We start from the raw sequence: 144179 nt of genomic DNA, 5'->3' as shown, positions 1-144179 counted from the left end.
TGTAACTAATTCAAGATTCAACCTAACCTGTCTAAGGGCAATATCAAAAGTACAAGCATGCATAATCCTAAATACTCGAGCACTAGTCAGGGATGCACTATTAGTATGTAAAAGTTAAATTATTAGTACTCACGTATCAATATTGAGATTCAATATTACAGGAAAGGTACGTAGACACAACGAAAATGATAAACACTATATTGACCTCACGAGCATACCCATGAACCATACTCAATCACCTCCATAGCTATAACCCATAATTTCCTTAATCCAATCCTACTCGAAAAACAATTTCGAAATCACTCGGACAGCACTCCGTCGTAATATTTTATGTATACTAATAATATCTTGAAATAATACGGAGTAAATATATATATGTAAATCGATTGAGAGAGTTTAGAGAAAAAAATATTTTCAAGTTTCTATGAAATAATGAAACCTATTGAATTCTATTATAATAGATTTTTAAATTATTAAAGTGAATTATTAAAGTATGAATTATTAAAGTGAATTATTAAAGTAAGAATTATTAAAGTGAATTATTAAAGTGAATTATTAAAGTATGAATTATTAAAGTGAATTATTAAAGTTAAAGTAAAGTAAAAATAAAGTAAAGGTAAAGTTTAAGTATGGTAAAAGTATAAAACTATGTACGTATAATACGCGTATAAATATATATAATATTAATTTAAATCGTTATATATATATTTAATAAAATAAAATATAAATATCGTTATCTTTATCATTCTAGTTAAGTAATGAGTTGTCAAAAGTGGTTCTAGATATTTATAAAAGTTATATACGTTTTAATAATAAAGTTCTTTTTAAACTGAAAACTTTTTTTGTACGTTTGAAACTAAATAGATCAATCGAGTCTTTATGAGATTCAATCTTCCACTATCCTTTGTCTTGTTCTCAATGATTGACAATTTGTTCTTATTTATAAATCACTTTACCATTTCCCAAATATTGTTAAAATGGAAAGATTTCTCAAATCAACGTGGGCCTTTCAACAGACACTTGTAATCATAATTCAATATATCTGATAATTCAATCATTTGATCTTATCTTCTAATTCCATTGATAAACATTTTGAAACAGATACAATCATGTAAAGTATTTAATCTAATATTTTGTTTATGTTTCAAGTTATAATATATATATACATATACATATATAATCATATTCGTTTAATAGTTCGTGAGTCATTGGAACTTGGTCGAGGTTGAATGAATGTATGAACATAGTTTAAAATTCTTGAAATATAACTTAACAAATATTGCTTATCGTGTCGAAAACATATAAAGATTAAAGTTTAAATTTGGGTAGAAATTTCCGAGTTGTCACAAAGGTCTCGTACCAAGCACGTAGTGCTTGCTATAGATCGTACAAAGCTTTCTCCAAATAGTAGACGTGGTTTGGATGAATAAGATCGAAAAAGCCTTCTGGTTGATCAATGTAAACTTCTTTTTGAAGATTACCATTCAGAAAAGCAGTTTTGACATCAATTTGAAATACCGTGAACTTCATATGAGAAGCATACACAATAAAAAGACAAATAGCCTCAATCATTGTAATTTGAGCAAATGTCTCGTCGTAGTCAATACCCTCTTGTTTTCGGTATCCTTTAGCCATAAGACGTGCCTTATTTCTAACCACAACCCCATCAGAATCTTTCTTGTTTTTGAAAATCCACTTAACCCCAATTGGTCTTTGACCCTCTGGTTTTGGAACTAATCACCACACCTTCAAACGTTCAAAATGACCTATCTCGTCTTGCATTGCTATCACCCAATTTGGATCAAGTAAAGCTTGAGCAACCGAAGTTGGTTCAATCTTACTAAGAAAGGCAGCAAATAAACACATATTTCGACTGGCCCTTCGAGTTGAAACTAGAGCAGTAGCTTCAACAATAATAAGATAAATTGGATGACTTTTAGTCCATCGATTGGTATGTGGAAGAGGTCCTACATCAGTGGTATCCATTGAAACATCAACCGTTGTTGACATTGAGCCATGATCCTCTTGTTCTGATGTGACATTGTCAAATGGGTCTGTTTAAATTTCTGGAGAAACAACTGGAATTGAATCATTGGATGTATCTTGAACCGGATCAAGATTAGCATCGGGAGTTGGGAGGGAGGATGAAGAAGCAACAGGTGAAGCAGTTGGTGTTGTATCTTCATCATAGAGACTTGGTTGCGTCTTCATAGTAATTGATTGTGTTGGTGTTTCTGGTACGGCATGAACATCTGAGTTCCATTGAGGATAATAAAGACTATCAAACAAGATATCCAGTTCCTTTGTGGTGACCGTTGGAACACCCTTCTTCTAGAAAATTGAGTTATGTGTAGAAGAAGTAGCAACCAGGTTAGGATTGGGTTTTGAATTGAGTTGTACAAAAGCCATCCACAATAACTCATCAAAACGAATATTAATGCTTTCCTTGATTGTCTTTGTCCGTTTGTGATAGATACGATAAACAACTTTGTTTGACGAGTAACCGAGAAATATGGCCTGATCGCCATGAGCATCAAACTTTTCGAGGCTGTCAAAGTCATTAAGAACATAGCAGATACAACCAAATACATGGAAATATTTAACGTTTGGGCGTCTACCATATAGTAACTCATAAGGAGTTTTATCAAAATGTTTGTTTATGATACAACATTTTTGGGTATAACATGCAGCTGAAATGGCCTCCCCTCACATTTTTGGAGTGGGCAAGCATCGTTCGAGATGCCTCACAGAACATACGGTTACGTCGTTCGACTACTCCATTCTGTTGCGGTATGTGCAGCAGAGAACTAATGTTCAATGCCTTGGACTTTCAAATAACTATCAAGCAGGTCATTTTTGAATTCCGTCCCATTATCAGTTCTGATGCTCTTAACATGTTTGTTAAAGGAGCGTTGAGTTTTCTTGATGAACTTAATGATAATGGCGGGGGTTTCAGATTTAGTCCGCAAAAGCAAAATCCATGTAAATCGGGTAAAGTCATCAACAATGACAAGCACATGTTTCCGGCCACCAATTCTAGAAACCTTCATGGGTCTACATAAGTCCATATGCAATAATTGCAAAGAAGTTGAAGTACTTGGGACTTGCTTAAGCGTATGATTAGTCCGTTTCAGCTTACCCATTGCACGTGATGGACACACATGATGCTTATCATATTGAAAGCTAGGAATACCATCAACTAAGTCTTTAGAGACCATTCAATTGATTCCCTTGTATTTCAGGTCTGACATCCGGTGATGCCATAACCACGAATTTTCTTTTGTGGAACGTGTAACCAAACACAAGTTACCACGTGTTGGTGCATCATTGAGGTCAATAGTTTAAAGTGAAGCACAACGTTTACCAACAAGGAGATCATTTCCATCGATGGATTGCACTTCGCATTGATGACGTTCGAATAGAACTTTGAGATCTCCATCACAAAATTAGCTCACACTAAACAAACCACAACCTAGACCTTCAACGTAAGAGACCCTTTTGATTGTTATGCCATTTTTCACATAATCTCCATAACCCGTTATCGCCACAATCTCATCATTTAAAATTTACCATTCCTATGAATTTGTCAACGAAATTGACAAGCAATGATTTATCACTCGTCATGTGTCGAGAACAACCGGAGTCGATATACCACACTCAAACGTCAAAACACTGTAAACATTAATTTCCTAGAGTTTAGGTACCCAAAGTTTCTTGGGTCCTCTACAGTTTGTACCAGCAATAAACTTTGTATCACAAATAAATATATCACGTAATGCATCATGTAATTTAGACATTAAATCATCATTTAAAAGCATATTACATGAAGCATCATAAGCAATATCAAGTATTACATGATCATCGGAAGTCTTAACACACAACTTATTCCAAGTAGATGTTTGCTCACAGAAGAAATTTGAAATACATGAGTAGGCTTCCTAGGTCGACTAGCAGATTTCTTAGTTTGGTTTGCTACTTTCTTAGTCTTTGACTTAGGAACCCATACAGACTTATAATTCAAGTTTGGATTATAACCTGTGACACGAAAAACACCTTTGTTAGTTAGACGTCCAAATCTTTTAGTTGACATGTGAGATGATTGATTTTGCAAAATTGCCATTTTGATTTTACGTTCCTTTGCATCATACTCACTCAAATCGGGTTTTGGACTTGTGTGTTGTTTTGAAGACTTCACGGGTTCCTTTACAAGACTTTCCTTTGTATGTTTTTACATTAACATCATAGGAAGTTTTTCAGTTGAATGAGAACCATATAGATTATGAACCTTCTTAATAATAAATTGCTTTGAAGGTGCAACTTTTGAAACACTTTTCCCAATTTGAGAATGTAAAGGTTTTTTAAGAATGGTAATAGGTTTAGAAGCAATAATTTGTGTTTTCCCCTTAACCTTCTTATCAACCCTTCCAGCACACTCATAAACTTAGTCACACATGAAGAAGTCAGTTGTGGTGTGTGTGCTTTTAAAAAATCATTCCTTTGTTGGTTACCCTGCTTTAGAAGAACTATCTTACGATTTAAACTTTAAATCTCAAGACATAAGTCCTCAGCAGAAACTACAATTTTACCTTCCCTAAAAGCATAAGTACATTCTTTCCTAGGAAGTGGTGGAAGTTTATCACACGTCTTAGGCATTTGTTTCAAAGATTTACATCTAAGTTGCAATTCAATATTTTCTTTCTCAAGTTTATCAACTAGATGATTCAGATCTATCTTCTCAGGCTTTGTTTCTTCTGGTTCTACCTTAGGTTCAACTTTTGGTTCTTCCTTAGGTTCTACCTTTACATCTAAAGACTTGTGACCTAGAGATTTTAACTTAGCAATTTTAACTTCTTCTCAATGTCTTCTAGTTTATTTACAAACTTGCTTGTTAAGTCATTTAGTTCATGTGCTAGGTCTTCATCGATTTTCACTTTTGAAACAGAACATGTAGTTAAGGCCGATAAGATTAGTTTTGCTTCAATAGCAGGTTGATCAAACACCTCATTTATTGTAACACTGGAACTAGATGTTCCAAACACTTCTTTTTCTTGCATCAAAATGCATTTCTCTAGCATGAGGGTCAGAATGTAAACTAATCTAAGCTTAGGCACATAATCAGCATTTTGCATATTATGTTCATGTTCAACATATTCTTTCAAGAAATCAGGATTCTATTTACCCATTTGAGCATTAATCTTTTCATACATTAAGCTAATTTGACAATATTTTCTAAATGAGCTATTAGCAATAATATTATCAAAATCAGCATCAGAAGCATGAACAAAGTGATATGGTAAACTAGCTTGAAAATAATCAAAGTGATTAGCAATTATTTCATCAAAATCTAGCATAAATCATTTTTGGTCTATTGATAAAGATCGTTTGTTTTGAAAGTTCCATGCTAATGATAGATCTTTATTGCTCTTATCGATAGAGTTTTTCTTTATATTGTGCAAGTTGAGCTTTCATTATTGAAGAATCTTTTATGAATAGTGAAATTTTAGATTTCTTCTTAATTATGGTTTCTTCTTATTGAACAATTTTCTTGTTTAATTTGAAAAGTATGGGTTCATGTTGTTCTTTTAAATCAAAAAGATCTTTTTCTAAGAATTGAACTTTCTCCTCAAGACGTTCGGATTTCAGACGATAATCTGTTCTTTCAATTTTGATCGGAAGAATTGACTTCTTAAGTTCTTCCAACTCAATATCCATGGAGCTGAGTTGGTTTCTCAAACGATTCACTTCTGATTGTAAATTGGATGATGAAGAGGATTTAGTCTCATTAAGTTTTATTTTATCTTTCAAAACTTTGTTTTCATATTTTAAACCTTTTACCTCTTTTGACATTGAGACTAAATTCTTCATCATGTCATTTTGCATTTTTACAAAATCAGTTGGGATTTTAGTAAATGGTACCTCATCATCATCAGATGTTCAGTCAGAGTTCTCCATTGCTTCCTTTGCTTTGATAAGCTTGGTCACTTTGCAGACATTAGCATGTTCCACCTTGTAATCGGAATCATCTGTCCAATTGAACCAAGTATCATCAACCGGTTTTAGCTCTCCCCAGTCTCCATAACCTTTACCATTAACATTTTCTTCTTGTACTAAGTTGCATCCTTCTTCTTAGGCATCTTGCACTCTCGGGAGAAATGGACAGCTTTATCACAATTATAGCAATTTGAATCATCCTTCTTGGAATCATCAGTATGTTGATGTTTTGATGAATCAAGTTTCTTGTAGTAGGAGGAAGAAGATGAATTCTTTCGTTGGTTGCTTGATTTGCCTTTAAACTTGTACTTGTTCAAGGCTTTGGTGAACACTGCAGCCATCTTGACTAGTTCAAGGTGTGAATCATCAACATCCGAAAGGTTGAGACCTTCAGAGTCAGTTGATTCTTCAACAAACACTTTCTTGGATAATCTTTTAGAAGTAGTGTAAGATTTACTCTTCTTCTTAGCAATGAGAGAAAATAGATCAACCAGAGAAGACTATTTCCTTTCCTCTTGAAGTTTAGACACGGCTGGATGATAATGCATAAGAACTCTAACAAGCTCATGAATGTTCAGCATATCAATCTTTTTGGTAGATCGAATGATAGTTCCATAAGGAAGCTAATCAGTATCGAGCTTTTTGAGAAATTCATGTTGATCTTAACATTCAGTTTAGTAATCTTGCAAATCATCAACTCATTAAGGACACCATTGAAACAACAGTAGGTTTTCTTGAGAAGTTCTTCAGGTTCCTGCTTGAAATCTTCATAAAGTCCAAGAGCCTTATTTAGTTTGGTAACATCAGACATCTCATAACCTTCTTGTTGTCTTTTGATCTCATCCCATATTTCCTTAGCAGTGGTGTTGCTGTCAACATTTTCAAACAACTCATATGCGATGGCTTGCATGATGACATTTTTAGCTTCAATATCACCTTGAGCTCTCTCACATTTTACTTCAGAAAGATCAGGATGGTATTCTACAACTAGACCTTCTCTCAAAGAAGCCTATATGTACTTTGCGTTCTCACCCTTGTAGTCTATGTACAGAGTGATACGATGAAGCCACTGGTTGTACTTGCCATCAAACAACACTGGAGGTCTGGAATTTGATCCAATAATTAATGTATCTTGAGTAGACATATTGATAAAATCTAAGGTAGATTTAGTAAAGATTCAGTATATCACAAAATCCAAGATTCAGGATCATAAAAATCTAACAAAATGTTAGATTCGGCATCTGGTTCGGTACTGTAGCAGATTCGGTATCTGGATCGGTACTGTAGCAGATTCGGTATATCAGATTTGTATCAAAAACTGATAAGAATGACAAGTATCTCACAAAGATTCAGTAAAGATTCAGTAAACACAAAACTTGAATCCTCAGAACACTTAAACCCCAAAATATATCAAGAATATCTGAGATTTGGTTTCGGTTTCGGTATCTGGTTCGATAACCAGAATCTATATCAATTCACTAACAGATAAACCCAAACCAATGTATAACACCTTGAATCAGATTTGGTATGCTTAATGCACATGGAAACAAGTTAGTATCAAGTAAAATATCAAACAAACCTAATGTGTTTATACCGAATGTCAACTGTAGTAGTTGACAAACCGAGTCTAAGTATGAAACTTAGAAATACGATCGAATCCTTGCGTAAACCACACGAACTAGCTGCTTTTAATCAAACTGAATGTGATAGAACCTCAAACACACCACAATCTGCAACACTTGAAGAGAATTTCTGACTTTGAAGAAGACTCGGTATGGCAGTTAATATATCGAATGTAGATCAAATCACCAAAAATTGATGAATTGATGAAATTGAACCATCAAATTTATGATTAAACACCTCACGAACACTACTGAATCCTCTGATCTTCACTTAAACATAGAAACAAGTTTGAATTGATCATTACCGAGAGTTTTAGCCATGAACTCTAAAAATAAGCTTGAATCTTCATAATAGTTGTTGTAAAGCTGTAATGATGATCAAAACACTTTCTAATACACCTAATTAACCTTTGCTGAGCTTTTCACACTAATCTGAACGTCAGCTTATCACAATCGATGATACCGAATGTGATTCAAACTAACCGAATGTGTTCAGATTCGTAATCTTCAATCTCTGGATCGATATAGTGATGTAATATCACTCCCTGGATGCTCTGATACCAAATGATAGTTCAGATCATAGTGAGAATTGAAGATGTGAGTGATTATGTGAGACTCGGTAAGGTAAAGAACAGATTGAGTATTAGAGAGAATCGGTAAAATTACATTCCACAGCTTCTTAAACTAGTTTACAATGCAATGGCTATCTAATTAGGACTACTAAGGTTCCTTATATAGCCCCCTTCTAAGAAACCATCTATTAAGCTTGTTTCAAATTAACACTATACACTTTTTGGGGTCCTAACAATTAGTTATAAGAGCTTAGTGAACTAGCTTTCATCATGCTGAGTGCTCAGTATGTAGACTAAGTAAAACGCATGCTGGTTGAACTATCACTTTTACATGCTGACTCTAAAGATCCTTCGTGCTGGCTGAACAACTTATGATGGTTCTTCTTGCTAGTTGAACTAACAACTTCTGCTAGTTAAACTAGCATTTTTTGCTAGTTCATTTGCTGGTCGAACTACCTTCATTTGAAATTACCTCTTAAGTAACCTTTAAAGCTGAAAGTTAATCATATGTTCAGCAGGTTCAACTTGTTTCTAGCCCTTTGTTGATCATTCACGTTGTGCTGGTTCAACTTGTCGCTGGTCCTTCGTTGAGCTAATTCAACGTTATGCTGGTTCAACTTATTGCAGGCCCTTTGTTGAGATGATTCAACGTTGTGCTGGTTCTTATTTGTGCTGGCTCTTCTTTCATATAAGCTCATTCTTAAGATGCACCATCTTCTTTCCCTTCAATGCTGAGTAATCTTAACTAGATCAAACACATATGAATGAACTTAGTCTTCAACCGATTTTAACCAGATCCACATTTAAAGCTACCTTGACATTAATTTGTAACAACCCATTCTAGTTTGTCTCCCGAGCTGGTTAGCCATCGAAAACTTCAACTTTATTCTTGCAAACTAAACACTAAAATATCCATCCAATCGGAGTAGATTGTATTCTAATCAAAACTCAAACTGAAAGGACTCCATAACACTTAGTTCATCATTCTGGTGGATGCCAAAGCCGCCTACATGGAATATTAACCTCTTGATGCGGCCTTGATTGTTGTAAGATAACCTTACGACATTTGTTGAGTAAGGAGCTGACTTCAAAGCTGGTTCTTCTACACATCGCAGGGAAATTAAAAGCATTACTAGCTGATGCACTCTTGACACATCCTTCTAATGTAGAAGATGTTTGGTGAATAAACAAGGATCCAGTTATATTCCAAATAAATCCAGGTTTATCAATTTGAAATTTTAAGCTCGTGGTCACATCCGCATCATTCTCCCCTTCTAATTTAGGACTTGTCCTCAAGTCCTTAAAGTAATCATTATCCTTATAAAGCTTCACATGGTCAGCATCAGATTTAACAATGGATATGATTATCCCATCAATTAGAACTTGATGCCCTTTATCTTGCATCGGATCTGCCAATCACCCCCTTTTTAATATTTGTTCATCGGTGGCTGCTATTTGTATGAACTTTGAAAAATAACCAGCAACCACATAACACATATATCATGATACCACTTTGATGAACAAGCCAAAAACTAGAATCTTCAATTAATTCAGCAAGTGAAGAATATATTAGGCTTGGGATCTGATTACACAACTTGATATCAAAATCTTTAATATGAACTACTAAATTAGATCCAATAGATGTTGCAACCAGATTAGATTTAAGAGAAGTAGCAGTCAAATCAGATTCAAATGAACTATCACCCAAATCAGGTTCAACATCATCAGCAACTAAATAAGACTTTAAAGAATCATCACCCAAATCAGATTCACCCGATTTAGATTGAACAAATTTGGTGACAGAATTAGCAAAAAAAATAATTAGCTTCCAAATAAGATTCATAAAATATATCACCCGGATCAGGTTCAAAATAGACATTACTTGAATCATGTTCATTAGAAATGATAGCCAAACAATAACTAAAGGATTGGGCTCCAACCCTTTCTCATCAAATGGGTAAGTATTCAAGTGATAATCAAGACAATAGGTTTATCAATGAACCATTGTCTTCCTATCACCGAATGATTATTAATCATATGACTGATATTGTGATGACCCAAAAATTTCCGACCAAATTTAAACTTAATTTTTATATGATTTAATGTTTCCGACATGATAAGCAAAGTCTGTAATGTTGATGTTTCAAAAACTTTGAACTGTGTTCATGTAATCAATTACCCTTTGACTATTCCGGACGATTCACGAACCATTATGTATAAATAAATATATAAATATATATATATATATATATATATATATATATATATATATTACTTATTATAAATTAAAATATTATATGAGTTAATTAATTATGTAAATAAAATAATATAAGATATTAAAATAAATCTATATATATATATATATATATATATATAAGGTATATTGTATGTATATTTATATGGTTTTAAATTTATTTTGTAAACGATAATAGCACTCGTTTGTCAGTCGATCGATATTAAGCAAGTTAAATTCAAACTTATATAATTTTAAAATAAACGGTGATACGAAAATGAGCTCTATAAATTTTAGGCTTATTAAAAATGTATTTAGGAACTATTTGATAAGTTTTAACATTTTTTATATTTCACCCATAAATGAGAGGGATAGTTGGTGTAATTTTTATTTAACAAAGTATGGATCGAATTTTATACCATAATGACCAAAATAAATAAATATAATTATTGTAAAAATTTAAGAATTTTTCAAAGACTTTTAATCATCACTAACTTATCAACGGAGTACGAAATAATAGCCTAATAAGACTGTCGGTAAGATATTTTCAACAAATGGTCACAAGTGATTATGTGATTTAAATTTACTGTATCCCCTTTTGATTTCATGCACCCACTGATTATTAAATATATATCTATATTCATAGCATATACATACATCCACATTCAATAATTCACGGCTGCCATATTATGCATAAATATCTTTAAATATCTATTACTGTATTGGATTGTATCACATTATATATCTATGTATCATGCATATATATATATATATATATATATATATATATATATATATATATATATATATATATATATATATATATATATATATATATATATATACATATATATATATATATATATATATATATATATATATATATTGCATTCTATTATCACTTAGTTACCAACAACACTCATTTGATTAACCAACCTTTTGATCAAACCACCCTCAACCACCATGAGACACCACATCTAAACTACTAATACACTGCTACTGTATTTTTGTGTTTTGTTTGTGGATTCACCATCACCATCTGAAACTTCGTCAATCACGAACCCCCATCCCCAAGACAAACCAAGTGACACATCACGTTTTTCTGTTTACCAACGCAAAACCATCACGTGAACACCATTACCTATAAACACCTACAACACCCATTACTATTTCTATTTCTTTACTCCAATCAAACACAGTCGTCCCACCTTCAAGTTGCTCTAGTTTCCTGTTCGATATTCGAAAATCAAACACCATGTTTCTATTGTTTAGTTGTTGACTTCTTTAATCTGAACCCCAAACCAATACCCCTTTACACGCTATTACTATTGTTCCTGTTTCCCTTGCAAGATTTCGACAAAACATCACCTCAACCATCAACCATAACCCATCGTTACCAAGAACCACCACCAACATCCTCTTTATTATCCTTCCTTTCGTTTTTCTGTTTTGAGTATAACCGAACACCACCACAAGTAACCAAAACCAACATCCACAAAACAAATTGAGACCATTGTTATCGAACTGCTTGACTCCATTTGTTTTCTTTTTGTTTTCGAAACCATCACAACACAACATCATCAAGGACCTACTATTACTACTCGCTTGTTCTGCTGCTTTTCTGACCAGGAACACCCACAAAATTGCCACCCAACAACACCATTAAACCATATTTTTTTTCTTTTAAGGCTACTGCACTATTTTGTTCGATGCTATTATTCACGTTCTAATCACTGCTGCTCATTATCCTTTTTGATTTTGACCCTTCATCAAGGAACATGTTATTAATTAGGGAGTTTTAGTTGCAACCTGCAACACCACCAACAACGAGCTACTACTACTACTACTGCACATGTTTTCTGTTTTGATTCGTTCCAAACACCATAACAGTCACCATGTTGACCAATACCTGCTTTTTCTGTTTATGTTTTTAAAACGTGAAGAATGATGAAGATAAAGTAAAGCTGCAGTTGTTGTTCTCTGAGCTGGATCGATTAGACCCCATCATCACTAAATAAATTTTTATATTGTGTTCCCCACTTGCAGGCTAGAGAATATTGTGGACCAAGGTTGGTCCCTTTCAAATTCACGTGTCAAACCAAGTATCTATTGTGCAAACAATCAGGAAGTTAATTACTAGACTTATCTCCTCGAATCCGGGCCACAGGCCTTTAAAATTATGTGATGGGACGGTATTATTTTTTTGTGCATGTGGACTAGTGGACTGATTCGTGATAAGTACGATTACTATCATCGTTTACATATTTTGTTTCGATTATGGCGATGACGATTAGAAAAAAGATGATTATGGTAAATTGAATGATAAAGAATGATGATCGTAATCATAATGAAAGATGATGATGGTATGATTATTATTTGATTATGTTATTGATTAGGTTGATGGTTATGATAATGAAATTTGAAATGCCCCGTTCATATACATTATAAACGAATCACAATAGTTGGTTACATCGCGAGGTAATTGACCTCTATATGATACATTTTACAAACATTGCATTCGTTTTTAAAAGACAAACGTTCTTTACATCGAAAGTTGACGGCAAGCATACTATTTCATAATATATCCACCTATATTTGACTTAATAATAATCTTGATGAACTCGACGACTCGAATACAACGTCTTTTAAAATATGTCATGAATGACTCCAAGTAATGTCTCTAATATGAACTAATGCACAGTGGAAGATTTCTTTCATACCTGAGAATAAACATGCTTTCAAGTGTCAACCAAAAGGTTGGTGAGTTCATTACTTTAACATAAATAATCATTTCCATCATTTTAATAGACCACAAAATTTTCATTTCTCATAAATATACGTCCCATGCATAGAGACAAAAATATCATTCATATGGATTGAACACCTGGTAACCGACATTAACAAGATGCATATAAGAATATCCCCTATCATTCCGGGAAATCCTTCGGACATGATAAAAACAACATCGAAGTACTAAAGCATCCGGTACTTTGGATGGGGTTTGTTAGGCCCAATAGATCTATCTTTAGGATTCGCATCAATTAGTAGATCGGTTTACTAATTCTTAGGTTACCAAGCAAAATAGGCATATTCGGCTTCGATCATTCAACCATATAATGTAGTTTCGATTACTTGTGTCTATTTCGTAAAACATTTATAAAAGCGCATGTATTCTCAGTCCCAAAAATATATATTGCAAAAGCATTTAAAAAGGGAGTAATGAAACTCACCTAATGTATTTTGTAGTAAAAATACATATGACTATATTGAATAATGCAGGGTTGGCCTCGGATTCACGAACCTATAACATTTGTATATTTATTAATATACATAATTGTAATCGAACAAATATATATGTATTTACTATTAGTGATTTAACTTTTATATTATTAACTTATATATATTCCAATATTTAATCAAATGTATTCATTTTGTATAAAAAAATATTAATATAGTTGAGTTATGTATATTAAATATACTTTTATGTAATTACTCTTTTGTTTACAAAAATACTAATTATAATAACACTAGAATAATTATACTGGTAATAATAATAATTTTCATAGTACTAATAATATTATTGATAGTTTTTATAATAGTTTTTTATAAAAATATAGATTTAAAGAAATGATACTTTTAGTAATAATTATATTAATTTTTAATAATAATAGTACTTGTTACTGATATTCATATTAACGGAAATGCCAATATTAATAATAATACTTACGTCAATATTAATAATACTAAAAATTTTAAAATGATACTAATACCAATATTAACGAAAATACTAATAAGTTTTATTATTTTCATAATAGTACTAATATTAATAATAATAATAATAATAATAATATTAATAATAATAATAATAATAATAATAATAATAATAATAATAATAATAATAATAATAATAATAATAATAATAATAATAATAATAATAATATTTAAAGGGTACAGTTTATAACAATCTCAATAATACTTACAAAATTCTAATATTAATGACATTTCTAATACTTGTAAATATAAATATGATGTTATTAACAATAATAATTATAATACTAGTAATAACAACAATCTTAATAATCATATTAATAACGATACTTTAAATGATAAAATTAATAATAATTTTACATATATAATTAATACTTATACTAAATACTAATATTAATATTAATGATAGAAATAATTATAATGCTTAATAATATGGTAATAATGATAATAATTGTAAGTATGATACTAATAACAATAATAATCATAATAATAATAATAATATAAATAACAAAATAAAAGCTTTATACCCTTTTAAGAACTTCTGTAAAAAGAATAGCCCCATACCGGGCTCGAACCCGTGACCTCTCGTTCACACAATCAACCCTTAACCATTAGACCAACTCTGTTTTTATGACTTATATTGGTACCCAAATATATATAACTCGTATCTGTCAGTCTCCCTTTCCATCATCATCCTCTCAAAATTTAATTGGCCAAAAATCATAAACTAGCCATAAAACAAATTAAATGTTTCCTTCAGAATCCTAGACTGAAACCAAAATCAATTGTATGTATTTGAAATCAATTAAAACAAAAAAGAATTAAAACAGATGCTGCAACAGTTTGTTCTTGAACCCGTATGAACCTTATATCAAATTACAAATTCTTGGGTGTTTTAGACAAAGAGTTCTGAATGAAATAAGTTTCAATTTGTTCCAGTAAACTTTCTGGACATTCAATTTGAATTGAAACATCACAAAAATTACGAATTTTTTGTTATGAACACTACGTTTGACTTTTTAGAAATTATGTTTGACTCGTAAATTTGAACTCTGTGGATGAAATTGAAACGCGAAACTTTACAGAGAGTTCAAATAAAATATTTATAACATAATTGCATTGTTAATTTTTCAATTAAATTAAAAAAACGAACCTTTTAAATTCTGAGTTCAAAACAGAGGTCGTCTCTCTTATTTTTTAAAAAATTTTATGTTTTCAGTTTGATTGGCATCGTGAAGATTGAATCATATACAGATAATAATCGAATATTAGATACAGTAGAGTTTATTGTTTGTATTCTAATTGATTTGGACGTTTAACCAAAATTGAAACCAAGTTAAATCAATTAGTGATAAAAAATAAAAAATAAAAAGAATAAATCTTGATCACAATTGATACAGATTTTGGTTTGTTCTATTGATTTAATTGGGATTGGTACGAATTTTTGGAAATACGTTACAGTACAAAAGCAAGTTGCAACTGACACTGAATCTCCATCCTTCTTTACGACTTATATAACAAATTTTAATAATTAATAATTATAAATAAATAAAAAATAAAATATTAATAATAATAATAATATTATTATTATTGATAATTAATGATAATATTAATAATAAGAGTAATAATAATAATAAGTCACAATAATAATAATTTTTGGTGAATTTGATAATAATAATGTTATTAATGATATTAATAATAATAATAATAATACTAAATATAATAATAATAATATAATAATAACAATGATAAATATGTTTATGATAAAGTTACTAATAAAATAAATAATAATAATATGATAATATTAATAAGTAATAAAAATAATAATAAGTATATACATATAACATCTATATACAGTAAAAAAAATAGATATTATAAATTTTACATACAATATCTATAAATTGCAATATACTCATAGTAGTTATGTATAAAACTTATAGTGTAGTATAATATGCTATCTACAATTGTTTAAATATAATTATTCGCTTATTAATTTCGTATTTAACTTGTTTAATATCAAACGAGATGACAAACGGGTATTAAAGTTAATTAATAATTATGTTCCATATATACTTTATATATGCAAATACATAGATTCATAACAGATTTCATTATATCTTATTTTATTTTACATATTTAGTTTTAATAATTAAATCTTATATTATTTTAAATTATATTACAAATTATGATACATATATATATATATATATATATATATATACATATATATATATATATATATATATATATATATATATATATAATTGCAAATAGTTGTTCGTGAATCGTCGAGAATGGTCAAAAGGGTAAATGCATTCATGTAACTGTTCCAAAGTTTTCGAGACTCAACATTACAAACTTTGCTTATCGTATCGAAATCAAATAAGATTCAGGTTTAAATTTTGTTGGAAATTCCCGGGTCATCACAAAATTGATACATGAAATAATGAAAATGATGATGAAGAAATTTAGAAGAAGAAGATGAAAACCGTTAAAGGGTTATTAGATTTAAGTTGTAAATTAAAATAGAAGTAAACGAGTAAAGCAATTGGTTAGGGAAGTGTTTGTTAAGCGAAAGGTCACGGGTTGGCATTTTTTTAGAAAAAGAAGAAGAAATGGAAACAGGAAGAAAAGGGGTTATATAAACATAAGTATCATATTAATTAGAAATGAAACAGACAGAGCTTTGGTTAAGGATGTTATCGGGTTAGCGGGATGTCGCGGGTTCAAAACCAAACTTGGGCATTTTTTTTATGACTACTTCTTTGAGGTAGTTTACTTATTACTCAATATTATCATTATTATTAATTATTATTGTTATTAGATTATTACAAATATTAAAAATATAATTAATAGTATCATTCATACAATTAATATTATTACCATTATTGTTAGTATTAGTAATATCATTATTATTATTATTATTATTATTATTATTATTATTATTATTATTATTATTATTATTATTATTATTATTATTATTATTATTATTATTATTACTACTACTTTTATTATTATTATTATTATTATTATTATTATTATTATTATTATTATTATTATTATTATCATTAGTAGTAAAGTCATTATTATCATAGTTATTATTATTATTAATAGTAGTATTATTATCATTATTATTTTTATTATCATTATTATTATTATTTTTAACATTAATATTATTTTATCAAGTAACTATTAGTTATATAAAACTATACTTAATAAATATAATATAACTATATTTTATTTATTTAAAGTACATAAAATGAATACATTTATGAAACATACAAGTTATTAATATCAAATGATATCACTAATATATATATATATATATATATATATATATATATATATATATATATATATATATATATATATATATATATATATATAAATTTGTTTGATTACAATTATATGTGTTAATATATATATAAATGATATAGGTTCGTGAATCCGAGGCCAACCCTGCATTGTCCAATTCCGTCGTATGAAAATTTTTACTACAAAATATCGTATAGTGAGTTTCATTTGCTCCCTTTTTAAATGCTTTTGCAATATATATTTTTAGGACTGAGAATGAATGCGCTGCTTTTATAAATATTTTATGAAATAGACACAAGTAATCGAAACTACATTCTATGGTTGGATTATCGAATCGAATATGCCCCTTTTAGCTTGGTAGCCTAAGAATTAGGGAAATGGCCCCTCATTGACTCGAATCCTAAAGATAGATCTATGGACCTTGACAAGTCTCATTCGGGTTACGAATGCTTTAGTACTTCGATTATGATATCCGATGAGAATCCCGGAATGATGGGGATATTCTATATGCATCCTGTTAGTTCGGTATCAAGCGTTCATCATATGAATGATTTTTATCTCTATGCCGTGTGAAATGCCTGATATGAGATTATGTTTATAAGAAATGGAAATGAAAATCTTGTGGTCTATTAAAATGATGAAAATGATTGATTATGATAAACTAATGAACTCACCAACCTTTTGGTTGACACTTTAAAGCATGTTTATTCTCAGGTATGAAAGAAATCTTCCGCTGTGCATTTGTTCATTTTAGAGATACTACTTGGAGTCATTCATGACATATTTCAAAAGACGTTGCATTCGAGTCATTGAGTTCATCAAGATTATTATTAAGTCAATTATAATTGGATATATTATGAAATGGTATGCATGCTGTCAACTTTTGATGTAATGAAAGTTTGTCTTTCAAAAACGAATGCAATGTTTGTAAAATGTATCACACAGAGGTCAAGTACCTCGCGATGTAACCAAATGTAATGTATTCGTCTAGATGGATTAGGACGGGTCATTAGAGTTGGTATCAGAGCGGTGGTCTTAGCGAACCAGGTCTTGCATTAGTGTGTCTAACTGATAGTTCTTAGGATGCATTAGTGGGTCTGGACTTCGACCGTGTCTGCATGTCAAAAGTTTTGCTTATCAGTTAGTGTCGAAAATTATTTGCTTATCATCCTTAAAGTCTAGACACGTCTTACTGCCTCTATTGCATAGACAGTGTATAGATAAATTCATATCTTAGCATATCTGTTATTGTTACCTTTGTCTGACAGCTTCCGTAGATTCCTCCGTAACTTATGGGATTTTAGTATTATATATGCATATGTAAATTATGTATTGCAGGGTACTAATCTACATCCTATAATCTATTTCTTATCAAAAATCCTTCATCTGATCGTACGAGTTGAATCCCTCAACCAGTTCGAATTCCTCGGATTTCGACAGCTATTCCGATATGGAGTTTCACCTAAGCTCCAAAAGCAGTGTCACCAGAATGAATCAACCAATTAATCTGATGGGTTCGTAGTCGACTTAATCAATGGAGACGCGAAGAAGGCGATCCCTTCCACCAACCGAATTCACCTCTTAGTGAAGAACCTGAAGCACTCACCGGCGAACCAATTCGAAACACCATTTTCACCCTCATTCCCCAGATATCTCGCCATGATTATATACTATCTCAAATTCTGAATCTTATTCATCCGCTCGTTCCAACCGCCAATCATTCCGGAGTAATAGAAGAAGTCAACGAGCTTCGCGCTCGAGAAATAAATTTAGAAAACATAGTGTAAAACTTACTAGCTTCAGCAACATCACCGGCACCAACAGTACCACCAACAACCCAAGTTTCAACATCACATGCCTCAACATCTCATTCTGTACCTCAAGTATAATCATCGTTCTACATGACGTTCTACATCATTTATCTTCGTTCGACATGATGGTTATGTAACCTCTAATGTTTTAGAGATTATGTACTCTAGTTCTAACCATAAACCAAATGAGTTTAATATCATATTAACTCATTAAATCTATGATTACATCTGAAGAAAATATATATGTATATATATTTTCATAAAGATTGTAATTAAAAATTCTTTTGTATAAACTGTTAATGGTGAAAATATTTTAACGGGTAGGTAATACCCGAGGAAATATTTAGCTTTCATATTAACATGTTATACTGTACATTCTTCTAATCTGATTAAATAGTCATTTACTATCCTACTTACATCCACAGATATACGAATCCGTTTACCATGAAATAACCAGTTTCATTCAATTTCATATTTGAATTTTGACATATTAGAATCCAACAAGTGGCATAATGAAGAAATCACTGGACAAAATAAAATTTGTTAGAAACAAACAAATTAACTATGAGAAATTTTGTTTAAGAATCCACGCTAACTATTCCTATCTAACTGTTCCTAGCTAACTGTTAATTCCGTATTACATTTTATTTATCGCAATTTATTTATCGCAATTTATTTATCGCAATTGTAATTCTCGCAATTTTATTTATCGTCATTTAATTTCTGTTATTTATTTTACGCACTTTAAATATCGGGACACGTATACAAGGTTTTGACATATCATATCGACGCATCAATATATATTATTTGGAATAACCATAGACACTCTATATGCAGTAATGATCGAGCTAGCTATACAGGGTTGAGGTTGATTCTAAAATAATATATATACCTTGAGTTGTGATCGAGTCTGAGACATGTATATAACGGGTCATGACATGTATTAGTTAATTCGAATATAATATATTAAACTATATATGAATTGTTGAATTAATACTGTGGACAACTAATTGTGGACTACCAACATTGGACAATTAAAATGAATTAAAATATCGATTATAACATATGAAACTAAACATTCCTTCAAGTTTGCCACTTGATTTCATCTTAAACCTCATTTGTATCTTGACCCTTTCATGATTCTTGAAAACACCTCAATCGAAAGGATGAATCAACTACACTTCATCTACGGAAGAAAAGATTGATGCATATAGTTATGCACCTAAAAACACTCGGAACCTAAGTAAACGGTTAACACGTATCTGCGCTAGCTCCTTTGGCGTTGTTATTATCGAAAATAACTTTGTAATCCGTTTCCAAAGTAGCCAATTTCGTCACAGCTCCATCAAGTCAACTTCGACATTTCATTCGGATTAGCCTTATTATAACCTTGATATATAAGTCAGTTTTTCATCATCGTTATCAGGGAACCGTTTATATTCCATCACATTAGCAATAAACTTACCAACAACTTCAGTGATCTTTGACTTTTCGCAAAATCATTATATTGTTCATTAAAACCCTATCATATACTCATCCGCATATTGTAACGAGAATTGCCATACCATTTACCAGAAATTAGCAATCAGTATTTTGAATCTAGCAGCGTTTCTACATCAACTGATATATATGTATACATATAACATTTATCTCTTAGAACCATGATCTTCCATTCTGAAATTCTGAACAGCAACCAGTCTACGAATCAATACTTCAAATTTTGAAAAAGCTGATGAAGCAGTAAAAACTGAAGACTGCCCAAACAGTCAAAAGTTTGATAATAAAGAATGGAGTGTTGAAAAAGCTCAAAAGTTTTGATGTTGAAAAACGAATCGAGCAAACCATGAAGGAGACCAAGGACAAATACAAGGACCAAATCCTATATTTAAAGAATCCTGATGATTCTATTTCTAATGAAATCTTTAGCGAATACCTTACTTCTTAATCGCTCTAAATCATTGTGAATGAATTTCTTCATCACATTTTGATTGTAGAATTACAAGATATTATCGTATCTTTCATTATAAATATCCTCGATATTTCTAAAAATATTTTCATAGCTATTCTTATCTGAAATCATTTATCTCTTCGCGATATCAATGTTACATCATAAAGGAAACTGTTTTATATTCTAAATTCTGAAAGATTCAAATTTAAAGTATGAATGTTTTAGAAGTAGTATTGGGAACTGAATCATGAGTTAGTATAATATAATGACACTTGATCAACGTGATTATATTACAGTAAGTCATGCTGAGTTTCTAATGAAACATGATGATTCACAGACTATAACATCATCATGTGCCATGTTACACGACTCTTACATTTTATCTAATCTATAAACATATCAAGAACATATTTCCTTGATAATCCTATCTTTTCTCTTGAATTCTGATAATTTAACCAATCAAGATCGTGCCATTACAATTTCCTTCTTAGAACATTAACTATGTTCATTCTGAAATTCATACTTACGAATTCTGGACCGTTACTCGCTTTACCAGAGGTAGAGAGGAGAATAAAAAGGTAAAGAGCTCTAAAATATAAGAGAAAATATAAAGCCCAATAACAACACGGAGGTTACAAACCCTGGATATTAATACGAATAGCAATATAAAGACAAGGTAGAATTAAGAATAGTATCACCCCAAGATAATAGTAGAAGTAAACAGATTCTTCTGGTGGAAGATTGAAAAGAAGGATGACATAAATGATAATTAGGAAAATATCAAGGATTAGAACGAGATTAAGCATTTTCACAATCTTTTGGATGTATGAACTATGAAAGAAAGTATAGGAATGGTGAGAATAATGGAATGGAAGAGTTTAATTTATAATGGAAATATCAGACAGAGTAATCGAGGCAGATCACCGTATTTAATTATAGAGATCTTAATTTCCTTACTCGCCGAAGAATCAAATCTTTTAGATTTCGAAGATTTTCTTTAAATCCCTTGAATTCCGAAATTCAATCAAGACAACGTCAAAAGTCAAGTGATAATGCTAAAAATGAACATATATTTCATAGCATTATCCCTCAAGAAAGATAAGCTTTTAGTTGCAATTGTTCATTTACAAGTGATATTCGTTTAAATAATAAAAGGTGAAGACAAAAGACAGATTCGACGAATTGAAGACGCAAATGACCAAAAAGCTCAAAAGTACAAAATACAATCAAAGTGGTTCCAATTATTGATGAGAAACGTCTCAAAATTACAAGAGTACAAGACGCGAAACGCAAAGTGCAAGATATTAAATTATACGCAAGGACGTTCGAAAATCCGGAACCGGGACCAAAGTCAACTCTCAACGCTCGACGTAACGGACTAAAAATTACAAGTCAACTATGCACATAAATATAATATAATATTTAAATAATTCTTATAATTATTTATATATTATATTTATTTATTAAAACGTCGACAAGCAAAGAAACAAAAATCATGTGAGCCGTTACCTACCACCATGCGATCGCATGGCCTGGAGGCACAAAAGCCATGCAATCGCATGGCCCTGAAATCCAGGCCTGGTCCTATAAAGTTCGCGAGTTTTGGACGAAATTTTACATCTTTTTCTTCTTTCTCTCATACGTAAGATATATATATATATATATATATATATATATATATATATATATATATATATATATATATATATATATATATATATATATATATATTTAATTTTAATTTTAATTTTAAATTCTAATAATAAGGGTATGTTAGCGAATGTTGTAAGGGTGTAAGTCGAAATTCTGTCCGTGTAACGCTACGCTATTTTTAATCACTGTAAGTTATGGTTAATGTTATTTTTAATTTAATGTCTCGTAGCTAAGTTATTATTATGCTTATTTAATGCCGAAGTAATCATGATGTTAGACTAAATATTAAAATTGGGTAATTGGGCTTTGTACCATAATTGGGGTTTGGACAAAAGAACGACACTTGTGGAAATTAGACTATGGGCTATTAATGGGCTTTATATTAACTAAATGATACCTCGTTAATTTAATATATAGACTTATAATTTGACGTATTTATATATAACCACATACGCTTGACTGGGCACGGTGGGCGGGATATCTATAAATACCAATAATTGTTCATTTTACCGGACACGGAACTGGATTAATAGTTAGTAGACTTGTTGAAATAGGGGTGGATTACATTCAAGGGTAATTGGTGTAATTGTTAACAAAGTAGTAAAACCTTGGTTTACACGCAGTCGATAACCTAGTGTATTCATTAAACAAAGTATTAAAACCTTGTTACAATTCGAATCCCCAATTAGTTGGAATATTTGACTTCTGGAATAAGAATAATTTGGCGAAGACTTCCGCATTTTATGATTATGACTGATGGACTATTATGGACAAATCCGTATGGACATATTGAATAATCCAGGACAAAGAACAATTAACCCATGAGAATAAACTAAAAACAACACGTCAAACATCATGATTACGGAAGTTTAAATAAGCATAATTCCTTTATTTTCATATTTAATTGCACTTCTAATTATCGCACTTTTATTTATTATCTCTGTATTTAATTGCACTTTTAATTATCGTACTCTCTAATTATCGCAATTTTATTTTATCGCACTTTTATTTATCGCAATTTCATTATCGTTATTTACTTTACGCTTTAAATTAAGTTATATTTATTTTTAATATTTTACATTAGGTTTTAACTGCGACTAAAGTTTTAAAAATCGACAAACCGGTCATTAAACGGTAAAAATCCCTTTTTTATAATAATAATATTACTTATATATATATATATATATATATATATATATATATATATGTATATATATATATATATATGTATATATATATATATATATATATTTATAAATTAAAACTAATATAGCGTTAAGCTTGTTTAAGTGTATTCTTGTGGAACGAACCGGACTTACTAAAAACTACACTACTGTACGATTAGGTACACTGCCTATAAGTGTTGTAGCAAGGTTTAGGTATATCCATTCTATAAATAAATAAATATCTTGTATAAAATTGTATCATATTTAATAGTATTTCGTTATAAAAATAATACTATTTCCTAGTACACCTCGCACACATCAAGTATTTTTGGCGCCGCTGCCGGGGATCAATTCTGCTTAAACGCCGGAAGCGCAACGCTATATATATAAAAAAAGAGAGATTTTTATTATTTTTTAGTTTACTTTTATAAAAATACGTTTTTGTAAAAATACGTTTTAAATATACAAAAATATAAAAGAAAAACAAAATATATATATATTTAATAGTTTGTTACATATATATATATATATATATATATATATATATATATATATATATATATATATATATATATATATATATATATAATTATAAAGTTTCTTTATTTTTATTTTAGTTTTTAAAATTAAATTTTTATTTAAGTTATATAAATATTATATATATATTTAAAACAGAAAACTGAAAAAGAAAAATATAAAAAAAACTCTCGGCCCGATCACTGTAGCAGCCCAGCATTTGGCCCGGATCCAAGGCCCATGCGATCGCATGGCTCCAGAACAGAAAACTCATGCGATCGCATGAGTTGACTGGACAGGCCTGATACCTTAGCTGTATCGAATTAAGGTTTTAATTAATATTAATTATTAATATAAACCCTAATTAGGTTTTTAGTTTTTAATTATTAGTTTAGTTTTTATTATTAATTTGTATTTTTAGTTTAATTAGTTTTATTAAATTATAAAATTAATACTTTTATAAAATAAATAATATAAAAATAATATTTTTATAAAAATTCGACTTTTTACAAATTTAAGATTATTTTTATATTTTGTAACTTTTAATTTATTTTAGCGTAATATTTGTATTTTTCGCTCGTTTTTAGTTTCAAGTCATAGTTTTTGCCATAGTTATTTTTACTTCTAGATTTTTAGGCTTTGCCGTAAAATCCCTTAAGTGCTTTTTCTTTAGACTTAGATTTAAGTGCTTTACAATTTTGCGACGCCGTTTTTATATTTTAGTACCTTTTTAAGTTATTGCCATTTGGGATATAGAATTTTTTTAAGCTTTAATATTTTTAGACGCAACTTTTAATTTTTAGTTTTTAGTTCCTTTTTAAGTTTCGACGCGCTACATTCTTATTTTTATTTTTCGACTTTTTATTTTTCGACGTTTTTCGACGCGCTCTTTTTCTTTCTTATTTCTCGACATTCTAGTTTTTAGGACATAGAATTTTTCTATTTCTTCTCTCTAAATTTCTTTAAACTTTAACGAAAAATTATTTTAAGTGGTTAAATTGATAGACATCAAAATTTTTTGGTTCGTAGTAATAGTTGGATTTGTACGTGGACCGGGTTATTGGAGCCAAACAGTACTCAATTATATTGAGACCAAACGAATCCTGCCCCTCTGCTGCATCTTTTGGCTATTCGAAACGTGGGCAAAATCAGAAAAGTCTATTAATTTGATAACTTATATAATTTTTCTTCCTTTTTAAAAAACCTAATAGGATATTCAGTGAATGCACCGAGCAAAACGATCACCACCTTTTGTACGTTCACCACCTGTAACTCGATCAAGACATCTAGCAAATATTGTCGCCGTTGATTTTTCTTTAGAATCATCATCCAGTCGACCAAGTACTCCAATTCAAATTTTCGATAATCCATTTTTTGAACCCGACCTCACAATTGATAATCCGGAGAATATTCAGAGACGATTCCGAGATCCTGAACCATTAATCTTTCCTCTGGAACCACCAATCATTCAAACAGAGATTGTTGAGGAACCTACCATTAAATCAGAATCCTATAGTGATTCAGATTCAATAAATTCAATTATGGAAAATCTAGAACCTCTAAGTATGGAAGACCGAATGCGAGCTAAACGCATTGGCCAAGGTCACGCAATTACTCAACCTGACATAAATGCGCCAGATTATGAAATCAAGGGACAAATTCTACACATGGTAACAAAGCAATGCCAATTTAGTGGTGCACCGAAGGAAGATCCAAACGAACATCTTCGTACCTTTAATAGGATCTGCACACTATTTAAAATAAGAGAAGTGGAGGATGAACATATATATCTCATGTTATTTCCCTGGACTCTAAAGGGAGAAGCCAAAGATTGGTTAGAATCGTTACCTGAAGGGGCGATTGATACATGGGATGTTTTAGTTGAAAATTTTCTTAAACAATTCTTTCCAGCATCTAAAGCCGTGAGACTTCAAGGAGAAATTGTTACGTTCACACAAAATCCAAATGAAACTTTATATGAGGCTTGGACCAGATTTGGAAAATTGTTGAGAGGATGTCCGCAACATGGTTTAGACACTTGTTAAATAGTACAAATATTCTACCAAGGATGCAACATCACTATACGAAAAGACATAGATATAGCAGCTGGTGGTTCTATTATGAAGAAAACAGCAACTGACGCTTATAAAATTATTGATAACACTGCTTCCCACTCACATGAGTGGAACCAAGAAAAAGATATCATTAGATCATCTAAAGCAGCTAGAGCCGATTCTAGCCATGACTTAGATTCCATTTCTGCAAAGATAGATTCTGTCGAGAGACGAATGGAAAAGATGACAAAGGATATTCACTCAATACGGATTAGTTGTGAGCAGTGTGGAGGACCACATTTGACAAAAGATTGTCTCAGTATTGAACTAACAATGGAACAAAGAGAGAATGTTTCATACATAAACCAAAGGCCTAGAAATAATTATCAGAATAATTATCAACCGCCAAGACCGATCTACAATCAAAATCAGAACTATAACCGAAATGTTCCATACAACAACCAACAAGGTCCTAGTTATCAACAAGTATCCAATAATACTTACAACCAGCAAAGACCTAATTTTCAAAACAAACCACCACAAATCGATGATAAAAAGCCAAATTTAGAAGATATGATGTCAAAGCTAGTTGATTCTCAAACACAATTTTTCACATCTCAGAAACAAACCAATGAACAAAATGCTCAAGCATTTAGAAATCAACAAGCTTCTATTCAAAATCTGGAACAAGAAGTGAGCAACCTAGCAAGGTTGATAGGTGAAAGAAAACCGGGAAGTCAACCAAGTGATACAAATGCTAACCCACGGAATGAAACAGCTAAAGCCATTACCACAAGAAGTGGTATTACACTTAAACCACCTGAAATACCTATAATTTCCGATGAAGCTATTCCTACTCCACAAGAACCACAATCTGATCAAGATAAGGAAAAAGAACCGGTAGTTGAAAAGGTTAATGAAGATAACACAGTTAAGGCTAAACCTTATGTTAAACCATACCAACCACCACTTCATTACCCAAGTAAAATGAGAAAAGAGAGACTTGAAGCCGAGCAATCCAAATTCTTGGATATGTTTAAACAGATTAATGTAAATCTTCCTTTCATTGATGTGATTTCAAGAATGCCTAGATATGCTAAATTTCTGAAAGTTCTAATCACAAATAGAAAGAAAATGGAAGAACTCTCGGCTGTTACTATGAATGTTAATTGTTCTGTAGTGCTGTTGAATAAGATACCAGAAAAATTATCTGATCCAGGAAGTTTCACAATTCCATGTTTTCTGGGTAGTCTTAGTTCAATAGAAGCATTGGCAGACTTAGGTGCTAGTATAAATTTAATGTCGTATTCACTATACGCTAAACTAGAATTTGGAGAATTGAAACCAACACGAATAAGCATACAACTAGCCGATCGATCAGTAAAATATCCTAGAGGGATAATGGAGAACATGCTAGTTAAAGTTGGTACTTTAGTATTTCCAGTAGATTTTGTTATTCTGGACATGGAAGAAGATTCTCGAGTACCTCTCATATTAGGAAGACCATTCTTAAACACGGCTAAAGCAATAATAGACGTGTTTGGTAAGAAACTGACCCTAAGTATAGAGGACGAGAGTGTTACCTTTTCAGTTGATAGAGCCATGCAACAAACGCAATCTGCAGATGATACATGTTATTATATTCAAACTATAGAATCACATGCAGAATTGTTAGAAGAATTTCCAGAATTACAAGGAACAGGAGAATGTTCTTTAGGAGAAAGTACTGAACCAATTGATGAAACTGAAATGATAGCTACACTTATGGCTAATGGATATAAACCAACAACAGAAGAAATTCAAATGCTAAAAGAGGAAGACAGATATCGATACAAATCATCGATAGAAGAACCACTGACATTAGAGTTAAAGTCACTTCCAAACCATTTGGAATACGCTTATTTACATGGTGAGTCTGAATTACCTGTAATAATATCGTCTTCTCTTACTGAAAATGAAAAATCTCAACTCATTTCTGTGTTGAAAGCTCATAAACCAGCTATTGCATGGAAGATTCATGATATTAAAGGAATAAGTCCTTCGTATTGCACACATAAAATCCTTATGGAAGAAGGTCATAAAACATATGTGCAACGCCAACGAAGACTAAATCCTAATATGAAAGATGTTGTTAAGAAAGAAATTATTAACCTGCTAGATGCAGGTTTAATTTATTCAATCTCTGATAGTCCATGGGTAAGCCCAGTTCAATGCGTGCCTAAGAAGGGTGGCATGACTGTCATCAAGAATGAGAAAAATAAGCTTATTCCTACTAGGACTGTAACAGGATGGTGTGTTTGTATTGATTATAGAAAATTAAATGACGCCACCAGAAAAGATCACTTTCCCTTACCTTTCATTGATAATATGTTGGAAAGATTAGCCGGAAATAGTTACTATTGTTTTCTTGATGGTTTTTCCGGATATTTTCAAATTCCAATAGCACCCGAGGACCAAGAAAAAACCACGTTCACGTGCCCTTATGGTACTTTTGCTTACAAACGCATGCCATTTGGACTTTGCAACGCCCCTGCAACCTTTCAAAGGTGCATGATGGCGATTTTTCACGACATGATAGAAGAATGCATGGAAGTTTTCATGGATGACTTTTCAGTCTTCGGTGATACTTGTAAAACATGTCTAGTTAATCTTGAACGAATGCTTATTAGATGCGAATAATCAAATCTAGTTCTTAATTGGGAGAAATGCCATTTCATGGTTAAAGAAGGCATCGTTCTTGGACATAAAATTTCAAAGGAAGGAATTGAAGTGGATAGAGCTAAAGTAGATGTAATTGCTAAACTTCCACATCCCACCAATGTTAGAGGAGTTAGGAGTTTTCTAGGGCATGCCGGTTTTTACCGACATTTCATAAAAGATTTTTCTAAAATTGCCACTCCTATGAATAAACTCCTAGAAAAGGATGCTCCATTCATCTTTTTGGATGAATGCATCAAATATTTTAATATTCTTAAAGAACAACTCACTAATGCGCCGATCATGATAACTCCAAATTGGAATCTACCATTCAAACTTATGTGCGATGCAAGTGATATTGCAATGGGAGCCGTTTTAGGACAAAGGATTGAAAAACGATTTCAACCTATTTATTATGCTAGTAAGACGTTACAAGGAGCACAAATGAATTACACAACTACTAAAAAAGAGCTCCTTGCCATTGTCTTTGCTTTTGACAAATTTCGATCATATCTCGTTCTAGCAAAAACGGTGGTCTATACTGACCATTCTGCTCTTAGATACCTATTTTCAAAACAAGATGCCAAACCAAGATTAATCCGTTGGATCTTACTCTTACAAGAGTTTGATATTGAAATCCGAGATAAAAAGGGAGCAGAAAATCTCGCCACTGATCATCTTTCTCGTCTAGAAAATCCCGAATTAGAAGTTCTAAATGAATCGAAGACAACTTTCCTGATGAATATCTATTGAAGATAGATTATAATGAAATTCCATGGTTTGCAGAGTATGCAAACTACTTAGTATGTGGATTCCTTGAAAAAGGGTTGTCGTACCAAAAACGAAAGAAATTCTTTAGTGATATAAAACACTATTTCTGGGAAGATCCACATTTGTTTAAAAGTTGTCCCGATGGAATAATACGCCGATGTGTATTCGGAGATGAAGCTAGTCAAATCTTAAACCATTGTCACACAGGACCAACAGGAGGGCATTATGGGCCTCAACTTACAGCAAGAAAAGTTTACGATGCTGGATTCTATTGGCCTACAATTTTCAAAGACGCACACCTTCTTTACAAATCCTGTGATGCTTGTCAAAGGGCCGGAAAAATAAGTCAACGTGATGAAATGCCACAAAATGTCATTCAAGTATGGGAAGTATTTGACATTTGGGGTATTGACTTTATGGGTCCATTTCCAAAATCTCATAATAATCTATACATTCTCGTTGCCATTGATTATGTATCTAAATGGGCGGAAGGAGAAGCTCTCCCAACTAACGATGCACGAGTTGTAGTCAACTTTTTAAAACGTCTTTTTGCAAGGTTTGGAACACCGAAAGCTTTAATAAGTGATCGGGGAACTCATTTCTGTAATAATCAACTTGAGAAGGTTCTCAAAAGATATGGAGTACCTCATAAAATCTCCACTGCTTATCATCCACAAACAATTGGACAAGTTGAAAATACCAACCGAGCTTTAAAACGTATTCTAGAGAAAATCGTAGGATCAAATCCGAAGGAATGGTCCATGAAATTGGAGGATGCACTCTGGGCTTTTAGAACAGCCTGCAAAACTCCAATTGGAACCACACCTTTTAAACTCGTTTACGGAAAAGCATGTCATCTTCCAGTAGAAATTGAACACAAAGCATTTTGGGCTTTGAAGACATGTAATCTTGATTTACATGAAGCCGGACGTCTACGATTAAGTTAACTATCGAATTAGAAGAATTAAGACATGAAGCATACGAAAATTCGTTAATCTATAAAGAAAGAACGAAGAAATGGCATTATAAAAGTATCAGAAGTTCAAAAGAATTTAAAGAAGGAGACAGAGTTCTTCTTTTTCAATTCACGATTCAAGCTATTTCCTGGAAAATTAAAATCAAGATGGTCTAGACCATTTATAGTGAAAAGAGTTTTCCCATACGGAACAATAGAGTTAACAAATTCAAATGGGATTGAATTTAAAGTTAATGGTCACAGAGTTAAACATTACATACATGGTCCGATGGAAGTTGACAATGAAGTCAATCATAATTTCACCACCCAAGAAAACCCTCAAAATGAAAACATAAATATGTTATCAACAACATATGAAAAATCAAAATTAGAAAATAGGGAGGATTCAAATTGGAGTGATGAAGAAGAATTTTTATACAAACCTCCCATTCCAAGAAATGAAGAAAAATGTGAACAAGAAGTTCAAATAGAAGTGAAAGAACCAAGAAAAGAACACCCGAAAAAGGTTTACAAACCAACTCGACTTACTAAAGCAGGAGACCCGGGTGAATTTATCATTTCTTGCTTGCTTAATGATGGTGCTGTATATAATGGACTCGCAGATTTAGGAGCAAGTGCAAATATTATGCCTCTTTCCTTATACAAAAGATTAGGTATGGGTAAATTAAAACCAACCAAAATAGGTGTTCAATCATTTGACCTAACCATTAAACACCCGGTTGGAATAGCAAATAATTTACTTGTTAACGTGGGAAGATTGACCTTTATTGCAAACTTCATAGTGATTAATATGGAGGAAAACCTTGATATTCCTCTAATTTTAGGTCGCCCATTTTTAGTAACCACCGAGGCATTCATTGATGTAAGAGAAGGTAGAATGACACTTAGGGATGGTGATAGATCGATCACCTTTGTAAACCAAAAGTTTAGATCTCCACCAACCAAAACTGTTAAACCAATAAAAACGCATAAGTGTGGGGAAGATGAAGAAACACTAAATGATGATCTGATCACAAAGAACCCCGTTGATGATAAGAAATTAGATGAACCAGTTTTTAACAGTTCAACGAAGAAATTTATAAACGGATTCACGATGCTAAGATTAAGGGAAACTTTATGTTATGTAACCGATTAATATCCAATTTATCGCCAAAAGAAGAGGCGATGTTAGTTGAATTTGTGAAATTTACGGAGGAAATCAACAAATGGATTGAAGTAAAAGTCAAAGATATACAAGTTGTTGATGATCCAATTGAAAATAACGTTATTCACAATTTCAACTAAGTGTGGGGAGGTTCGAATCTTTTTAGGGTAATATGTATTTCTGTTAGAATTAGATTTTCTGTTTTCGTGTAATTCTCGAGAATGGAATCCGAATGGTCTTTCCCTAGCAGACCCTAAAGAACTAGTCTTCTCCCCCCATTCTGAACTTTTATTTTTTTTAGGTTTTACGAGATGAAGACTTTCTGTGAACTAAACCATGGTCTAATGCTACACGCTTTGATCACTAAACGTAATAATGACACCCTTTCAAGTGAAATAGTATCATTAATCAGAGGTAAATTGGACGGAGTAAGAAAAGAATCCAGAAACGAAATTAATAAGTTACAATTTGGTAAAGGAAAATCAAAATCCACAGCGAAAAGAAAAGCACGACACCTTGAAAGATGTCACAAATGCAGAAAATGGTCACACGAAGGAAAATGTTCGACGAATCAGACATTCCAATACCGAATTTGTTACTTTATGCAGAGACGGACCGTTCATATGTTTAGAAGAAAAAACATTAAATGCTCGAGGTTACGCCTATGTAGCTATGGAAAATCAATTAGTCCGACTATCTTATGAGTGGGCTAAATCAGGTCACTAAGAATTCTATTTCACATGTAAGTATGTACAGTTTCTATTTTTATTTTTATTATTATTTTTAACCTTTTGATAATAAACGCTAAATCATTCGCTATAAAGTATTAAATTGGTATTCAATAAAATTAGGTTTTGCGACCGAAATTATTGTTATCATACAAAAATTTATTACATCACTGCGAAATTTACCGTTTATTCTTAAGGTATAAATATCTTTAATCAATCAACCCAAAATATTTCAGAAATTCGTCAGGAGTAAAACTAGGTAAAATAGCCGAAATTACTTTACTGAAAGGAGGGGCGTATATTTTTGATAATATTTGATTGATTAAAGTGGGATAAAAGACCAAAAAGATTTTTAATTTTATTTTTACTTTGTTTTTAAAATTAATATTAAATTAATATTGTAAAACTTTTAAAATTAATATATTTAAAATTGTAAATATTAATATAAGTTTGTATGTATATAAAAACAAAAATATAATATAAGTTTGGTGTGAATTTTTAATAATAATATGAATTTTTAATTTTATGCATTTTAAATTTAAGTTTGGTGTGAATTTAAAAAACAAAAATTTACTTTATTTCGTTAAGTTAAAAACATGATTTTTAAAATTCGTCGTAAGTTGAAGACTAGGTCGTTGAACCGAAATTGTTTTACCCGAGAGAGGGATGAGAACTTTTATTATCATTATTTTTAATCTTATTGAACTAAAGTATGCCAAAAACATTAAAAAACCCAAAAATCTTTGCTTTTAAAACCGCGCTTTAAATTAACAAATTTTTTAATTTTGTCGAGGGACGGACTAGGACAACGATCCGAAACGCCCTCATCCTAAAAAGAAACAAATTTTTAAAATTTTATTAATTATATGTTTTATAAGTTACAAGGTTTTATAAAAAAAAAAAAAAAAAAAAAAAAAAAAAAAAAAAAACCCAATGGTATTGTACCCGGACCCCCATGCGATCGCATGGGAAGTGAACTCCAACCTCATGCAATCGCATGAGGCTGGATTCCAGGCCAGAAACAAAAGCTCAGCGAGCTGTTCTTCACCACAATACACACACACACGAAAAACACTCAAAATCCTCTCAAATTTCATCATTTTTCCACCGTAATTCGTCAAATTTCTCGCTCTAATCATGAAATTCTTCAGAAGTTTATCAAAAAAGGTAAAAGTTACACCCCTAAACTCATAAATTTTCTAATTTTTGTGACAATTACCAATATTTTACCTAATGTAATTTTGTTAATTTCTAATGTAATTAGTGTTAAATTGTTAGTATTTTATGCATGTATAACCTAGATTGATGCTATTTAACATGATTTGAAGCCAAAAACATCAAATTTTTTAGAAATCTAGGGTTTGTGTTCTTGAGCAATTTGGGGCTTTTTGATATATACAGGTTATGGCCGATTTTTGTCATGAATTATTGCTAAATTGAGTAGTGTAACATGTTTAGGTAGCTAAATGATCCAAACTTTAATCCTAAACATGATTTTTGAAGATTAAAGTGGACTTTTTAGTTGCAAAATTCATAAACTTGATTAATTTGATATAATTGCCAATTGAGACTTGTTTAATTGTTAGTAATGACTATTTTGACATGTTATTTGAGTTAAATGCTTATGAACTTTGTCTACATTTTCATATGTGCTTATTTGAAAAAGTGTAGAATTGTAAAAATTGTGAAAATGCGTATAAGTTTAAGTTTGATTTAACATGTTATTGTGATTGTTTTAAGTTATTATTTTTCTAACACTAATGCATATTTGGATGCACAAATTTTTTGTTTAATGTGTTTTGCAGAGAGCCGATACTGGAGGTTCATCATCATCATCATCTAGACGACCTGCTCAAGAACCAGAACCCGAACCAGAACCACAACAGGAACAACAACATCAGCCTGATCAACATGTACCTTATTATGATCCGCTACAGTTTGTTAATGAATTCATAGTATTTTCGATGCATCCACCTGTAGAATACCCAACGATTCCTGAACACACGTTGCATCCTAATCTGAGATTCGATAGATGACGGAGAGCTTACCTGGCATATCAAAGTAATAAATTCAAATTAATAACGAAAGATGTAGAGGTGCCTAGGGTAATTGATTGGGATCCTTTAGAAAGGGTCCAACTTGCTGACCGTGTTAGGGAGCATTTGATCCAAAGGTATGGCAATTCTTCTTTTACTGATTGGGAACGCTTATTCACCATTCGTAGACCTGTATATAAGGAATGGTGTGTTGAGCTGATGAGTACTATAGCGTTAAATGTAGATGTAGATAGATTAGATGATAGAAGTTTTCTTAGATTTATACTTGGCGGTAGAATGTACAGGATGTCCATGCTGGACATGGCCAGGGCATTACAGATATATACGCCCGCTGAATTACTACTACCCAATTGTATGAATTTGATTTATCGTGGTAAAAGGGTAGATAGGAATTTTGACGCGAACGCCGTTTGGAGGCGTATGTCTGATTATAATGTTTTTGGGCGGGGAGGAACACATACCTACTTACATATTAACAGAGCTGAGCTTCGTATAATTCATAGATTTTTGGCTAACTCGATTACACAGAGAGGTCACAACAAGGAAAAATTGACCTTACATGATTTATTTTACCTAAAGTGTATTCGAGACCCAAGAGGCTTTGTTAATATCCCTTACTGTGTTGGTTTTTATTTATCTAAGATGGTTGAAGGAATATAGGAAGGGGGGATTATAGGAGGAGGTATTTTTGTTACTCTCATTGGAGAGTATTTAGGTGTAGATAAGAACCAAGGGGGTCCACTTATGGAATGTAGGGAACAGATTGAGCTTTTAGGATTGAGGGTTTATGCGGGTGCTAAGGTATTAAAGAGTAGACGCAACCAGGCAATACCCTATGTAGGTAGTCATCCTCAGGTAGAGAGAGGCTCAGATGAGGAGATAGAGGAAGCGAGTGACATTAGGGATGTCATTCGGGAAGCTATGACTGATGTCTACCAGCGTGTAGAGGAGGTAGATATGACAAACGCGGAGAGATTTCATCAGATGGAGCAGTGACAAGCCCGGAATGATTACGAGCATTCCAGGCAATGACAGCATAATAGATGGGACTATCATCAGCGTCAGATTATGAGCCGGCTGTCACCTCAGGAGCCCTACATCCCGACCCGACCAGCTTACTATCCTCTACACCAGCCCGAGATGAGACCGCCTTATACTCTATACGACCCTAACCAGGCATACCAGTACACCTATCACCAACCATGGAACCCGGATGATGACATGAACTGGAACCCCTATCCATGATTGATTTAGTTCCGGTTGGTAATTTATATAATTTTTAATTTTTATTATTTATGTTTATTTATGTTTAAACATAATATATTGTGATACTTTTATTGTAATGTTTAATAATTTTATTTGTTGTGCTAATGTTTCATTTTTGATTTGAAAGTGGGATTTTAAGTCCCATTTCAAATTGCCATGCTTGTTTATATTTGTATGTATGTATATTGTTAATTGTGCAAAATAGGGTAAAACAGCGCATTTTCAAAGACTGGCATTAAGTTCAGCAAAAGCTAGTACTTTTGACGACAAACGTAAAAACAAATGTGATGTAACAACAAGACGGAATGAACAAATGATGTGCACCATTTATCAATCAGCAAACAAACGCCAATATGTTTGGAAACTTTGGTAAAATTTAATCATTTTTCTACGCTAATCACCCTCAATAATTTAAATTGTTACTGATTTCTTGCAAATGAGAGCATTGCAAGATCTTAAGTGTGGGAAGGGGTTAAATTCTTTCGGAATTTTAAAAAAATTTTATTTAAACACTTGGTTACCATTAAAAATACTAGTAACGCAGTAGTTGTATTAGAATCTAGTACTCTCTGATAATAAAGAACAGCCCTAGTCTTATATACTGACTACCCAATTCTAATAAAAATTTTTAAAATTTTCAATTAAATGAACTCAAAATAATGTTTATACATATTTATGAACGATAAAACTAGGTGTTAACACCGAAATTATTGTTACCTTGGAAAGGACATAAATTGAGAAACAAACTAAAATGTTAAGAATTCATTTAAAATGGAATAGAGGACAATAAAAAGGCAAATAAAAGAAAATAAAAGCCAAGTGTGGGAAAAATTTACCAAGTTATTTAAAACATATGTCACATATTTTTTTATAAATAACTGAAGATACTTTTGCTTTGGACTAATCTAAACAGTTTTACCCAATTTACTGTAATATATTTGAAAGAAAAGATGGATCTACACGATGAATCAATTCCATCATTAAAAGGAAGTAAAGTCTTCCGAAAAAGAAACGCGCTTCTTGATTTCGGTCATGAAGTTGTCGTCCAGACCAGCTGTAGGTTGACGAAAAATCTAGAAAAGTCATCACTAAAATCAGCAGGAAATCCACGGACCTCAGCATCAAATAGGGTCGCCAAGTGGTCAAACTTATCCTAACCATGAGAGGATCTATCTTGTAAAATGGGGAGAACGCCGTGCAAATTAGCTGGATAAGACTAATGAACCAGATCCCTAGAAAGGATAATCTCCTTAAAGATCAAAAATCAGCTTTTAAGCCTGATATTACTCAATCCTAGAGATTGACCTTAAAGATTGAGAATTACAAACTCATGGAATTCAATGATATCTAAACTCGAGCTTGAACGAGAAAATATTTTGATCAAATTACAAACCGATTTGTTTTCTGAAAACCCATTTTTAATGCGTTCATTACCATTGAACGTAAAATCCTAGGAATTCACCTGGAATTCATTAGGTCACCTGAACCAAATCGGGTGTCAACTGTAAGAACGGTGGTTGCATAGCATGGTCAAAGACAGGACCTTGTGCCAGACCGGAAAATTATAAGGGTGAGCTTCACTATTGCTCCTACCAAGGATAGTAATTGTATCTGACACGTTATAGACCATAATTAAAAGCATGTCAGGGGACATTGCCTTAACAGTTGCTTGTTCAACGCTTTCCTTTACAACCGGACGGTAGTTTATCGAAAGGTAATATACGGAGCAAGTATACTGGATGTGTTGCTTTCCCAATACAAGGATAGCAAGTGGGTGACACAAAACCCCAAGTTTTGAGCTAAAATTTTCAAATATGAAACCCACCAAACCCACAAAAACATTTCGCAAACACCGCTGAAGGGTTATTTCGGAAAACTTATCTAGGGTAAAAGCTAGATTTAATTTTTAAAAGATCAAATGTTTTCATAAAGATCCAATTTCCTTAAGGATCTAAATTTTTATAGTCATGTGGGACTGTAAACCACATCGTTACTACCATTGTTTATACCGCCGTATAGAAATCACTGATGTACAAAGTGTGAAGAATAAAGAAGTGATTCTAGTATTTTTATTTCAAGACTATATTGCTTGAGGACAAGCAACGCTCAAGTGTGAGAATATTTGATAATGCTAAAAACGAACATATATTTCATAGCATTATCCCTCAAGAAAGACAAGCTTTTAGTTGCAATTGTTCTATTTACAAGTGATATTCGTTTAAATAATAAAAGGTGAAGACAAAAGACAGATTCGACAAATTGAAGACGCAAACGACCAAAAAGCTCAAAAGTACAAAATACAATCAAAGTGGTTCCAATTATTGATGAGAAACGTCTCAAAATTACAAGAGTACAAGACGCGAAACGCAAAGTGCAAGATATTAAATTATACGCAAGGACGTTCGAAAATCCGGAACCGGGACCAAAGTCAACTCTCAACGCTCGACACAACAGACTAAAAATTACAAGTCAACTATGCACATATATAATATAATATTTAAATAATTCTTATAATTATTTATATATTAAATTTATTTATTAAAACGTCGACAAGCAAAGAAACAAAAATCATGTGAGCTGTTACCTACCACCATGCGATCGCATGGCCTGGAGGCACAAAAGCCATGCAATCGCATGGCCCTGAAATCCAGGCCTGGTCCTATAAAGTTCGCGAGTTTTGGACGAAATTTTACATCTTTTTCTTCTTTCTCTCATACGTAAGATATATATATATATATATATATATATATATATATATATATATATATATATATATATATATATATATATATATATATATATATATATATATTAATTTTAATTTTAATTTTAAATTCTAATAATAAGGGTATGTTAGCGAATGTTGTAAGGGTGTAAGTCGAAATTCTGTCCGTGTAACGCTACGCTATTTTTAATCACTGTAAGTTATGGTTAATGTTATTTTTAATTTAATGTCTCGTAGCTAAGTTATTATTATGCTTATTTAATGCCGAAGTAATCATGATGTTAGACTAAATATTAAAATTGGGTAATTGGGCTTTGTACCATAATTGGGGTTTGGACAAAAGAACGACACTTGTGGAAATTAGACTATGGGCTATTAATGGGCTTTATATTAACTAAATGATACCTCGTTAATTTAATATATAGACTTATAATTTGACGTATTTATATATAACCACATACGCTTGACTGGGCACGGTGGGCAGGATATCTATAAATACCAATAATTGTTCATTTTACCGGACACGGAACTGGATTAATAGTTAGTAGACTTGTTGAAACAAGGGTGGATTACATTCAAGGGTAATTGGTGTAATTGTTAACAAAGTAGTAAAACCTTGGTTTACTCGTAGTCGATAACCTGGTGTATTCATTAAACAAAGTATTAAAACCTTGTTACAATTCGAATCCCCAATTAGTTGGAATATTTGACTTCGGGAATAAGAATAATTTGGCGAAGACTTCCGCATTTTATGATTATGATTGATGGACTATTATGGACAAATCTGTATAGACATATTGAATAATCCGGGACAAAGGACAATTAACCCATGGGAATAAACTAAAAACAACACGTCAAACATCATGATTACGGAAGTTTAAATAAGCATAATTCCTTTATTTTCATATTTAATTGCACTTCTAATTATCGCACTTTTATTTATTGTCTTTGTATTTAATTGCACTTTTAATTATCGTACTCTCTAATTATCGCAATTTTATTTTATCGCACTTTTATTTATCACAATTTCATTATCGTTATTTACTTTACGATTTAAATTAAGTTATATTTATTTTTAATATTTTACATTAGGTTTTAACTGCGACTAAAGTTTTAAAAATCGACAAACCGGTCATTAAACGGTAAAACCCCCTTTTTATAATAATAACATTATATATATATATATATATATATATATATATATATATATATATATATATATATTTGTTTTTTTATAAATTAAAACTAATATAGCGTTAAGCTTGTTTAAGTGTATCCCTGTGGAACGAACCGGACTTACTAAAAACTACACTACTGTACGATTAGGTACACTGCCTATAAGTGTTGTAGCAAGGTTTAGGTATATCCATTCTATAAATAAATAAATATCTTGTGTAAAATTGTATCATATTTAATAGTATTTCGTTATAAAAATAAGACTATTTCCTAGTACACCTCGCACACATCATCAAGATGCACCTTATTTTCTAAATTCAACACTGACTACGTCAAAAGTCAAGAAATCTTATATTTCTCATTTCACTCTTTTGTGATAGCTTCACTCATACGTTTCGCGAAATCGAATTGTTTTATCCGTATTACTCAATAGTGATAAAACTCTATGTATCAAGTTATATTCGTCATGAAAACATTTTTATTGTTAGCCATGACGACCTCACTCAAATTTCGGGACAAAATTTCTTTAACGGGTAGGTACTGTGATGACCCGAAAATTTCCGACCAAATTTAAACTTAATCTTTATATGATTTAATGTTTCTGACACGATAAGCAAAGTCTGTAATGTTGATGTTTCAAAAACTTTGAACTGTGTTCATGTAATCAATTACCCTTCGACTATTCCCGACGATTCACGAACCATTATGTGTAAATATATATATATATATATATATATATATATATATATATATATATATATATATATATATATATATATTACTTATTATAAATTAAAATATTATATGAGTTAATTAATTATGTAAATAAAATAATATATGATATTAAAATATATATATATATATATATATATATATATATATATATATATATATATATATATATATATATATATATATATATATATATATATATATATATATATATATATATATGTAAGGTATATTGAATGTATATTTATATGGTTTCGAATTTATTTAGTAAACGATAATAGCACTCGTATGTCAGTCGATCGATATTAACCAAGTTAAATTCAAACTTATATAATTTTAAAATAAACGGTGATACGAAAATGAGCTTTATAAATTTTAGGCTTATTAAAAATGTATTTAGGAACTATTTGATAAGTTTTAACATTTTTTATATTTCACCCATAAATGAGAGGGACAGTTGATGTAATTTTTATTTAACAAAGTAAGGATCGAATTTTATACCATAATAACCAAAATAAATAAATATAATTATTGTAAAAATTTAAGAATTTTTCGAAGACTTTTAATCATCACTAATTTATCAACGGAGTATGAAATAATAGCCTAATAAAAATGTCGGTAAGATATTTTCAACAAATGGTCACGAGTGATTTAGGTGATTTAAATTTACTGTATCCCCTTTTGATTTCATGCACCCACTGATTATTAAATATATATCTATATTCATAGCATATACATACATCCACATTCAATAATTCACGGCTGCCATATTATGCATAAATATCTATAAATATCTATTACTGTATTGGATTGTATCACATTATATATCTATGTATCATGCATATATATATATATATATATATATATATATATATTGCATTCTATTATCACTTAGATTACCAACAACCCTCATTTGATTAACCAACCTTTTGATCTGTGACGACCCGGAAATTTTCTATTAAATTTAAACTTGATCTCAATATGATTTCGACACGATAAGTAAAGTCTGTTATCTCGAGTTTCAAAATTTTTGAACCATTTATATATATCAAACTAACCTTTGACTATACCCAACGATTCACGAACAATTGCTTGTACTTAAATATGTATATATTATATATATAAATGAAAAGATATATTATATATAATATGATATTTATAAGTTATTATATCATTATTATTGATATTATTATTATCATAAATAATATTAATATAACTAATATTATTTAGTATCATCATAAATATTATTATTTATTATTAAATTTATTATTTTCTATCATCATTGTTATTATTAACATTTTCATATTATTATTACCTTTATCAATATTATTATTATTATTATTATTATTATTATTATTATTATTATTATTATTAATATTAATTGGTAATATTAGTATTATTATTAACACAATTCTTATTATTATTTGTATTATTGTTATTAATATATTAATTATTAATATATATTAAATATAAAAAATATTATATAAAATCTAACATGTACGAATTCCATATCTGCTTTTACATGTTTTTCTTCTGATTAGATTTATGTCGATGGACTTTTGCTACAAAACAAGTTAATCAAATTCTATTACTGTGTGAATCGTCACTTACACTTGATATATGTACCTACTACTATAATTTGTAAAAAAAAAAAATTGAAAGATCAAAGAAAACCCATCTACTTCTTCCTCTCTTGATCATAAACCGCCACTCCATCAACCACCATCCACCTCAAACCCACTTATTACTACTACAACTCAAAAGTTCCGTTTTCTGTTCGTGGGTTCACACACCCAAACACCCTCGAAGATTACTACTATTGTTGTGTTTTATGTTACTTCGAACCGCCACCTTCATCTCCTATAAACAACCGAAGTTAGCCTGCAACCCTTTCTGTTTTGATTAACCTCCGACACTCACCAATGAGTCAACTTGAACCACCCTCATCGTACCTCTCTCATCCTCTCTCCCTCTCTATTATTTTTCTGCAGCCATGTTCACGAAGGGGTTCCAGGACTTTGTCGACCAAAGCAGTTGCAATTATCAGATGTCATGCTATTGTAAGAAACCGGAATAACCAACCATCCATGTATATCGCTGTTAGATTTTCTTTTGTGTTTCGTACAACCATCACAACACACACCATGGAATCCCATCGATTGCTGCTCGAACTTATTCATGTTTATGTTTACAAATACTTTTATCTTCTGCATAAATCCAACTAGAACCACCCCTACCGTCGACAAACCGCCATCTTCCACCTACATCACCATGGACAGCCACGTTTGTTTCTAATTAAAACACAAAAACCGCCACCTAAAACTCCCAACACCTGCAACTATCTGTTTCTGTGTCGGATCACAAACCACTTCATCTCAATGTTATTGCTCGATGAAACAACCACCTTATGTTTCCTGTTCCTTTTTCGTTTGAGCCTGCAGCTCCTGTTTCTGTTTACAAGCTCTACACCATCACCACCAATGATGATGATGATTAATGGCGATGATAAGAAGAAGGATGATAACGTATGATGATATTTATGAACATATTTAATTACTTAATTATTCAAATAAAGTATTATCATTCACTTGTCGGTAAACTAGTTGTTAAGAATATGTTAGTGGAGGATGACCACATGATGATGATGAAGTGATATCATGTTGTCCAAATTCTGGTTTGCTTTTCTTTTCAATCGATCACCAGCTTGGGCCGTTAATTCCATTTATTGTTTTGGGCCAAATAGTTAATCCTTGGACTTAACACTTTGGGCCGCAATTGTTATATGGTTTTTGGGCCAAATAGATATAAAGTGATAATAGAGAAACATGGTATACGATATTGATTCAGTGATAAATCGAAGATGAATATGAATATGATACGTGATGTTATGCTATGTTAATCATGAAATAAAATGATGATGATGAAATTAAGAAGAAGAAAAGGAAATCAGTAAAGGTTTAATAGATTTAAGTTGTAAAATAAAACAGAAGTGATCCAGTAGAGGAATGGTTGGACGTGGGGGTGGTTATTGAGAGGTCTCGGGTTCGAACCCAGGCCATGGCATTTTTTTTTTTTAGAAAGCTCATTCTTTAAGGTAGTTTCTATTATTATTATTATTTTTATCATTATTATTATTATTATTAGTAAAAAATATATTATTTTTATCATTACTATTTCTAAAAGAACCATTATTTTTGAAATTATCATTTTCATTGAAAATTACATTTCTATTTTCATTAAAATTATTAGTATTATCAAAAGTATTATTATTATTAAAAAATTTCTTTATTTAAAACTATCTTTTTATCTAAAATTTCATTATCATTATTAATACATTATTATAACAAATAAATATTTTGTAAATAAAAATATACTTATACAATAATTATATTAATATTACCTATAATTATATATTAAAAATATTAACATTTCTATTATATACATACACACAAAACAAATAAACATATAACATAAGATATATAAATATAAATAAAATATATTAGAATTTAGTACAAATTATATATAAACTACAACACTAAATATATAAATACTATATAATTAATAGATGGAATTATTTGAATTACGATTATATGTGTTAATATATATATAAATGATATAGGTTCGTGAATCCGAGGTCAATCCTATACTTGTTAAATGACGTCATATGTATTTTTACTACAAAATACAGTATGGTGAGTTTCATTTGCTCCCTTTTATATATATTTTTGGGACTGAGAATACATGCGCTGTTTTTATAAATGTTTTACGAAATAGGCACAAGTACTAAAACTAATTCTACGTGGGTTTAAACCTGAAATATACCCTTAGCTTGGTAACATTAAACTACTTGTCTATGTACGGTAGGCGCGAATCCTAAAGATAGATCTATTGGGCCTGACAAACCCCATCCTGACTATGGGATGCTTTAGTACTTCGAGGTTATTTTAAACACACCTGATCTGGTGTACTTCAGAGGGTAAAACATGAACGTTAAGGCTTGTTACCGGGTGCCTACAATTTATAGAATACTTTTATACACTTGCGAGTGTACACATATTTATAAACGGAAATCTTGTGGTCTATTATTATATTGAAATGATTACTACGATAAACCTATGAACTCACCAACCTTTTGGTTGACACTTTTAAGCATGTTTATTCTCATGTACGAATTAAGTCTTCCGCTGTGCATTTGCTCATTTTAAGGACATTACTTGGAGTCGATCATCGCAATGGGACCACATGTTGATGACTTCGTCCGGTGGACAAGGACGGGTCGCTACAGGTGGTATCAGAGAGTTAGTCCTAGCGAACCAGGTCTTGCATTAGTGTGTCTAACTGATAGTTATTAGGATGCATTTGCGAGTCTGTACTTCGACCTTAGCTGCATATTATAAGTATTGTTTATCATTTCTAGTGGAAAACTACCTGCTTATCATTCCTAAGTCTAGACACGACTTCCTGCACTTATTTGATAGATAGTGTTTATGTAAATTCATATCTTAGCGTATCTGTTACTGTAGACTTTATCTGACACGTTTCCTTAAATCCCTTCGTAATCTACGGGATCTTCTGTACTATGTATAGGTATGCTATATAATTAGAATACCATCCGATATCCGAAAATCATTTCATATCGAAAAATCCTTTATTCAATCGTACGCAATGGAACTCACCATTAGATCAAGTCTCTCGGATTCCGATATGGAGTCCCACTCCAGCTCCGAAAGCAGCGTCACCAGAATGAATCAATCAATCAGCCATCCTCAATTTATCTGATGGGTTCGTAGTCGACTTAACCAATGGAGACGAGAAGAAGGCAATCCCTTCCACCAACCGAATTCACCTTTTGGCGAAGAACATGAATCACTTACCGACGAATCAATCCGAAACACCATTTTCACCCTCATTTCCCGAATATCTCAACACGATTATATTTTTTTTTTAAATTCTAAACCTTATTCATCTGCTCGTTTCGACCGCCAATCATCCCGGAGTAATAGAAGAAGTCAACGAGCTTTGCGCTCGAGTAGTAGCTTTGGAGAATATGGTGCAGAACCTACCAGCTTCAGCAACATCACCAGCACCAACAGTACCACCAACAACCCAAGTTTCAACATCACATGCCTCAACATCTCATTCTGTACCTTGAGCATAATCATCATTCTACGTATCGTTCTATCTACTTTATCTTCGTTCTACATATCGTTCTACATCGATTATCTTCGCTCGACATGGCGATTATGTAATTTCTAAAGTTTTAGAGATTATGTAATCTATTTCCAACGATAAATCAAATGAGTTTAATATCTTATTAACTCATAAAATCCATGATTACATCTGAAAAAAAATATATATATATGTATGTATATTTTCATAAAGATTGTAATTAAAAATTCTTTCGTACAAACTGTTAACGGTGAATATATTTTAACGGGTAGGTAATACCCGAGGAATATTTAGATTTCACATTAATAAGTTGCATTGTACATTCTTCGAATCTGATTCAACGGTCATTTACTATCCTATGTACAATGATGTTAAAGCTAAGGGGTATAAAATACTATTAAATTTTACTAGAAAATACTATTAAATACGATACAATTTTACACAAGATATTTATTTATTTATTGAATGGATATACTTAAACCTTGCTACAACACTTATAGGCAGTGTACCTAATCGTACAGTAGTGTAGTTTTTAGTAAGTCCGGTTCGTTCCACAGGGAATCTTTTTAAACAAAGCTTAACGCTATATTAGTTCACTTTTATAAAAATACAAATATATATATATAAGTAATATTATTATTATAAAGGGGGTTTTTACCGTTTAATGACCGGTTTGTCGATTTTAAAACTTTAGTCGCAGTTAAAACCTAATGTAAAATATTAAATAAATAAAAGACTTAATTTAAAGCGTAAAATAAATAACGATAATGAAATTGCAATAAATAAAAGTGCGATAAAATAAAATTGCGATAATTAAAAAGTACGATAATTAAAAGTGCGATAACAATAAATAAAAGTGCGATAATTAGAAGTGCAATTAAATATAAAATAAAGGAAATTAAATATGAAATAAAAGAATTATGCTTATTTAAACTTCCGTAATCATGATGTTTGACGTGTTGATTTTAGTTTTATGCCCATGGGTTAATTGTCCTTTGTCCTGGATTATTTAATATGTCCGTCTGGTTTTTGTCCATAACAGTCCATCAGTCATAAATATAAAGTGCGAGTGTCCTCGTCAAATTATCCTTATACCCGAAGTTAAATATTCCAACTAATTGGGGACTTAAACTGTAACAAGATTTTAATACTTTGTTTAATAATTACACCAGGATGTCGACTGAGTGTAACCCAAGGTTTTAATATTTTGTTATCAATTATACCAAGTCTCCTTGTACATAATTTCACCCCTGTTTTAATTATTCTAATGGCTATTAATCCATTCCCGTGTCCGGTTAAATGAACGATTATTCGTACATATAAATACCCCGCCCATCGTGTCCGATCGAGTGTATATGGTAATTTATAGGGACGCCCAATTGTAAATCTTTATATTAACATTAACAAACTATCATTTAGTTAAACAAATATAAAGCCCATTAATAGCTCATAGTCTAATTTCCACAAGTGTCGTTCTTTTGTCCAAACCCCAATTATGGTACAAAGCCCAATTACCCAATTTTAGTAATTAGCCCAACATCATGATTACTTCGGATTAAATAAGCATAATAATAACTTAGCTACGAGACATTAATGTAAAAAGGTTGAACATAACTTACAATGATTAAAAATAGCGTAGCATTACACGGACAGAATTTCGACTTACACCCTTACAACATTCGCTAACATACCCTTATTATTAGAATTATAATTAAAATTAAAATATAAATTATAAATATATATATATATATTTTACGTATATATGAGAGAAGAGAAGGATAGATGGATCTGTTTTTGGTTCACCAAAGCTCGATTTTTATAGGCATGTGGGCTGGAACTGGGGCTCATGCGATCGCATGAATTTATGCCTTCCAGGCCATGCGATCGCATGGCCAGCTGGGGAGGCTCATATTTGGTTGTTTTCTTCTGCCGACGGTTTTATAAATAATATAATATATTAAATAATTATAAGAATTATTTAAATATTATATTATATTTATGTGCATAGTTGACTTGTAATTTTTAGTCCATTGCGTCGAGCGTTGAGAGTTGACTCCGGTCCCGGTTCCGGATTTTCGAACGTCCTTGCGTACAATTTTATATTTTGTACTTTGCGTTTTGAATCTTGTACTCTTGTAATTTCGAGACGTTTCTTATCAATAATTGGAACCTCTTTGATTGTCTTTTGTACTTTTGAGCTTTTTGGTCGTTTGCGTCTTCAATTCGTCGAATCTGTCTTTTGTCTTCACCTTTTATTATTTAAACAAATATCACTTGTAAATAGAATAATTGCAACTAAAAGCTTGTCTTTCTTGAGGAATAATGCTATGAAATATATATTCGTTTTTAGCATTATCAAATATTCCCACACTTGAGCGTTGCTTGTCCTCAAGCAATATCGTCTTGAAATACTAGAATCACTTCTTTATTCTTCACACTTTGTACATCAGTGATTTCTATACGGCGGTATAAACAATGATAGTAACGATAGAACCATGGTTAAAGGTGGGTGTGTCATCCACAGTTGCCTCGGGTTTAGGTCAACGACACTTGCAATCAAATAGCCGATTTACTTTCGGTTTCCAAAGCAAAGTGCACATTTGAAAGGCGGTTTACAGTCCCACATGACTATGAAAATGTAGATCCTTAAGGAAATTGGATCTTTATGAAAATATTTGATCTTTTGAAAATTCAATCTAGCTTTTACCCTAGATAAGTTTTCCGGAATAACCCTTCACCGGTGTTTGCAAAATATTTTTGTGGGTTTGGTGGGTTTCAGATTTGAAAATTTTAGCTCAAAACTTGCGGTTTTGTGTCACCCACTTGCTAACCTTGTATTTGGAAAGCAACACGTCCAGTTTACTTGTCCCGTATATTACCTTTCGATAAACTACCGTCCGGTTGTAAAGGAAAGCATTGAACAAGCAACTGTTAAGGCAATGTCCCCTGACATGCTTTTAATTTTGGTCTATAACGTGTCGGATGCAATTACTATCCTTGGTAGGAGCAATAGTAAAGCTCACCCTTATAATTTTTCGGTATGGCACAAGGTCCTGTCTTTGACCACTATGCAACCACCGTTCTTACGGTTGACACCCGATTTGGTTCAGGTGACCTAATGAATTCCCGGTGAATTCCTAGGATTTTACGTTCAATGGTAATGAACGCATTGAAAATGGGTTTTCAGAAAACAAATCGGTTTGTATTTTTTTATCAAAATATTTTCTCGTTCAAGCTCGAGTTTAGATATCATCGAATTCCATGAGTTTGAATTCTCAATCTTTAAGGTCAATCTCAAGGATTGAGTAATATCAGTCTTAAAAGCTGATTTTTAATCTTTAAGGAGATTATTCTTTTCTGGGGATCTGATTCATTAGTCTTATCAAGCTAATTTGCACGGTGCCCCCCCATTGTACGAGATAAATCCTTCTCATGGTTAGGATAAATCTGACCACCTGGCGACCCTGTTTGATGCTGAGGTCCGTGTATTTCCAGCCGATTTTAGTGATGACTTTTCTAGATTTTTCGTCAACCTACAGCTGGTCTGGACGACAACTTCTTGACCTAAATCAAGAAGCGAGTGTCTTTTTCGGAAGACTTTACTTCCTTTAAATGATGGAATTGATTCATCGTGTAGATCCATCTCTTCTTTTCTTTCATCGGGTAAAACAGTTAATTATCGTCCAAAGCAAAAGTATTTTCAATTGGTTGCACAAAAATATGTGATATATGTTTTGAATAACTTGGTAAAAATTTCCCACACTTGGCTTTTATTTTCCTTAATTTGCCTTTTTATTCTCCTCTATTCCATTCTAAATGAATTCTAACATTTTGGGTTGTTTCTCAATTTATGTCCTTTCTGAGGTAACGATAATTTCGGTATTAACACCTAGTTTTCATCGGTCATAAATATGTATAAACATGATTTTGAATTCATTTAGTTGAAAATTTTGAAAAATTTTACTAGAATTGGGTAGTCAGTATATAAGACTAGGGCTGTTCTTTATTACCAGAGAGCACTAGATTCTAATACAACTACTGCGTTACTAGTATTTTTAATGGTAACCAAGTGTTTAAATCAAAAAAAAAAAAAATTTAAAATCCGAAATAATTTAACCCCTTCCCACACTTAAGATCTTGCAATGCCCTCATTTGCAAGAAATCAGTAACAATTTAAATTATTGAGGGTGATTAGCGTAGAAAAATGATTAAATTTTACCAACGTTTTCAAACATATTGGCGTTTGTTTGTTGAATGATAAATGGTGCACGTCATTTGTTCATTCCGTCTTGTTGTTATTTCACATATATTTTGCATCTTGTCGTCAAAATTACTTGCTTTTGCTGAACTTAATGTCAGTCTTTGAAAATGCGCTTGTTTTACCCTGTTGTGTACATAAGATAAACTGCAAACATATATACATATTTTTGAAGTTTGGTATATTACCCCACATTAAAAAATTATTAAAATCTAATATATATGTTTTTTTTTTATAAAACCTTTACTTAATAAAACAAATAAGTAATAATTTTAAAATTTGTTTCTTTTTAGACTGAGGGCGTTTCGGTACGTTGACCTAGTTCGTCCCCCAACAAAATTTTAAAATTTGTCTTTTTGTAGCGATTGTTTTAAAAGCTAAAATTTTTTGGTTTTTTTAATGTTTTTGGCATACTTTAATTCAATAAGATTAAAAACAATGATTAAAAAAGTTCTTGTCCCTCCCTCGGGTAAAGCAATTTCGGTTCAATGACCTAGTCTTCAACTTACAACGAATTTTAAAAATCATATTTTTAACTTAATGAGATAAAGTAAATTTTTGTTTTTAAATTCACACAACTTAAATATAAAATTCAAAATTAATATTAAAAATTCACATCAAACTTAATTTTAAAAATTCACATTATAAATTCACACCAAACTTATATTATTTTTTCAAATATTTACATTTTTTTTTAAAATATTGTTTTTACAAAGTTTACAATATTAATTTAAGATTTAAATATTAATTTTAAAAAAACATGGTAAAAATAAAATTAAAAATCTTTTTGGCTTTTTATCCCACTTTAATCAATCAAATATTATCAAAAATATGCGCCCCTCTTTTCGGTAAAGTAATTTCGGTTCCAAGACCTAATTTAACTCATGACGAATTTTTGAAATATTTTGGGTTGATTGATTAAAGATATTTATACCTTAAGAATAAACGTTAAATTTCGCAGTGATGTAATAAATTTTTGAATGATATCAATAATTTCAGTCGCCAAACCTAATTTTATTCAATACCAATTTAATACTTTTTAGCGAACAAATTAGCGTTTATTATCAAAAGGTTAAAAATAAAAATAAAAATAAAAACTGTACAGACATACCTGTGAAATAGATTTCTTAGTTATACGATCTATCCCATTCATAAGATAGTCGGTTTAATTGGTTTTCCATAGCTACATAAGCGTAACCTCGAGCATTCAGTGTCTTTTCTTCTAAACATATGAACGGTCCGTCTCTGCATAAAGTAACAAATTCGGTATTTGAATAGGTTTGATTATTTGAACATTTACCTCCATGTGACCATTTTCCGCATTTGTGACATCGTTCTAGGTGTCGTGCTCTTCTTTTCGCTGCGGATTTTGATTTTCCTTTACCAAATTGTAACTTATTATCTTCGCATCTGGATTCTTTTCTAACTCCGCCCATTCTTTCTCTGATTACTGATACTAATTCACTCGGTAGTATGTCATTATTACGTTTAGTGATCAAAGCGTGTAGCATTAGACCATGGTTTAGTTCACAAGCAGTCTTCATTTCGTAAAAACCTAAAAAAAAATAAAAATTCAGAATGGGGGGAGAAGACTAGTTCTTTAGGGTCTGCTAGGGAAAGACCATTCGGGTTCCATTTTCGAGAACTACACGAAAACAGACAATCTAACTCTAACAGAAATACATATTATCCTTTAAAGACTTGATTCTCCCCACACTTAGTTAGCTGTGGTGTCGAAATTGTGATTAACTTCGTTGTCGACTTCCATCGGACCATGTATGTAATGTTTAACTCTGTGACCATTAACTTTAAATTCCATCCCATTTGAATTTATTAATTCTATCGTTCCGTATGGGAAAACTCTTTTGACTATGAATGGTCCAGACCATCTTGATTTCAATTTTCCAGGAAATAGCTTGAATCGTGAATTGAAAAGAAGAACTCTGTCTCCTTCTTTAAATTCTTTTGAACTTCTGATTCTTTTATCATGCCATTTCTTCGTTCTTTCCTTATAGATTAACGAATTTTCGTATGCTTCATGTCTTAATTCTTCTAATTCGTTTAGTTGACTTAATCGTAGACGTCCGGCTTCATGTAAATCAAGATTACATGTTTTCAAAGCCCAAAATGCTTTGTGTTCAATTTCTACTGGAAGATGACATGCTTTTCCATAAACAAGTCTAAAAGGTGTGGTTCCAATTGGAGTTTTGTAGGCTGTTCTAAAAGCCCAGAGTGCATCCTCCAATTTAATGGACCATTCCTTCGGATTTGATCCTACGGTTTTCTCTAGAATACGTTTTAAAGCTCGGTTGGTATTTTCAACTTGTCCACTTGTTTGTGGATGATATGCGGTGGAGATTTTATGAGTTACTCCATATCTTTTAAGAACTTTCTCAAGTTGATTATTACAGAGATGAGTACCCCGATCACTTATTAAAGCTTTCGGTGTTCCAAACCTTGCAAAAACACGTTTTAAAAAGTTGATTACAACTCGTGCATCGTTAGTTGGGAGAGCTTGTGCTTCCGCCCATTTAGATACATAATCAATGGCTACGAGTATATATAGATTATTATGAGATTTTGGAAATGGACCCATAAAGTCAATACCCCAAATGTCAAATACTTCACATACTTGGATGACATTTTGTGGCATTTCATCACGTTGACTTATTTTTCCGGTCCTTTGACAAGCATCACAGGATTTGCAAAGAAGGTGTGCATCTTTGTAAATTGTAGGCCAATAGAATCTAGCATCATAAACTTTTCTTGCTGTTAGTTGAGGCCCATAATGCCCTCCTGTTGGTCCTGTGTGACAATGGTTTAATATTTTACTAGCTTCATCTCCAAATACACATCGGCGTATTATTCCATCGGGACAACTTTTAAACAAATGTGGATCTTCCCAGAAATAGTGTTTTATATCACTGAAGAATTTCTTTCGTCTTTGGTACGATAATCCTTTTTCAAGGAATCCACAAACTAAGTAGTTTGCATAGTCTGCAAACCATGAGATTTCTTTATAATCTATCTTCAATAGATATTCATCAGGAAAGTTGTCTTGTATGGCCGATTCATTCAGAACTTCTAATTCGGGATTTTCAAGACGAGAAAGATGATCAGCGGCGAGATTTTCTGCTCCTCTTTTATCTCGGATTTCAATATCAAATTCTTGTAAGAGTAAGATCCAACGGATTAATCTTGGTTTAGCATCTTGTTTTGAAAATAGGTATCTAAGAGCAGAATGGTCGGTATAGACCACCGTTTTTGCTAGAACGAGATATGATCGAAATTTGTCAAAAGCAAAGACAATAGCAAGGAGTTCTTTTTCAGTAGTTGTATAGTTCGTTTGTGCTCCTTGTAATGTCTTACTAGCATAATATATAGGTTGAAATCGTTTTTCAATCCTTTGTCCTAAAACGGCTCCCATTGCAAAATCACTTGCATCGCACATTAGTTCAAATGGTAGATTCCAATTTGGTGTTATCATGATCGGTGCATTAGTGAGTTTCTCTTTAAGAATATTAAAAGATTTGATACACTCATCTGAAAAGATGAATGGAGCATCCTTTTCTAGGAGTTTATTCAAAGGAGTGGCAATTTTAGAAAAATCTTTTATGAAACGTCGATAAAAACCGGCATGCCCTAGAAAACTCCTAACTCCTCTAACATTGGTGGGATGTGGAAGTTTAGCAATTACATCTACTTTAGCTCTATCCACTTCAATTCCTTCTTTTGAAATTTTATGTCCAAGAACGATGCCTTCTTTAACCATGAAATGGCATTTCTCCCAATTAAGTACTAGATTTGATTGTTCGAATCTAAGAAGCATTCGTTCCAGATTAACTAGACATGATTCAAATGTATCACCGAAGACTGAAAAGTCATCCATGAAAACTTCCATGCATTCTTCTATCATGTCGTGAAAAATCGCCATCATACACCTTTGAAAGGTTGCAGGGGCGTTACAAAGTCCAAATGGCATGCGTTTGTAAGCAAAAGTACCATAAGGGCACGTGAATGTGGTTTTCTCTTGGTCCTCGGGTGCTATTGGAATTTGAAAATATCCGGAAAATCCATCTAGAAAACAATAGTAACTATTTCCGGCTAATCTTTCCAACATTTGATCTATGAAAGGTAAGGGAAAGTGATCTTTTCTGGTGGCGTCATTTAATTTTCTATAATCAATACATACACGCCATCCTGTTACAGTCCTAGTAGGAATAAGCTCATTTTTCTCATTTGTAATGACAGTCATGCCACCCTTCTTAGGCACGCATTGAACTTGGCTTACCCATGGACTATCAGAGATTGGATAAATTAGACCTGCATCTAGCAGTTTAATAATCTCTTTCTTAACTACATCTTGCATATTAGGATTTAGTCTTCGTTGACGTTGCACATACGTTTTATGACCTTCTTCCATAAGGATTTTATGTGTGCAATACGAAGGACTTATTCCTTTAATATCATGAATCTTCAATGCAATGGCTGGTTTATGAGCTTTCAACACAGAAATGAGTTGTGATTTCTCATTTTCAGTAAGAGAAGACGATATTATTACAGGTAATTCAGATTCACCATGTAAATAAGCGTATTCCAAATGGTTTGGAAGTGGCTTTAACTCTAATTTCGGTGGTTCTTCTATCGATGATTTATATCGATATCTGTCTTCTTCTTTTAGCATTTGAATTTCTTCTGTTGTTGGTTCATATCCATTAGCTATAAGTGTAGCTAACATTTCAGCTTCATCAATTGGTTCATTACCTTCTCCTAAAGAACATTCTCCTGTTCCTTGTAATTCTGGAAATTCTTCTAATAATTCTGCATGTGCATCTATAGTTTGAATATAATAACATGTATCATCTGCAGATTGTGGTTGTTGCATTGCTCTATCAACTGAAAAGGTAACACTCTCATCCTCTATACTTAGGGTCAGTTTCTTACCGAACACGTCTATCATTGCTTTAGCCGTGTTTAAGAATGGTCTTCCTAATATGAGAGGAACTTGAGAATCTTCTTCCATGTCCAAAACAACAAAATCTACTGGAAATACTAAAGTACCTACTTTAACTAGCATGTTCTCCATTATCCCTCTAGGATATTTTATTGATCTATCTGCTAGTTGTATGCTTATTCTTGTTGGTTTCAATTCTCCAAGGTCTAGTTTAGTGTATAGTGAATACAGCATTAGATTTATACTAGCACCTAAGTCTGCCAATGCTTCTATTGAACTAAGACTACCCAGACAACATGGAATTGTGAAACTTCCTGGATCAGATAATTTTTCTGGTATCTTATTCAACAGCACTGCTGAACAATTAGCATTCATAGTAACAGCCGAGAGTTCTTCCATTTTCTTTCTATTTGAGATTAGATCTTTCAAGAATTTAGCATATCTAGGCATTCCTGAAATCACATCAATGAAAGGAAGATTTACATTTATCTGTTTAAACATATCCAAGAATTTGGATTGCTCAGCTTCAAGTTTCTCTTTCTTCATTTTACTCGGATAAGGAAGTGGTGGTTGGTATGGTTTAACATAAGGTTTAGCCTTAACTGTGTTATCTTCATTAACCTTTTCAACTACCGGTTCTTTTTCCTTATCTTGATCAGGTTGTGGTTCTTGTGGAGTAGGAATAGTTTCATCAGAAGTTACAGGTATTTCCGGTGGTTTAAGTGTTGTACCACTTCTTGTGGTAATGGCTTTAGCTGTTTCATTCCGGGGGTTAGCATTTGTATCACTAGGTAGACTTCCCGGTTTTCTTTCACCTATTAACCTTGCTAGGTTACTTACTTCTTGTTCCAGATTTTGAATAGAAGCTTGTTGATTTCTAAATGCTTGAGCATTTTGTTCATTGGTTTGTTTCTGAGATGTGAAAAACTGCGTTTGAGTTTCAACTAGCTTCGTCATCATATCTTCTAAATTCGGCTTTTTATCATCGGTTTGTTGTGGTGGTTTGTTTTGAAAATTAGGTATTTGCTGATTGTAAGTATTATTGGATACTTGTTGATTGCTAGGACCTTGTTGGTTGTTGTATGGAATATTTCTGTTATAATTCTGGTTTTGATTGTAAATCGGTCTTGGCGGTTGATAATTATTCTGATAATTATTTCCAGGCCTTTGGTTTATGTATGAAATATTCTCTCTTTGTTCCATTGTTAATTCAATACTGAGACAATCTTTTGTCAAATGTGGTCCTCCACACTGCTCACAACTAATTCGTATTGAGTGAATATCCTTAGTCATCTTTTCCATTCGTCTTTCCACAGCATCTATCTTTGCAGAAATGGAATCTAAGTCATGGCTAGAATCGGCTCTAGCTGCTTTAGATGATCTAACGATATCTTTTTCTTGGTGCCACTCATGTGAGTGGGAAGCAGTATTATCAATAATTTTGTAAGCATCAGTTTCGGTTTTCTTCATAATAGAACCACCAGCTGCTATATCTATGTCTTTCCTTGTAGTGATGTCGCATCCTTGGTAGAATATTTGTACTATTTGACAGGTGTCTAAACCATGTTGCGGACATCCTCTTAACAACTTTCCATATCTTGTCCATGCCTCATATAGAGTTTCATTTGGCTTCTGTGTAAACGTAACAATTTCTGCTTGAAGTCTTACGGCTTTAGATGCAGGAAAGAATTGTTTAAGAAATTTTTCAACTAAAACATCCCATGTATCAATCGCCCCTTCAGGTAACGATTGCAACCAATCTTTGGCTTCTCCCTTTAAAGTCCAGGGAAATAACATGAGATATATCTGTTCATCCTCCACTTCTCGGATTTTAAATAGTGTGCAGATCCTATTAAAGGTACGTAGATGTTCATTTGGATCTTCCTTCGGCGCACCACTAAATTGGCATTGATTAGTTACCATGTGTAGAATTTGTCCTTTGATTTCATAATCTGGCGCATTAATGTCTGGATGAGTAATTGTGTGACCTTGGCCAGTGCGTTTAGCTCTCATTCGGTCTTCCATACTTAAAGGTTCCAGATTCTCCATAATTGAATTTGTTGAATCGGAATCACTAGAGGATTCTGATTTAATGGTTCGTTCCTCAACAATCTCTGTTTGAATGATTGGTGGTTCCGGGGGAAAGTTTAGTGGTTCAGGATCTACGAACCGTTCCTGAATATTCTCCGGATTCTCAATTGTGAGGTCGGGTTCAAAAAATGGATTATCGGAAATTTGAACTGAAGTACTTGGTCGACTGGATGACGATTCTAAAGAAAAATCAACGGCGGTTATATTTGCTAAATGTCTTGATCTAGTTACAGGTGGTGAACGTACAAAAGGTGGTGAACGTCTTGCTCGGTGCATTCACTGAATATCCTATTAGTTTTAAAAAGGAAAGAAAAATTATAATAAGTTATCCAATTAATAGACTTTTCTGATTTTGCCCACGTTTCGCATAGCCAAAAGATGCAGCAGAGGGGCAGGATTCGTTTGGTCTCAATATAATTGAGGACTATTTGGCTCCAATAACCCGGTCCATGTACAAATCCAACTATTACTACGAACCAGAAAATTTTGATGTCTATCAATTTAACCACTCAAAATAAATTTTCGTAATTTTAAGAAATTTAGATAAGAAGTAGAATAAAAATCTATGTCCTAAAACTAGAATAGCGAGAAATAAGAAAGAAAAAGAGTTCGTCAAAAAAGGTCGAAAAAGAAAAATGGTTGAAAAATAAAAGGTGACGGAAAAATAAAAGAAACTTATAAAACTTAAAAAAGACTTGACTAACCTAACCTTATTACTACAACTAACTTAAAATTATAATCGCAAATTGAAATTACTAATTGGAATGATAATTGATACATAGGTAAAAGTCGTCTAAAAATATTAAAGCTTACAGGAAAAACTAAATCCAAAATGGAAATATCTTTAAAAAGAAACTAAAACTTAAAAAGGCGTCGTAAAATTCTAGAGTACCTAAATCTTAGTCTAAAGAAAAAGCACTTAAGGAATTTTACGGCAAATCCTAAAAATCTAGAAGTAAAAATAATTATGGCAAAAACTATGAATTAAAACTAAATATGAGCTAAAAATACAAAAGTTACGCTAAAACGATTAAAAAGGAAAAAAATATAAAAATATATAAAAAGTTGTAAAAAGTACAATTTTTATAAAAATATTATTTTTATATTATTTATTTTATAAAACTATTAATTTTACAATTTAAATAAACTAATTAAACTAAAAATACAAATTAAACTTAAACTAATAACTTAATTAAATAATAAAACTTAATTAGGGTTAATAATAAAATTAATAATTAATTAAAACCCTAATCGCATTAATTGCTGTACGATGATGGCCTGTCAGATACGCTCATGCGATTGCATGAGTTCTAAGTTACCCAGCCATGCGATCGCATGGGCTAGGGTTTCGGGCCAGAGTTGGGCTGCTACAGTACAGGCCGATTAAAATTTTTTTTTTTTTTCCGTTTTTGCTGTAAAATATAAAATATATTTATTAATTAAATAAAACTTATATTTTTTACAAAATAATAAAAAAAATAGAAATAAAGAAACTTTATAAAACTTAAATATTTACCAAACTCTAAGAAAAAAATATTTATATTTTTGTTTTTCTTTTTTTTTCTTCTTATTTTTGAATATTTAAAACGTATTTTTACAAATGCGTACTAAAAGGAAAAATCTTTTTTTTTATAGCGTTGCGCTTCCGGCTTTTAAAGACGATCCCCGGCAGCGGCGCCAAAAATACTTCATGTTAAAGCTAAGGGGTATAAAATACTATTAAATTTTACTAGAAAATACTATTAAATACGATACAATTTTACACAAGATATTTATTTATTTATTGAATGGATATACTTAAACCTTGCTACAACACTTATAGGCAGTGTACCTAATCGTACAGTAGTGTAGTAAGTCCGGTTCGTTCCACAGGGAATCTTTTTAAACAAAGCTTAACGCTATATTAGTTTACTTTTATAAAAATACAAATATATATATATATAAGTAATATTATTATTATAAAGGGGGTTTTTACCGTTTAATGACCGGTTTGTCGATTTTAAAACTTTAGTCGCAGTTAAAACCTAATGTAAAATATTAAATAAATAAAAGACTTAATTTAAAGCGTAAAATAAATAACGATAATGAAATTGCAATAAATAAAAGTGCGATAAAATAAAATTGCGATAATTAAAAAGTACGATAATTAAAAGTACGATAACAATAAATAAAAGTGCGATAATTAGAAGTGCAATTAAATATAAAATAAAGGAAATTAAATATGAAATAAAAGAATTATGCTTATTTAAACTTCCGTAATCATGATGTTTGACGTGTTATTTTAGTTTTATGCCCATGGGTTAATTGTCCTTTGTCCTGGATTATTTAATATGTCCGTCTGGTTTTTGTCCATAACAGTCCATCAGTCATAAATATAAAGTGCGAGTGTCCTCGTCAAATTATCCTTATACCCGAAGTTAAATATTCCAACTAATTGGGGACTTAAACTGTAACAAGATTTTAATACTTTGTTTAATAATTACACCAGGATGTCGACTGAGTGTAACCCAAGGTTTTAATATTTTGTTATCAATTATACCAAGTGTCCTTGTACATAATTTCACCCCTGTTTTAATTATTCTAGTGGCTATTAATCCATTCCCGTGTCCGGTTAAATGAACGATTATTCGTACATATAAATACCCCGCCCATCGTGTCCGATCGAGTGTATATGGTAATTTATAGGGACGCCCAATTGTAAATCTTTATATTAACATTAACAAACTATCATTTAGTTAAACAAATATAAAGCCCATTAATAGCTCATAGTCTAATTTCCACAAGTGTCGTTCTTTTGTCCAAACCCCAATTATGGTACAAAGCCCAATTACCCAATTTTAGTAATTAGCCCAACATCATGATTACTTCGGATTAAATAAGCATAATAATAACTTAGCTACGAGACATTAATGTAAAAAGGTTGAACATAACTTACAATGATTAAAAATAGCGTAGCGTTACACGGACAGAATTTCGACTTACACCCTTACAACATTCGCTAACATACCCTTATTATTAGAATTATAATTAAAATTAAAATATAAATTATAAATATATATATATATTTTACGTATATATGAGAGAAGAGACGGATAGATGGATCTGTTTTTGGTTCACCAAAGCTCGATTTTTATAGGCATGTGGGCTGGAACTGGGGCTCATGCGATCGCATGGATTTATGCCTTCCAGGCCATCCGATCGCATGGCCAGCTGGGGAGGCTCATATTTGGTTGTTTTCTTCTGCCGACGGTTTTATAAATAATATAATATATTAAATAATTATAAGAATTATTTAAATATTATATTATATTTATGTGCATAGTTGACTTGTAATTTTTAGTCCATTGCGTCGAGCGTTGAGAGTTGACTCGGGTCCCGGTTCCGGATTTTCGAACGTCCTTGCGTACAATTTTATATTTTGTACTTTGCGTTTTGAATCTTGTACTCTTGTAATTTCGAGACGTTTCTTATCAATAATTGGAACCTCTTTGATTGTCTTTTGTACTTTTGAGCTTTTTGGTCGTTTGCGTCTTCAATTCGTCGAATCTGTCTTTTGTCTTCACCTTTTATTATTTAAACGAATATCACTTGTAAATAGAATAATTGCAACTAAAAGCTTGTCTTTCTTGAGGAATAATGCTATGAAATATATGTTCGTTTTTAGCATTATCATACAACCACCGATATACGTATCCGTTCACCACAGAATAACCATTTCCATTTAAATTTCATATTTGGATTTTGACATATCAGAATCCAACAAGTGGCATAATGAAGAAAACATTGGACAAAATAAAATTTGTTACAAACAAACGAATTAACTAATTGAAATTTTGTTAAGAATCCACGCTAACTGTTCCAGCTAACTGTTCCTAGCTAACTGATTACATTTTATTTATCGCAATTTAATTATCGCAATTTTATTTATCGTCATTTAATTTCTGTTATTTACTTTACGCATTTAATTTATCGTCATTTAATTTCTGTTATTTATTTTACGCACTTTAAATATCGGGACACGTATACAAGGTTTTGACATATCATATCGACGCATCTATATATATTATTTGGAATAACCATAGACACTCTATATGCAGTAATGCGGGAGTTAACTATACAGGGTTGAGGTTGATTCTCAAATAATATATATACTTTGAGTTGTGATCGAGTCTGAGACATGTACACGGGTCACGATACGTATTACTTAATTCGAATATTATAAATTAAATTATATATAAATTATTGGACTGTTAACTGTGGACTATCGATTGGGCCTATCAACATTGGACAATTAAAAAAAAAATGAATTAAAATCTTAATTATAACATATGAAACTAAACAATTCTTCAAGTTTGCCACTTGATTTTCATCTTAAACCTCATTCATATCTTGAAGATTCAAATTTGCGTTCAAACCTTTCATGATTCTTGAAAACACCTCAATCGAGAGGATGAACCAATCGCACTTCATCTACAGAAGGAAAGATTTATGCATATAGTTATGCACCTGAAAAATTCTCGGAAACTGAGTAAACGTTTAACAAGTATCTGTGCTAGCTCCTTTGGCATTAATATTACCAAAAATCACTTTTCAATTCCTTTTCAAATTAGCCAATTTTGTCACAGCTCCAGCAAGACAATTTCGACTTTTCGTTCAAAACAACCTTATTATAACTTTGATATATATGTGTGCTCTTTTATTGTTACCGGGGAACCTTTTATATTCCACCATATTACCATCAGCGTTTAATCATCTAAAAACATAATTCTCCTGAAAACACCTCGAAATGATAACCAACGATTCAGATATGGCTGCATTAAATGCAGAGGAAACAGAAAAATTGTAGATGGTTTAAACGGCCAAAAGTTTGATGATAAAGAATGGAGTGTTGGGAACGCTCGATAGAAAATTTGGTACTGAAAAAAAAATGGATTGAGCTAACCATGAAGGAGACCAAGGACAAGTACAAGGACCAAACCTTATATTCAAAGAATCCAGGTAATTTTGGATCCGATGAAATCTTTAAAGAATATCTTGCTCGGAAGTCATGTTAAAATCTTACAGAAAATTTTTCTTCATCAACCTTCGAACTTAGAAATCCCAAAATATCATCATAAATATCTTCGACATTTCTGAGGATATTTTCATAAATATTCTTGTCCGAAATTATCTACCTCTCCGTGTTTTCTGTATTCCATTATATTGGAAACTTCTGTAAAATCTAAGTATAAATTATGAATGAATTGTGGAGAAGTGTGGGAAATTGAAGCATGAGTTAGTATAATATAATGACACTTGGCCAACGTGATTATATTACAGTAAGTTATGTTGAGTTTCTAATGAAACATGATGATTCACAGCCTATAACATCATCATGTGCCATGTTACACGACTCTTATATTCGACTATATCTCTAAACAAAATTAAGAAACATATTTTCTTGATAATTCTATATTTCCAGTGACTTCTGATAATTTGGCAAATGTTTGGGAAATATGAATTGAAGTATAAAAGTTGAGAGTTGCGGAAATAATGGAACGAAAGAGGTTCATTTATAATGGGATTACCAGGCATAGAAATCGAGACAGATTACCGCATTTAATTAAAGAGATTTTATTCACCAAAGAATCAAATCTTTCAGATCTCGACGATTTTCTCTAAATCCCTTAAAATCCGGAAATCAATTCTATCGACGTCAAAAGTTAAATCTTTATCTCAATCTTTTATGATAGCTTCATTCATACTCTTCGAATAATCGAATTGTTTTATCCATATTACTCAATGATAATAAAACTCTATTTGTCAGCGCTTATTCGTCAGAAAAACATTCTTATAGTCAGCCATGACCATCCCAATCAAATTTTGGGACGAAATTTCTTTAACGGGTAGGTACTGTGACGACCCGGAAATTTTCGATTAAATTTAAACTTGATCTCAATATGATTTCGACACGATAAGTAAAGTCTGTTATCTCGATTTTCAAAATTTTTGAACCATTTATATATATCAAACTAACCTTTGACTATACCCAACGATTCACGAACAATTGCTTGTACTTAAATATGTATATATTATATATATAAATGAAAAGATATATTATATATAATATGATATTTATAAGTTATTATATCATTATTATTGATATTATTATTATCATAAATAATATTAATATAACTAATATTATTTAGTATCATCATAAATATTATTATTTATTATTAAATTTATTATTATCTATCATCATTGTTATTATTAACATTTTCATATTATTATTACCTTTATCAATATTATTATTATTATTATTATTATTATTATTATTATTATTAATATTAATTGGTAATATTAGTATTATTATTAACACAATTCTTATTATTATTTGTATTATTGTTATTAATATATTAATTATTAATATATATTAAATATAAAAAATATTATATAAAATCTAACATGTACGAATTCCATATCTGCTTTTACATGTTTTTCTTCTGATTAGATTTATGTCGATGGACTTTTGCTACAAAACAAGTTAATCAAATTCTATTACTGTGTGAATCGTCACTTACACTTGATATATGTACCTACTACTATAATTTGTAAAAAAAAAAAGAATTGAAAGATCAAAGAAAACCCATCTACTTCTTCCTCTCTTGATCATAAACCGCCACTCCATCAACCACCATCCACCTCAAACCCACTTATTACTACTACAACTCAAAAGTTCCGTTTTCTATTCGTGGGTTCACATACCCAAACACCCTCGAAGATTACTACTATTGTTGTGTTTTATGTTACTTCGAACCGCCACCTTCATCTCCTATAAACAACCGAAGTTAGCCTGCAACCCTTTCTGTTTTGATTAACCTCCGACACTCATCAATGAGTCAACTTGAACCACCCTCATCGTACCTCTATCATCCTCTCTCCCTCTCTATTATTTTTTTGCAGCCATGTTCACGAAGGGGTTCCAGGACTTTGTCGACCAAAGCAGTTGCAATTATCAGATGTCATGCTATTGTAAGAAACCGGAATAACCAACCATCCATGTATATCGCTGTTAGATTTTCTTTTGTGTTTCGTGCAACCATCACAACACACACCATGGAATCCCATCGATTGCTGCTCGAACTTATTCATGTTTTTGTTTACAAATACTTTTATCTTCTGCATAAATCCAACTAGAACCACCCCTACCGTCGACAAACCGCCATCTTCCACCTACATCACCATGGACAGTCACGTTTGTTTCTAATTAAAACACAAAAACCGCCACCTAAAACTCCCAACACCTGCAACTATCTGTTTCTGTGTCGGATCACAAACCACTTCATCTCAATGTTATTGCTCGATGAAACAACCACCTTATGTTTCCTGTTCCTTTTTCGTTTGAGCCTGCAGCTCTTGTTTCTGTTTACAAGCTCTACACCATCACCACCAATGATGATGATGATTAATGGCGATGATAAGAAGAAGGATGATAACGTATGATGATATTTATGAACATACCTAATTACTTAATTATTTAAATAAAGTATTATCATTCACTTGTCGGTAAACTAGTTGTTAAGAATATGTTAGTGGAGGATGACCACATGATGATGATGAAGTGATATCATGTTGTCCAAATTCTGGTTTGCTTTTCTTTTCAATCGATCACCAGCTTGGGCCGTTAATTCCATTTATTGTTTTGGGCCAAATAGTTAATCCTTGGACTTAACACTTTGGGCCGCAATTGTTATATGGTTTTTGGGCCAAATAGATATAAAGTGATAGTAGAGAAACATGGTATACGATATTGATTCAGTGATAAATCGAAGATGAATATGAATATGATACGTGATGTTATGCTATGTTAATCATGAAATAAAATGATGATGATGAAATTAAGAAGAAGAAAAGGAAATCAGTAAAGGTTTAATAGATTTAAGTTGTAAAATAAAACAGAAGTGATCCAGTAGAGGAATGGTTGGACGTGGGGGTGGTTATTGAGAGGTCTCGGGTTCGAACCCAGGCCGTGGCATTTTTTTTTTTTAGAAAGCTCATTCTTTAAGGTAGTTTCTATTATTATTATTATTTTTATCATTATTATTATTATTATTAGTAAAAAATATATTATTTTTATCATTACTATTTCTAAAAGAACCATTATTTTTGAAATTATCATTTTCATTGAAAATTACATTTCTATTTTCATTAAAATTATTAGTATTATCAAAAGTATTATTATTATTAAAAATTTTCTTTATTTAAAACTATCTTTTTATCTAAAATTTCATTATCATTATTAATATATTATTATAACAAATAAATATTTTGTAAATAAAAATATACTTATACAATAATTATATTAATATTACCTATAATTATATATTAAAAATATTAACATTTCTATTATATACATACACACAAAACAAATAAACATATAACATAAGATATATAAATATAAATAAAATATATTAGAATTTAGTACAAATTATATATAAACTACAACACTAAATATATAAATACTATATAATTAATAGATGGAATTATTTGAATTACGATTATATGTGTTAATATATATATAAATGATATAGGTTCGTGAATCCGAGGTCAATCCTATACTTGTTAAATGACGTCATATGTATTTTTACTACAAAATACAGTATGGTGAGTTTCATTTGCTCCCTTTTATATATATTTTTGGGACTGAGAATACATGCGCTGTTTTTATAAATGTTTTACGAAATAGGCACAAGTACTAAAACTAATTCTACGTGGGTTTAAACCAGAAATATGCCCTTAGCTTGGTAACATTAAACTACTTGTCTATGTACGGTAGGCGCGAATCCTAAAGATAGATCTATTGGGCCTGACAAACCCCATCCTGACTATGGGATGCTTTAGTACTTCGAGGTTATTTTAAACACACCTGATCTGGTGTACTTCAGAGGGTAAAACATGAACGTTAAGGCTTGTTACCGGGTGCCTACAATTTATAGAATACTTTTATACACTTGCGAGTGTACATATATTTATAAACGGAAATCTTGTGGTCTATTATTATATTGAAATGATTACTACGATAAACCTATGAACTCACCAACCTTTTGGTTGACACTTTTAAGCATGTTTATTCTCAGGTACGAATTAAGTCTTCCGCTGTGCATTTGCTCATTTTAAGGACATTACTTGGAGTCGATCATCGCAATGGGACCACATGTTGATGACTTCGTCCGGTGGACAAGGACGGGTCGCTACATGATCAAACCACCCTCAACCACCATGAAACACCACATCTAAACTACTAATACACTGCTACTGTATTTTTGTGGTTTGTTCCTGGATTCACCATCACCATCTGAAACTTCATCAATCACGAACCCCCATCCCCAAGACAAACCAAGTGACACATCATGTTTTCCTGTTTACCAACGCAAAACCATTACGTGAACACCATTACCTATAAACACCTACAACACCCATTACTATTTCTATTTCTTTACTCCAATCAAACACAGTCGTCCCACCTTCAAGTTGCTCTAGTTTCCTGTTCGATATTCGAAAATCAAACACCACATTTCTATTATTTAGGTGTTGACTTCTTTAATCCGAACCCCAAACCAATACCCCTTTACACGCTATTGCTATTGTTCCTGTTTCCATTGTTAGATTTTGACAAAACATCACCTCAACCATCAACCATAACCCATCGTTACCAAGAACCACCACCAACATCCTCTTTATTATCCTTCCTTTCATTTTTCTATTTTGAGTATAACCGAACACCACCACAAGTAACCAAAACCAACATCCACAACCCAAATCGAGACCATTGTTATCGAACTGCTTGACTCCGTTTGTTTTCTTTTGTTTTCGAAACCATCACAACACAACATCATCAAGGACCTACTGTTACTACTCGCTTGTGCTGCTGTTTTTCTGACCAGGAACACCCACAAAATCGCCACCCAACAACACCATTAAACCATATATTTTTTTCTTTTAAGGCTACTGCAGTGTTTTGCTCGCTGCTGTTATTCACATTCTAATCACTGCTGCTCGTTCTCCTTTTTGATTTCGACCCTTCATCAAGGAACATGTTATTAATTAGGGAGTTTTAGTTGCAACCTACAACACCACCAACAACGAGCTACTACTACTGCACATGTTTTCTGTTTTGATTCGTTCCAAACACCATAACAGTCACCATGTCGACCAATACCTGCTTTTTCTATTTATGTTTTTAAAATGTGAAGAATGATGAAGATAAATTAAAGCTGCAGTTGTTGTTCTCTGAGCTGGATCGATTAGACGCCATCATCACCGAATAAATTTTTATATTGTGTTCCCCACTTGCATGCTAGAGAATATTGTGGACCAAGGTTGGTCCCTTTCAAATTCACGTGTCAAACCAAGTATCTATTGTGCAAACAATCAGGAAGTTAATTACTAGACTTATCTCCTTGAATCCGGGCCGCAGGACTTTAAAATTATGTGATGGGCCGGTATTATTTTTTGTGCATGTGGACTAGTGGACTGATTCGTGATAAGTACGATTAAAATCATCGTATACATATTTTGTTTCGATTATGGCGATGACGATTAGAAAAAAGATGATTATGGTAAATTGAATGATAAAGAATGATGATCGTAATCATAATGAAAGATGATGATGGTATGATTATTATTTGATTATGTTATTGATTAGGTTGATGGTTATGATAATGAAATTGATACATGAAATAATGAAAATGATGATGAAGAAATTTAGAAGAAGAAGATGAAAACCGTTAAAGGGTTATTAGATTTAAGTTGTAAATTAAAATAGAAGTAAACAAGAAAAGCAATTGGTTAGGGAAGTGTTTGTTAAGCGAAAGGTCACGGGTTGGCATTTTTTTAGAAAAAGAAGAAGAAAGGGAAACAGGAAGAAAAGGGGTTATATAAACATAAGTATCATATTAATCATAAATGAAACCGACAGAGCTTTGGTTAAGGATGTTATCGGGTTAGCGGGATGTCGCGGGTTCAAAATCGGACTTGGGCATTTTTTTATGACTACTTCTTTGAGGTAGTTTACTTATTACTCAATATTATCATTATTATTAATTATTATTGTTATTAGATTATTACAAATATTAAAAATATAATTAATAGTATCATTCATACAATTAATATTATTACCATTGTTGTTAGTATTAGTAATATCATTATTATTATTATTATTATTATTATTATTATTATTATTATTATTATTATTATTATTATTATTATTATTATTATTAATATTATTATTATTATTATTATTATTACTTTTATTATTATTATTATTATTATTATTATTATCATTAGTAGTAAAGTCATTATTATCATAGTTATTATTATTATTAATAGTATTATTATTATCATTATTATTTTTATTATCATTATTATTATTATTTATTACAACCCGGAAATATTCGACAAAATTTAAACCTAACATTTATGTAATTCTGACGATTCACAAAAAATTATTTGTAAATAATTACACAATTATTTGATATATTAATATTATTATTATTAATAACCTTTTTAACAATATATCAATAATTAATATCAATATTATTAATTATAATTAAACTTATCATTTTTATTGTCATATTAATATTATTATCATTTTATCTTTTTATCATTATTTGTTATCATCTATATTATAATTAGTAATAATATTATGATTACTAATAATATTAACATTAATATTATTCATTCATAAGTATTATTATAAATATCATTTAGTATTAATGATATTATTATTATTATTATTATTATTATTAACATAATTATTAACAAATATCATTACTCTTATTATTTATATTATTATTGTATTAAAAGTAGTATTATTATTATAATTATTATTATTAATACAATTATTAATTATTATTATTAATATAATGAATTAGGTATTAGGTAATCCATTTTTATTTTTTTTATTTTCTTTTAATCATGATCTATTTTTTTTTAAATTTTATATATATATATATATATCATATTTTTTTTCTTAAACTAATCTGCTTTTATAAGATCGTGATCTGGTATGTTTTATTTTTTTATAAGATCTGATTTTAATCGTGATCTGCTTTTATTTATATATTACCTGCTATTTTTTTCCCCACGATACAGTTCTTATATATTTATTTATATCCTATTATTTGTTTAATCTCCTACTGGCCTTAAATTTGTTTTCATTCGGACTTTTCACTTATATAAATCGATACCAGTGGATTTCTCACCATCATTATCAATTACAGTATCACATTAACAAATTAATCAATTTTTTTTATCGGCACCTCTGTTCTTTAGTAAAATTCCAAAAACTCGATTTCGAATCCAATTTCAAAAACTAAAAATGCAGTTAGGTTAGGATTCATCTAGTAAATCTTTCTGTAAAATTTTAGCTTCCAATTCGTTATATCGAGCTTTAATTTTTGAGTCAAAGTTTAATTGTCAGAAGTCGACCCTTTTGTTCTTCGTGAAATTCGTGATCGTGTTTATGTTTCAAGTTAAATTGAGAGTTCAGAAAGTTTCTAGGACTGAAATGCAATATAATTCATGTTATAATCTTTCTTTAAAATTGCCTTAAAATCGAAATCAATTACTGAGTTCATTATTTTTTTTCTTCGTACAGCTTTATTTTATTTTGAAATTTATGTGTCTGTTAAAGTGATCCACTAATACTGGTCACATCTGGTTCGATTTCACGAAATAATTCAAGCCTTAAATTAGCTGTTATGACTATTGTTTGAGCTCTGGTCGATTTAGAAGGTGAAGAAGAAATAGAAAACAGATATACGGGTCATATATAAATAAAATGGGTATAATAACAGAAAAGCAGGGAATGGAGGAGTGGTTATGGGTGTTTACGGGTGAACTAGCGGGAGGTCACGGGTTCGAGCCCGGTTCGGGGCGTTTTATTTTTAATCCGATTATTGAAGGTATCTTTCATTTTATAAATTATTATTATTATTATTATTATTATTATTATTATTATTATTATAATTATTATTATTATTATTATTATTACTAAAGGAATCACAATTTTTTTTAAACTTATCATTTTTATTATAATTATTATCATTAACATGATTACACTACAATTGTTATTAAAGTTATTAATATGAATACTAATATCATTATCTTCATGATTATTATCACTAGTACTAAGATATTTTAATTTAAACATATTAACATTCATAAATTACCTTTTTAAATTACTATTGAATAATTATTTCAAATATTGAAAATAAATATATTTAAATTATGATGAGTTATTAATCATTATTATTATCACTATTTTATTAGTATGATTATTAGTATTATTATTAGGTAATTACAAAAGTATTATCATAACTAACATTAACAGTAAAATTTATGTTTTTACAATTATTATTATTAATATCATTATTTTTATCACTAATAGAGTTATTAACATTATTATCATTAATATTAAGAATTATATTTATCATTTTTGTTATAAGTATTATCATGATTAATAAATTTATTATTATTATTATTATTAGTAAATCATTATTAACAAAACTATCATTTTTATTGAAAACATCATTGTTAGTAAAATTATCATTTTTATTAAAGTTATCATTATCATTATTATTATGAATATTACCATTATCATTATGAATATTATTATTACAAAATAATACCACTCTTTATTCACTAAGATTATTAATATCATTTTATCAAATAAATACTTATATATATAATATATATAAATAAAAGTATATATATAGAAATATATAACAACTGAATATATATATATATATATATATATATATATATATATATATATATATATATATATATATATATATATATATATATATATATATATATATATACTTATTCGATTATGAGTATATGTGTTAATATATATACTTGATATAGGTTCATGAATCCGAGGACAACTCTGCACTTGTTCAGTGCCATCATACTCGTAATTACTATGAAATACAAAATACAGTATCGTGAGTTTTCATAGCTCCCTTTTTATATATATTTTTGGGTTGAGAATACATGCGCAACTTTTATAACTGTTTTACATTTAGACACAAGTACTCAAACTTTTATGCTATATACATGCTTTGTCATGCTAAATCCCCACCGTAATATCGTTAATTGCTGAGGTATAAGATGCAAACTTAGTTATTGTGAGTAGCGCTACTGAGAGTGACGTCTCTAGTCAGTTGTCCGTTGGTCTTTGACTACATAATAATGATTCAACGACATGAATAACAAGTGTCACGGGGTAACTTGCTTTTAGTCGCGATATTACAAACTCAGCATTACTTTTCGATTGGTATTTCTATATCAATTAACACTTTATATTGATATTTCTATATCAACTATATTAAATCTTGTGGTCTAACACTATTATTGAAATCATATTTATGATAAACCTATAAACTCACCAACCTTTTGGTTGACACTATTTAGCATGTTTATTCTCAAGTTCTACATAATGCTTCCCCTGTGTATTTGCTAATTGAAAACAATATTTCAACGAGTCATTCATGGATAATTTGAAGGACTTACATTTGCTAATTTGATGATGATTGCTTACTATGCTTGGAGTCTTCATTACATATCATATCAATTAAAGACATTTAATGCGTTGTTCATTATATACAATGTAACCTATTTATCTTCCGCTGCAAAACTCAATATAACGTCTCATATAGAGTTGTTCTCGTTTATACAATTGTGATTTGATATAATTAGTCACAAATACCCCAGGCTCTATTTGGGGGTGTGACAGATTGGTATCAGAGTAGTATTGTTTTAAAGAACCAGGATTGCATTTTAAATGTGCCTTATACAATTAGGTACCTTAGCAATGTAGGACTACAACTTTCCTTGACTATAGTGCCTTTAATTATTGCCTTTAATTGTTAAATGCTACACTATACTTTAGAAACTTTACTTATCTTAGAATGCTAAGTCAATCTAAGAACTCTGTTCACTTTTCTAAGTACTATCCAATTACGCCACCGCGTTTAAATGCGACACTATGATTTATCAAATTCTTGACATTCCTAAGTCATCTATCATGGTTTGTGTATTACATATGTATTACATAAAATATTATCCATGAATTTTGAAACTCCTATATTTGTTACTATTCATACTCAAATGTACATAACTCCCTGTTATATCACGTACCTATATGCCTTATGCCTTTATGCATCGGTTTGCGAACTAGAAAATTTCATTGAGTTATCGAGAATCTCAAAGACATTATAATGTCATCACTATTCATATTCATTACTTTCTTTGCTTTCTTGTTGTTTTGAACATTGAATTTTCCTGACGGATGACGTCTACGAAACTATAGAATAGAAAGCGTTTGGATTACTGATTTAAAGGATCCTATAGCTCAAGCCCCTGGACCTGAATAGGACATTACGAATTGAAAATCTTTAATCAAAAGATTATCAGATTACATACTTATCATCTATACACGTCATACTGCCATTTTTAGAGTATAGACACATCATATCTTATTATATCTTATCGTATCTATCCCAATAATCTTTGTCTAACACTTTTCCTAAATTTCCTTTGTAAATTACGGAAATCTTTTTGCTACATATACATATTCAAGGAAATGAATATATCATCCAGTATTCAACACTAATCTCATATCAAACCCTAATTCAAATCACAAAATATGGATTTCTCAACTGATTCCTTGAGCTCCAATGGAAGCGTAACCGGAACAAACGAACCAATCAGCCATCATCTATTTTGGATGAATTGGGGATGGGTTCGTAGTAAACTTAATCAATGGAGACAAGAAGAAGGCAATCCCTTCCACCAACCGAATTCACCTATTGGTGAAGAACCTGAAGCACTTATTAGCGAACCCGTTCGAAACACTATTTTCACCCTTATTTCCAGGATATCCAGTCACGAATATATAATATCTAAAATTCTAGATCTTATTCATCCACTTGTCCGAACTGCCAATTATCCCGGAATAATAGAAGAAGTTAACGAGCTTCGTGCTCGAGTGGTGGCTCTGGAGAATATGGTGCGAAACCTACGAACACCAGAAGCAGCACCAGCAGCATAACCAGTACCATCAGCATCACCACCAACAGTATCAGCTTCACCACCAACAACATCCGCATCCCACGCCTCAACATTATACTCAGTACCTCGGATATCAACATCATACGCCCCATAGATACCAAGGAATATTAGTAATAATGAGTTAAGATGTATTGACCCATTCTTCCTGAAGAATTATATATGTATACTTTATATATATGGTTTGGAACACTAATAAATCTTTTCGTACTAAGCTATTACGTGTGAATCTTAACTAGTATGTACTACTTAGTTAATTCATATCACTAATATGCTATGATGTACATCTTTTGTTAATAACTTAACAATCGTTAATCACTACTTCAACACAATAAACTCCATTTCATAATAAACCAAGTGTATTATTCAAACACATGTTTGATTATATACTTTCATTTTCGATGTACTCGAAACCTTTTAGAAAACATTATTCGTGTCTTGTGAATTTCACAAGGATTTCACGAGCACCAACATCGTATACCAAGGTATATCAATAACAATGAACAATGAAGCATTGATTCATAACTTCATTAGCGAAATATTTCGCGACAATTATGAAATCTCTAAGATTTTTAAGATTATTTATTCTCATTTCAACCACAAATCAAATGAGTTTAATATGATATTAACTCATTAAATCTATATTATATCTGAAGAATACATATATGAACGTATATCTTCATAAAGATTGTAACATTCTTTTGTACAAACTGTAAATTGTGAAAATATTTTAACAGGTAGGTAATACCCGAGACATTTATTTCTTACAGTAATATATTACATTGTACATTCTTCCATTCTAATTCAGTAATTATTAACTATACTACTTACATCCACACATATAATCGTTCACTAAAAGAACAACCATTTTCAATTACATATTCTGATTTTGACATATCGGAATTTAAGTAAAGCTTTAGCAAGTGTTATCTCCCTAAAGATCACTACATTCATGAATTATATTCATTCGTATTCTATGATGAATTATCACATCAAACCACCGAAATTATCATTCATTACTTTCGAAATCAACAACGCCTATTCGTCAACCATTAGATCCGTTGAAGATTACAATCAGCGTTTAATCATCTAAAAATAAAATTTCTTGAAACCATCTCGGATTGATAACCAATGATTCAAATATGGCTGCATTAAATGCAGAGGAAACATTGTAGAAGGTCTTAAGGGCCAAAAGGTTGATAATAAAGAATGGTATAAGCTTATATTTGGAACTGGAAAATGGATTGAGCAAACTATGAAGGAGGTTGTGGACAAATCATAAGGACGAAACCTATACCCAAAGAATCCAGATGATTCGATTTTTGATGGAAATTTCATAAGACATATAATCTCCTTACGCCTTCTAAATCCTTACAGAAGAATTTTTCTCATTATCATTCTATCTTAGAAATTCTAAGATATCATCATAGCTTTCGTTATAAATATCCTCTATATTTCTGAAGATATCTTCATAACAATTCTTGTTCGCAATTAATTATCTCTTTGCGACATCTTTATCACAACATAAAGGAAACTGTTTTAGTTTCTATATTCTGTAAAATTCAAGTTTAAATTATAAATGTTTTGAAGAAGTGTTGGGAATTGAAACATGAGTTAGTATAATATAATGACGTCAGGCCAACGTGATTATATTACAGTAAGTCATGCTAAATTTTTAATGGAAGATGATGATTCATATACTTTATAATCATCATTTGCCATGTTACACGACTCTTACATTCTATTTAACCTCTAAACATATCAAGAAAATATTTTTCTTGATGATTCGGTCTTTTCCGAATATTCTGGTAATTTGACAAATCAAATCGTGGTATTACCATTCCTTTCTACTTTATATATTATGATCATTCGAAACTTCATACCTATGAATTCTGGACCATTACTTGCTTTACAAAAGCATGAAGCTCCGACATATAAGGGAAAATACAAAGCCCGATAACAACACCGAAATTACAAACCGTGTATATCAATGCGTATAGTAATATAAAGACACGGAAGAACTAAAAACACTATAACCCCAAAAGCATCGTAGAAGTAAAAAGATTCCTCTGGTGGTAAAAGAAAAGGAAGAATGACTGCATATATGGTCAATATAATAACAAGTATCAATACAGGATTGAGCATATTAACAAATCTTTTGGAAGTATGAATTTAGGAAGAAAGTATAGAAGTGGTGAAGATAATAAAACGGAAGAAGCTAATTTATAGCAAAATCCCAGACACCACAATCGAGACAATTCACCGTATTTAATCAAAGAAATCTCAAAATTCCTTAATTACCGGAAAATCAAATCTTATAGATTACGAAGATTTCCTTTATTCCCTTGAATTCTGGAAATCAATCGTGACTACGTCAAAAGTTAAGGCGAACATTTAATTTTCTCATTCACTCTTTTAGGATAGCTTCATTTATACGCTTCCTATAATCGAATCATTTTATCCATATTATTCAAAAGTGATAAAACTCTATTTTCAACTTATATTCATCATTACAATATTGTTATTGTAAACAATGATTATCTCTATCAAACTTTCATAACTATGATTTTCATGAAATAGTCTCTATTTTGTCTGCCCTAATATTGTGGCATAAACGCTCAAAGTTTTAAATGAGCTCAATACTATTCATAACACATTTCATGTGTTCAGTTTACTGAAATGATCGTATAGCACCATCATCCCTTTGAGGATAACCTAGTCAAATGACACTCTTGTTAATACTTTAGATAACCTCCGCATTAATGATAAAATGCACTTAGAACCTGTAGAAATTATGGTTCAAACGCTTGAAACAGAACAATATTATATCCGTTGGAATTCACGAAAGGCCCCGAGCATACCTGGGAACGTGAAGACCAAATAAAACGTAAATATCCTCGTCTGTGTACGAACAACACCGATTGATGGCACTATAACAACCGGGAAATTTCTGACAAAATTTAAACCAAACTTTTATGTAATTCCGACGATTCACGAACAATTATTTGTAAATAATTACACAATTATTTGATATATTAATATTATTATTATTAATATCCTTTTTAACAATATATCAATAATTAATATCAATATTATTAATTATAATTAAACTTATCATTTTTATTGTCATATTAATATTATTATCATTTTACATTTTTATCATTATTTGTTATCATCAATATTATAATTAGTAATAATATTATGATTACTAATATTAACATTAATATTATTCATTCATAAGTATTATTATAAATATCATTTTGTATTAATGATATTATTATTATTATTATTATTAACATAATTATTAAAAAATATCATTACTCTTATTATTTATATTATTGTTGTATTAAAAGTAGTATTATTATTATAATTGTTATTATTAATACAATTATTATTATTAATATAAAGAATTAGGTATTAGGTAATCCACTTTTATTTTTTTATTTTCTTTTAATCATGATCTATTTTTTTTAAATTATATATATATATATATATCGTATTTTTTTTCTTAAACTAATCTGCTTTTGAGATCGTGATCTGGTATGTTTTATTTTTTTATAAGATCTGATTTTAATCGTGATCTGCTTTTATTTATATATTATCTGCTATTTTTTTATCCCACGATACAGTTCTTATATATTTATTTATATCCTATTATTTGTTTAATCTCCTACTGGCCTTAAATTTGTTTTCATTCAGACTTTTCACTTATATAAATCGATACCAGTGGATTTCTCACCATCATTATCAATTACAGAATCACATTAATAAATTAATCAATTTTTTTTATCGGCACCTCTGTTCTTGAGTAAAATTCCAAAAACTCGATTTCGAATCCAATTTCAAAAACTAAAAATGCAGTTAGGTTAGGATTCATCTATTAAATCTTTCTGCAAAATTTTAGCTTCCAATTCGTTATATCGAGCTTTAATTTTTGAGTCAAAGTTTAATTGTCAAAAGTCAACCCTTTTGTTCTTCGTGGAATTCGTGATCGTGTTTATGTTTCAAGTTAAATTGAGAGTTCAGAAAGTTTCTAGGACTGAAATGCAATATAATTCATGTTATAATCTTTCTTTAAAACTGCCTTAAAATCGAAATCAATTATTGAGTTCATTATTTTTTTTTCTTCGTACAGCTTTATTTTATTTTGAAATTTATGTGTCTGTTAAAGTGATCCACTAATACTGGTCACATCTGGTTCGATTTCACGAAATAATTCAAGCCTTAAATTAGCTATAATGACTATTGTTTGAGCTCTGGTCGATTTAGAAGGTGAAGAAGAAATAGAAAACGGATATACGGGTCATATATAAATAAAATGGGTATAATAACAGAAAAGCAGGGAATGGAGGAGTGGTTATGGGTGTTTACGGGTGAACTTGCGGGTGGTCACGGGTTCGAGCCCGGTTCGGGGTGTTTTATTTTTAATCCGATTATTGAAGGTAGCTTTCATTTTATAAATTATTATTATTATTATTATTATTATTATTATTATTATTATTATTATTATTATTATTATTATTATTATTATTATTATTATTATTATTATTATTATTATTACTACTAAAGGAATCACAATTTTTTTTAAACTTATCATTTTTATTATAATTATTATCATTAACATGATTACATTACAATTGTTATTAAAGTTATTAATATGAATACTAATATCATTATCTTCATGATTATTATCACTAATACTAAGATATTTTAATTTAAACATAATAACATTGATAAATTACCTTTTTAAATTACTATTGAATAATTATTTCAAATATTGAAAATAAATATATTTAAATTATGATGAGTTATTAATCATTATTATTATCACTATTTTATTAGTATGATTATTAGTATTATTATTATGTAATTACTAAAGTTATTATCATCACTAACATTAACATTAAAATTTATATTTTTACAATTATTATTATTAATATCATTATTTTTATCACTAATAGATTTATTAACATTATTATCATTAATATTAAGAATTATATTTATCATTTTTGTTATAAGTATTATCATTATTAATAAAGTTATTATTATTATTATTATTAGTAAATCATTATTAACAAAACTATCATTTTTATTGAAAACATCATTGTTAGTAAAATTATCATTTTTATTAAAGTTATCATTATCATTATTATTATGAATATTACCATTATCATTATGAATATTATTAATACAAAATAATACCACACTTTATTCACAAACATTATTAATATCATTTATTCGATTACGAGTATATGTGTTAATATATATGCTTGATATAGGTTCATGAATCCGAGGACAACTCTGCACTTGTTCAGTGCCATCATACTCGTAATTACTACGAAATACAAAATACAGTATCGTGAGTTTTCATAGCTCCCTTTTTATATATATTTTTGGCTGAGAATACATGCGCAACTTTTATAACTGTTTTACATTTAGACACAAGTACTCAAACTTTTATGCTATATACATGCTTTGTCATGCTAAATCCCCACCGTAATATCGTTAATTGCTGAGGTATAAGATGCAAACTTAGTTATTGTGAGTAGCGCTACTGAGAGTGACGTCTCTAGTCAGTTGACTGTTGGTCTTTGACTACATAATAATGATTCAACGACATGAATAACAAGTGTCACGAGGTATCTTTTGTTTAGTCGCGATATTACAAACTCAGCATTACTTTTAGATTGGTATTTCTATATCAATTAACACTTTATATTGATATTTCTATATCAACTTTATTAAATCTTGTGGTCTAACACAATTATTGAAATCATATTTATGATAAACCTATGAACTCACCAACCTTTTGGTTGACACTATTTAGCATGTTTATTCTCAGGTTCTACATAATGCTTCCGCTGTGTATTTGCTAATTGAAAGCAACATTTCAATGAGTCATTCATGGATAATTTGAAGGACTTACATTTGCTAATTTGATGATGATTGCTTGCTATGCTTGGAGTCTTCATTACATATCATATCAATTAAAGACATTTAATGCGTTGTTCATTATATACAATGTAACATATTTATCTTCCACTGCAAAACTCAATATAATATCTCATATAGAGTCGTTCTCGTTTATACAATTATGATTTGATATAATTGGTCACAAATACTCCAGGCCCTATTTGGGGGTGTGACATTATTTTTAACATTAATATTATTTTATCAAGTAACTATTAGTTATATAAAACTATACTTAATACATATAATATAACTATATTTTATTTATTTAAAGTACATAAAATGAATACATTTATGAAACTTACAAGTTATTAATATTAAATGATATCACTAATAAATATATATATATATATATATATATAAATTTGTTTGATTACAATTATATGTGTTAATATATATATAAATGATATAAGTTCGTGAATCCGAGGCCAACCCTGCATTGTCCAGTTCCGTCGTATGAAAATTTTTACTACAAAATATCGTATAGTGAGTTTCATTTGCTCCCTTTTTAAATGCTTTTGCAATATATATTTTTTGGGACTGAGAATACATGCGCTGCTTTTATAAATGTTTTACGAAATAGACACAAGTAATCGAAACTACATTCTATGGTTGGATTATCGAATCGAATATGCCCCTTTTTAGCTTGGTAGCCTAAGAATTAGGAAAATGGCCCCTAATTGACGCGAATCCTAAAGAGAGATCTATGGACCTTGACAAGTCTCATTCGGGTTACGAATGCTTTAGTACTTCGATTATCATATCCGATGAGAGTCCTGGAATGATGGGGATATTCTATATCCATCATGTTAGTTCGGTTATCAAGCGTTCACCATATGAATGATTTTTATCTCTATGCCGTGCGAAATGCCTGATATGAGATTATGTTTATGAAAAATGGAAATGAAAGTCTTGTGGTCTATTAAAATGATGAAAATGATTGATTATGATAAACTAATGAACTCACCAACATTTTAGTTAACACTTTAACGCATGTTTATTCTCAGGTATGAAAGAAATCTTCCGCTGTACATTTGTTCATTTTAGAGATACTACTTGGAGTCATTCATGACATATTTCAAAAGAGGTTGCATTCAAGTCGTTGAGTTTATCAAGATTATTATTAAGTCAATTATAATTGGATATATTATGAAATGGTATGCATGCTGTCAACTTTCGATGTAATGAAAGTTTGTCTTTCAAAAACGAATGCAATGTTTGTAAAATGTATCATATAGAGGTCAAGTACCTCGCAATGTAATCAAATGTAATGTATTCGTCCAGATGGATCAGGACGGTTCGTTAGAGATATCACATGAATCATCAGCAAAACAAGCATCTTCAATTGAACATAATGTAGCTGGTGAATAAGAATCTGTTACCTCACTAATTTAATCAGGGTTTTGAAGTGTAGGAGAGTAAAACAGCCCATTGCAAACTGATCAATGGTGATTTGTTGCTCCTTTGCAACAAGCTCCACTTCATCAGATGGTATTAGATTGAAAAGCCTTCTGATCGGTCGTTATTTTGACACGACCGTTTATACTTAAATGAGGTGAAAGTAATCATAACTAAGCGGAAAATAAGATACTTTGATGCGATTTTATTTTCTACAGTTGAGAAAAGAAATTGGTGTAAAAAGGTGTGAAAAACGGCATTTGAAGTCGATTTGCGGACAAGATTGGAGAAGTCGGAAATGGAAATCAAGAAAACAACACTGGCGTAATTTACGCCAGGTGGGGTAAAATTACGCCACATCTCAGATCAGGATCAGAAAAAATTCCAAGTCTTGGCGTAAAAATACGCCCACTATAGTCCTATTATTGGCGTAATTTACGCCAGGATGGCGTAAATTACGCCCATGTAAAAATGTTGATGCCGGGAATTTTGAGTTTTAGCTTTGGGAGCAAGTTTTCTCACGCCAATATAAAGGGAGCATTAGGGTTACGAAAAAAACACCTTTTCTATTAGTTTTTAGTGCAGAGATCAACCCTAATCACACAACAACACACCATAATCATCATCAATCAAGGATTCAAGTTAGGATTCAAGTGGTATTCTTCATGCAACTTCAAGAAATCACCATGATCATCATCACCAACATGCTTGGCAAGTTTTCTTATCTTTATTCCTTCAATGAACAATTAAACATGTGTTACTTCATTCAAGTTTATGTGGTTTGTAATGTTTTAATACTTATGTCTTTTGAATTGTGATATTATAATCAATTATTGATCAATGCAAGTTCTATGATTTTTATTATTGCAAGTTGAATTATTGTGATTTAACATTGTGTTCTTGATTCAACTTAGTGTTAATTAGATTAAGGATAAAGAAATATTGTATAGGTTGCATAGTTCAATATCAAGATAGGTGGAATTGATGAACCTGAGAAATCTTGTCTATGAGATTTGATCAGTACTTGGTAAACATAATGATTGTTTGAATGAATGCATGCTAAATTGAGATTGTGAAGGGATAAAGGCTTTTAATCTTATTGTTTACATTTCAATTTTTCAATTGTGCTCTTAGTTTAAGTGTTTAAGTCTCAATTTAGTTGATTAGTTCTAGTTACTCATTAGTTAAACAACCAACCAAATCCTGAAAATTACTTGCTATTAACCACTATTTTTCGTGGAACGAGTCCTGCTTACCCTTACTAGTTAAAGGTAATTAGGCTATTTTTGATTCATACTTCGACGCAGATCAAATTTTTGCACCACTGCCGGGGAAGTGTGCGCTTGATTTGCAAGCTCTTATTTTACTTGTTTTCTTGTTAAATTAAAAAAAAACCTAAAAATTATAAAACCATAAAAATCCAAAAATATTGTTTCTGATTATTTTATTTTTGTCAGTTCTACGCTCGGTATTCTTGTTTTTGTTGAAGTGCAAGTTAGTGTATGCAAACTCGGAGTTCGGGAGATCAGAATCTTGAGCCTTTAAATTCGGAAATCGAGAAATCTGCAAAAGTTAATAGTAAAGCTACTAGAATTGCAAAAAGTTCTACGGTGGCTTCAGTATCAACACAACCACCATTAGAGTCACATCCAATTATCCCACCGAATTCTCCTAAGTCAGATTCTGATACCGATGAGGAAGTCTTTGTTCAACAAACTGAAATGGCTGAATGTCAAAGAGGAGTAGATACTTACTACCAACCGAGTGACTATGTGGATCATTCACCCATTGTTTTTCCCGCCCAAGCAGGGGAAACACTCGAAGATTTGAGGTCCGACCTCAACTTATTTCCATTTTACCAACCTACCGGTGTATGGCTAATGAGGAACCGTATGAGCACATCACCGATTTCAATGAAATTTGTGCTACTAATCAGGTAAATGGGTTCACTGTTGATGAGGTACGCCTTCGCTTATTTCGGTATTGATTAAAAGATAAGGAAAAATGTTGGTTCCTATCCTTACCCGCCCGGTGTATTAATACATGGGCGGAAATGGAAGAAAGGTTTTTAGAAGAGTTTTACCCAATAAGTAAGACCTCGGATATTCGTACGCAAATAAAATCTTTTAGGCAATTTCCTGTTAAACTATTTCATGAAGCGTACGAACGTCTCAAGGAATTACTTAGCGCATGTCCACACCATGAGATACCAAAATGGGAATTAGTCAAGGTTTTTTATGACAGTTTAGATTCTCAAAATAGACAATTTGTTTTGGCGGCTAGTGGTGGGGCATTCCTAACACGAACTAGTGATGATGAGTGGACCTTCTTTGAACAATTAAGCAAGGGTTCGAAAAACCAAGCTTCAGTCAGTAGGAAACAACCTAGTACATCCCAAATGAATCATGTATCTGACTCGGGTGGTTCATCAAGGAACCTAGAGCAAGAATTATATGATTTGAAAATGCTTATATTTAACAACCCGAACTAGGGTATTGCTTGTAATGTTTCGCATATTCAGGAGGTTTGTGAGATTTGTGGAGATCCTTCTCATTTTGCACACGGGTGTAGGAATGGGATTCCATCGGTAAATCAACAAATGATGGAAGAGCAGGTTAATGAGGTCCAAGGAAAGATATTTGATCCATTCTCCAACACTTACAATCTGGGTTGGTGAAATCATCTGAATTTTAGTTGGAGCAACAACAATGCTCTCAATTCTAACAACCAAGGAACCCAACCAAGACCTCAAAACAACTTCCAAAACCAAAACAATTTTCAAAACCACGGGAATTATCAAATATACTACCAGAATCTTACCCCAACAACCGAAACCAAAATCAAAACTATTACCAAAATCAGAGCCAAAACCAAAACCAAAATCAAAGCAATACTCCACCAAATCAACCATCAAGCTCGAATACAAAGATGGACGCGTTTATTTCCGAAATGCAAAAAATTGTGGAAGTTCAAAATAAGTCTATTAGTGCATTGGCAAAAGAAATTGGTAATGTAGCGAAAAGTTAGGGAAATCGGGAACCAGGGACTATTCCAAGTTATACGGTGTTAAACCTAAATCACAAGGACCCGGGAAAAGGACATAGTGTGAACATGGTAGGAACCTTGCGTAATGGAAAGAAATATGACAACAGAGTTGGTGAGAAAGAGGTAACCCAAAGTGACGCAGGTAAGTCTCCTATCATTCTTGATGAGGAAGACGAGGTAAGGGAAAGTGATGACCATGTGAATGGGGAAGAAACTAAAGAACCAATCATTGATGAAATTGGGAAAACAAAAATGGGACCAAAAACCGTTCCATTTCCCAAGCCTTAGAGTCCCCAAATCAATTCCCTTATGGGAAAAAGGGACCATAACCTGAGGATATGTGGGAAACGTTCAAATAAGTTAAGATTAATTTGCCCCTTCTTGATGCTATTAAGCAAGTCCCATCTTATACTAAGTTTTTGAAAGACCTTTGCACTCAAAAGAGGAAGCAAATGGCATCTTTAGCTAAAAAGGTGGAGTTAACCGAGCACCTAAGTGTTGTGGCTTCCAGTACACTCCCAAGCACAATGAAGTACAATGTGTGCCATATTCGAGAGACATGATGTATTTTGATGCCTTCATTAATGATTGGGTTTAAAAAGATAGTTAGGCCCTTAGAAAGAGTTCAACCATAAAGAACACCATGGCCAAGTCGGTTTAGCTTCCATGAACACGTTTGCTTTTCCTAACGGTCCAATCCTTTATGTGTTTAAAAAAATAGTTCCTTAATTAACTAAGAATCCCTCAAGTGGGGTGCAATACTTGAGACTGCGTTATGGTGAAGTGTACTAATCAGCACTGACCGGGTTACATGGCTTTACTTATCAGAGGTACACCTTACAACAACCGTTGTGCTTCAGCATGCATGTACGAAGTTTATATGCTTGGTGACTACACTAGCATGGTCTAGGACCGACTATGTACTATGAGCCTAGTTAGATATTTCACTACGAAAGAGTCCTCAGTCGAAATCCAAGGCTTGGTGGACTTACTACAATCGGTGTGCCTCGGTCAAACTTACGTTGTATCCGATAGACTTCTCTTACCAAGGGGTGACACAGATAGTGTACTCTGAATCGGGGTTCACGACTTCCCAATAACAGAGCCAAAACTACGTTCTATTAGTTGAAAAATTGATTGAGTTTAAAGCATCACTGGAAAGCATCTTAGCAACATACACAAACCTTAACATTATTTCGTCATTATAACTAACTACATCATAGCATACACTAAAAAATAACCACTCACTAATCATGGTAACAATATCACAAATCATAATAATGAAAGACATTGTATAAACAGAAAGGATAGAAGTACCAGTAGATTAAACGAGTTTCGAATACAAAAGTGAACTTCAAACTCCAGACCGCTCCTAAAACAATCTTCGGTGTTCTTCTCCAGGTACTAGGTTTCTCGCACGGAGTCGAAGATGTTGAAAGTAGGACTAATATTGTAGAAAGAGAGAGACATATGTGAATTGAAGTGTGTGGCAGGCCGTATCCGTTTTCCCGGGTCGTTTGCAAGGCAAGCCGTTTTCACAGGCCATTTACTGGCAGGCCATTTGCGATGTTGGCAGGCCATATGGAAGGTCGTATGGTGGCCTAGTTTGCTTTTTTGCTTGGATTGTTTTGCTCGTTCCCGGAATCGTAAATTGGTTTCCGGGGTCGTAATGTAACAACCCGCCTTTTTCCGTTAAATTTATTTTAACGCCGTCTTTTTTTTTATATTATCTCTCGTTATCTAAATTCATATCTTTCGTTAATTAGCGTTTCAATATTCCCGTTATTTAATTATAACATCTCTCGTTTACTGATGCGATGAAACAGTACCTTTATTTATGAACGGATTTGAGTTATTTTGTTACACGAATTGTTTTATTGTATATATGGTGTTTTAATGAATTCAGGTTGATTTAACACATATATAGGCAACTAGTCCTATCCGCGTAGTTTAGTTTGTTGGTAAATCCGGTTCGTTCCACAGGGAGAATGGAGTTCAAGAGATTAAATTACCGATAGTTAATCTAGTAGAAAAGGGGAGTAATAAAATGTTTTAATTAAAACTTAAAATTTAAACTAAAATCATACAGTACTGTATCTACACTTACCCGTTCCGCGTGTATTTATACGCGTTCCGCGTATATTATATTCGATGTGACAAAACAGTACGTATTAAGAATGAAGGAGATTGATTTATATTTTAATTTTTCTGAATAATAAAACGTAAAAATAATAATAATAATTTGCAATATATAATTGGGAGTGTTTACTTAAATATTTCACCTCTAGGGACATGGATTGTTTCAAATTTAAGTCTTATTAAAATGTTTTAGTATACAACTTTATATTTTCTTTCGAATATATAAAGTTTCAATTAACTAAATTAAATCTAATTTTCATTTGATCTTATTTAGATAGTTTACTATTCCTCAAGTATTTAAATTGAGACCTAACCTAGTTTTGACTTTCGGCAAAACTCAAATCATAACGGTTTCCCTTTTTACAATTTTCACTATTATATAACTAATGATATTACCCAAACCACCGAACCTTATTTCTAAATTAGTGTTAATAACTTATTCATAAGTTCGTCTAAATCACTTGTAGTGTTGAAGTTTAATTTATATCAATAGAAATAACCTTCGCTATTTATATCTAACAAATTAAGTGAATAAGGGTTAAATATCTAATCATATAACAATGGTTCTTTTAGCTAGGCTCAATGTTGAAAATACTTAAGTTACATTTTAATATTTACGAATGATAACAATCCATTTCACTAGGGCTCTACATCTAAACAAACACTATGGGAATTTACTAACTAATCATGACAATGATACGGGAGTAAAAATAATAATACATAAACATAAACATAATAATAAGTAACAATGACAATAATAAAAATGAAAGTAACAAACTTACAAAAGGTCTTCAATTTAATGATTACAAATGGTAGAAAATGGAAATGAAAGCACCCATACACTCGAATAATAATACCCTTAATCACGAACAATACCACTTAATATTGAAACTATCTAACTTGAACTTGGAATTTAATACAGTACGAAAGTAAAAATAAATGATACGGATTAACTGGAAAATAAATTGGAAGTAGTATGTTGACTGAATTTTGTTATGTATCCTCTACTGTCCTAAACTACTACTACTTCATATCTCCTCTTTCTTTCGTTGCTAACTCCCAATTAAATAGTAGTAAGCATCTTTGATCTCCATCTGTATATTGGGATATTAAATTGTAGTAGGCTGTAAAGGAGTAAAATAATCTGGCCACTGAAAAAGAAGGTATAAATTAAGCAAAAGAATCCATCCCATGTGCTTTTGAATCTAGATCTGGTTGAAAAACTACGCATTTCACATAGATAGGTACGCGTTTCGCGTAAGGTATCTTCATGAAAGTTGTATATTTTTGAGTTACGGACGTCTGGACACCTGATTCGCCTTTTTTTGAGTCAGTATGATTTAGTTATGATTTTTTTCGTGCAGGCGCGCAGATTTCGTGATTTCGATCATTTTAACTTGTAGTCTTGAGGCACGATGTTGTACTCTTTTGTTGCTCATTAGAAATCTTCATTTTATCTTCATTTTGATCTTTATATCATTGAAAATCCATAATAACATTTCATTCGACGCTTTGAACATTTTAACCAATTACAAACCGAAAACTACTCGAATACACATAAAATCATAACATTTGGGACTGATATTGCGACTAAGAATATGTATTAATTGAGCAATATCATTTACTCCAGCGTATTCAAGATAATTCGTTCGGTTAATGCACGCACCCGCTTTTAAACTCGAGGGACTGAATTCGCCATTTGACCAAAGTGGTAACTTGTTGAACTAGTCACCACCTCCCTTCCACACCATTCATTTTCATTTTATTTTTATTTCTCTTTTTCTCTCATTTTACTACTTCCATCTTTCACCATTTTCATCTTCAACAAAGAATCATCATCTAATTTAAGTCTAGCAAGCTTCCAACAAAATAATTTGTACTTTTGGAATCCTCTCTTCATCCTCTAGGTTTTGATACTAATTTCATCTCATTTGGGTAACTTTTCTAAAACTCTTGATTTCTTGTTCTTGATGTTTTTGACTTAAAAGTGTGTTATTTGGTGTCAATGGCTCATTGTGATATCTTGTAGGTAATTTGTATGATCGATCTTGTTATTAGACATAACTAGCATGAACTTGAAAAAAGTGGTTGATTGATCCTTGGTTTTGATTGATTAAATGTTGTTATATGTTAAAAATTCATGTATTAAATGTGTTACTAGCATCATTAGCTTCAATTTGATGTGTAGATTGACTTGGAAAACTTCGCTAACATGATTATTGATTTTGTGATTTTTGGTTAGGGTTTGATAAACTTAAATATGAACTTTTGATGCATTGAATGCTTGGATTACAGGATCATCTTATGCGTTTATGAACTTTGAACATTCGGTAATGAACATTCAATGATCTTTCGATGCGGATTTAAATGTTGTAAATGCTAGTTTTGGTTGATGATATGTTCCTAGTTGTTTTCCTTGCCAAAATACCTTTCCAACGATGTATGATATGCATTTTTAGCGTTTACGGTTCATAAATTATGACTTGGTGAAGTTTAGCCAGACTTAAACACTTAAAATAGCCAGGAATCAGCTCACGTGCTTTGGCGCGGCACGGCCAGCCTTTGGCACGGCGCGACATATGCCTGGAAAAAGGGCTGTTCAACTTTGCGATTTCACGTTTAATTCTAACTATGCTACGCACCTCCGATTAACATGTAACTTGTTCTAACATGCTCATATATGATTATATAACTCAGAAAAATTGTTCGAGACCCGACCCGAACGTGTTGACTTTTTCGTTGACTTGACATTGAACAAGTTTGACTTTATTCAAACTTAACCAATACTTTGTTTAATCGTTATAACCTCTCTCTTGTACTTATATCCTGCGTGAAACTTGACAACGTGAATCACATGCTATATAATCGAGTCGTAACGAGCCATAGGACTAATTGAACACATTTCGACCGACCTTGTGTCATAACCGGTATTGATACAACTTACTTGTTTAGGTCAAGACTAAACAACTTTCATGCACACGTTTACTTTGTGAAGTACCTTTATACTCGTGCACTCAAGGTGAGATCATAGTCCCACCTTTTCAACAACTTTTACGCTTTAAATCATGGGATGAGAAACATATACGTATCATACTTTTATGATTTGAACACAAGTAGGAAAACAAACATTCCACGTGGGGTTAGAACAAAAAGCATCAATTCAATTATCATTAGTTACACTTGCAGGGTATAAACGTGAACTTATGTTATGTGATCACATGGGCTTGACGAGCCCTCATTCGGACGGTTCGCTACCGTTAGCGGATGAAATATAATTTCAAGTATAGTGTAGGTTCTAACACTATAATAACGGGGTTCATATACAGTTAATTCTTGATAATTGGGTGCTCCTAAAACGTACAACAACTTTGGAATGCAAACGATTTGGATAATCAAACTATACAAAATCTTGTGGTTCAAAAACAACGTTTACAAATACACCTATGATTTCACCAACATTTTTCGTTGATAGTTTTCTATATGTTTCTCAGGTTCATACTTGTCTACTTGATACATGCTTCTGATCACTTTGATTACTTGCTTGGGGTCAAGCATACATGCATACGCTAGTGATAGCACCTTTGGACTCAAACTTAATGTTTACATGCATACGCTATTGATAGCATTCGTGAATTTCAACTTATATTATGTCGTAAGTTATTTCATTTTTACTTTACAACTTTTGTAAACTTAAACTTATTGTCAAACCGTTTGGTAACTTAAAACTTTGCAAGTCATACACGTTTCAAATGAATGAGACATAATTTTGGTCAAACGCGTCTCATTTAGGGACTACGACCACGTAACGGGACCTAAGTTGATGGCGCCGTCAATGGCGATTTTTTCGGGTCATCACAGTTGGTATCAGAGCGTTGGTTGTAGGGATCTAGGATGTGCGTTAGTGTGTCTGACAGAGTCGTTAGGACGCATTAGTGAATCTAGACTATAACCGGATAGTTAGCCATTGCATTCTGACTTGCATTTGCTATAGATAGCACTTACTTGACTACTTGTGTATTAATACTTGAAACTTTCTACGGTGAACTTCTTAATTGTACCTAACTCTCATGTGAATCCGTGTTCTGCCATTTTCTGGTAACACACGTAAACTTAAGATTCATAAGCGTAAGGATGACGCGACTTCATTCGTTAAACTAGTTTGAAAATTCTGTCTTCCCATGTTTTCAACCGCCGTCCCTACTTACTATCTACCAATGTGGTAAAACTTTCACAACTATTGTGGTCACTACTCACTAATGATATTACACTAGTGCTCCTCATTATATATCACTATTCGTTACTACTACCACTACTATTGTTGAGTATCATCATCACTACCTATCACTACTGCTGTGTACTACTCGTTACCATGATTCATTACTCTCTTTATACCTAAGGATACCACTAATCGACTATGAAAGTTTTGACGTGAACAATCAGTTATACATTTTTCGTGGGAAACACATTTTCAGAGATTGCACTAACTCTTTCGAATAAATACGAGTCTTGTTAAAGATGTCGTTACACCTTGTTCATTTGAAATCTTCGCGATTACACAAACTTAACCATATGGAGAGGTGTTTGAATGGAGGTATGAACTAGCGAAATATAACGACACTTGATCGACGTGGCTATATTACTGTAAGTCATAAAAATGATGGTGGGTAAAGAATTCAAAATCTATCTAATACCTCTAGACCTAGAAAACTTCGATGTGATTTGGTATGGATTGGTTAGCCAAGAAAAAATCTAACCTTTCTTGAAATCTCTAGACCATTCGTATCCCTATCAAGGGCGGTGAACCCAAGATCGTGTGTAGTAAAAAGAGTTGCACCGGGCTCAACTTTATTTCGTACCTCAACGTTGAAAAATGCCTTTGTATGGGTTGTTTTACGATCCTAGCCCACGTTAAGAAAGTCGAGACCGAAGATAAGCATATCCATGATGTGCCAAGGAACTACCGGGACTTCCACCTCATAGGCCGTTGAATTCCAAATCGAACTTATACCAGGAGCCGCACCCGTAGCACGTGCACCGCATAGACTCGCTCCTTCCAAAATGTAAGAAGTACAAAGTCAACTCCAAGAACTACTCGACCGTGGTTTTATCCAACCTAGCAGTTCACCATGGGGAGCCCCGATCCTACTCGTTAAATTACCCAAGAATGTGAATCGATTATCGTGAACTAAATAAATTACTGGTTGAGAACCGATATCTTCCTCCCCGTATCGATAACCTCTTGATCAATTACAAGGCTCTCGTGTGTATTCCAAAATTGACATCTATCTCAATTATCTTCAATTGAAGGATTTGGGAGAAGATGTCCCCAAAACGTTTTTCTGAACTCGCTACGGTAGTTATGAATTTCTTGTAGTGCTGTTCAGTTTAACTAACACTCTGGCAGTATTCATGGATCTCATGAATCGCGTATGCAAGCCTTATCTAGACAAATCCATCATCGTATTCATCAAAGACATCTTAATCTACTCCAAAAGTGAAAAGAACAAGAACAACACCTCCGACTCGTGCTTGAACTCTTGAGACAAGAGCAACTCTATGACAAATTCTCCAAGTGTGAATTTTGGTTAAAAGAAGTCCAATTTTTAGGAAATGTTGTTAGTGGTCAAAGTATTAAGTCGATCTCGCAAAAATCAAAGCCATACGTAATGGGGAAACCCTCACGACTCCGACTCATATTCATAAAATTTTTGGATCTCGCCGGTTATTACCGAAGATTCATTTCCGACTTTTCTCGTATTGCTCGTCATTTAACCTCGTTAACTCACCGAGGAAAATAATTCGTTTGGTCCGCCGGATAAGAGTCGGCATTTCAAATCTTAAGGAAAAGTTGACCACCGCTCCTATCTTATCTCTTCCCGAAGGCAATGATGATTTTATTGTATATTTTGTGATGCCTCCAAACAAGATTTTGGGTGTGTGTTACGCAACAAAAGAAAGTTATTGCTTACGTTTCCCGACAATTGAAAATTTACGAACAAAACTACACGACACACGATCTTGAATTAAGAACCGTTGTCTTTGCACTTAAAACGTGGAGACACTATCCTTATGGAACCAAAAGTACCGTTTCTCACCGACCACAAAAGCCTCCAAAACATTTTCGACCAAAAATAACTCAACACGAGACAACGACGATGGATTGAAACTTTGAATGATTATGATTGTAAACTTAGTTACCATCCGGGCAAGGCAAATGTCATAGCCGACGCTTTGAGCCGAAAGGAAAGAATTAAACCTCTCCGTGTCCGAACCTTGAACGTGATTATCCATACCAACCTTACTAGCCAAATTCGTGTAGCACAAAAAAAAAAAAATAGAACTCAAATATGTAAATATTTCTAAGTGAACACATGTAAGGCCTCCTCTCTCGACTCGAAATCAAAGAAACTAAAATTCATTGTTTTCCTGGAAGAATTTGAGTACCTAATTATGGGGCCCGATCAACCTTCTCATCACCACGTACCACATTACATAACCCTGTTATTTAACTGTTGCCGTCTGATAATTACTGGAACCCAAGAAAACACACAATTCAAGGATACCTTTTCCTTCATTGACTTACCATCCTTATGCTTCTGATAAATGGCCAACTGCTACTCAACTCTGAAATATATAACTATGTACACTATCTCATTTCCACTAAGTCTCAACATCCGACCGCAAGATGCGCGATATGGCTAAATTGAGATGAAAGTTTCTCCTATCATTACGCTCATACTTCTGTAAAGAAATCTTATCATCCGATCTCTCAATGGAGAGAGATGTGATGACCCGGGAATTTCCGACCAAATTTAAACATAATCTTTATATGATTTCGATACGATAAGCAAAGTATGTAATGTTGAGTCTAGAAAATTTTGGAATGATGTTGATATATTCAATTGACCTTCGACTGCTCTCGACGATTCACGAACAATTAATTGAAAATAGATATGTGTGTATGTATATAAATAATAATTCGAAATATAAATTGAAGTATTATATGTTATTGTTATTAAAATTTGATAAAATAAAAATAGGATATTATAATAATTATTATTTAAAATATATCTCTATATATAAATAAAATATATTAAAAATAAATATTAAGTATATTATTATTATAGTTATAATTATTAATTAATAAGAGTAATTCTATAATATAAATTCAGATATATAGATACGGATATATATAAATACATATATAAATAATAATTATATAAATCTCTATTATTATTATTAATTAACATTATTATTAATACATATATATTAAATTATTAAGGTTTAATAATTATAGGAAATAAGAACCAGATATAAACGAATCTGTTTTCTCTCATTATAAAATTTGCTTTATTCTTTTTCTTCTTAATTCTGTCGATTCCAGTACCAATCTACTTTATATCCCAATCATACTATTTTGAATTTTTGTTTCTAGTCTCTAAAAACTGAATTCAATCACAATTATATACAAAATTGGTTAGCAATCAATATCAGTTTTATTTTAACTGTACGATCGAATATCCTGTCTACCCTTCAATTGATATCTTACAAAAATTGAACAATTCTTGTACTGCATTATTCCAACTACTACATTATATAATTCAATGCTGTTAATCGAGATGGAAAGAACATAAATAAAATAAAAAGAAGTTGAAGCCGTAACATCATACACCCCAGTAAGTGAAACCTTGATTGTATACTAGTCGAAACCCAACCAAACCATCTCCATTGAACCATGATCAAACTTCTACCAAACCACCACCATATAATTACTGATTAAAGCTACTATTCAAAATGCTTGTTCCTGTTTTCATCGTGAACCTTCTTCAATCTACACAATCACCATCACGACCACAACCTATCACTCTACAACCACTTTCGCCCTATCATTATCTTACGCTAACCATAACAAACCACCATGGAATTATTCAAGCACCACCTTATTTCTGTTGAAACCGAACCCATGAACCATCCTCTGACGCCATCTCTCAACCTCTATCAAGAATCATCTTCTCCTTCACCTTTTCTCTTCCCTCTTTTCTCTTGAACCCATTTAACTCTTACTTGAGATCACCTTAAATGTTGCTGCTAGTGTTTTCTGTTTCAATTATCAAACACCATCGCCATCTTTTATTATGGTTGCTTATTTGTTTTCTCGAACAAACACTCCAATCAATGATATATATGGTTGTTTAATCAAAGATAAAAACGGTTGTTTGTTTCCTTTTAGACCGAAAGCCACCACAAGACCCATTAAAGGAGACAAAATGATTAAAGTTCATGGAGTGCTTAATTACTTTGTGATGTGGCGACATTCACTTTCACTAGAACATAAAATATAAGAAGCCAAATGCAAATATTGGTTGTGTTTAATGACGTATAGAAGAAATAGAAGATGGTAAATCGATCATGCCAAATGAGGTGGGCCGTATAAATATCATCTATCTTTCAAAGTTATGAATACATTATTTAACTTAGTAATATTAGGTATCGACTTTTTTTTTCTTTGGTTAGGATTAAATATTATTACTACCTTTGTTAATCACCTTTCTACAACTCCACAAAGCTCGATACAATTTTATATATGCTCAAGTTGTCTTTGTCGATTAGCTAAAAGGAAGAGTGAAAGGAGAAAACAAATCCCACTTGATATATCTTTGGATATACCCCGTATTTAATATTGTGTAGCCAACAACTTTCCATCAGCTTCTTTTTCTTTTGTATCGTGGATACTCCTTTTTATTTACCTTGTGGGACTTTCAATTTCTTTTTCTTAGTTGCTTAAAGCATTGGACCGTAAGTTGTTTGCAAAAGTGGGCCGCAACAATTGATTGGGTTTTTATATTAGGATTATAATTGATTGCGGTAATAGAAATTCAACGTCATTAGTTATTAGATGATGAAGGTTGAAGTATAAGGATGATGACCTCGAATGATGTATTGATGATGAATGATGCGATGACTGTGCTGATATTAGACAATAGGATGATACACAATGGTAACGATAAATAGAAGATGATGATAATTAAAGATAATGATGATAAATAGGAAAATCGATAGCGAGTATGGTGAAGTATAAGGATGATGGTTATGATACATGAGTTGATGATGAGTGGAAGATGGTGGCATAAAATGATGATGAAATTGATTGACGAAAGTATGAAGATGATAAGTTTGATATCATAACTATATATATGTCAATGATAATGATTACAGAATAGTATTGATTAGGATGATGATAATCGCGAGGACTCGATATGATAATATTATGATGATGGGATGTTTCTGTGAATTCACGAGGAGGATACTAGGGTTAATGATGGAGATGGAAAACGGAGAAAAAGATGAGGAATTTTTGGTAGATTGATCGTACGTATTAAATGCTTAAACGAAAGAGTAAATACAAGAAAGCGTCGATGGTTAACTGGTTAAGGCTGTGGGTGTTGAAGCGAGAGGTCTCAGGTTCGAGCCAGGGCTGTGACACTATATTTTTTAGCTATTTTCTTAAGGTAGTATACTTATTATTTCTATTATTATTATTATTATTATTATTATTATTATTATTATTATTATTATTATTATTATTATTATTATTATTATTATTAACATTACTAACTATAACTTTAGTTTTAAATTTATTTTGTATATAAAATATAACTATATTTTTATGATCTTAAACTAAAAAGATAGATATCATAAGATAGATACAAACATTAGATATATAAAAGTAATATATAATAAGTATACTACTTTTACCAATAAGATACTTTTTGTTTAATTACGTTTTAATATAACTCGAATTTATTAAAAATATTATCATATTAAAAATTATGAGTATTTAAAAATATTAACACTAAGTATCTAATCAAAAAAAATTTTAATCAAGTATATAATGTATTATTATGATAATTTAATAAAATATATAAAATAAAAATATTTAAGTAATTATTAATATTAAATTTAATATCATAAGTAAATTACTAATATCAAAATATACATTTATTTGAATATTATTAAAAGTGTTAACACACATACAAATGATATAGGTTCGTGAATTCGAGGCCAACCCTGCATTGTTTAGTTGTTCAATGTCGTCATATGTATTTTTACTACAAAATACATTAGGTGAGTTCATTTGATTCCCTTTTACTCTTTACATTTTTGGGACTGAGAATACATGCGTTATTTTTACAACTGCTTTATTAAATGCTTTTGAAATATATTTTGAACTGAGAATACATGAAATGCTTTTATAAATGTTTGACGAGATAGACACAAGCAAAACATTCCTCGAATGAATTATTATGCAGACAGAAGTTCTGCGAATTATTATTGAATTATGTGGACATGATAATTGCCACCATTGAATTATGTGGACAGGATAATTGCCACCATTGAATTATGTGGATATGATAATTGCCACCAATTGATGTGAATGTTATGTATCGAGAGAATGATTTTATACACAGGTTATGTGTATGTTATTTTTGTGCACGAGATATGTGTACGGTTACTAAGATTTATGAAAGATGATTTCGTACATGAGAAAGGTGTACTGTATTTAAAAGATATCGCATGTACATTACAGGTGGGTATAGGATTCGGGCCCATTTGTACCATGCAGCATTTAAATCTTGTGGTCTATCAAAATGATGAATTTTATTGTTTTATGATAAACCTATTAACTCACCAACCTTTTGGTTGACACTTTAAAGCATGTTTATTCTCAGGTATGAAAGAAATCTTTCGCTGTGCATTTGCTCATATTACATGGAGTCGTTCATGGCATATAGAGGTCAGAACCTCGCAATGGGATCAACTATTGAAGACTTCATCCAGATGGATTAGGACGGGTCACTACAGGTGGTATCAGAGCGGTGGTCTTAGTGAACCAGGTCTTGCATTAGTGTATCTAGCTGATAGTCGTTAGGATGCATTAGTAAGTCTGGACTTCGACCGTGTCTGCATGTCAAAAGTTTTGCTTATCATTTTTGTCGGAAATCATCTGTTTATCATCCTTAGGAATTTACCTGCTTATCATTCTTAGTCTAGACACATCTTACTACAATGATTGCATGAATAGTATATAGAAAAAATTCGTATCTTAGCATATCTGCTAATTCATATCTTAGCATATATGTTATTGTTATCTTTGCCTGACAGCTTCCGTACATTCCTCCGTAACTTATGGGATTTTAGTATTATATGCATATGTAAATTATGTATTACAAGGTACTAATCTACATCTTATAATCTATTTCTTATCGAAAATACCCCATCTAATCGTACGAGATGAATTCTTCAACCAGTTCGAGTCCCTCAGATTCTGATAGCTATTCCGATAGTTATTCCAACAGCTATTCCGATATGGATTTCCACTCGAACTCCGAAAGTAGTGTAACCGGAATGGAGCAACCAGTTAACCATCCCTAATTCATCTGATGGGTTCGTAGTCGACTTAACCGATGGAGACGAGAAAAAGGCGATCCTTTCCACCCACCAACCTGCACTCTTGGCAAAGAACCTGAAGCACTTACCGGCGAATCTATTTGAAACACCATTCTCGTATTCATTTCCAGAGTATCTCGCCACGATTATATTCTATCTAAAATTCTAGATCTTATTCATCCGCTCGTCCGAACCGACAATCATCCCGGAATAATGGAAGAAGTCAACGAACTTCGCGCTCGAGTAAACAATTTGGAAAACGTGGTGCAAAACCTACCAGCTTCAACAACAGCACCGGCAACACCAGTACCACCAACAACCCAAGTTTTCACATCACACGCCTCAACATCTCATTTTGTACCTCGAACATAATCATCATCGGTTATCTTCGTTCTACATGACGATTATATAATTTCTAATGTTTTAGAGATTATGTACTCTAGTTGTAACCGTAAATCAAATGAGTTTAATATCATATTAACTCATTAAATCCATGATTACATCTGAAGAAAATATATATGTATATATATTTTTTCATAACGATTGTAATTAAAAATTCTTTTGTACAAACTGTTAATGATGAAAATATTTTAACGGGTAGGTAATACCCGAGAAATATTTAGATTTCACATTAATAAGTTACACTGTACATTCTTTGAATCAGATTCAATAGTCATTTACTATCCTACTTACATCCACCGATATACGTATTCGTTCACCACAAAATAACCATTTTTATTCAATTTTATATTTGGATTTTGATTTATCAGAATCCAACAAGTGGCATAATGAAGAAAACATTTGACAAAATAAAATTTGTTAGAAATAAACAAATTAACTATGAGGAATTTTGTTAAGAATCCACGCTAACTGTTCCTAACTAATTGTTCCTAGCTAACTGATTACGTTTTATTTATCGCAATTTAATTATCGCAATTTACATTCTCACAATTTTAATTATCGTCATTTAATTTCTGTTATTTACTTTACGCACTTTATTTATCGTCATTTAATTTCTGTTATTTATTTTTACGCACTTTAAATTTTGGGACACGTATACAAGGTTTTGACATATCATATCGACGCATATATATATATATATATATATATATATATATATATATATATATATATATATATATATATATATATATATATATATATATATATATATATATTATTTGGAATAACCATAGACACTCTATATGCAGTAATTATCGAGTTCTCTATACAGGGTTGAGGTTGATTCTATAATAATATATATACTTTGAGTTGTGATCGAGTCTAAGACATGTACACGGGTCACGATACGTATTAATTAATTCGAATATTATATATTAAATTATATATGAATTGTTAGACTGTTAACTGTGGATTATCGACTGTGGACTAATGACATTGGACAATTAAAATGAATTAAAATATTGATTATAATATATGAAACTAAATAATTCTTCAAGTTTGCCACTAGATTTCCTCTTAAACCTCATTTGTATCTTGACGATTACAATCTGCGTTCAAACTTTTCATGATTCTTGAAAACGCCTCAATCGAAAGGATGAACCAACCGCACTTCATCTACGGAAGGGAAGATTTATGCATATAGTTATGCACCTGAAAACTCTTGGAACCAGAGTAAACGTTTAACACGTAGCTGTGCTAAATCCTTTAGTGTTATTATTACCCAAAATAACTTTATAATCCCTTTCCAAATTAGCAAATTTTGTCACAGCTCCAACAAGTCAACTTTGACTTTTCGTTCGAAACAACCTTATTATAACCTTGATTTATATGTGTGCTCTTTTATTGTACCGGGGAACCTTTTATTATATTCCACTATATTACCAGCATATGTACCAACAACCACGTCGCTCCTTGGTTTAAATCTCTCCAACAAATTACTAAATTTATCTATTGAAGTCTCATCATGTACTCATCTGCATCTTGTAACGAGAATTGCATTACCAATTATTGAGAATTAGCAATCAGTATTTTGAATCTCGCAGCGTTTCTACGTCAACAGTTATATGTATACATATAACTTCTAACTTCTGGATTTACGAACTTCAATTCTGAATGTCTGAAAAGCGCTTTAACCTATGAATCAGTTTTCAGAGTTTTAAAAAAAGCTGATGAAGCAATTAAATCTGGAGACTGCATTAACAGTCAAAAGTTCGATAATAAAGAATTGAACAAATTATGACGGAGACTCTGAACAAATCACAAGGACTAAACTTGTACATAAAGAATCTTGACGATTAAGTTTCCGATGAAATATTTAGAGAATACCTTACTCCTTAATCGCTCTAAATCATTGTGAATGAATTTCTTCATCACACTGAGAATCTAAAATTCTAAGATATTATCGTATCTTTCATTGTAAATATCCTCAATATTTCTGAAGATATCTTCATAAATATTCTCGTCCGATATTAATTATCTCTCCACGCTATCTGTGTTATCTCATAAAAAGGAAACTGTTTTAGTTTCTACATTCTGTAAATCTTTGAACTTTAATTATGGATGTTTTTGAAGTAGTGTTGGGAACTGAAGCATGAGTTAGTATAATATAATGACACTTGATCAACGTGATTATATTACAGTAAGTCATGCTGAGTTTCTAATGAAACATGATGATTCATAGATCATAACGTCATCATGTGCCATGTTATATAACTCTTTCATTCGGTTTAACTTCTAAATATATCAAGAAAGTATATTCTTGATAGTTCTATTCTCAGTGATACTGGTAATTTGACAAATCAAATCGTGCTAATATGTTCCTTCTTGTTTAGAACATGATGTTCATTCGAAACTCCATACTTACAAATCCTTGACCATTACTCACTTTACCTGAGGTCGAGAAGATAATAGAAAGGCAAAGAGCTCCAAAATATAAGAGAAAATATAAAGCCCAATAACAACACGGGAATTACAAACCATGGATATTAATACGAATAGCAATATAAAGACAAGGTAGAATTAAGAATAGTATCACCCCAAGGTAATAGTAGAAGTAAACAGATTTTTCTGGTGGAAGATTGAGAGAAGGATGACAGAAATGATAATTAGGAAAATATTAAAGATTAGAACTGAACTAAGCATTTTCATAATCTTTTGGATGTATGAACTAAGAAAGAAAGTATAAGAATGGTGAGAATAATGGAACGGAAAAGTTTAAATTATAATGGAAATATTAGACAGAGTAATCGGGGCAGATCATCGTATTTAATTATAGAGATCTTAATTTCCTTATTCGCCGAAGAATCAAATCTTTTAGATTTCGAAGATTTTGTTTATATTCCTTGAATTCCGGAATTTAATCGGGACAACATCAAAACCTAATACGCACCTTATTTCCTAAATCCAGCCCTGACTACGTCAAAAGTTAAGATGAATCTCTATTCTTCATTTCACTCTTTTGTGATAGCTTCCTTCGTGTTCTTCGAATAATCGAATTGTTTTATCCACATTACTCAATGATGATAAAACTCTATTTATCAACTCATATTCGTCATGAAAACATTTCTATTGCTAGCCATGACCACCTCACTCAAATTTCGGGACAAAATTTCTTTAACGGGTAGGTACTGTGATGACCCGGGAATTTCCGACCAAATTTAAACATAATCTTTATATGATTTCGATACGATAAGCAAAGTATGTAATGTTGAGTCTAGAAAATTTTGGAACGATGTTGATATATTCAATTGACCTTCGACTGCTCTCGACGATTCACGAACAATTAATTGAAAATAGATATGTGTGTATGTATATAAATAATAATTCGAAATATAAATTAAAGTATTATATGTTATTGTTATTAAAATTTGATAAAATAAAAATAGGATATTATAATAATTATTATTTAAAATATATCTCTATATATAAATAAAGTATATTAAAAATAAATATTAAGTATATTATTATTATAGTTATAATTATTAATTAATAAGAGTAATTATATAATATAAATTCAGATATATAGATACGGATATATATATAAATACATATATAAATAATAATTATATAAATATATATTATTATTATTAATTAACATTATTATTAATACATATATATTAAATTATTAAGGTTTAATAATTATAGGAAATAAGAACCAGATATAAACGAATCTGTTTTTTCTCATTATAAAATTTGCTTTATTCTTTTTCTTCTTAATTCTATCGATTCCAGTACCAATCTACTTTATATCCCAATCATACTATTTTGAATTTTTGTTTCTAGTCTCTAAAAACTGAATTCAATCACAAATATAAACAAAATTGGTTAGCAATCAATATCAGTTTTATTTTAACTGTACGATCGAATATCCTGTCTACCCTTCAATTGCTATCTTACAAAAATTGAACAATTCTTGTACTGCATTATTCCAACTACTACATTATATAATTCAATGCTGTTAATCGAGATGGAAAGAACAGAAATAAAATAAAAAGAAGTTGAAGCCGTAACATCATACACCCCAATAAGTGAAACCTTGATTGTATACTAGTCGAAACCCAACCAAACCATCTCCATTAAACCATGATCAAACTTCTACCAAACCACCACCATATAATTACTGATTAAAGCTACTATTCGAAATGCTTGTTCCTGTTTTCATCGTGAACCTTCTTCAATCTACACCATCACGACCACAACCTATCACTCTACAACCACTTTCACCCTATCATTATCTTACGCTAACCATAACAAACCACCATGGAATTATTCAAGCACCACCTTGTTTCTTTTGAAACCGAACCCCTGAACCATCCTCTGACTCCATCTCTCAACCTCTATCAAGAATCATCTTCTCCTTCACCTTTTCTCTTCCCTCTTTTCTCTTGAACCCATTTAACTCTTACTTGAGATCACCTTAAATGTTGCTGCTATTGTTTTCTGTTTCAATTATCCAACACCATCGCCATCTTTTATTATGGTTGCTTATTTGTTTTCTTGAACAAACACTCCAATCAATGATATATATGGTTGTTTAATCAAAGATAAAAATGGTTGTTTGTTTCCTTTTAGACCGAAAGCCACCACAAGACCCATTAAAGGAGACAAAATGATTAAAGTTCATGGAGTGCTTAATTACTTTGTGATGTGGAGACATTCACTTTCACTAGAACATAAAATATAAGAAGCCAAATGCAAATATTGGTTGTGTTTAATGACGTATAGAAGAAATAGAAGATGGTAAATCAATCATGCCAAATGAGGTGGGCCGTATAAACATCATCTATCTTTCAAAGTTATGAATACATTATTTAACTTAGTAATATTAGGTATCGACTTTTTTTTTCTTTGGTTAGGATTAAAGATTATTACTACCTTTGTTAATCACCTTTCCACAACCCCACAAAGCTCGATACAATTTTATATATGCTCAAGTTGTCTTTGTCGATTGGCTAAAAGGAAGAGTGAAAGGAGAAAACAAATCCCACTTGATATATCTTTGGATATACCCCGTATTTAATATTGTGTAGCCAACAACTTTCCATCAGCTTCTTTTTCTTTTGTATCGTGGATACTCCTTTTTATTTACCTTGTGGGACTTTCAATTTCTTTTTCTTAGTTGCTTAAAGCATTGTATCGTAAGTTGTTTGCAAAAGTGGGCCGCAACAATTGATTGGGTTTTTATATTAGGATTATAATTGATTGCGGCAATTGAAATTCAACGTCATTAGTTATTAGATGATGAAGGTTGAAGTATAAGAATGATGACCTCAAATGATGTATTGATGATTAATGATGCGATGACTGTGCTGATATTAGACAATAGGATGATACACGATGGTAACGATAAATAGAAGATGATGATAATTAAAGATAATGATGATAAATAGGATAATTGATAGTGAGTATGGTGATGTATAAGGATGATGGTTATGATACATGAGTTGATGATGAGTGGAAGATGGTGGCATAAAATGATGATGAAATTGATTGACGAAAGTATGAAGATGATACGTTTGATATCATAACTATATATATGTCAATGATAATGATTACAGAATAGTATTGATTAGGATGATGATAATTACGAGGACTCGATATGATAATATTATGATGATGGGAAGTTTCTGTAAATTCACGAGGAGGATACTAGGGTTAATGATGGAGATGGAAAACGGAGAAAAATATGAGGAATTTTTGGTAGATTGATCGTACGTATTAAATGCTTAAACGAAAGAGTAAATACAAGAAAGCGTCGACGGTTAACTGGTTAAGGGTGTGGGTGTTGAAGCGAGAGGTCTCAGGTTCGAGCCCGGGCTGCGACACTATATTTTTAGCTATTTTCTTAAGGTAGTATACTTATTATTTCTATTATTATTATTAATATTATTATTATTATTATTATTATTATTATTATTATTATTATTTTTATTATTATTATTATTATTATTGTTATTAACATTACTAACTATAACTTTAGTTTTAAATGTATTTTGTATATAAAATATAACTATATTTTTATGATCTTAAACTAAAAAGATAGTTATCATAAGATAGATACAAACATTAGATATATAAAAGTAATATATAATAAGTATACTACTTTTACCAATAAGATACTTTTTGTTTAATTACGTTTTATATAACTCGAATTTATTAAAAATATTATCATATTAAAAATTATGAGTATTTATAAATATTAACACTAAGTATCTATTCGAAAAAAATTTTAATCAAGTATATAATGTATTATTATGATAATTTAATAAAATATATAAAATAAAAATATTTAAGTAATTATTAATATTAAATTTAATATCACAAGTAAATTACTAATATCAAAATATACATTTATTTGAATATTATTAAAAGTGTTAACACACATACAAATGATATAGGTTCGTGAATCCAAGGCCAACCCTGCATTGTTTAGTTGTTCAATGTTGTCATATGTATTTTTACTACAAAATACATTAGGTGAGTTCATTTGATTCCCTTTTACTCTTTACATTTTTGGGACTGAGAATACATGCGTTATTTTTACAACTGCTTTATTAAATGCTTTTGAAATATATTTTGAACTGAGAATACATGAAATGCTTTTATAAATGTTTGATAAGATAGACACAAGCAAAACATTCCTCGAATGAATTATTATGCAGACAGAAGTTCTGTGAATTATTATTGAATTATGTGGATATGATAATTGCCACCATTGAATTATGTGGACGGGATAATTGCCACCATTGAATTATGTGGACATGATAATTGCCACCAATTGATGTGAATGTTATGTATCGAGAGAATGATTTTATTCACAGGTTATGTGTATGTTATTTTTGTGCACGAGATATGTGTACGGTTACTAAGATTTATGAAAGATGATTTTGTACACGAGAAAGGTGTACTGTATTTAAAAGATATCGCATGTACATTACAGGTGGGTATAGGATTCGGGCCCATTTGTACCATGTAGCATTTAAATCTTGTGGTCTATCAAAATGATGAATTTTATTGTTTTATGATAAACCTATTAACTCACCAACCTTTTGGTTGACACTTTAAAGCATGTTTATTCTCAGGTATGAAAGAAATCTTCCGCTGTGCATTTGCTCTTATTACATGGAGTCGTTCATGGCATATAGAGGTCAGAACCTCGCAATGGGATCAACTGTTGAAGACTTCGTCCAGATGGATTAGGACGGGTCACTACAAGAGACTCCACACATTATACTAGTATTCGCCAAGAGGGTGAATTATCCTAGCAAACGTTATCAGAAACCGATAAGAAACTTGTCCTAACAAACGTTTTTCAGAAACCGACAAGATGGGAAAGACTTGTACAACTATACATTATAGGAATTCTATCTCGACACGGTGTACCATTGTCATTTATTTTAGATTGAGATACTCGTTTCACTTCTAAATTTTTGAGACCCTTACAAAAAGCCTCGGAAACACGTTTAAACATGAGTACCACGTACCATCCACAAACTGACGGACCAAGCAAATGTACGATTCAAACCTTGGAAAAATGTCTCACGAACTTGTATTGTTGCCTTTAACCGATTCCTCGTACAATGAGAGTTATCATTCGAGTATTAACGCCGCAACTTTTCAAAACTTTATATGGCCGCAAATGTCTTCCTCCTATTCGTTGGGCCGAAGTAGGTGACAAGAAAACCACCGGACTCGAATTCATTCATGAAATAACCGTTAAGATCGTTCACATTCAAGAAGGACCCAAAACGACCCGTAGTCGTCGAATGAACTAGACGTAAACCTCTCGAATTCTAAATAGGTGACACGTAATGTTAATATTCGCACCTTGGAAAGGTGTAATCCATTTCGAGAAACGTAGAAAGCTAAATCCGCGATACCTTGATCCTTTTGAAATCTTGGAGCGTATTGGACCTGTTGCTTACCATATCGAACTCACAACTCAATCGAATTCCGTTCATCCTACATTCAATGTATTACACTTAAAGAAGTGTCTTGCCGAACAAGAACTTATTATTCCTTTCGATGGGCTTACTTTCGATGACAAACTCCACTTCATAGGAGAACCGGTTGAAATTATGAATCGTGAAACCAAACTTTTAAACAACGTAAAATCCCTATTGTCAAAGTTCGTTTGAATGCCAAAAGAGGATCCGAGTTACTTAGGAAATACAAGATCAAATGAAAAGGGAGTGCCCCCACTTATTCGTAGAATCGGCAACGCAAAGTCTCGAGGAGGAAACAACGACTACTACTTCCAACTAAAGTTCGGGACGAAATTTCTTTTAAGGTGTGGGTAATGTAACAACCCGCCTTTTTCCGTTAAATTTATTTTAACGCCGTCTTTTTTTTATATTATCTCTCGTTATCTAAATTTGTATCTTTCGTTAATTAGTGCTTTAATATTCCCGTTATTTAATTATAACATCTCTCGTTTACTCTAGCGTATTCAAGATAATTCGTTCGGTTAATTCACGCACCCGCTTTTAAACTCGAGGGACTAAATTTGCCATTTGTTTAAAGTGGTAACTAATTGAACTAGTCACCACCTCCCTTCCCCACCATTCATTTTCATTTTATTTTCTTTTCTCTTTTTCTCTCATTTTACTACTTCCATCTTTCACCATTTTCATCTTCAACAAAGAATCATCATCTAATTCAAGTCTAGCAAGCTTCCAACAAAACAATTTGTACTTTTGGAATCCTCTCTTCATCCTCTACGTTTTGATACTAGTTTCATCTCATTTGGGTAACTTTTTATAAAACTCTAGATTTCTTGTTCTTGATGTTTTTGACTTAAAAGTGTGTTATTTAGTGTCTATGGCTCATTGTGATGTCGTGTAGGTAATTTGTATGCTCGATCTTGTTATTTGACATAACTAGCATGAACTTGAAAAAAGTGGTTGATTGATCCTTGGTTTTGATTGATTAAATGTTGTTATATGTTAAAAGTTCATGTATTAAATGTGTTACTAGCATCATTGGCTTCAATTTGATGTGTAGTTTGACTTGGAAAACTTCGCTAACATGATTATTGATTTTGTGATTTTTGGTTAGGATTTTATAAACTTAAATATGAACTTTTGATGCATTGAATGCTTGGATTCCCAGATCATCTTATGCGTTTATGAACTTTGAAATTCGGTAATGAACATTCAATGATCTTTCGATGCTGATTTAATTGTTGTAAATGCTAGTTTTGGTTGATGATATATTCCTAGTTGTTTTCCTTGCCAAAATACCTTTCCAACGATGTATGATATGCATTTTTAGCGTTTACGGTTCATAAATTGTGACTTGGTGAAGTTTAGCCTGAATTAAACACTTAAAACAGCCAGGAATCAGCTCACGTGCTTTGCCGCGGCGCGACCAGCCTTTGGCTCGGTACGACATATGCCTGGAAAAAGGGCAGTTCAACTTTGTGATTTCATGTTTAATTCTAACTATGCTACACACCTCCAATTAACATGTAACTTATTCTAACATGCTCATATATGATTATATAACTCAAAAAAATTGTCCGAGACCCGACCCGAACGTGTTGGCTTTTTCGTTGACTTGACAATGACCAAGTTTGACTTTTATTCAAACTTAACCAATACTTTGTTTAATCTATATAACATCTCTCTTGTACTTATATCTTGCGTGAAACTTGACAACATGAATCACATGCTATATAATCGAGTCGTAACTGATGGAATTTGACAATCTTTTTAAGTTTTCATGTTCTACATTTCAACAAGTTCATAGAAGTCCATTTTATGAAGATAAAGTGAGCGGAAGCATGCATGTTCATGTTATATAACAACCATTTTAAAAGACAAATTCCATAATTTATCAAGTCTTGAATAATATGCTTACATACAACAAGTGGGTTTAGTATTTTACCTCCTCAAGCTAGTTGAGGGTTACAACAATATGATGAAGAAGATGAGGATGAATGGAGCTTCAAATGTATGAAACCTCAAGAGATAATACCCCAAACTTATCACCAACACCCTAGCCAATAGTTAGGATTTAATTACACTTGAGATTAGCTTGCAAAAAAAAATTTTGAACACCCTTTTGCTCCCAAAATATTTCGGCCAGCAAGCAAGGAAGAGAGCAGAATTTTTTTGCTTGTTTTTGATGTATTTGCATGTGTGTGTATTGGTTGCATTTGAATCTCCAAGATAAGCACATGGGACTTGCACACTTGGCCAATCAAAGACCATGCAAGAATCCACTACCAATGCCACTAATTAACTTAAATAAAATTTGTTTTATAAACTTAATTTTTATAAAACTACATTTTATAAACTTCCATTATTTGTTATGCACATTTTTATTTTATAAAACCAATTTTATAAAATGTAACATAACAAAATTAATTATTTAACCTATAAATAATTAAATCCACATTATATAAATTATTCCATAATTTATATCTACATCAAGTTATATTATTTTAGAAAACCATTTTTCTTAAAATCCAAGTGTCGCGTATTTTAATCCACGATCCAATCGTTAAGATCAAATACGAATAAGGTGTCGGTAAGCTTGTTATTGGGTATGACCCGACTTGGATCATAACATGTTAGCCACATTAATTTGATATGTCTCTCGGGCATATGAAATACCTTCAATCTCCCACTTGCACGAGAAACATAAGAAATTAATGCAAGTGATGGATACCACCTAACGACCGTCCATCACCCCTAATATGTTATGACTTAGTGCCATTCAATAACATCATCCCTTTCGAGTTCCCATCTCGAATATGATTAGGTGAATCTTTCAATATATCCTTTTGTCCTAGATGTCATGTTAAATCCAAGAGACATAGAATGATCACTCTCTTATAGATTTAACTTTATCAGGCCTTAGACATCTAACTCTCAACGAATAAGAGGGACAAATTCCATCTTGACTACATACGTTCTAGAAACTACACTTAGTACCATACCTGAAGCCTCCCTTATGAGCTACCTTTTCAGAATAGCGAAGGAAAGTATCAAGGCACAATATTCGGTGAATGTCTGAACCCAATATATGTCTCAGGTCAGAGGATATAATGATATTCTCCTTTATTCAAGATTACACGTGATCAACCATAAAGGCTCCATACAGTAAATCTCGAGAGCGGGTCTTCCAATATTTGTGTCCCACAAATATCTATGAACTTTGACTGCAACCTTGCCCCACATTCACCATTTGAATGTTAACCAATCCAAGTTCATAATAGTCTAGACCTCACATTTGTTCCCACAAATGTGATCAACTACGGAATTTAGAATAATTATTTATTCATGGATAAAATATGCAAAATTGGAACATGACTCATAATTAAATTAATACCATAATTATATTAATGAGTTTGAACTAATTCGTTCCGTTACAATACATAAAATAGATCATTTCCAATCACTAGAATATCGAAGCCCTAATGCACAAACATGTCCCTCATGTTTTGGCCCATGTAAAAGCTTCGTGAGTGGATCCGCAACATTTTGATCTGTGTGAACTTTGTGAATACATATCTTTCCCTTTTCAACCTCATCCCTGATGTAGTTGAATCTCCGCTCAATGTGACGAGTCTTTTGATGAGCAAGAGGTTCCTTGATTTGAGCAATCACACCCTCGCTGTCACAAAAGATCTCAAGAGGGTCCTGAATGGAAGGGACCACTCCTAAGTCGTCGATGAATTTCTTCATCCATGCAGCTTCCTGAGCTGCCAGTGAGGCGGCAATGTACTCCGACTCTGTAGTGGATAACGCAACAACTTCCTGTTTTGAGCTCTTCCAAGAGACTGCACCACCATTTAACATGAAGACATAACCGGATTGTGATCGAGAGTCATCTCGATCAGTTTGGAAACTCGCGTCCACGTAACCTTTTACAGCGAGTTCCTCCTCACCAGACCCATATATTAGAAACATATCCTTAGTTCTCCTAAGGTATTTCAATATACTTTTAACAGCAATCCAATGACTGTTTCCTGGGTTGTTCTGGTATCTACTTGTCAAGCTTAGAGCGCATGACACATCCAGTCTAGTACATATCATTGCATACATGATAGACCCAATAGCATATGCGTATGGGACTTTCTTCATTCTCTCTTGTTCATCTTTCGTGGTAGGACACTGAGATGAACTGAGAACGGTTCCTCTTTGAATAGGTACCAAACCTTTCTTAGAGTTTTCCATCTTGAACCTTTTCAAGATTTTATCAATGTATGTACTTTGACTTAAACCTATCAATCTCTTGGATCTATTCCTATAGATCCCTATCCCCAATATGTATTGTGCTTCTCCAAGATCCTTAATGGAGAAGCAACTCTTTAGCCAAGTTTTGACTTCTTGCATTGTGGTAATATCATTCCCAAATAATAATATATCATCCACATATAGCACAAGAAACATTATGGAGCTCCCACTAGCCTTCTTGTATACACAAGCTTCATCACCATTTTTAATGAAGCCAAATTTCTTTGCCTCTTCATTAAAATGATGATTCCACATTCTAGATGCTTGTTTCAATCTGTAGATTGACTTCTTTAACTTGCATACCTTCTTAGGATTTTTCGGATCAACAAAACCTTCGGGCTGTACCATATAGACATCTTCCTCAAGATATCCATTCAGGAAAGCGGTTTTGACATCCATTTGCCATATTTCATAGTCATAGTGAGCAGCAATGGCAAATAATATCCTAATAGACTTTAGCATTGCCACAGGCGAGAAAGTTTCATCATAATCAACCCCTTGAGTTTGAGTGAAACCTTTTGCTACAAGTCTAGCTTTGTATGTATCCAAGTTTCCATGTATGTCGGTTTTCTTCTTGAAAAGCCATTTGCAATCAACTAGCTTGGAGCTAGGAGGTTGCAAAACAAGTTCCCAAACTTGATTTTCATACATGGATTGCATCTCGGCGTTCATGGCTTCCTGCCATTTATCTTTATCAATCCTTGATAAAGCATCTTCGTAGTTTTTCGGTTCATCCAAATCAACCGTATAGCAACCATCCACGAGAAACCCATATCTCTCGGGAGGATTACTAATCCTACTAGATCTTCGAACGTCTTGTGTACCTTGATCATCCACTTGATCATTTTCAACATCCTCATGTTGAGTACTAGTGCCAACCAATTGTGTATCATCGGTTTGATCTTGTACCTCTAAAAGATCTGTCTTCCTTTCACCATCACCTTCCATAAGGAACTTGGTTTCAAGGAATTCCGCTTTCCGAGCAATAAATACCGTTTGCTCGGATGGATCATAGAAGTAATACCCCATGTCATCTTTGGGATATCCTATGAAGATACACTTTGTGGATCGAGCATGTAGCTTATTAGCTACATATTGCTTAGGATAAGCTTCACATCCCCATACTTTCAAGTATGAAAGAGAAGGAGGTTTTCCAAACCACATCTCATGAGGAGTTCGTTCCACTTTCTTGGTTGGGGCCATATTTAAAATACGAACCGCGGAGCTTAGACAATAACCCCAAAATGATAGAGGTAACGAGCTTCTTGCCATCATAGATCGAACCATATCCATTAGGGTTCGGTTCCTCCTTTCGGAAACTCCATTAAGTTGGGGTGTTCCGGGTGGAGTAAGTTGTGAGATAATCCCACAACTCCTAAGATGATCTTGGAAGGCATCGCTTAGGTATTCACCTCCTCTATCGGTACGAAGTACCTTAATTGTCCTATTGAGTTGATTTTGTACTTCGTTTTGATATTCTTTGAATGCTTCAAACGTTTCGTCCTTGTGTCTTAATAAGTAGACATATCCGAAACGGCTGAAGTCATCAATGAAAGTAATGAAGTATCTTTCACCATTCCTAGTCATGGGCTTAAAAGGTCCACATACATCCGAATGTATTAATCCTAATAAGTCTTTAGCCCTTTCATAGGTCCCTTTGAAAGGTGCTTTAGTCATTTTGCCTTGTAAACAAGATTCGCACACATCAAACGAGTCCAGTTCATTTGATTTCAAAAGGCCATTCTTTTGAAGTGTATGCATTCGATTCTTGTTTATGTGACCAAGGCAACAATGCCATAAGTAGGAATCACTCAAATCCATTTTGAGCTTCTTGGTGCTTGCTTGGTATATTGAGCTATCGAATGATGTGCTATCATGAACCAATTCATAAATACCATTCAAAGGCGAGGCCTTAAAATAGAACATATCATTCAAAAAGACATGGATATCATCATTAATAAAATTAAGATTAAAACCACAATGTCTTAAACGGGAAACAGAAATAATGTTTCGTGTTAAATCAGGTGCATACAAAACATTTTCTAAATTAAGTTCCAATCCGCTTGGAAGCTTCAAAATAAAATCTCCTTGAGCTTTAACATGCACCTTTGCACCATTGCCCATATAGAGACTTGATGTTCCCGCCTTATGATCACTTCTTTTGAACCCCTGCAAAGAATTGCAAATATGAGTTCCACATCCAGTGTCTAATACCCATGTATTAGAAGAAGTAATACTAAGCTCTATATATACCATATATATATTACCTGAGGTTTGCCCTGCATCCCTCTTGTCCTTCAACTCCTTAAGATAGACCGGACAGTTTCGTTTCCAATGACCCATCTCACCACAACCGAAACATGGGTCTTTCTTGGGGTTTGTCTTCTCGGCTACCTTTTGCTTCTTAGCCTTGTTGATGGTTGGGGTAACCATCTTTCCCTTCCCTTTGCCTTGATAGGCGGGTCCTTTTCTCTTAGCCACCTTTGGCTTAGAGGTGTTACCTTTGGATCCACCTTGATCGATTGCTAACACGGGTAAAGCCCTTTTACCCATGCTAGTTTCCGCCGTTCTAAGCATACCGTGAAGCTCACCTATGCTCTTATCCATCCCATTCATATTGTAATTAATTACAAATTGATCAAACCTTTTTGATAGGGAGTTAAGGATAAGATCGGTGGCTAACTCATTTGATATGTTTAGGTTAAGGCGGTTAGCACGATCAATAAGGCTCTTCATCTTAAGCACATAAGATGAAACCGATTGGGTATCGTCCATACGACAAGCATGTAGCACCCGAACGGTCTCGAAACGCTCGACACGCGCTTGTTGAAGGAACATCTCCTTCAATTGCATTATCATGTCGTATGCACTATGATGCTCGAAATCCTTTTGGAGTTCGGGAATCATAGTCCCAAGCATTAGGCATGAGACTTGAAGGGAGTCGTGGCAATACTTATCGTAAGAGGCCATTGCTTCCACATCATTCTCATCCGGTTGATCGGGAATGGGGTCCTCAAGTACATACGCTTTATCCTCTTGTTTGAGGACAATCCGAAGATTGCGGAACCAATCCATAAAGTTTGTATGGTTGAGTTTGTCTTTCTCTAAGAGAGACCTTAATGATAGGTTGTTCATGTTAAGTGGTGCGTTTTGAATGTTGTTGTTGTTATTGGCGGCCATCTACAAAATTAACAAAGTTCGTTTAAGTATCGATTTTAATTTAACATTCAATACCCTTTAAATTTAATTGAATTATTAAATTCTAGAATCCAACGATAAACCAAATTTCGGTTAGGTGACCTTTATCCCGCAATTTGATTTAGCTAGGTAGTCAATAAATAACAATTGCAATCCATTTGCAACTTCTAGAGTATGGGATCATGCAATCCTTTTGCATGGCATATTTATCCCATCAACGCCTATTTGTTCCTCATGCTTCGGTGACCCTAAGTTCATGATTCCCAAATCAAGTCGTCCTACTTGTGTAAACATGTAAAATTAACATGTAAGTGGTTAGGTGACCTTTATCCCACAAGCATGCAAATTTTACCTTAACCATATTAGTTAGCTTCATAATGGTTAGGTGACCTTTATCCCATTATGAGTTTCCTACTATGTTCAAGTGTTCCCACAAAAGGATGGCGTTTAACTTGTTTACCTTGTTTTAGTAAAGGGATTTTAAGTTTTCATAAATTCTAGTTTAAGAAAACATTTGCCATACACCAACATGCATTTGGTGTATAGTTCATTATGAAAAGCCAATTTTCATGTTATATTAGTAAAGCCAATTACTTTGATATAAACCATTTTATATGCATTGTTATTTATGTCCTTAATAACCATTTATTAGTGTCCTTTTGTTGTTTTAATTATAACCAATTATAATGTCATTTTGCAAGTTGTAAATGTGTGATAAATTGTAGCAACCAAACATACAAACATAATAAACATGCAAAACAACCAAGTTCACAATCAAGCCAATTTGGTAGACATTTGTTTAGCCAAAACAAATGTCACCTTCTAAGGGTTATGACAAAGTAGGAGATTTATAATCTCCCACTTAATCTTGCATCCAAATGCTTCCAACTTGTGTTCATCTTCATCATCTTCATTCTTCATTCTCTTTACAAAAAATATATCCTAATACATTTTTTTCTAGAAAATGAAATTACAACCTAATCTATTTTACATACCAAATATAAATAAAATTACAAATGAATGAATATTACAAATTATTACAAACCAAATGAATGATTAATATTACAAACCAAATGAATGATTAATCAACCAAAACATACAACCATACAAAAACAAGGTCTAGGCTTGATTGTGAACCACATTAAACAACAAAATTTGACCAAAAAATAAGTTCCAAACCCACTTTGGAACCTCCTAATTTTCGGCCAAAATAAGAACCCACCCAAAATCCAAAAATTTTTACATTCTAGTTTCATGCATGTTACTAGATTGTAAGATTAGTGGATTTAAAAGTCATAAACAAGAAGCATATTTCAAAGACCTTGGCTCTGATACCATTGATGGAATTTGACAATCTTTTTAAGTTTTCATGTTCTACATTTCAACAAGTTCATAGAAGTTCATTTTATGAAGATAAAGTGAGCGGAAGCATGCATGTTCATGTTATATAACAACCATTTTAAAAGACAAATTCCATAATTTATCAAGTCTTGAATAATATGCTTACATACAACAAGTGGGTTTAGTATTTTACCTCCTCAAGCTAGTTGAGGGTTACAACAATATGATGAAGAAGATGAGGATGAATAGAGCTTCAAATGTATGAAACCTCAAGAGATAATACCCCAAACTTATCACCAACACCCTAGCCAATAGTTAGGATTTAATTACACTTGAGATTAGCTTGCAAAAAAAAATTTTGAACACCCTTTTGCTCCCAAAATATTTCGGCCAGCAAGCAAGGAAGAGAGCAGAATTTTTTTGCTTGTTTTTGATGTATTTGCATGTGTGTGTATTGGTTGCATTTGAATCTCCAAGATAAGCACATGGGACTTGCACACTTGGCCAATCAAAGACCATGCAAGAATCCACTACCAATGCCACTAATTAACTTAAATAAAATTTGTTTTATAAACTTAATTTTTATAAAACTACATTTTATAAACTTCCATTATTTGTTATGCACATTTTTATTTTATAAAACCAATTTTATAAAATGTAACATAACAAAATTAATTATTTAACCTATAAATAATTAAATCCACATTATATAAATTATACCATAATTTATATCTACATCAAGTTATATTATTTTAGAAAACCATTTTTCTTAAAATCCAAGTGTCGCGTATTTTAATCCACGATCCAATCGTTAAGATCAAATACGAATAAGGTGTCGGTAAGCTTGTTATTGGGTATGACCGACTTGGATCATAACATGTTAGCCACATTAATTTGATATGTCTCTCGGGCATATGAAATACCTTCAGTAACGAGCCATAGGACTAATTGAACACATTTCGACCGACCTTGTGTCTTACCCGGTATTGATACAACTTACTTGTTTAGGTTAAGACTAAACAACTTTCATGCACACGTTTACTTTGTGAAGTACCTTTATACTCGTGCACTCAAGGTGAGATCATAGTCCCACCTTTTCAACAACTTTTACGCTTTAAATCATGGGATGAGAAACATATACGTATCATACTTTTATTCTTTGAACACAAGTACGAAAACAATTATTCCACGTGGGGTTAGAACAAAAAACATCAATTCAATTATCATTAGTTACACTTGTAGGGTGTAAACGTGAACTTATGTTAGACGAGCCCTCATTCGGACGGTTCGCTACCGTTAGCGGATGAAATATAATTTCGGGTATAGTGTTGGTTCTAACACTATGATAACAGGGTTTGTATATAGTTAAGTCTTGATAATTGGGTGCTCCACAAACGTACAACAACTTTGGAATGCAAACGATTTGGATAATCAAACTTTACAAAATCTTTTGGTTCAAAAACAACGTTTACAAATACACCTATGATTTCACCAACGTTTTTCGTTGATAGTTTTCTATATGTTTCTCAGGTTCATACTTGTCTACTTGATACATGCTTCCGCTCACTTTGATTACTTGCTTGAGGTCAAGCATACATGCATACGCTAGTGATAGCACCTTTGGACTCAAACTTAATGTTTACATGCATACGCTATTGATAGCGTTCGTGAATTTCAACTTATATTATGTCGCAAGTTATTTCATTTTTAATTTACAACTTTTGTAAACTTAAACTTGTTGTCAAACCGTTTGGTAACTTAAAACTTTGCAAGTCATACACGTTTCAAATGAATGCGACATAAGTTTGGTCAAACGCGTCTGATTTAGGGACTACGACCACGTAACGGGACCTAAGTTGACGGCGCCGTCAATGGCGATTTTGTCGGGTCGTCAAAGTTGGTATCAGAGCGTTGGTTGTAGGGATCTAGGATGTGCATTAGTATGTCTGACAGAGTCGTTAGGACGCATTAGTGAATCTAGACTACAACCGGATAGTTAGCCATTGCATTCTGACTTGCATTTGCTATAGATAGCACTTACTTGACTACTTGTGCATTAATACTTGAAACATTCTACGGTGAACTTCTTAATTATACCTAACTCTCATGCGAATCCGTATTCTGCCATTTTCTGGTAACACACGTAAACTTAAGATTCATACGCGTAAGGATGACGCGACTTCATTCGTTAAACTAGTTTGGAAATTCTGTCTTCCCATGTTTTCCGCCGCCGTCCCGGCTTACTATCTACCAGTGTGGTAAAACTTTCGCAACTATTGCGGTCACTACTCACTACTGATATTACACTAGTGCTCCTTATTATATATCACTATTCGTTACTACTACCACTACTATTGATGAGTATCGTCATCACTACCTATCACTACTGTTGTGTACTACTCGTTACCATGATTCATTACTCTCTTTATACCTAAGGGTACCACTAATCGACTTTGAACTTTTTGACGTGAACAATCAGTTATACATTTTCCACGGGAAACACATTTTCAGAGATTGCACTAACTCTTTCGAATAAATACGAGTCTTGTTAAAGATGTCGTTACACCTTGTTCATTTGAAATCTTCGCGATTACACAAACTTAACCATATAGAGAGGTATTGGAATGGAGGTATGAACTAGCGAAATATAACGACACTTGATCGACGTGGCTATATTACAGTAGGTCATACTAAAGCCCCAATGGCTCAAAATGATGGTGGGTAAATAATTCAAAATCTATCTAATACCTCTAGACCTAGAAAACTTCGATGTGATTTGGTATGGATTGGTTAGCCAAGACAAAATCTAACATTTCTTGTGATCTCAAGACCATTCGTATCCCTATCAAGGGCAGTGAACCCTTGATCGTGTGTAGCAAAAAGAGTTGCACCGGGCTCAACTTTATTTCGTACCTCAACGTTGAAAAATGCCTTCGTATGGGTTATTTTACGATCCTAGCCCACGTTAAGAAAGTTGAGACCGAAGAGAAGCATATCCATGATGTACCAAGGAACTACAGGGACTTCCACCTCATAGGCCGTTGAATTCCAAATCGATCTTATACCAGGAGCCGCACCCGTAGCACGTGCACCGCATAGACTCGCTCCTTCCAATATGCAAGAAGTACAAAGTCAACTCCAAGAACTACTCGATCATGGTTTTATCCAACCTAGCCATTCACCATGGGGAGCCCCGATCCTACTCGTTAAATTACCTAAGAATGTGAATCGATTATCGTGAACTAAATAAATTACCGGTTGAGAACCGATATCTTCCTCCCCGTATCGATAACCTCTTGATCAATTACAAGGCACTCATGTGTATTCCAAAATCGACATCCATTCCGATCATCAATTGAAGGATTTGGGAGAAGATGTCCCCAAAACCGTTTTTCGAACTCGCTACCGTAGTTATGAATTTCTTGTAGTGCTGTTCAGTTTAACTAACACTCCGGCAGTATTCATAGATCTCATGAATCGCGTATGCAAGCCTTATCTAGACAAATCCATCATCATATTCATCAAAGACATCTTAATCTACTCCAAAAGTGAAAAGAACACGCACAACACCTCCGACTCGTGCTTGAACTCTTGAGACAAGAGCAACTCTATGATAAATTCTCCAATTGTGAATTTTGGTTAAACGAAGTGCTATTTCTAGGCCATATTGTTAGTGGTCAAGGTATTAATTCGATCTCGCAAAAATCAAAGCCATACATAATGGGGAAACCCTCACGACTCCGACTCATATTCATAAAATTTTTGGATCTCTCCGGTTATTACCGAAGATTCATTTCCAAATTTTCTCGTATTGCTCGTCATTTAACCTCGTTAACTCACCGACGATAATAATTCGTTTGGCCAGCCAGACAAGAGTCGGCATTTCAAATCTTAAGAAAAAGTTGACCACCGCTCCTATCTTATCTCTTCCCGAAGGCAATGATGATTTTATTGTATATTTTGTGATGCCTCCAAACAAGGTTTTGGGTGTGTGTTACGCAACGAAAGAAAGTTATTGCTTACGTTTCCCAACAATTAAAAATTTACGAACAAAACTACACGACACACGATCTTGAATTAAGAACCGTTGTCTTTGCACAAAACGTGGAGACACTATCCTTATAGAAACAAAAGTACCGTTTCTCACCGACCACAAAAGCCTCCAACACATTTTCGACCAAAAATAACTCAACACGAGACAACGACGATGGATTGAAACTTTGAATGATTATGATTGTAAACTTCGTTACCATCCGGCAAGGCAAATGTTGTAGCCGATGCCTTGAACCGAAAGGAAAGAATTAAACCTCTCTGTGTCCGAACCTTGAGCGTGATTATCCACACCAACCTTACTAGCCAAATTCGTGTAGCACAAAAAAAAATAGAACTCAAATATGAAAATATTTCTAAAAGGCCTCCTCTCTCGACTCGAAATCTAAGAAACTGAAATTCATTGTTTTGCCGGAAGAATTTGAGTACCTAATTATGGGGCCCGATCAACCTTCTCATCACCATGTACCACGTTACATAACCCTGTTATTTCACTGTTGCCGTCTGATAATTACCGGAACTCAAGATAACACACAATCCAAGGATACCTTTTCCTTCATTGACTTACCATCCTTATGCTTCCGATAAATGGCCAACTGCTACTCAACTCTGAAATATATAACTACGTGTACTATCTCGTTTCCACTAAGTCTCAGCATCCGACTGCAAGATGCGCGATATGGCTAAATCAAGATGAAAATTTCTCCTATCATTACGCTCATACTTCTGTATAAGGAAATCTTATCATCCGATCTCTCAATGGAGAGAGACTCCACACATTATACTAGTATTCGCCACGAGGGTGAATAGTCCTTGCAAATGTTATCAGAAACCGATAAGAAACTTGTCCCAACAAACATTTTTCAGAAACCGACAAGATGGGAAAGACTTATACAACTATACATTATAGGAATTCTATCTCGACACGGTGTACCATTGTCATTTATTTCAGATTGAGATACTCGCTTCACTTCTAAATTTCAGAGACCCTTACAAAAAGCCTTGGAAACACGTTTAAACATGAGTACCGCATACCATCCACAAACTGACGGACCAAGCAAACATTTTATTCAAACCTTGGAAAAACATATCACGAACTTGTATTGTTGCCTTTAACCGATTCGTCGTACAATGAAAGTTATCATTCGAGTATTAACGCTGCACCTTTTCAAAACTTTATATGGCCGCAAATGTCTTCCTCCTATTCGTTGGGCCGAAGTAGGTGATAAACAAACCACCGAACTCGAACTCATTCATGAAATAACCGTTAAGATCATTCACATTCAAGAAGGACCCAAAACGACCCGTAGTCATCGAATGAACTATGCCGATGTTAGACGTAAACCTCTCGAATTCCAAATGGGTAACACGTAATGTTAATATTCGCACCTTGGAAGGTGTAATCCATTTCGAGAAACATAGAAAGCTAAATCCGCGATACCTTGATCCTTTTGAAATCTTGGAGCGTATTGGACATGTTGCTTACAGTATTGAACTCGCAACTCAATCGAATGCTGTTCATCCTGCATTCAATGTATTACACTTAAAGAAGTGTCTTCCAGAACAAGAACTTATTATTCCTTTCGATGGGCTTACTATCGATGACAAACTCCACTTCATATGAGAACCGGTTGAAATTATGAATCGTGAAACCAAACTTTTAAACAACATAAAATCCCTATTGTCAAAGTTCGTTTGAATGCCAAAAGAGGATCCGAGTTACTTGGGAAAGACAAGATCAAATGAAAAGGGAGTGCCCCCACTTATTCGTAGAATCGGCAACGCAAAGTCTCGAAGAGGAAACAACGACTACTACTTCCAACTAAATTTCGGGATGAAATTTCTTTTAAGGTGTGGGTAATGTAACAACCCGCCTTTTTCCGTTAAATTTATTTTAACGCCATCTTTTTTTTATATTATCTCTCGTAATCTAAATTCGTATCTTCCGTTAATTAGCGTTTCAAAATTCCCGTTATTTAATTATAACATCTCTCGTTTACTCTAGCGTATTCAAGATAATTCGTTCGGTTAATTCACGCACCCATTTTTAAACTCGAGGGACTAAATTCGCCATTTGACCAAAGTGGTAACTATTTGAACTAGTCACCACCTCCCTTCCCCACCATTCATTTTCATTTTATTTTCTTTTCTCTTTTTCTCTCATTTTATTACTTCCATCTTTCACCATTTTCATCTTCAATAAAGAATCATCATATAATTCAAGTCTAGCATGCTTCCAACAAAACAATTTGTACTTTTGGAATCCTCTCTTCATCCTCTACGTTTTGATACTAATTTCATCTCATTTGGGTAACTTTTCTAAAACTCTTGATTTCTTGTTCTTGATGTTTTTAACTTAAAAGTGTGTTATTTAGTGTCTATGGCTCATTGTGATGTCGTGTAGGTAATTTGTATGCTCGATCTTGTTATTTGACATAACTAGCATGAACTTGAAAAAAGTGGTTGATTGATCCTTGGTTTTGATTGATTAAATGTTGTTATATGTTAAAAGTTCATGTATTAAATGTGTTACTAGCATCGTTAGCTTCAATTTGATGTGTAGGTTGACTTGGAAAACTTCGCTAACATGATTATTGATTTTGTGATTTGTGGTTAGGGTTTGATAAACTTAAATATGACCTTTTGATGCATTGAATGCTATGAAATGTTGTTAATAAGTGTTTAGTTGCATTGTATGCGTAATTACCTTCGAAATGGCATATCGTATGTGTAAATTGGATTCCCGGATCATCTTATGCGTTTATGAACTTTGAACATTCGGTAATGAACATTCAATGATCTTTCGATGCGGATTTAATTATTGTAAATGCTAGTTTTGGTTGATGATATGTTCCTAGTTGTTTTCTTTGCCAAAATACCTTTCCAACTATGTATGATATGCATTTTTAGCGTTTACGGTACATAAATTATGACTTGGTGAAGTTTAGCCTGACTTAAACACTTAAAATAGCCAGGAATCATCCGCGACATATGCCTGGAAAAAGGGATGTTTAACTTTGCGATTTCACGTTTAATTTTAACTATGCTACGCACCTCCAATTAACATGTAACTTGTTCTAACATGCTCATATATGATTATATAACTCAGAAAAATTGTCCGAGACCAGACCCGAACATATTGACTTTTTCGTTGACTTGACATTGACCAAGTTTGACTTTTATTCAAACTTAACCAATACTTTGTTGAATCGTTATAACCTCTCTCTTGTACTTATATCTTGCATGAAACTTGACAACGTGAATCACATGCTATATAATCGAATCGTAATGAGCCATAGGACTAATTGAACACATTTCGACCGACCTTGTGTCTTACCCGGTATTGATACAGCTTACTTGTTTTAGTCAAGACTAAACAACTTTCATGCACACGTTTACTTTGTGAAGTACCTTTATACTCGTGCACTCAAGGTGAGATCATAGTTCCACCTTTTCAACAACTTTTACGCTTTAAATCATGGGATGAGAAACATATACGTATCATACTTTTATGCTTTAAACACAAGTACGAAAACAAACATTCCACGTGGGATTAGAACAAAAAGCCTAAATTTAAGTATCATTGGTTACACTTGCAGGGTGTAAACGTGAACTTATGTTATGTGATCACATAGGCTTGACGAGCTTTCATTCGGACGGTTCGCTACCGTTAGCGGATGAAATATAATTTCGGGTATAGTGTAGGTTCTAATACTATGATAATAGGGTTCGTATACAGTTAAGTCTTGATAATTTGGTGCTCCACAAACATGCAACAACTTTGGAATGCAAACGATTTGGATAATCAAATTATACAAAATCTTGTGGTTCAAAAACAACGTTTACAAATACACCTATGATTTCACCTACATTTTTCGTTGACAGTTTTCTATATATTTCTCAGGTTCATACTTGGCTACTTGATACATGTTTCCTCTCACTTTGATTACTTGCATGGGGTCAAGCATACAAGCATACGTTAGTGATAGCACATTTGGACTCAAACTTAATGTTTACATGCATACGCTATTGATAGCATTCGTGAATTTCAACTTATATTATGTCGCAAGTTATTTCATTTTTACTTTACAACTTTTGTAAACTTAAACTTATTGTCGAACCGTTTGGTAACTTAAAACTTTGCAAGTCATACACGTTTCAAATGAATGCGACATAATTTTGGTCAAACGCATCTCATTTAGGGACTACGGCCACGTAACGGGACCTAAGTTGACGGCGCCATCAATGGCGATTATGTTGGGTCATCACACGTAACCTGCCGTTCACAGTTTTCGCTCTAGAGTCTTCGTTTTAGCTCTGATTCTCTTGATTATTTTTTCATCGGCTTCGTAATTACTTGATCTTCACTTTTAACAGACAAAGCGAGTATTTTAGCGATAAAGCTTGGAACTTTATTGTTTTTAGGCCTCAATACCGAGATGAAAATGTGACTTTTTAGCCGATATCACCTATCCACCTTGGTCTATTTCAAGTGATCATGTGTTGGGTCCAAGCGTTACTGATTAGTGGTATGGTTTAAGTGATGAGTGTGTCGCGTCAGGGAGACTATACCAGTGGTTCGGTAATGGAGACTATCGGTAAACTCTAGCCGATCATTTCACGACCCGTCTTAATCCATCTGGACGAAGTCCATATTGATTACAAACGATTCACAATAGTTGAATACATCGCGAGGTACTTGACCTCTATATGATAAATTTTTACAAACATTGCATTCGTTTTTAAAAGATAAACTTTCATTACATCGAAATTTGACGGTACGCATACCATTTCATACTATATCTAACTATAATTGACTTAATAATAATCTTGATGAACTCAACGACTCGAATGCAACGTCTTTTGAAATATGTCATGAATGACTCCAAGTAATATCTCTAATATGAGCAAATGCACAGCGAAGGATTTCTTTCATACCTGAGAATAAACATGCTTTCAAGTGTCAACCAAAAGGTTGGTGAGTTCATTAGTTTTTCATAATCAATCATTTTCAATAATATAATAGACCACAAGATACTCATAATTAGAAAACAATCTGTGCAGGTCTATTCCTGCTGTAAAATCATTCATATGAAGAACACCGGAACCTTTCAAACAACTCACCTACGGTAGCTAATGCGTAGTGCAATGACAAAATCATCTCACCGTGGTAGTTAATGCAATATAATTCTTAAAATGGGGGCTAATGCGTACGCAATGCAAAATCATCCCTCTGAGGGTAGCTAAAACGGGGGCTAATGCGTACGCAATGAAAAATCATCCCTCCGTTACCAACTAAAAAGTCGACTATAATACAATACAATACAATACATCGGTTGCTAACGCGTAGTGCAATGACGAAATCATCTCACCGATGGTAGTTAAAACGGTAGCTAACGCGTAGTGCAATGATGAAATCATCTCACCGTTACTAACTACTAAATCGAACCATATCGGTAGCTAATGCGTAGTGCAATGACGAAATCATCTCACTGATGGTCGATAATACAATCTTTATAGAAATCGAACCTCTGAATCCAAATAATTCTATCATAGAATGTAGTTTTGAATATTTGTGTCTATTTCGTCAAACCTTTATAAAAGCAGTTCATGTATTCTCAGTTCAAAAATATATCTCAAAAGCATTTAGGAAACAGTTATAAAAACAACGCATGTATTCTCAGTCCCAAAATTGTAAAGAGTAAAAGGGAATCAAAAGAACTCACCATACAATATTTTGTAGTAAAAATATTCATACAACGATACCGAACAATGCAGGGTCGACCTTGGATTCACGAACCTATATTATTTGTATATTTATTAACACATATAATTGAAATCGAACGATTTTATATCTAATTAGTGATATAATTATTATCTTAATAAGTTATGGGTTTCATTAATAACTTAATATTTATTTTATATACTTTATATAAAGAAAATTTTAATATAGTTTTATTAAGTATATTTTTATATGATATTATATTATTAATATTATTAGTAATATTGATAGTAATAATAATATGGTTGTAATAATAATAATAATGATACTATTAGTATTGTTAGTAAAAAAGAGGTTATTAAAATATAAAAATCTTGATAATAGTACTTAATACTAATCACAATAATAATAACATTTATAATACTTGTAATAATAATTGTAATACTAGTTATAGTACTTATAACTATGATAATACCAATCATTATTATAATTCTTATAATAGCAATATTTATAGCACAACAATAATAATAAACATGGTAATAACAATACTAGTAATAATTAATAATCATAATAATAATAATAATAATTGAAGTAGAAGTAAATAAAAGATATACCCTTTAAAAGCTTTTTGTAAAAAGAATGCCTCAAAGGGGACTCAAACCCGCGACCTCTCGCTTCTTGACACTAACCCTTAACCATCTGCTTTACTTGCTTTTTCTGTTATTTATTCATTTCCTTCTTTATTAAACCCGTACATATATTTTTATGTTCTTCTTCCTCCTCTCAAACCATTAATCGATCCAAGTTTGATACCAAATACAAAAAAAAACGTTTCTTATTAAATTTTAGGATTTATAAACCATACAACAACGATTTGCTAGTGAATTAAATTATCAAAAGAAATAAGATAGAACAAACTGCCGCATCTGTTTTCGTAAAAAAAAATATATGAAGTTCATACCTTGAAATCAAATTCTAAGATGTTTTAGGTTACGATTCCTAAATGAAAACAATTATAAATCCCTCCTGGAAAGTTTTGCAATCATTAATTTGACTTGATTCACAACATAGCATTCGAATTCGATCAAAGAACCATTGGTTGACTTTTTAAAATAAGAACTTTGACTCAAGAATTAGAATTCAATTCAAGGAATTGGATCGTGAATTTGTGCAGATAGTTTGTGAAAGGACCCGTTCATATACATTATAAACGATTCACAATAGTTGATTTCATTGCGAGGTACTTGACCTCTATATGATACATTTTACAAACATTGCATTCGTTTTTAAAAGACAAACTTTCATTTACATCGAAAGTTGACGGCATGCTTTCAAGTGTCAACCAAAAGGATGGTGAGTTCATTAGTTTATCATAAATAATCATTTTTCAATAATATAATAGACCACAAGATACTCATATTTAAAAAACAATTTGTGCAGGTCTGCTTACTGCTGGAAAATCATTCATATGAAGAACACCGGAACCTTTCAAACAACTCACCAACGGTAGCTAATGCGTAGTGCAATGACAAAATCATCTCACCGTGGTAGTTAATACAATATAATTTATACAACGGGGGCTAATGCGTACGCAATGCAAAATCATCCCTCCGAGAGTAGCTGAAACGGGGGCTAATGCGTACGCAATGCAAAATTATCCCTCCGTTACCAACTACAAAGTCGACAATAATACAATACAATACAATACAATATAATACATCGGTAGCTAACGCGTAGTGACAATAATACAATACAATACAATACAATATAATACATCGGTAGCTAACGCGTAGTGCAATGACGAAATCATCTCACCGATGGTAGTTAAAACGGTAGCTAACGCGTAGTGCAATGATGAAATCATCTTACCGTTACAAACTACTAAATCGAACCTCTGAATCCAAATAATTATATCATAGAATGTAGTTTTGAATATTTGTTACTATTTCGTCAATCATTTATAGAAACAGTTCATGTATTCTCAGTTCGAAAATATATCTCAAAAGCATTTCGGAAACAGTTATAAAAACAGTGCTTATATTCTCAGTCCCAAAAATGTAAAGAGTAAAAGGGAATCAAATGAAACTCACCTATTGTATTTTGTAGTAAAAATACAAATGACGACATTTAACAAGTGTAGGGTTGGCCTCGGATTCACGAACCTATATCATTTGTAATATATATTAAAATATATACACGTAATCAAATAATTCTATATATTATTATTAATGATGTATTTGTTATTTTTAATAATTTATGAGTTTCTTTAATTATTTCCATTTTAGATATAGAAATGTTATAGTTAAGTTTTGTAATTTAAATATATATTTTTATATACATAATCTTTATTTATATACTTATAATCTTATCAACGTTAATAAAACTTTTATTTTCATCGTCAATATTAGTTTATAATAATGATATAGATAATACTTTTTAATAATAATAATGTTAGTTTTTAATTATAAAGGTAGTCTTGTTATAATATGAAATTTCAGTACAAACGTTAATCTTAACACTAATAATAGTAAGAATGATACTAATAATAAAAATGATAATAGTGATAATAATATTATTGTAATAATAATGATAATAGTAATAAATAATAGTAATAATAATAATAATAATAATAATAATAATAATAATAATAATAATAATAATAATAATAATAATATTAATAATAATGCTAATACTAATAATATAATGATATTGAAAATAATAATATTTCATTTTAAGTCATCATTTAATTATAAGTTTAAATTATCTTTGTAACTATATTTGTATTTATAATTTACATATATATATATATATATATATATATATATATATATATATATATATATATATATATATATATATATATATATATATATATATATATATATATATATATATATATATATATTCATAACATTAACTATTAATTATTTCCACTTGTTCATAATAATAAAAATATTAATGAAGATAATACTAATAAGTTTTATTTGATATTACTTATAATGATAATAACATTCATAGTATTAACATTAATGATAACAATAATTAACCTAATAATAATAACATAATAATAACAATAATAATAATAACTAATAATACAAATGAAGGTTCTACCTCAAAAGAAGTTGATTAAAAAAAAAAACTGGCACCATCCTGGTTTGAACCCGCGACCTTATGCTAATCCAACACCAGACTTAACCACTCAACCATTCTAGCTTTCATGATCCAACTCGTAACCCGTTTGTACTTAACCCAAATATAAATATGTTTCCATTTTTCTTCTTCTTCCCCTATAATCAAATTGACCAGAATACAATATAATTATTACTATCACTTTAAAGGTTTTAATTAAGATAAAAATGTATCATATCTAGCAGAATGTAACTGAAAAAAAAATCTGTTAAGAACTGCAACAGCAGTCTGTATACGAAAAAAAAAATATTAAGAACTCTAAATTGCTTCTCGAATTCTAGAATGTTTTAGCTTACGATCTCTTAATGAATTAGTTTTAAAATCACTCCTATAAACTCTTTGAACCATCAATTTAACTTAAAACATAACAGAAATTTTGAATTTGATTGATGAACAAAAATTAACTTTTAAATTATAAAACTTTTACTTTGAAATTCAGAATCAAAAGAAAGAATTGGACCTTGAGAATTTACAGAAAGATTTAGTAAAAGAATCCTAACACTTCTACATTAAAAGATTTTGAAGTTTAATAAGAATTCAAACAATTTCAAATTATGTTCAAGAACAGAGGTGTTTGGAAAAAAATATATAAATAAACTTTGATTCTGTGTTTTTAGAAATCAAAATCGACCAAATCATATAGTAATCGTAAAACCAATTTATGTCTTGTCTTTAGATTACAAAACTGAAACATAAATCAATTAGATGTGTTTGGAATAAATTAAAACAGAAAAAAAGACTGTAACAGCGTTTATATGAACACGATGAACATCAAGATTGATTTTGAATTTGAAGCAGTTTTAAGACATGATTTCAACATGGATTAGATAGTAAATCACTTATAGAAACTTTTTGAATACTCAATTTAATCTGAAACATTAAAACACTTACGAATTTCATGATGAACAAATCGTTTGACCTTTGAACCGTATACTTTGACTCTTCAAATTCGAGCTCGATATGAAAAATTGTGATTTGAAACTTTCCAGAAACATTAAGTAAGAGATTCCTAACAAATTGGCATTATTACTTTTTAAAGTTTATTACGAAATCTAGGTTTTAAAAAAAAAAACCCCCACGAACAGGGCAGAAGCCTGTTCTTTGCTTCGTTTCTATTTTAGTTAATTTAAATAAAGCTGTAAAGGGTTATTGGTGATTGGTAAATAATAATGTGAGATTTATTTGTATCCCTTAACACTGATTTTAGTCGTTTATATCTTGAATTGGTGGTCGACAAGGATAATTTGCCCAATACAGAAATAAAATTAAAAACAGATTCCTCTCTAACAGAATTTGTTAGTTAGTATGACTTAATTGAGGATGATTCGTACTAGTTTATAGATATAAAACAGCTTTAAGAACAGTTTGAATAAGATAGGAAACCGACTACGTATATTATCTGTATTTATATATATATATATATATATATACGGTATTTAAGTATTTATATATTTGTATTTGTATATATTTTATATATGTATACAAATTTACATTTATATATCTGTATTTATGTAATCATATATCAAATATATGTATTTATATATTAAATACTTAAAGAAAAATACTAATATGAATTATACGAATATTAACATCTAATATAAATGAAACAAATAATAATAATGTATAATAATCATTATTAATGATAATAATAATACAGCAATTCATATGTATTAATTTTCATATAATAATTTTCAAATATATATATATATATATATATATATATATATATATATATATATAGTATAAATATTAGTATTAATAATAATGAATGTAATAAAAATTATGTCCACTAGAATTAAACTCGTGATTACATTTAATACATTAATAATACAATTATACAATAACATTTATATTTTGTATTTATTACAAATAACTATTAATATAAATTATGTATATATTTATATATATTTATTTTAATAGTAACCTAATTACTTTATTTATCATTTTACATTTTGGAACTAATTTATTAAAGTGTACTTTATTAATTCAAAATGTTATATATATATATATATATATATATATATATATATATATATATATATATATATATATATATATATATATAATATATATATATACACAAATATATATATATATATATATATATATATATATATATATATATATACTCTTACATTTATTTTGTTATATATATATATATATATATATATATATATATATATATATATATATATTTATTTATTTATTTATTTATTTACACACAATTGTTCGTGAATCGTCGGACATAGTCAAAGATCAATTGAATATATAAACATAGTTCCAAAATTTTCGAGACTCAACATTAAAAACTTTACTTATCGTGTCAGAAACATATAAAGATTAAGTTTAAATTTGGTCAGAAATTTCCAGGTCGTCACAGTTTGAGTATAATGTTACTAACATCTCTACATTTCCAGATTTTGTTAATTCGTTTGAAAAATGGCTTTTGTAAAATTGAGTTAAGAACAGGGAAAGAGACGGTTTCAGTTTCCCTTTTTCTTTATTTATGTTTCTCTCAATTTCGAATAATTGCAATGAATTATGTAATGTAGATGTTTGAATCATGCAATAACAATAATTGTTTGATTTGTAAGATAGTAATGTGGTCGACAGTATCAGATATGGAACAGAAGATTAAAGGAAAAAAAATAGTAGTGATAGAGATGTAATACTGATTTACTAACAAATTTTGGCCTGTAATTTTTATTTCATTCGATTTGGTAACCAGTATTTGAGATAGGAAACAAAAAACGTAAACAGTTTGATAGATACACACAACAGAATGGTTCCCTTTTTCTAATTTGTTTTCTTTATAGATTAATTAATTAATTTTAGATAATAATTATATATTAGTAATATTAATAATAATACTAATTAAAAATAATTAAAAATACTGATTTGTACTAATAGAATTATTAATAATAATAGAGATAACAATTTTATTAATAATGTTAATAATAAATTGTATTATTTTCTAACTATAATAATATTTATGATATTAATAATACTAATATTGATAAAGATAATAATAAATATCCTTTAATAATAACAAAAGTTGTAATCTTACTACTAATTATGATAACAATAATATAATAACAATATAACAAGATCAATTGTATCAAATTTCATAATTATATGATATACATAATGATAATAATAACACTGATATTAATATTAAATACTTTTTCAAATAATAGTAATGAAAGTATCAATAATATTAGTAAAGATGACAAATTAAATGGGTTAAATTTCATTTCTATATATTATCTATAATAATATAACTAATATCGAGATTAATTATTAATATTATTATTAGTGTTAATAATAATATTGAAAGTAATAATAATATTACTATAACAACTATATTTTTACTTATAGTTATATTTAATATAATAATATTACAACTTATTATATATATATATATATATATATATATATATATATATATATACTATAAAATACATTTAATGAATATCTATACTTATATATTTTATAAATTTTATAATATAATAGTTATTATTTGAAATCTTTGATCTATATATACATATAGATAATAATATCATATATTTATTTATATATATTCATCCTAATGATAACTTATTCATCTTGTTATTTTACATTTTCAATTTCAATTGATTAGAGTATACCTTATTAATATTATATATTTACACTTACGTATTTATATATATATATATATATATATATATATATATATATATATATATATATATATATATATGTTTACATATTTATTTGCACTCAATCATTCGTGAATCGTCGGAATAGTCAGAGGTCAATTGAATATATGAACATCGTTTCAAAATTTTCTAGACTCAACATTACATACTTTGCTTATCGTATCGAAATCATATAAAGAGTAAGTTTAAATTTAGTCGGAAATTTCTGGGTCGTCACAGATCAGCTAGTGGTTGAATGCCCAGCCAGGCTGCCGATCCTCTTGTATTGTGTTCTATGTGTTAGTAACCTGAGCCTTAAATTTGCTTGTAGCTTATAGAGATTTCCATCTAGATATTTCCAATCACTTAGCGGTGAGCTATTTCCCCTACGGTGTTCTTTTCTTGCAGGTGAATTGCTACTTGTTTGTGGGTTTTGAAAAGCAGGGTTTGAAGTGATGTTTGACAGGAACAGAACTATGATGTTTTTGTATAAACATATTGTGAACTGTCTATATTTAAGTAACACATGTGACATTATATAATCATATATTTTGTGTAATTAATATGTGATATGTTTAATAGACTTCCGATGTGATTAAGAAAAAATATGGTGTTATAATTCAGCCTTATTAGATCTGTTCTTTTTCGATCGATCAAACCTTGCAACAGTGACAAAGACATGAAATATCTCCATCCAGGTATTACTTAACCTTCGTACCATATTACTCGCGTCTTTGATCCCTAGAAAACTCAAAAAAGTGAAACATTCTCCAGTCAACGAACGCTTCTTCGGTATGAATACATCAGACAAACATCCATAAACCTCAAACTCTTTCCATAAGTGTTTCGTATTTGCGTCCTCTAAAAAGTTTGAGATATAAAAAATGTGGTAATGGTACACATATTCTTTTCAAACGGATCGTTTAATTTCGTAATGTTCTCTTGCGATTCCATCTAGTTTTAAAGTACCAACCATCATGTACCTTCACTGTATGCATATTCAAAAACCATATATAACCCCCGACTCCGACATAGAAGCGAAAAAATCAACCAATTTTGGTAAAAGTGGAAGATTTGAAAATATTGGAGAATATCGCCCAGAGCTTCTTAAGACATTATTCCACTCTGTTGGTGGGACAATTTGTTAATACGTTATTATGAAGCTTGTTTGGCTAGATTTGATTTTCCTTTTGTATTGATTGTAACTGTTGATCTTCTTTAATGTTATTAAGTTTTTTTGAAATTCTTTTTCTATTAATAATTGAAGAATGATGTTTAAGAAAAACACAAGGTACGTGCAAAACTATCATATTCCATATTACATGGTTGGTGGGTTTGGCCCCAATTAAATTTAGCGATAAAACTGAATGATTTAGCGCTAAATGGTTCAGAATTTGAATCGTTCAGAGTCTCTGAATAAAGTTTGTGCTGAATGAAAATAAGCTATTTGATAAGGATTGAGATGTTTGTTACAGACGGTTTTTTCGTAATTATAATTGAAGATGATGAATCTTTCAAGCGATTGTCGAGTTCTTAAGGTTTATTTCAATTCAATTTGGGGTTGATGTTCTGCAACAACGTCGTATGAAACGAATTCTGCATTTGTTTTGGGCTCCTGAGCCCAGTATACGTTGGGTCTATTTTGAAGATAGAAGCTTTATTTATGTTAACTTGTGAGCCCTGTTTCGAGTGGGCTTTTAAGCCTAGTTAATATGGGCTGAGCGTTTCAATTAGTAGTTTCATTTGTCATTCGATGTACATTCAATTTTGTGTCATTTCTTTTAAGCTCAAAAGCATCTTGCAATGTAATATGTTGTTATTCTTCATCGTTCCCTTACAGGTTTTCTTAATATATTTCTTTTTTCGCCGAAAAAAATACACTTTTTTGTTAAGCCTATCTAAAATTAACGGAGACATGACTTCGAGTACACCCATTTAGTATTCTAGTACAGTATATCAAAGAATTATCTAAATTTTATTATAAATTTAATTTAACAAAGAGAGCAAAAGTGACAAGATCGATGTAAAAGATCTACTCCTTCCGTCTTATATTAATAGTCCACAGAAAAAAAACACACAGTTTAAGAAAATATCATAAAAGTACTATACTTTCTGTTTACTTTCCAGTTTTACATTTATTTTTTCTTTCCCTTTTAATCTTATCCACATACATTAAGGACATAATAGAACTTTACCTTATTATTCTTATCGATATATGAAAATGAACTATTAATTTTGAATAACTCAAAATAGAATACTGAACTATCAATATGAGACAGAGGGAGTATATGTTGTTTCCTTCAATTAATATGCGTAAGGACCAAATTCCTATCAAACGACTTATAATCACATCTTAGATGACTTTGAATATGAATATGAATATTCGGTACACCGACATTACGTGCAGAATTTAGTACACCAGAGATTTTAGAGATTTTACATTCATATTTCTTTGTTTGCAATTTGCACTTTCTTAGGAAAATTATTCCAGGGACTTAAATTTTACTATATTTATTTATCATGCAAACTACTAGAATCAAGACTATTTTCTTTAAGTTACAAAATGACCTTATACTATGGATTATGTTCATGTTGTGAGTAGATAAATATATAAAGAAAATAAAGGACTTAGCACAAATCTTTAAATTTATTATTAATCACAATAATCATAATATGATCAATCAAGTAATAAAATAATTTGAAGAAACTCAATCCTCTAAATAAATGCTAACAATAAATAATTGAAGTTTTTACTGTTCATATAGTACGGTGCCAACAGATAATTTTAATTTTATGTACGAGATCTAATCGAATTATTGTTAACTGATTTCGACTATTTATTATGCATATTCGTGAGGGTTTGACTGAAACATTTTGTTAGGTTTTAGCTAGATGGTCCGGAGAGCGAGCAATCCGATTGATTGTTCATAGTACAAGGTTTTCAGCGAATCAATTTTTTTATGTATATATAGACACAATGAGAAGATTTGAGATACATGAGAATTAGGGAAACACAACTAAAGCAGCAAATGCGGAGCACAATGGATCAAAAAACAACAATCAAATACTCCATGGAAAAAAAAATCAAAGTTCCCTAGCACTATAGCAAGTTCAAAAAAGTTTATTTTAAATATCGTATATAATTCATCAGAGCCTAAGATTCTTTTTTAAATAGTTTATATTATTCATTAAGGTTTATGAGCCTTTTTTTCCATTTCGTTATAGAACTAAAATTCTCGGTTTTGATCCTGATTTTAACCATTGTTAAACAATGTACTTATGTGATACTGGTTGAATTACAATGACGTAATGGTGGTTCATAATCAACTTCAGTTATATCTAATTGAGCATATTTGGTACATCAATTATAATACGTTTGAGTATTGAATTTTTAGATATAAATAATTGAACCATCTTATTATAGTTTTGACAAATTTAATACTCACTGAATTCCAAATTAATAGTTATATTTTAACTTTTAAAAATTTTTATTTTTTAACTTTAACTTTAAATGACTTTTTTATGTTATATAATATTTGATTAAAATCGTACCAAATAAAAACACATAAAAAACATAATATATTGATATAAATTTTATCGAATATTATACTCCGTATAATATAAAAAAAGTTATTTAAAGTTAAAGTAAAAAAACAAAAATTTTGAAAACTTAAAACGCAACTATTCCCTCCGTCCCATATCGATTATCCAGTATTCATTTTAGGTTGTCTCAAATTAATATTTCACTTTTATATATAGATAAGACTAATAATAAGGTAAATTTATATTATGCCTTTAATGTATGCGGATAGAATTTAAAAAGAAAGAAAAAGTATGGGTTAGATTTTAAAAGGGTTAAAGCTAAAAATAGGCTACAAACTTACACAAATGTACCGATGTCGCCCACAAACTCATTTTCGTCCTACTGTCGCCTACAAACTTTCAAAAGGTGTACTGATGTAAACAAAAACTGTGATGACCCGGAAATTTCCGACCAAATTTAAAGTTAATCTTACTATGATTCCGACACGATAAGCAAAAATCTGTAATGGTGAGTCTCAAAAATTTTAGAACTATGTTCATATAACCAAATACCCTCTGACTGTGCCCGATGATTCACGAACAATTGTTTGTAAATAAATATGTACACATATATATACATATATATACATATATAAATATATATGATTCTTAAACACAATTAAAATTATATGTATATTGTATGTACATAAAATTTATAAATAATAAATGTTCAATGAAGGTTATTATATTATCTATGTGTATTAAATATTATAAGTTAAAAAATATAGATGTTATATTAATATTACTACATGTATAAATATTAATATTAATATTAATATCAGTATTATTAATATTATTATATCTATATGAAATTTAATGCATTTGATTTGTCATATCATTATTAATATTATTATTATCATTGTTAATGTCATTATTATTATAATTAATAGTAAAATTATAAATTATTATAATTAATATTAATATTATTATTAGCATTATTAACTATTATTATTACTAGTACCTTTACTTTTAGTAATATTATGAAATTAAAAGAATTTTGTTATTAGCATAACATTATATTCTTTATAATTATTATTGATAATAATATCATTACTAACATTATTATTAATAATTGTTATTATTATTATTATTATTATTATTATTATTATTATTATTATTATTATTATTATTATTATTAATATTATTATTGTAATTATAATAATTATTATTATTAGTATTAACAAGTAATATTATTATTAATATATTTAATTTAATAGTTACTAATAGTAAAATAAAATATGAAATCAGATATATTAGAGTATCTATTAACATCACTATCTAGTACTGTATTTTCTTTATTTATTCTCTGCATACCCGTGATTTCCTGCCTGTTAGATTAATGGAATCAAAAAATTTTTTACCACAAGACAAACGAATTAATACAAAATCAATTAAGGAATCACTTTCAACTTTTATTTTCTTCTTTTATTTGTGTCTGTGAAGTAAAGGTCGATCCATTTGATTATTTTTTTTCCTTATATACTCAACCAGCTACAACTGATAACGAATCCTTCAAAATTTCCCCATTTTCAACTACAATTACATTAACAGTTTCGTTTGATAAAAAAAAAGAAAACAGCTTGGTTATCTGTTCGTGAGTAAAATTTTAAAAAGAAAAAATTCGTTTAAATTTACAAAATCTATAAATACAGTTGGGTTTAGAATCTTATATTCATACTATCTGTAAATTTGTAGCCTTCAATTTCTAATATTAAAATCGAATTTCATGGTCAAAGTTATTTTATACAAAGTCAACTGATTTTTCAAAGATCAAATTGGAGTGTTGTAAATCGATTCTGTTGAAATTAAGGATTCCTAAAGTTTCTAAGAATCATTTGGAACACAATTCATGTTGTAATTGTTTTCTAAAACGTACTAAATCTCGAAATCAATGAATGAGTTGTATTGTTCTTCACGAAGGCTGTTACAGCCATTTTTTCTTATATATATGTTTGTTTTCTTTCTTTGTTAATCCAAATCAATCACCATGGACTTCATCAGTTTCAAATACGTATACTAATTCAAAACTTAAACTCGATTTAATAAGTTTTAATTTGGGTTCTCTGGTCGAATGGATAATTGAAGAAGATGAGGATAAAACAAATAAAAGGAATAAATATAAATAGGTTTCCTGTTATAACAGAAAAACAGACACAGATTAATGGTTAAGGTGCTAGTCGGGTGAGCGAGAGATCGGGGGTTCGATCCCGGGCTTGTGCTGTTCTTTTTGGAAATTCATTTCTTTAAGGTAGCCCATATGTTTTTAATTATTATTATTATTATCATTACTTATTAATATTAATTATTATTATTATTATTATTATTATTATTATTGTTATTAATATGATTGTTATTGTTATGATTATTATTGTTGTTGTTATTAATATTTGTATTATAATTATTATTGTTAAAAATATTACTAATATAAGTAGTAATTATTAATTATCATTATTAGGTATTAGTAATAATATGATTATTATTATTAACATTTTGCTATTAAGTAACATCATTAAGTATTATTAATGTTATTATTAGTATTATTCATATCAATATAAGTATTATTATTATTATTATTATGATTGTTATTGTTAATATAAAAGTAATACAAACTATTAAAACTATGATTAATATTAATATTAGTATCATTGTAGGCTTATTATTATTATTAACAAAAGTATTATTATCAAGATTATCATTTGTAATAAGATTATAATAATAATAATAATAATTATTAAGTATTATGTATTATTATCAAAATTATTATTTTCATTATCATTATCATTAAAATTTTCATTTTAATAAAAACTACTATTTTTTTAAACTATCATTAAAATTATTATTATTATTATTAACACTAGTATTATATTAATTATTATTTTTAGATAAATAAAATAAATATTTTAAGTTATTAATGGAACACATAATTTATTAAAATAATAGCTAAATTACTAATAATAATATATAATTATTTAATTACAAATACGTGTATTAATATATGCACAAATGATATAGGTTCGTGAATCCGAGGCCAACCTTGCATTGTTCAAATTTGTCATATGTATTTTTACTACAAAATACATTAGGTGAGTTTCATTACTCCCTTTTTATATATATGTTTTTGGGACTGAGAATACATGCGTTACTTTTATAAATGTTTTACGAAATAGACACAAGTACTTAAAATTACATTCTATGATTGGATTAGTAAACCGAATATCGCCCTTCAAGTCTGGTAACCTAAGAATTTAGGGAAATGGCCCCTGATTGACGCGAATCCTAAAGATAGATCTATGGACATTGACAAGTCCCATTCAGGGTACGAATGCTTTAGTACTTCGAGATTATTATTATACAGACGAGAGGTTCTGTTTTGGGGATATTCTATGCATTAAGTTAACGTCGATTACCAGGTGTTCAATCTATATGAATGATATTTTTGTCTCTATGCATGGGACGTATATTTATGAGAAATGAAAATCTTGTGGTCTATTAAAATGATGGAAATGATTAATTATGTTAAACTAATGAACTCACCAACCTTTTGGTTGACACTTGAAAGCATGTTTATTCTCAGGTTTGAAAGAAATCTTCCACTGTGCATTTGCTCATATTAGAGACATTACTTGGAGTCATTCATGACCTATTTCAAAAGTCGTTGCATTCGAGTCGTCGAGTTCATCAAGATTATTATTGAGTCAATTATAGATGGATATATTATGAAATGATATGCATGCCGTCAACTTTCGATGTAAAGCAAGTTTGTCTTTTAAAAACGAATGCAATGTTTGTAAAATGTATCATAAAGAGGTCAAGTACCTTGCTATGTAATCAACTATTACGAATCATCTATAATCAATATGGACTTCGTCCGGATGGATTAGGACGGGTTATGAAAGTTGGTATCAGAGCGGAGGTCTTAGCGAACCAGGTCTGCATTAGTGTGTCTAACTGATAAGTCGTTAGGAGGCATTAGAGAGTCTGGACTTCGACCGTGTCTGCATGTCAAAAGTTTTGCTTATCATTTTTGTCGGAAATCATCTGTTTATCATCCTTAGGAAATTACCTGCTTATCATTCTTAGTCTAGAGACGTCTTACTGCCTTTATTGCATAGACAGTGTATAGATAAATTCATATCTTAGTTTATCTGTTATTGTTATCTTTGCCTGACAGCTTCCGTAGATTCCTCCGTAACTTATGGGATTTTAGTATTATATATGTATATGTAAATTATGTATTGAAGGGTACTAATCTACATCATATAATCTATTTCTTATCAAAAATCCATCATCAGCTCGTAGGAGATGAATCCCTCAACCAGTTCGAGTCCCTCAGATTTCGATAGCTATTCCGATAGTTATTCCGACAGCTATTCCGACATGGATGTTCACCTAAGCTCCGAAAGCAGTGTCACCAGAATGAATCAACCAATCATCCATCCATAATTCATCTGATGGGTTCGTATTTAACTTAACCGATGGAGACGAGAAGATGGCGATCCTTTCCACCCACCAACTCGCATTCTTGGCGAAGAATCTGAAGAACTTACCAACGAACTCATTCGAAACACCATTTTCACACTCATTTCCCGAATATCTCGCCACGACTATATACTATCTCAAATTCAAAACCTTATTCATCCACTCGTTCTGACTGTCAGTCATCCCAGAATAATAAAAGAAGTCAATGAACTTCGCGCTCGAGTAATCAATTTGGAGAATATGGTGCAAAATCTACCATCTTCAGCAACATCACCGGCACCAACAGTATACCAACAATCCAAGTTTCAATATCACATGCCTCAACATCTCAATCTATACCTCAAGTATAATCATCGTTCTACATAACGTTCTACATCAGTTATTTTCGTTCGACATGGCGATTATGTAATCTCTCATGTTTTAGAGATTATATATTCTTATTCTAACGGTAAATCAAATGAGTTTAATACCATATTAACTCATTAAATCCATGATTACATCTAAAGAAAATATATATGTATATATGTTTTCATAAAGATTGTAATTAATAATTCTTTTGTACAAACTGTTAATGGTGAAAATATTTTAACGGGTAGGTAATACCCGAGAAATATTTAGATTTCACATTAGTAAGTTGCACTGTACATTCTTTCAAATCTGATTCAATAGTCATTTACTATCATGTTTACATCTACAGATATATGAATCCATTCACCGCAGAATAACCATTTTCATTCAATTTCATATTTGGTTTTGACCTATCAGAATCCAACAAGTGGCATAATGAAAAAAACATTTGACAAAATAAAATTTGTTAGAAATAAATGAATTAACTATATGAAATTTTGTTAAGAATCCACGCTAACTGTTCCTAGCTAACTAATTACATTTTTATTTATCGCAGTTTATTTATCGCAATTTAGTTATCGTAATTTTATTTATCGTCATTTAATTTCTGTTATTTACTTTACGCATTTTATTTATCGTCATTTAAATTCTGTATTTATTTTACGCACTTTAAATATCGGGACACATATACAAGGTTTTGACATATCATATCGATGCATTTATATATATTATTTGGAATAACCATAGACACTCTATAAGCAGTAATGAACGAGTTCTCTATACAGGGTTGAGGTTGATTCTACAATAATATATATAATTTGAGTTGTGATCGAGTCTGAGACATGTACACGGGTCACGATACGTATTAATTAATTCGAATATAATATATTAAACTATATATGAATTACTGGACTGTTAACTGTGGATTATCGACCGTGGACTGAAAGGACCCGTCCTAATCCATCCGGACGAAGTCCATATCGATTATAAACAATTCACAACAGTTGATTACATCGCGAGGTACTTGACCTCTATATGATACATTTTACAAACATTGCATTAGTTTTTGAAAAGACAATCTTTCATTACATCGAAAGTTGACAACATGCATACCATTTCGTAATATATCTTACTATAATTGACTTAATAATAATATTGATGAACTCAATGAATCGAATGAAACTTCTTTTGAAATATGTCACGAATGACTCCTAGTAATATCTCTAAGATGAGCAAATGCACAGCGGAAGATTTCTTTCGTACCTGAGAATAAACATGCTTTAAAGTGTCAACCAAAAGGTTGGTGAGTTCATTAGTTTAACATAAATAATCATTTCATAATTTTAATAGACCACAAGATTTCATATTTCCATTTCTCATAAACATACGTCCCATGCATAGAGACTAAAATATCATTCATATGGATTGAACACCTGGTAACCGACCTTCACAATATGCATATAAGAATATCCCCATCATTCTGGGATCCACCTTCGAACATGATATAAATTTTGAAGTACTAAAGCATCTGGTACTTTGGATTGGGCTTGTTGGGCCCGATAGATCTATCTTTAGGATTCGCGTCAATTAGGGTGTCTGTTCCCTAATTCTTAGATTACCAGACTAAAAAGGGGCATATTCGGTTTAATAATCCAACCATAGAATATAGTTTCGATCACTTGTGTCTATTTCGTAAAGCATTTATAAAAGCAGCGCATGTATTCTCAGTCCCAAAAATATATATTGCAAAAGCATTTAAAAAGGGAGCAAATGAAACTCACCATACTGTATTTTGTAGTAAAAATACATATGACGATATTGAACAAGTAAACAATGCAGGGTTGGCCTCGGATTCACGAACCTATATCATTCATATATGTATTAAAACATATTCTTGTACTCGAATAAATATATATATTATTATTAGTAATATAATTGTTATATTTATTACTTTATAAGTTTCATTATTTATTTATATATCTTCATTTTCATACATAATAATTTTAATATAATTAAGTTGTGTATTTAAAAGATATCTTTATATATATAATCTTCAATCTTTAAACTTACATTCTTATCCATACCTTTTAAACTTTTATTTTCCTAATTATAATTAGTTTATTAATAATAGTATAGATATTACTGATAATAATAAAAATGATAGTTTTTAAAGATTACAAAAATATAATTTTTGTATAAATAATATAAATGATAATAACTTTTAGTAGTAACAATACCTATAATGAAAATTCATAATAATAATATAAATGATATTATTTACAATAATAATGATACGAGCAGTAATAATACAATAATAGTAATAACAATATTAACGAATAACAATACATTTAATCGTAACCATGTTAATAATAATAATAATACATAAAAATGATAAGATTATGACTATAATAATTTTAGTAACATCATTAACAGTAATAATAGTTATGTTTATAATGATAATTATGATAATAACAATAAATGATAACTACTACTTATTTTTGTAAAAATAATAATAATAATTTTGATAATTGTACTAGTAACACTAATAATCATTAATAATAACAATAACAATGATGATAATGATACTAGTAATAATAATAATAACAATAACAATGATGATAATGATACTAGTAATAATAATAATAATAATAATAATAATAATAATAATAATAATAATAATAATAATAATAATAATAATAATAATAATAATAATAATAATAATAATAATAATAATAATAATAATAATAAAATTAAAAATAATAAGGTATACCCTTAACAGCTTTGTGTAAAAAGATTTGCTATGGACCGGACTCGAACTCGAGACCTCTCGTTCCCCAACCAAACGCCTAACCAAGCCTTCCGATTCTGTTTTTCTGATTCTATTACACAACATATATTTATATAACTATCTTTCTGTTTCTCTCTTCATCTTCTTCATCACAAGATCAATCGACCATTTACCATTTAACAATAAAAAAAAAGACGAATTCATTGATTATTTTTAAATCTTGGATTTTAACATAACACCCAGCTTGTAATCTTGCTGGACAGAGAAAAAAAATAAAAAAGCATGCAACAGCATAGATATCGCGAAGAACCCACTCAAACTTAAATCTTGATTTTGATTTCTAGACACTTTTAGGTTATACATAAAACATGAAAAGGGTGTTAAAACGATTATAGAAATGACTGAGATCATTAATTAAACTCAATTTATATCAGTTAATTCGAATTTAAGTAAAGAACCACCGGTTGACTTTTTAAACCAAATCTTTGACTCCCAAAATTAAGATTAAGTATGAAGAATTGAAAGATGATATTTTGCAGAACGTTTAAAGACACGATTACTAACAAATTGGCATTAATACATTTTGCAATCTAAATCAAAATCGAGTTTTGCTATAAAAAAACAAGAACTGAGATAATGCTTTCTTTTCTAAAATTTTATGTTTTAATTTATAAATTTAAAAGCTGTAACAGGGTAATTGTAATTGATAATTGATGGTTTAGATCGAATGGTATCATCTAACACTGAATGTAGTCACTCTTTGTAGTAATTATTAACGGTCGTTATGTAATATTCGATCAAACAAACAAGCAGAAGAAACAAATACAAAAATAAAGTGACAGAGACTTCTAACAGAACTTTGGAATTGCATTTTTTATTCAATACCACTTGACATCGACCTAAATATAAAATTAGAGAACAAATTATACAGTGGGATAACGACTTGAAAGTGAAATACATATATATCTCATATTTATATATATATATAATGTATTTATGTATATATTTGTATATGTATTCATATATATCAATCTGTATCTGGTATACGTATATATAGGTATATATATTTATATATCTGTATTTTTGTATCAAATATATATATATATATCTGTAGATATTAAATATATAATGGATCATAATAACATTAATTATACACATTTTAATATCTAGTAATAATGAAACAAATAATAATAACAATAGAATTAATAATGATAATAATAAAAATGATAACTCTTAGTGGTAATAATCATAATAATAACTAAAATTATAATTTTTCTACTAGTTATAATAATAATGATATTAATATAACATGTATATTTTAACTCTGTAAATAAATTCAATATATATAAATTTTATGTTTTATTAATTATATAATACTTATTAATTACATGTTATAATATATTCAATAAACTAATATAAGTTTTGAGATTAGTATTGTATTAGTAATTAATAATGAAAGTTATTATGTTAGCTATATTCTTAACTTGTATTTACATTTAATATATACAACTTATTTACTTTATATCTTATTGTACTTATTTAATTTTTAATATTTAAATTATATTTTATAATTTCTATTTATTATATAT

Source organism: Rutidosis leptorrhynchoides, chromosome 4, assembly GCF_046630445.1.
Source record: "Rutidosis leptorrhynchoides isolate AG116_Rl617_1_P2 chromosome 4, CSIRO_AGI_Rlap_v1, whole genome shotgun sequence".
Classification (NCBI taxonomy): Eukaryota; Viridiplantae; Streptophyta; class Magnoliopsida; order Asterales; family Asteraceae; genus Rutidosis; species Rutidosis leptorrhynchoides.
The sequence above is the reverse complement of the archived record's forward strand: the minus strand, read 5'-3'. Positions refer to the sequence as shown.